General features: G+C 38.2%; 5 protein-coding genes and 3 long non-coding RNA genes across 21 annotated transcripts; 1 reads left to right on the top strand and 7 right to left on the bottom strand.

The window, feature by feature from the left end:
- Window positions 1-27263: 27263 nt before the first annotated feature.
- Window positions 27264-28900, bottom strand: LOC130459344 (uncharacterized). Its single transcript, XR_008918695.1, has 2 exons — window positions 27965-28900; window positions 27264-27473 (listed from the first exon to the last, which is right to left on the bottom strand). It is a non-coding gene; the product is annotated as an uncharacterized lncRNA (long non-coding RNA).
- A 5495-nt stretch (window positions 28901-34395) lies between these two features.
- LOC130459360 (uncharacterized) lies at window positions 34396-38186 on the bottom strand. 2 transcript variants are annotated; one of them, XR_008918718.1, is made up of 4 exons: window positions 37959-38186; window positions 35695-35977; window positions 35426-35604; window positions 34396-35344 (listed from the first exon to the last, which is right to left on the bottom strand). It is a non-coding gene; the product is annotated as an uncharacterized lncRNA (long non-coding RNA). The 2 variants fall into 2 exon arrangements; XR_008918719.1 differs by having other exon boundaries at window positions 38020-38186.
- Window positions 38187-54386: 16200 nt separating this feature from the next.
- On the bottom strand, window positions 54387-58178 carry LOC110794282 (ABC transporter G family member 9). Of its 2 annotated transcripts, none has more exons than XM_021999227.2 (5): window positions 57848-58178; window positions 57574-57693; window positions 55698-56502; window positions 55260-55570; window positions 54387-55176 (listed from the first exon to the last, which is right to left on the bottom strand). In XM_021999227.2, exons 2-5 carry the CDS (start codon window positions 57670-57672, stop codon window positions 54511-54513), a joined length of 1881 nt encoding a protein of 626 aa, XP_021854919.2. In that variant the 5' UTR covers window positions 57673-57693; window positions 57848-58178; the 3' UTR covers window positions 54387-54510. The 2 variants fall into 2 exon arrangements, with proteins under 2 accessions (XP_021854919.2, XP_056682331.1); XM_056826353.1 differs by having other exon boundaries at window positions 58004-58178.
- A 1849-nt stretch (window positions 58179-60027) lies between these two features.
- LOC110804074 (uncharacterized) lies at window positions 60028-74243 on the bottom strand. The gene is made up of 4 exons (XR_008918466.1): window positions 72717-74243; window positions 72546-72628; window positions 61485-61560; window positions 60028-60265 (listed from the first exon to the last, which is right to left on the bottom strand). It is a non-coding gene; the product is annotated as an uncharacterized lncRNA (long non-coding RNA).
- Window positions 74244-83228: 8985 nt separating this feature from the next.
- On the top strand, window positions 83229-110483 carry LOC110804062 (beta-glucosidase 18). Its single transcript, XM_022009625.2, has 12 exons — window positions 83229-83498; window positions 83692-83758; window positions 86033-86091; window positions 86220-86295; window positions 86388-86462; window positions 92473-92560; window positions 105227-105479; window positions 106066-106181; window positions 107672-107927; window positions 109480-109582; window positions 109679-109781; window positions 109980-110483. The coding sequence occupies exons 1-12, from the start codon at window positions 83328-83330 to the stop codon at window positions 110164-110166; spliced, it is 1554 nt and encodes a 517-aa protein (XP_021865317.1). The 5' UTR covers window positions 83229-83327; the 3' UTR covers window positions 110167-110483.
- Window positions 92628-99878, bottom strand: LOC110804063 (pyruvate dehydrogenase E1 component subunit alpha, mitochondrial). 12 transcript variants are annotated; one of them, XM_056827510.1, is made up of 9 exons: window positions 97786-99878; window positions 97538-97592; window positions 97277-97360; window positions 95327-96165; window positions 95136-95223; window positions 94417-94504; window positions 94226-94284; window positions 94051-94126; window positions 92628-92944 (listed from the first exon to the last, which is right to left on the bottom strand). In XM_056827510.1, the coding sequence occupies exons 4-9, from the start codon at window positions 95377-95379 to the stop codon at window positions 92928-92930; spliced, it is 381 nt and encodes a 126-aa protein (XP_056683488.1). In that variant the 5' UTR covers window positions 95380-96165; window positions 97277-97360; window positions 97538-97592; window positions 97786-99878; the 3' UTR covers window positions 92628-92927. The 12 variants fall into 12 exon arrangements, 11 of the variants coding, with proteins under 11 accessions (XP_056683488.1, XP_056683491.1, XP_056683486.1 ...); XM_056827513.1 differs by having other exon boundaries at window positions 95327-96099; XM_056827508.1 differs by lacking the exon at window positions 97538-97592 and having other exon boundaries at window positions 95327-95410; window positions 95528-96165; window positions 97786-99871.
- A 9021-nt stretch (window positions 110484-119504) lies between the features above and the next one.
- LOC130472015 (uncharacterized) lies at window positions 119505-121787 on the bottom strand. The gene is made up of 2 exons (XM_056842418.1): window positions 120468-121787; window positions 119505-120380 (listed from the first exon to the last, which is right to left on the bottom strand). Exons 1-2 carry the CDS (start codon window positions 121785-121787, stop codon window positions 119505-119507), a joined length of 2196 nt encoding a protein of 731 aa, XP_056698396.1.
- Window positions 121788-134224: 12437 nt separating this feature from the next.
- On the bottom strand, window positions 134225-135086 carry LOC130472013 (uncharacterized). Its single transcript, XM_056842417.1, has 2 exons — window positions 135000-135086; window positions 134225-134806 (listed from the first exon to the last, which is right to left on the bottom strand). The coding sequence occupies exons 1-2, from the start codon at window positions 135084-135086 to the stop codon at window positions 134225-134227; spliced, it is 669 nt and encodes a 222-aa protein (XP_056698395.1).
- Window positions 135087-144179: the final 9093 nt, after the last annotated feature.

Genomic DNA, 144179 nt, shown 5'->3' with positions numbered 1-144179 from the left:
TAAGGGTGGACACCCCGTCCGATAGAAGTGGACGAATCTGTTTTTTTTTTAAATTTGAAAATAAGGACCTACATAGACCCCGCCGGCTAAAGATGGCGAACCTGCCTGTTGTTTTGAGGAAATTTTTGAAGGTTATATTTTTGAAGATTATATTTTTCGAAAACTGAGGACCTGCGCGGCTAGTGACGCAGACCCCGCCCGCTGAAGGTGGGCGAGCCCTGTCCGCTAAGGGTGGACATCCCTGAATTCGTTTTTTCGATTTTGGGAACTCGCGCGGTTTGTGACGCGATCTTGCCAACTGAAGAAGGGCAAGTTCCTATTTCTTTGGTTCTTTGTGATTTCTTTCGAGAATTTCTTTTTATTCATTCTTGCAAGAGCGAATTCTTTCAAGGGATGCTCGAATTTAGTTGTAACCTGAACGTGGGCTGACAACGTGCTCAGACGGACCTTTGTCTTGCGACCGTCTGCTTTCGTGATTTTGAGCTAGTCTTTACGGCTCGACTTGGTCTTCGATCAGAGGACTGTGCACAAGTGTCAATGACGACCTTTCCCTGAGGTCGAACATGTTTTTTGAGATATCCAAACATGATATGGTGTATGGCGCAGTCGGGGAATGTGATTTTGATCGTGCGCTCCTTGTTGGAGTATATTTTTTCGCGAGCCCCCAAGCATTGGGGCTCGTCGGTCGTTTTTCGCATCTTGTAATCATGTTTGGGGTCATGCTCGTATGTGCGAGTGATCTTTTATAGTAGTGTGCTACTTTAGCGAAGCCGTGGAGTGCGACTTTAGTTTTCAGGCGACATCCGGTTTTAGCTTGGCCCGGATTAATCCTTTGACAGACAAACATTTTTATTTGGAAAACCAACGACTTAACGATACACATTTTTGGTGTTTCGAAGAATGACCATGATATTTAATTTGTTTTTTTTGAAAAGTGTACATAAGCATTTTCTGAGACGAGTCTAAGTTTCGACCAAGTTTTAATGTTTATTTTTTGCTTATTTGGGAGCTAAAGGTGCTTTGGGCTTGATCCTACTTGCAATAGGGCCTCGTGTTTAGCAACACGGTCTTAAGTCCTTTCCTGTTCCGTGTTTTCTGAAATCTGGGCCTTGGGCTGCATTTTCAGCGCCCAAGGCCAGGCGATAAACATTTCGGCGCCCAGCCGTGGGCGCTGAAAGTCTTTTCCTGGTGATATTTGACGTTCGGATTTCCTAACACGTTTCCGAATGGGATTAGGATGTCATTGGGTGCGTTCAGCTATATATAGGGGCTAGATACGTCCCTATTTTCCACCACTCTCAAATTCTTTCTCTCCTTTTTGCTGTGCTTTAATTACTCATTGCTTTTGCCATGTCGATCCCTACTTTCTCACTCCAACGGATAGGTTAGGCGTTGGCTACGGGCCCTTACTCCCACAGAAAAAGCTTTGTTAAAAGAATACCACTTAGAGGCACTTTTAGGCTTACAACAAATTAATATTCATTATAACTTTCTGCATGCTGCCCTAAGCTTTTGGGACTCCGATCATCATGTTTTTGCCTTTCGGGGCAACGAAATATGTCCTTTGCCCGATGAATTTGCTGCGATCCTTGGTTATCCTACTAATGCTACTCCTGTTACCCCTGGCACTATTGAAGAGGGTAAAACAACCATAAGGGTTTTCCTAGCACTAGATGATAACATGTTTGCTGAAATTGTTGTAGATGATAAGGTTAACTTGGCAAAACTTGTAAAACATCACTTTAGGCCTAGTAAGAACATGACCGAACATAAATTGAATATTCGAGCCCTTGTATTTTGCTTGTTGAATCATTATTTGCTATCGAATAACAATGGTGAGTTTGGTGACATAAGGTTGATCCCCTTGATTAGCCAGATGGAAAGTTGTTATTCTATCATGCCGTTGGTTGTTGCCGAGACTTTGCTGAGTGCGGATGAGCTGAAGAAGGATGCCAAATCTGAACATTTTAAGGGAAGCCCCCTATTACTGCAGGTAATCAATTTTCTTCTTTGCACACGCATACGCCACTTTTGCATATATATTTTTTGCCTGGGGCTGAGTTTCAGCGCCCAGGGCTGGGTGCTGGAGTCTTCGGCGCCTGGTCCTGGGCGTTGAAACTGCGCCCCAGGGACCTTTTTTTTCATTCTTTTGATTCGATTGTACCTGTTTTCGCAGATTTGGCTTGCGGAACGACTTAGACTTTTGGAAGCTCCTGCCGATCCTAAACATTATCGCCCTACAGCCTTGGGTAACCGAAAATACTTGCACCAAGGCCAGGACGAGGCCGAATGGACCTCCTTTTTTACTTATGGCATTTTTTCTATTAAGTGGGTGGTACCATGGTGGGGTTTGACTACTATGACAGGGGGTTCTGATGTATCGGTTTATGTTTCTTTGTTGGGGCTATCTCGTCCCATTTATATTTTCCCTTAACGAGTCATGCGTCAATATGGTTTAACGCAGACTATCCCCTTTTCTGATACGGTACCACCTAAGGTAGCGGCCTTTTCACAAACACGGGTCTTAGCGTGGGCTAAGTATTATGATGGTCTCCCGCGTTGGGCCGTAGCTACAAATGGCTTTGTGGGTCTTTCTGAAAACTACAAGTTGTGGATGAGCTCCGATGACAAAGATGTGAGGACCGAGGCTCGTAATGGGGAGCCGGCTGAGCTTTTGATACCTCGTATTCGTGTTAAGTATGAGGGTCCTGATTCTGCCAAACCTCGTACCTATAGTATTAAGACTGTGAAAGCTCGTCCTGATCGAAAGCGAAAGGAAGTTCCTCCCCGTTCCAGTTTCAGGCCTAAAAGGATGCCTAACATGAAGGGGCCTGCTGTTGTTAAAAGAAATGCAAGCTCTCGCGGAGATCGTCGCCGGAACAATGTATGGGTTAGGAAGGGCTCAGCCGCCTGTAGAAACAGTGGCTAGTTTGGTTGATGATAATAATCCCTCTCCCACCATTGCCTGTGCCCTCGAGGCTGAGCGGGCTATAACTGAGAATGTTTCTGAAGCCTTGTCATCTTTGGAAGTTAGTGTCCAGGAGCCGGTTCTTATGGAAATTGATATTGGGGCAGCGCAGAAGACTGTGGGGGTGGATCCTGCGAACATTGCCCTCTACAAGACTTTATTTGATGATCCGGAAGAACTAGAGTAGTGTAGTTCTTGCTAGGGTGTAGGTGCCCTTTATTTATTTCAGTTGTGTTTGTTTTTATTCCTAGCACTTTGTTTTCCTTCTTATTATTTCTTAATAAAGGCGTATTTTTATTTTTCATTTTTATTTATTTTTGTTTCTCCTCTTTTTTATGTATTTTTATATGTCTAACACTTTTTGCACAAAGAATATTTGTTTTTTTATTGGACCGAATCCTTGGTAAGGATTGCCTACGTATCTTGTCAGAATCAGGTCGCGCGTAGTTCTAGCTTTAGATAAGTTCTAGTATGCCGGATTTCGGTAGATATGTCCTGAAGTGGAAACATATTACTTAATCGGTCAAATGAGTGAAGTATTTATCATTATTTTCATCTGCCGTTTTTTTTTTGCCATAAGTCGTGTAAAATATGAAATTCGAAATTCGACTAATTTGTATGGCTACATTCTTGATTGGTAAGCCTATTTGGATACGTACTGTACCCCCCAAGTGTTCGTTATTTTTCCGTTGTGCGCGGATAAAATGACGAGCACTTCTGAAAAGAAATTTTTTTTGTCAGGCAGAGAGTTTCAACGCCCAGGCTGGGGCGTCAGAAATTTCGGCGCCCAGCCCTGGGCGCTGATAATGACTTGGGCGGTCAATTTTCGACGCTTTGCTTCACAAGTTCTTGCGTTTCTTTTTTTTTGTGCCTTGATATTTTGCTCGTATTTAAAGGCCAATTTTGAGGCTACTTTGGAGGCTTTTTTTTACTGTTAGCGTGAAATGCGTTTTTGTCCGAATCAATTTTTTCTATTCGTGACTCGAAACAGTTTTGAAAATGGGGTTAGGGTGCGGAAGTTATGAAGATCTTTGTGTAGGTTTTTGAGGTGTTGTTAGTGAAGGGTATGATGGAATCTATGTTTTATGAATCTGTTTTTTTTTGGTAACATTTGCATTGTTTTGGATTTTGATTTCCTTTGATTCTGGGTTGCATGGATTAACTCTTATGATGACACTGGTTGGGCTTTTTAGGTTTTTTTTTTTTGGGATATGAATGGGATAGTGTGGTTTATTTTGTGGGTTTCGGGAATTGGTTCCCATGGCACTATTTCAAAACCGAGTGGGCTTTGTTTGTTGGGCCTGGAGTGGGCCGCCTCTTTATTTTTGTATTTTGCAAGTACGTTTGGTGTTTATTTAGTGTTAGAATAAAATTTTAGGAGAAATATTACGCCTTTATTGATTCGGAAAGTAAGGAAAACATACTGAAATAAAACTGACCCATATTCTAAGGGGCCTTAGGACCATCTAAAGTCTCTATTAATTTTTTTTTCTTTCAATCTAAAGAACTACTAGGCGCTTTTTACTAATGGTGCTCTATGTGGCTCAAGCCTGGGGTTTAGTCTCATATAACTTCGGTCCTTCACCGGTACTCATCTTGAATTCCATTCCTTTTGCATTGACCCACTGATATGTCTTCACCCATCCGTTCTCGACCTCTTCTAGTGTTGATGCAGGAGAGATTAACCGGGTTGGATTGAAACCTTCATCTTGTAAAGCTAGGGTAGTCATTACAGTCTCGTTCTCCATAGGCCTCGATTCGTTAAACAATGTCCATAGAGCCTGGTTGTCCAATATTTCAGCTGTTTTAGTCTTGGTGAGGTGGGGTGCCTCATCCAAGGTGTGGCAGTCATGGAAAATTTCAAATCCGGGTTTTAGCAAGCCATCCTGAACGAAGAGTTCAGGGAAATCACAGCATGGGTGTTCTTCTCCTTCCCGAACGAACATCCCGTTAAGGGTCCTTTGATATGGGGGAAGGAGGGTGGTTTGTTTGGCTTTGTTAAGGCGTAGCCTAGACAGGCGGTCAGCAATATCTTCCACCGTTGGTTCATAACCTAAGCCAAAGGGAGTAGATTTGTCGGGAAAAGGGTGGAATGTGTGTTCCTTCTTCCTTATGCCCAATGGGGTTCCTGGGAAATAACCTTGAGCTAACAGCATTCTAGGGATGACTCGGGATGCATGCGGGTCTAGGAATGCTGGGTCATAATCTTCGATGAACTGGATTGTTTCTTCCATTTGAAACCCGTAAAGGTCATCTGCAGTTTCGGCCGTTCCAACCATAGTGCAACTGACGTCGAGAGGAGGGGCGCGGATTTCTAGTATTACCCCGTTATGGTTAAGTTTAACCATTTGGTGCAAGGTAGAAGCCACACCTCCTAAGTCATGGAGCCAAGGTCGCCCCAAGAGGAGGTTGAAAGTGGGCTTGATGTCGATTATTTGAAACTCCGTGGTGCGTGCCACAGGCCCGGTTTGTATGGTAAGGTTGATTTTTCCCAATACAGGCCTTCGGGAGTTATCATAAGCTCGTACCCCTTGCGTGGAGGTTTGGAAGTCATCGTTTCCTAGCCCCAAGCAATGGGCGGTTCGCAATGGGCAGACGTTAACCGCCGTACCATTATCTACGAGCGCTAGGGGGATGTTTTGTCCTTTGCATCCAACCACTAGGTAAAGGGCTTTATTGTGAGCACCCCCCTCTTTGGGTAAGTCTTTATCGGTGAAAACTATGGCCTTTTCTCCGGCATCTCTCGTGACATGGCTAACCAATGAGTCAGGTGTGATATCTGTAGGTACTGAGATGAGGTCAAGTGAGCGAATAAGCTTTTCGCGATGTTCCTTTGAAGTATACATAAGATCCCAGATGGTAATCTCGGCCTTGGTTCTTTTTAGTTGTTTCAGGAGAGGATTTTCAATGACTTCTGCGACGGTGGCGTGCCGTCCATTCTCAGGAGTTTGCCTAACCGGGATGTCGTCCATAGGAGGTGGGTGAATATCCGGTTGGTATATTCTTCCGGATCGGGTGAGGTTGTCGACCTCGGGCTCCTGAGGGGTGGTGTCAATGAGAGCATACCCGGGCCAAGTTTCAGTGAAGAGGTCCTGGCCCGACACTTGAGATAGGTAAATATCTTCAGCATCATCATTCCACACACCGCACACTTCCCTCTCGATTCGATCCATAGGGACCACAGCGAGTGGTGCACCTTGAGGTGTAATATACACCGTGGGGTCGAAATTCTCTGGTTGGTCGAGAGAGATGTGACAAGAGCCGAGTGGGCTCTTGTTGTTGTTGGGTTTGCCAACGTTAGGGAGAGGTATCACTTCATCCTCTATCATGTCCTGGATCGTATGTTTTAGATTCCAGCAGTTTTCAGTGTCATGCCCATTTCCTTGATGGAATTTGCAGTAAGTACCTTCGACCCAATATTTTCTTTTGACAGGAGGGTCACGGGTGGAGCCTATAGGTCTCAACTTTCCTTGATTGGTTAGTCTTTCAAAGGCTTGTACCAAAGTCGACCCGAGTGGGGCAAACTTTCGGTCTCGGACCCATCTTCCAGGGTTTCTTCGGGCGGGAGTCTCTTCTACAGCATGGACTTCTTGGGCTTGGGATGTGTTACCCCGATTATAGGTGTTGTTCTTATATGTGGGTTTGCTTTGTATGGTTTTGGCGAGGTCGTCCTCGATCTTTATTCCCACATCATAAACTATTTTGAAAGTGTCAAGTCCCAGGTACCTAAGGGGTTGTCTGTAAGCCGGGTCCAGGTTGTCAATGAATTTTTGGACCAATTCTGTTTCGGGAGGCCTATTGATTAGCTGGGCCGCCTGGTCCCTCCATCTAGCAAAGTAGGTCGTGAAACCCTCGTTTTTCTTTTGGAAGGGAACTTCCAGCTCGCGCATGGTGACTTGGAAATCCATGTTCGACGAGTATTGCTTGATGAAGACATTGACAAAGTCTTCCCAAGTGGGGAAGAGCTTAGGGTCCTGGTGATAGTACCATTTGAGCGGCACAGGTTCCAAGGACAAAGGAAAGGCAGGTAAGTACATGGACTTGTCCACGCCTTTCAAGTTCATGGCATTCACAAAGCTCAGTAGATGATCACGGGGGTTGTCCGTGGCCTTGAACTTTGGTAAGTCAGATGAACTGAACTTTTCTGGTAGTTTGCCAGGAAAAGGTTCAGGATCGAGGGAGAAGTATTTGCTCCCCATGGTTTGCTGTAGGACCATTTTTTCAATCCTCTTCTCGTTATCGAGGTCATTTTTGGCTTGCGCAGCCGCTAAAGCTTCATTTTCCATTTTTAGTTGGCCCATGAGTCGGGTCATTTGAGCCATCTGCTCTTGCAAATCTTCGATGGACATGTTTGAAGGTGTGAATCGAGGTTGGGGAAGCGGAGATCCTTGAAATGAGGGATGACGGACGGAGCTTGGAGTCACTAAACCTGGTGTTGGCGATGTATCTTCGAGACGCACTAACCGTTGATTCCCTGATCGGCACCAAGTGGCAGGACCAGTCCTAGGCATAAGATAAGCTAAAGTTTAGGTTCCCAAAGTTTCAAACATTACTTAGTCTAGACTTCGACTTTCTAAATTGGTTTTTCACTTTTTCTTTTGTCGGTACACTTTTTGGTTTTTTTTTTATTTTGGTCATTCTTTGGATTTTCGAAACACTTGCCCGTGTGACATTCATAGTTATTAGCACGTTTGGTTTTGGTGCCGAGTATTGTCGTCGTAGGAGGCCTAACAACGACACAAAGAGTTATTATTTTTTTTTTACGAGTCGCTTTTGAAATCGAGTGCTTTTCTTACGCCCTCGTAGCAATTCTTTTTACGAACATTTTTTGTGCTACGTATTTTCCTTTCGCGCGGGTACCGAGGCTGCTGCGCTTGACCAGAAGGCCAAGCAGCAACTTCAGCGCCCAGCGAGGGGCGTGAGAAATTCTGGCGCCCAGCCAGGGGCGTTGAAAATGCGTCCCTGGCTGGTTCTCGTTTTCTGTCTTCTGTTTATGCGACTTCGATTTGCGTGCTTGCCTAATAACGTCCTTTACGCGTGGCAGCGTTTGTGGGATTCGTTACAGGCCATCCCGAGCGTCGCTAATTTTTGTGGCGATCATTCGAGTTTGCGGAACACGTGTTTCGGTATAACTCTTTGACAAATTAGTCTATGAATGTTTGGGCAATTTTTAAGGTCGTTGGTTTTCTAGGATAGTTTCTCGCACACAATCACATATTTCGCTACACATAACTACATTACAAACATGGATTTGAAAATTAAATATGCCACGTAGTTTATGATAGGCTTCTATGGGTAGTTTATTTGCGCCTGGCTTGGTACCGCTTCTATCGTAGATCCAACACATGCCCCGGTCGAGGTAGTGTCTTCAACAGACGAATTTCGCCCAAGAGGCCAACCCGCAAGTGCAAGCCAAGGGGGCATGCAGGCGAGAGGGACCTAATGAGCGAGCGATTGGGTTCGGGATAGGTGTACTACCTGCACAAGTACCGAGTGGGAAACATGCGCGGCGTATGCACCCCCCTATTGGCGGAAAAAGGTATCCTTAGTCCCAACTCCCGAGGGAGCCGAGATTCGTTATGCGGTTCTGCCCGTTCACATTAATATGCTGATTTTCAGGTCGTCCCAACTTGATGGTGAAATAAACGCGGGGTAGGATCGTTTCACCCTTCGGCTATTTTGATTACGTACAAGCACGAGTATTTCCTTCATTATCCCCAACGGAGTCGCCACTGTGAGGGGGTCGAAAAAGCACGAGGCTAATGCGTGACCTCGTCCCTCGTGGGTGTGACGATTCTTTTTATTCAATCAAGTGTAATTGGATTTCCTGTGAGTTTACACCCAATTGACTAGTAATATAGGAGTCGCCATTCAGTTTTTAACGACAATGAGAAAAACTGACAAAACCCGGTTATCGAGACATAAAGGGAGTGCAATTATGTTTGACCACGACGGCCGTAGGTTCCCTTGTGATCCCTGGTGTGGGGATCTCTCAACATACACCCGCAAGGTAGAGATTGAGGGTTCGGGGGACTGTAACTACCGAGAGGAGTACTTCGCTCGTCGATAACTCCAGAGGCAGGATATCCTTACTAGCTCAGCATAAATAATTGAAGGGACATGCGTTAACTATTAAACTAATCTGAGTTGATTTTAGCAATATGCAGCATATAATACTAATTCGATCGTGATTATCTGATTTAAATAGCATTAAGGGACCTAGCATGATAATCCGATTTCCCAAAAATATTATATTTGTTAGGCGTGATAGAACAATCAGATTTAGTTAGTTTAACAGTTCATAAAAAGGGCGAGGAAAGCAGTTAAATCATCGAAAAGGGACACATTACGACGCACCCTTGAGAGGTGCGTCACGGTTCTCAGAAAACTAACCACTTTGACTTTGCTATTTCTCCTTTTTATTTAACGAATCTCAATTATGGGACAGGATACGTTCTGTTCAATTTATGGATCGATTACGACAGAACGTGTGAACAATTTCGCAGCGTGAGGCTTAGGCTAAGGGTTGGAGTTAATACTCAGAATATAATTGTGTGTTGTTGTGTGTCCTTTCACGTCGAATTTAGGGGTCTATTTATAGGGAAGAGTTCGTGGAAGGATAGAATTGCAGAGTTCTAATCCACAAAGAATTAGGAAAAAACACGTACCCAGGTATTTTCAGCGCCCATGCCTGGGCGCCGAAGATTTCGGCGCCCAGAGCCAGGCGTTGAAAATAGTGTCTGGGCTGTTTTCTTTAGTCAGATTCGGATTCCTGAAATCCGTAGAGTTTGAGACTTAATCGAGTCTTTTAGCGCGTATCAATTTTATGACGGAATGCGTCTGGGCTCGTTACGAACTCTAGGCTCGTTAGGATTTTAATTAATACGTAACTCTTATTTCCGAATCATATTAGGAATAGGATTCTCGCAGTTTTCTATCTCGTTTAGGATTTATGTTGGAATGCAACACCTAATTCTGACAGGTTTCTATCTTTTATGACTTGCCACTTTTAGAAGCTACCCTTTACGGCAATTACTATTTTTAGCAGGTTTCCATAAATAGCAGGTTTCTATAAATAGCAGGTTTCGGGTGAAATGAAAAGGGGAATCGAGATTCGTTTATTTCATAGGAGATGCGTTGTCAAGTGGAGATTTATGCTTTCATCATCGAACCTTTCCCTTTCGGGAATGGGGACAAATGTAGGTGTCTACAGTGGCGTCTTGCCACCTTACCTTTTTCTTTTGGCGGACTTGGTGTTTATTCCGCAGGTGATGTTCGTCATTATGCTTTTCTTGCTTCTCGATTGCAGTCTTTTGGTTTGCAGACAAAGCTTCTACGGCATGCTGGTATTATTGGTCCTGGTCGAGTATTTGAGGATGTGTTGAGTCTATTTAGTAGAACGGTGGAGTATGACATTCTGATTAACCCTAGTGAGGTCGCTGCCCCTAAACTCATGAAGAAGTTGGCAGATATATATTTCACAAAGGTTACTGCATCTGCAAAATCCACATTCTCTTTATCTTCTCGACAGTCGGCGTTGTGTAAATCGCAGCAGGGAGATCACACCTCTGTTTGGCTTCGTGCGGTCCCCATATCAGGTGTAGGACAGACGATGAATGCTAAGGCTGACCGATGTGTTTTGTGTTACTGGTTGGAGGTTCCTTTGTTCTCTGTTACGGCGCCATGTTCTGCTTGTTCCAGGGTCTTTGCGGGAGACATCTTTGGTGATCATGCGATGTCATGTGATGGCATGGTGGGTATTACACATCAACATAATGTGGTTCTGGATACCCTGGTTGATGTTTGTTATCGGTCTGAGATTTCGGCGCGGAAAGAGGTTGATATTGGTCTATCTGGTGGGAACGATGGAGCTCTCCGACCAGCAGACTTGTTGCTCTACTCTTGGGATCGAGGTTGTGATGTGTGTGTTAACTTGACGGGATCATCTCATTTGACACAATCTGGGCTGTCTAGCTTTGCTCCTGGTCGGGTTGTGACTGATGCGGCTGTTCGGAAGTGGGTCAAGTACGAAGCACGTTGCAGGGCCATTGGTTATGACTTTCTTCCGTTCTCTTTCTCTTCTTTGGGGGAGCTGGATAAGGATGTTGTTGCGTTGTTTAAGTGGATTCAGAATTTTTCTAGGACACATGACGTTGGAGCTCGTGCTGCTGTTCATATTTTCACCAGGATAGGTTTTGTTATAGCCAGAGGAGTAGGGGCCCAGATTATATCTCGGCTTCCCACTAACTATTTGTAAAACATTTGACTTTGTTAGCATTTGATTTATTATAATAATAATAATAATAATAATAATAATCATAATAATAAATAATAATAATAATAATAATAATAATAATAATAATAATAATAATAATAATCAAAAATTCTCTCTAGTAGGGCGATTTGGGCACGATGGTGTTCCTCGTCATCTTCTCCGGCGACGTTTAGTGCTACCCGGCGACGTTTAGTGTTATCCGGCGGTGGTTCCACGGCGGTTCAACGTTCCCACAAAGGTATTCGGCGGTTATAGGTGCAGTTCTCAGGAGAATTTTCAGCGGTTTTGGTCGACATTTTCAGTGCAATTCTCAGGCGTATCACAGGGGGTTCAGGCGCAGGTTTAGGTTGTCCATTTCCGGCAACATCGATACCAGATTACGGCGAGTTTATCGGTGGTTCAGCGATCCCACGAAGGTTATTGGAGCAAGTGTTTGGTGCAGTTTCTCGGCGAATAATTCATTGCAATACTGGGCGGTTATTGCGGGTTTCAGGCGACGGTTACGTACGGTGAAGGTTCACCGGCAGTTTCCAGGCGGGTCTCAGGCGTGGTGGTCTTGGTTTCGGTCCATTTTCTCAGGCGGTTTTCGAGTATTTGCTGCAGTTTTGGTGCGGTTTTCGAGTATTTGGTGCTGTTTTCAGGCGACGATTTTCGGGTGGTTGTTGGCGACATTCAGGTGGGTGGTTCTGTTAGGGCAGCGTGGTGGATTTTGAGTCCGGCGATTACGTGGGTTGTTCGGCAGTTTACCGTTTTGCGGTGCATTGTGGGTTGTTCGGCAGTTTACCGTTTCGTGGGTTGTTCGGCAGCGTGTTCTGTTTTGCAGCAATTCAGTTTAATGGCAATTTTGGTTCTTTGTCCAGCAGTTCAGTTTTGCTTTGGTTCTTTGTCCAGCAGTTCCGGCAATTTTGTTGTTTCATCTTGGTGCAGGAGTTGTTACAATTGTAGGGGTTGTTACATTTTGGTGCTGGGGTTTGGTACATTTGCAGGGGTTCATTTGGGTTCATTTTGGACATAAAGGGTGCTTTGTGTGGGTTTCATTTTGTTTTGTTCCTGTTTTGTCCAGTTGTTGACGTGCTTTGATATGGCGGCTACCGTGGAGAAGTTTCATTGCCCTTTTGTGGGTCTTAGCGGGTGCCAGGATGGCGGTGGGCGTGGTTTGGTAAGGAGTTCTCTGATCACTCACTTACGGGATCGTCATTGTTGCTCTGATGTGCGGGATGTAACCCGTCAGTCCCTTACTACCAATTTGCAGGTTTTTACTTCGGCTGAGGTTACCTTTCGTCGTATGGGAATTCGGTTATGTGGAGATTGTTTCAAGACGCATACTCATCGTATTAGGTGTCGGCATGGCAGTGGTTCTAGTACGGTTTTTGTGGACCCACCTGATTCTGGGGATGGTACTATTCGTTTTACTCTCTACGGTATTCAAAAACCTCAAGCTCCTGCTTCCGAGCTGTCTATTTCTGATGCGCCTCGAGAACAATATTTTTCTTTTGATGTTGCTCTTCTGGATACTTTATGGTCTAAGCGGTTGCGTTCTGTGAAATCCATCCCTCCCAAATGTCGTTTGGGTTTTTCGCGAGTTCTGAAAGGGGCGCTTGATAAGGTGATTTGCAGACCAGATGACATCGCTTGTTGTGTTCAGTTGCTCGTGTTACCTCTTTGTGTCCTCAAGACTTTTTCTCCACGAAGTAATCGTGAGTGTTCCTCCGGTGTTAGGCGGCGGCAACAGGAGGAGTGTATCACCTCTGCTATTCGTTCTTGGGGTGTGCCTGGCGGTTCTGAGCAACTTGTCATAGACACATTGGCTAGCGTGTCTCCCTCTCTATTGGATGTTGACGATGACCATGATTTGGCGGAGCGTAATATTAAGCAATGCAAGAGAAAGATTTCTGACGGTCACTACACTGCTGCCGTTAGGGTTCTTTCTTCCTCAGGTCTTGCCCCTTACGATGATGCTACTCTTGCAGATTTACAAGCAAAGCACCATTCCGTTCCGGTCCCTACCTTACCGGATATCCCTGTTGATCATCACCTTTCTGCTTCCTCCGCTGTTGTTTTGGAGCAGATTATGGGCTTTCCGCGTGGTACTTCGTGCGGTAGAGATGGCTTGCGTGCTCAGCACCTTTTGGATTGCTTGGGTGGTGCTGCTGTAGCTGTTTCTGATGAGTTGGTGGATGCTATCACTCAGGTAGTTAATCTCTTTCTTGCTGGAAAGTGTCCCGCTGAGCTTGGAGGATACATTGCTAGTGCTCCTCTTGCGCCATTGGTTAAGCCTGGTGGGGGTGTTCGGCCTATTGCTGTGGGTACTATTTGGAGGCTCCTTGTTTCTAAGGTCGGGGCTGCTTTGATTGGTCCGCGTTTAGGAAACTACTTTGGAGGTCTGCAATTTGGAGTTGGGGTTCCAGCAGGTGGTGAGGCCATTCTCCATGCTGTCAATCGGTTGGTTGAGGCTCGTGGGGCCGATGTTGGCCTATCTATGTTATTGGTGGATTTTCAGAATACTTTCAATTTAGTTGATCGATCGGCTTTGTTGCGTGAGGTTCGGCTCCATTGTCCTGCTCTTTCGCGTTGAGTTGAATTCTGCTACTCTTCTCCAGCGCGGCTGTATTATGGGGAGCATACCTTGTGGTCTTGTCAGGGTGTGCAGCAAGGGGATCCTCTCGGCCCTTTGCTTTTTTCTCTGGTTCTACATCCATTGGTGTGTCGAATTCGAGACTCATTTGATCTATCTCTTCAGGCATGGTACTTGGACGATGGCACTATTGTTGGTGACACTTTGGTGGTTGGGCAGGTCTTGGAGTTGATTTTGGAGGAGGGTCCTCGTTTAGGTCTCCATGTTAATGTTGAGAAGACGGAGGTTTTCTGGCCTTCGGAGGACCCACGCTGTCGTCTAGAGGGTGTCTATCCTACGGATATTGCTCGTCCTGAGCTTGGTGTTAAGTTGCTTGGTGGCCCAGTCAGTACGGATTCCTCTTTTTGTAAGGAGGTTGTTTCGCAGCGTGTGTCGAAGACTGTTGTGTTGATGGATGCTGTAGCCAAGCTTAATGATCCCCAGTGTGAGTTGTTGCTTCTTCGTGCGTGTACTGGAGTTTCTAAACTCTACATTGCTATGCGCACTTGTCCGCCTCATCTTTTCGAAGCGGCCCAATTATCTTTTGATGTGGCTCTGCGGGCTTCTTTAGAGCGCATCGTGGTTGCTTCGGGACCTGGGTTCGGTGACTGGCAATGGCGCCTTGCCACCTTGCCTTATTCTTATGGAGGATTGGGTGTTTATTCAGCTGGTGATGTTCGGCATTATGCTTTTCTTGCATCCCGTTTGCAGTCTTCTGGTTTGCAGGATTCGCTTCTTCGGCTTTCAGGTGTTGAAGGTCCGGAACCGGCCTTTGATGATGCTCTTGGTCTTTTCAACAGGACCGTGGAGACCGACCTTATGCGTAGCCCTAGTGAGATCGCTGCCCCCAGACTCATGAAGAAATTGGCAGACATATATTTCACGAAGGTTATTGCTTATGCGGAATCCGCCTACTCCTTATCTTCACGTCTTGTTGCCCTATGTAAATCTCAGCAGGGGGATCACTCCTCAGCTTGGTTGCGGGCAGTCCCCATCTCGGGGTTAGGCCAGACTATGAACGGTAAGACTTGAAGGAAATAATGCCCTTGGTCCAAGTATGCATTCAATGTTAAGTCTAATACATGCGGTTCAGTATTAATTAACAAGTTAATAATTCAGTGAGATTAAGTGAGTTGAATGCCTAGCTAGAGGCCGCTTCAGTTCAAGTGGAATTAATGATATTAATCCACAGCTTACTCTTGACTGAACCCGTAGGGTCACACAAATAGTACGTAAACGGATCAAGTATTTAATGGCATTAAATACTCCATCTATGGATATTCGGAATCGACGGATCTTGGTTTCAGTGGGAGCTGAGATCGTCACAGGCTAGAAATGAATACTCCGGAAACAATGATATTGCCGGAAACGGAAATATGGATCGTATCGGAAAATATTATTATTATCCAAGTCGTAGATGTTGTCGGAAACGGAAACATGGTACGTATCGGAAAATATTATCGGAAATAGAAATATTGCCGGAATCGGAAATATTGCCGGAAACGGAAATATTGTCAGAATCGGAAATATTATCGGAATCGGAAAATAATTCCGGAAACGGAAATATTAAATATTTGTTCGAAACGGAAATTGATTCCGGAATCGGAAATATTGAATATTGTTCGTATCGGAAATGAATTCCGGAATCGGGAAATTAATCGGAAGCGTATCGTACGAATTAGCATCGGACGAGGCCTGCCAGACGAAGGCCCAGCACGAAGCCGGGCCATCGCCCAGCAAGCCAGCGCGCCACAAACGCACCAGCCAAGGCTGCGCCAGGCCAACCGCAAGGCAGGCCCAGCGCGCGCCAAGGCTACGGCAGCGTGTGGGCTTGCGGCAGTGGGCTGCGAGCTCGCGGGCTGCGCGCGCGCGCATGGCGCCCCTCGTGGGCTGTTGTGCGTGCGTGTGTGCTTGTGTGCTACTCGAATCCTAAAGCTACTGGGATTTGTCATATGATTAAATCTAATCCTAAAAGATTTAGTTTATATAATTAGAATCCTAGTAGGATTATAATTAAATAAATTAGTATCCTAATAGGATTCCAAATCCTTTTCCATAACTCTATAAATAGGTGCCTAGGGTCACATATTTACATAGAGCATTCAAGTATTCAAAGTGAGTTTTTGAGAGCAAAATTCAGTCATACAATTGCCTATAAAGTGCCGAAAATTCTAAGTACCTTAAGGGCGAATTTAGTTGGTCAATCTTAAGGCAGATCCGGACGTGCTGTGGACTATCTACGGAGGGACGACACTTGGAGTCCTAAAGACTTGTTCTTGTTCGGTTCGGGCGCAGCTAGGGAGGGCACGCAACAAAGAGTATGCATCTAAACTATGCTAAATGATTATGTGTAAATAATATGTTTTCCTGGCTTTATGGTTTTTCCGCATGATTTATGAATTGTCATATGTATCATAACCTAACAGTGGTATCACGAGCCTCTTATTATTTTCATAATCTAAAATTGCATGAACATGGTTAAATATTACAAATTTGCAAGAATTAAAAGGGGTGATTAATTTTCGTAATTGTTAATTAATTGCAAATTGCGTTTATTTAATTATACGTACGCAATTTTTCGGCAGTTTCTTCGTTACTCATCCAAATCGAGTGATTTTTGTGTCAATTCCGCATGTAAAAGGCATTCTAAAATTTTGACAAAAACAGTATTTTTCTGCCGAACCCAGAATTCTCAAATTCGAAGCCTAACTATGACTTTTCGGAGGTTTTAGTTTTTCGAATGCAAAATTTCGTAAATTTAAGATGTTAAATTAAATATTTGCGATTCTTGTTGATAAATCTTTAATTTTTGATTGACCTACTGTATATGTTTAACAAGTTTGAATGCCTAGCCTTGTTAATTATGCAATCTAATTTGTAATTATGATTAATTTGTTGAAAATTAGAATAATTTAGAATTAATTTGATTTTCATAATTAATTATAATTTAATTAGATACCTATGATTAAAAACCACCATAAAAATTGTAAATTTATGTTAAATTTTAAATTTTTATGACCTAGACTTGATTCCATGTTAATCGGAAATCAATTGAATAATAAATTTTCGATTTTTCGCCCTAAAATTATGAAATTAATATTATTTATTAATTTGTCATTAATTTTAAATATAAATTTTTTAAATTTTATGCGATTCGCTCATATAACTTGCACGCACAAAGCAATGGACGCTACGTGTTACCCTTAAGGGGTGTTGTATAGTGCGGGCATGTGACGACGAGCAAGGGAGCTCGTCGCCCATGCGGCACGAATGCAATGAGCAAGGCCATGGTGCACGAGCACAAGGCAGCAGCCCTGCCTTGTGTCGTGGGCTGTGAGCAATGGACGAATGGGCGAGGGCGAAAGCAAGGCACATCAGTCGCGTGTGGGCAGCAAGCGAGCTGCGCCACAGCGCGCACTGCCTCGCGCAAGCGTGCGGAGCCTCGCGCGCAGCGAGCGCAAGCTCGCGTGCCACGAGTGCTACGCCCAGCGTCGATGCCTTGCGCAGCAAGCGAGGCTCGCAGGATCGAGCGCTGGCAAGCGCGCGCAGCGAGCAATGGCTCGCATGAAGCGAGCGCTGGCAAGCGCGCGCAGCGAGCAATGGCTCGCATGAAGCGAGCGCTGGCGAGCGAGCGCAGCGAGCGATGGCTCGCGTGCATCGAGTGCTGGCGCGCGCAGCGAGCACCAGCTCGCGTGATGCCTTGCGATGGTGAGCAGCAGCGATGCGAGGCAGCGCATGGGCTGCGCGCACATGGCCAGCGATGGCTGTATGCGTGTGGCCCATGGGCGTGCGTTGCGTGGGGTTGTTGCGTTGCGATTGGATCGTTTTGAAATTTTAATTTGAAATTTTCAGTTTACGTAATTTTACTTAATTTTAAAATTAATAATTTAAATTATTTTCTTGGATTTTAATTTTGAATATTGTAATTATAATAAATTTTATTTATTCTAATTATTTTACTAAAATTAAAATCATGAATTAATTTAAATACGACTGAAATTAAATTAAACTTTTTGGATTCAATTATAAATTTATATGAGCTTTAAATTTTAATTAAATTTGTATGTTTCCGGTTAGACTAGAAATACATTTTTATGTTTAAAATTAGTAAAGCATATGAATTTATTGGTTTAAGTGGGAGCCCTTTTAGTCATAAACTCTTGATTAGGTCTACAAATCCTTAAGGTTAAAACAACTTGATTAGAATTAATAAGGACTGAATAATTGGTAGATTATTGGTGCCCTTGATTAATTGCTGCAAATGTTTACGTGATGCATAATGTGTTTTACTAACCAGCTATGTGGGCCATTCATGATAATGAATGGGTGAATGGTATATATTGTATATGTACTGTTTTGCAGGTTATGAAGTGACTAGTATGGCCCAAATAGGATAGAAAATATGGTCTGCGTACCATTAATTTGAATGTAATTGGTCTAAAGTACCAAAGTTGTTTTTCAATTCAAATATGGTCTGCGTACCATCAAATAGTTGTAATTAGTTTTAATTATAGCTTATCCTATTTGAAGAAAATGGTGCCTCCCACGGAGATTTTCAAGACGGACTTTGAAGTTAAAGCTTCAAGATGAAGTCGGGCCATACTAGATCACATTTATCTTATGCATGTTTTAAGTTATTTATTGCTTTTAAATATGTCTTTAAATGCATGAGATCAAAAGCTTGATTATGTTGCATGATTAAGGATTTTAGTTCACTTAAAATCTAACCAACATAGTAAGAGCCTTAAGTTCCAAACTTAAAAATTGAGTTAAAAGGTGCCATGCCAAAATATACACTTGCTTGGATATCCTTTACATCAATCTAGTAATAGTTTTCGCTCAGCGAGGTGTTACTTATTGGTCCTAAAGGGGCAAGGTACACAAATAATTGTGAGTACATGTTAGTTTTGGTGAAACTCAACGATATAAGTAAGGAGTCCTTTTATGTCGTGGCAAAATAGATAGGTTTACCTAATAAGTTCTTAGACGTACCTATCAACCAAGAATAGTTTCTAGACTATTAGCAAAAGGCTTTTGCTTACCTAAGATGTTTTAGGATTAAGTCGACAAACTGTGCTTAGTTCTTCAATGATTTTAGGATCTTGGAATCATTTTATTCACACCTGCCGGAACACATAACTTGAATAAAATGCTTAATAAACATTGAATTATGCATGTATGCTAGAATTTAAGTTTATTAAGAGAAACTGTGAATGGTTATCTATTTGTTTATTCTTTTCAATTGTAGTTTTAAATATGGCAAACAACAATTCATTCAATATTCGATCAATTCTCGAAAAGGAGAAGTTGAACGGGAAGAACTTCCTTGACTGGCAAAGGAACTTGCAAATAGTTCTTATGCAGGAAGAAAAGGAGTATGTCCTAGAAGAGGCGATGCCCGAAGCCGCAGGCGACGGGGTCACTCAGGCAGCCCTCAATCGTTGGATTGATGCCAACAAGGATGTGAAATGTCTAATGCTCGCCACCATGAGTGCGGATCTGCAGAAAACGTTCATCAACTCAGATGCTTTCACAATCATCAGTGAGTTGAAGAACATGTTCCAAGATCTGGCTCGAGTCGAAAGATTCGAGACTCATAGGCAAATTCTTGAGACCAAGCTTAAGAAAGGCGAGCCCGTAAGTCCACATGTTCTCAAAATGATTGGACTCATTGAGAATATGAGTCGGCTGGATCAGCAATTTTCTCAGGAAATGGCTATAGACACCATCCTCCATTCTCTTCATAGCGGGTATGATCAGTTCAAACTGAACTACAGTATGAATAGTCTGGACAAAACGCTCACTGAGCTTCACGGTATGCTGAAGACCGCTGAAAAGACGCTCAAAAGTGATAAGCAGGATGTGCTTATGGTGCGTGGGGGCAAGTTCAAGAAATCTGGAAAGAAGAGGAATGCTAAGAAAGGTGGCAACAAGGCCAGGCCAACTAAGCAAACTGGCGCCAAATCTGTAAAGAGGAAGGTCAGTCAACCCACTTCTGAATCCGAATGCTTCTACTGCAAGAAGAAGGGGCATTGGAAGAGAGATTGCTTGAAGCTAAAGGAAGATCAGAAGAACGGAACAGTCGTTCCATCTTCAGGTATTTTCGTTATAGACTGTATACTTGCTAATTCAACTTCTTGGGTATTAGATACAGGTTATGGCTCACACTTATGTTCCAATCCACAGGGACTAAAAAGAAGTAGAAAGTTAAGCAAGGGTGAAGTCGACCTACGAGTGGGAAATGGAGCACGGATTGATGCATTAGCTGTAGGAACTTACTATTTGTCGTTGCCCTCCGGGCTAGTTTTGGAACTGGAAGAATGTTTCCATGTTCCAAGTCTTACTAAAAACATCATTTCAGTTTCTTGCTTAGATGCTAAGGGATTTTCCTTTTTAATAAAAGACAATAGTTGTTCGTTTTATTTTAAAGAGATGTTTTATGGATCTGCTAGATTAGTCAATGGACTTTATTTATTAGATCACGACAAACAAGTATATAACATAAATACCAAAAGGGCCAAAAAGGATGATTCAGATCTCACCTATCTGTGGCATTGTCGATTAGGCCATATAAACTTGAAACGCTTAGAAAGACTTCAAAAGGAAGGAATTCTAGAACCATTTGACTTAGAGGATTATGGTAAATGCGAATCATGTTTACTTGGCAAAATGACAAAGCAACCTTTCTCTAAAGTTGGAGAAAGAGCAAATGAACTATTGGGTTTAATCCATACAGATGTATGTGGACCAATGAGTACAAATGCTAGAGGTGGTTTCAGCTACTTTATCACTTTCACTGATGACTTCAGTAGATATGGTTATGTCTACCTAATGAAGCATAAGTCTGAATCCTTTGACAAATTCAAGGAATTTCAAAGTGAAGTAGAGAATCAATTAGGCAAGAAGATTAAGGCACTGCGGTCTGATAGAGGCGGTGAATATCTGAGCTATGAATTTGATGACCATCTGAAAGAATGTGGAATTCTATCAGAATTGACTCCTCCTGGAACACCACAATGGAACGGTGTGTCGGAACGGAGGAACAGAACCTTGTTAGACATGGTCAGGTCAATGATGGGTCAGGCCAAACTTCCATTAGAATTTTGGGGACATGCACTAAATACAGCTGCACTCACTATAAATAGAGCTCCGTCTAAAGCTGTCGAAAAGACTCCATATGAATTATGGTTTGGAAAGCCTCCAAATGTGTCTTTTCTGAAGACTTGGGGATGTGAAGTATACGTCAAACGATTGATTTCAGACAAACTTCATCCAAAATCTGACAAATGTATCCTTGTGGGCTATCCAAAGGAAACAAAGGGGTATTACTTCTACAATACATCTGAGAACAAGGTGTTTGTTGCTCGAGATGGTGTCTTTTTGGAGAAAGATCACATTTCCAAAATGACAAGTGGGAGAAAAGTAGACCTCGAAGAAATTCGAGTCGAACAACAAACTCTAGAGAATGCTCAAGATGACATTCAGGATGAAACTCAGAGATCTTTAGAAGAATCTGGTGAGAATCATGGTCAAACTAGAAATGTTACCCCGCGTAGATCGCAAAGATATAGATCTCAACCGGAAAGGTACTTAGGTATTTTGACGAACGAGAGCTATGACGTTCTATTACTTGAAAGTGATGAACTTGCGACTTACAAACAAGCTATGACGAGCCCTAGCTCCAAGCAATGGCAAGAAGCCATGCAATCTGAATTAGACTCCATGTCTGAAAACCAAGTATGGGATTTGGTCGATTTGCCAGATGGCTACCAAGCCATTGGAAGCAAATGGGTTTTCAAAGTGAAAAAGGACAAAGATGGGAAACTTGAAGTTTTCAAAGCTAGATTGGTTGCAAAAGGTTACAGGCAAGTCCACGGTGTGGATTACGATGAAATCTTTTCACCAGTTGCAATGCTAAAGTCTATTCGGATAATGTTAGCAATCGCTGCATATTACGATTACGAAATATGGCAGATGGATGTCAAAACTGCTTTCTTAAACGGCGTTTTAACAGAAACTGTGTTTATGACACAGCCTGAAGGTTTTGAGGATCCAAAGAATGCTAAAAAGGTATGCAAGCTAAAGAAGTCAATCTACGGATTGAAGCAGGCATCCAGGAGCTGGAATATACGTTTTGATGAAGCAGTCAGTGACTTTGGTTTCATCAAGAACGCAGACGAATCTTGTGTATACAAGAAGGTCAGTGGGAGCAAAATTGCTTTCCTAGTATTATATGTCGACGACATATTACTTATCGGAAATGACATTCCTATGTTGAACTCTGTCAAGATTTGGCTTGGGAAATGTTTTTCGATGAAAGATATAGGAGAAGCACAGTACATATTGGGCATCAAGATTTACAGAGATAGATCTAAAAGGATGATTGGACTTAGTCAAAGCACTTATATCAATAAGGTGCTTGATAGGTTCAAGATGGCGGACTCCAAGCGAGGCTACCTACCCATGTCTCATTGAATGACTCTAATCAAGAATCAGTGCCCAAAAACACTTGATGAGCGTAGACGAATGAATGGGATTCCATATGCATCATTGATTGGTTCAATAATGTATGCTATGATATGTACACGCCCGGATGTTGCGTACGCACTCAATGCTACGAGCAAATACCAGTCAGACCCACGAGAGGCGCATTGGACTGCTGCCAAGAATATTCTGAAGTACCTGAAAAGGCACAAAGATGACTTCCTGGTCTATGGTGGAGATGATGAATTAATTGTTAAAGGCTATACGGACGCAAGTTTCCAAACCGACAAAGATGATTTCAGATCACAGTCTGGGTTTGTCTTCTGCCTCAACGGAGGAGCAGTAAGCTGGAAAAGTGCTAAGCAAAGCACCATTGCGGATTCTACAACTGAAGCGGAGTACATTGCTGCACATGAAGCAGCAAAGGAAGCTATATGGCTAAGGAAGTTCATAGGTGAACTTGGTGTAGTCCCCTCCATTAAAGGACCAATAGCCCTGTATTGTGATAATAATGGAGCTATTGCACAGGCAAAGGAGCCTAGACACCACCAGAGAGTCAAGCATGTACTTCGTAGATTTCATCTTCTACGAGAGTTCGTTGAAACAAAATAAGTCGAGATAAACAAGATTGGAACTGATGACAACATATCAGATCCATTGACTAAACCTCTGCCGCAGGCGAAGCATGCACAACTCGCACACTGCAGCTATGGGAATCAAGCATATTGGAGAATGGCTTTGATGACCCTGTTTAATGTTTTAAAGGTTTAGAGTTTAAATCTTTGTAAAACATTATTGGTTAATCATTCACGATAAATGAAAAGAATTCATTTTTCCATTTAATTTGTGGTTTATTAAATGATGAGTCCCTTCAATTTGACGATATATTCAAGATAGACTGTCAGGACCAGTCCTGTGACTAAGAAATGTCTATCAAGTGAACTTGAATGTCAAAGGTTGAAAATGGTCCCTAGTCGGAGTTTTCTATAAAATTGGACGCATAGAAAACGTTAGACGACTAGAATGCAAGATGACTAGTAGTTCTGTTTCTTGAACTATGTGGACATGGCAATGTCATAATCATTTGCATAGATACTTACTTTGGGAAGACTAGTATCGGACAAGACCTATGAAACTTTACTGTAAGAGATGAAAATCTGTCATAAGTAAATTTCATTAAAATTATTAGACACTAAATCCTCAATACCTGAGTGATTTGAGATTACTTGTTTGAGAACTGGTTGCTTTGACGTTGACCAACCGTCGCACCGTAAAAGGAGGCTATAAAGGCAACGCTCAAGTAATCACCTATCAAACGAAGTCTAATCTCAAGATCGCAAGATTGGGATTGTCCTCCCATAAATCGGGATGAGATGCTTAAAAGTTGTACAAGGCCACTCGGAGAGCTAGAAACTGTGAAATGCATGGCCGTGCTCGGATGAATCATAGGCTATGATTATCTGTTTATTTGATCAGTTGAACTCTGAAACCGAGAAACACCTCTGGACATAATAAGGATGACAACTCTTACCTTATGTTCAAGAGCAAGCATCGAGCGACAAAGGAATTAGGAAATGCACACTTGTCCCTAAGGACAAGTGGGAGACTGAAGGAAATAATGCCCTTGGTCCAAGTATGCATTCAATGTTAAGTCTAATATATGCGGTTCAGTATTAATTAACAAGTTAATAATTCAGTGAGATCAAGTGAGCTAAATGCCTAGCTAGAGGCCGCTTCAGTTCAAGTGGAATTAATGATATTAATCCACAACTTACTCTTGACTGAACCCGTAGGGTCACACAAATAGTACGTAAACGGATCAAGTATTTAATGGCATTAAATACTCCATCTATGGATATTCGGAATCGACGGATCTTGGTTTCAGTGGGAGCTGAGATCGTCACAGGCAAGAAATGAATACTCCGGAAACGATGATATTGCCGGAAACGGAAATATGGATCGTATCGGAAAATATTATTATTATCCAAGTCGTAAATGTTGCCGAAAACGAAAACATGGTACGTATCGGAAAATAATATCGGAAATGGAAATATTGCCGGAATCGGAAATATTGCCGGAAACAGAAATATTGTCAGAATCAGAAATATTATCGGAATCGGAAAATAATTCCGGAAACGGAAATATTAAATATTTGTTCGAAACGGAAATTGATTCCGGAATCGGAAATATTGAATATTGTTCGTATCGGAAATGAATTCCGGAATCGGGAAATTAATCGGAAGCGTATCGTACGAATTAGCATCGGACGAGGCCTACCAGACGAAGGCCCAGCACGAAGCCGGGCCATCGCCCAGCAAGCCAGCGCGCCACAAACGCACCAGCCAAGGCTGCGCCAGGCCCACCGCAAGGCAGGCCCAGCGCGCGCCAAGGCTACGGCAGCGTGTGGGCTTGCGGCAGTGGGCTGCGAGCTCGCGGGCTACGCGCGCGCGCATGGCGCCCCTCGTGGGCTGTTGTGCGTGCGTGTGTGTTTGTGTGCTACTCGAATCCTAAAGCTGCCGGGATTTGTCATATGATTAAATCTAATCCTAAAAGATTTAGTTTATTTAATTAGAATCCTAGTAGGATTATAATTAAATAAATTAGTATCCTAATAGGATTCCAAATCCTTTTCCATAACTCTATAAATAGGTGCCTAGGGTCACATATTTACATAGAGCATTCAAGTATTCAAAGTGAGTTTTTGAGAGCAAAATTCAGTCATACAATTGCCTATAAAGTGCCGAAAATTCTAAGTACCTTAAGGGCGATTCTAGTTGGTCAATCTTAAGGCGGATCCAGACGTGCTGTGGACTATCTACGGAGGGACGACACTTGGAGTCCTAAAGACTTGTTCTTGTTCGGTTCGGGCGCAGCTAGGGAGGGCACGCAACAAAGAGTATGCATCTAAACTATGCTAAATGATTATGTGTAAATAATATGTTTTCCTGGCTTTATGGTTTTTCCGCATGATTTATGAATTGTCATATGTATCATAACCTAACAAGACTTATCGTTCGGTTCTTTGCTATCGGTTGGGTATTCCGTTGTTCTCTGATTCGACGCCGTGTTCTGCTTGCTCTCGGGTTTTCGACGGGGACATTTATGGGGATCATGCCGTGTCTTGTGCTGGGATTGTGGGTATCAAACAACGACATAATGTTGTTCGTGATACCCTTTTGGATATTTGCTATCGGTCGGGGATTTCTGCTCGCAAGGAGGTTGATGTTGGGCTGACTAGTGAGAGCGATGGAGCTCTTCGTCCTGCAGATATATTGCTTTACTCATGGGATGGCGGTCTAGATGTGTGTGTTGACTTGACTGGGTCTTCCCCTATGACGCAATCTGGGTTGTCAGGCTTCATTCCGGGTCGGGTTGTGGCGGTTGCAGCACAGCGGAAGCAGGATAAGTATGCGGCACGTTGTAGGGCTTTGGGTTACGGTTTATTTCCTTTTTCCTTCTCTTCTTTTGGGGAATTAGAGAAAGGGGCTGTTTCTTTGCTGAAGCGGGTTCAGACGTACTCCAGGGCTCAGGACATTGGGGCACGGGCAGCTGCCCACATTTTCAGCAGGATCGGGTTCGCCATAGCTAGAGGAGTGGGGGCCCATATTGTATCTCGGCTCCCCACCAACTTCTTGTAGTTTACTTGATCTTTGTAGCTTGTTAAGCTTGTAACGTTTTGGTGGTTTCCCATAATAATAATAATAATAATAATAATAACAATCGTTATTATTACTAATAATTGTTGTGTAGACTATATTACTCGTATCATTTTCAAAAACATTCACATCGTTGTATAGGCCAGCATAGCATGTGCGTTATATGCATGGGTTCTTAAATGTGATGGCAATATAACTATTCCTACTCACGAGTGTCTAACCAAAAATATAATCATAAATTCATAACACAGACGATGGAGGAGATTGATCTTTAGAATAAACTCATGGACGAAAATATGATATTGAAGAAGTGGCCTTAATATTGCAAATTGTGCAATTGCGTCCTAGTAGACATGAATGCATAATTTTATTAGCTAACTAGATTAGGTCCCGTGCATGCATGAACATTTAAAAATTACTAGATTTAAGCCCGTGCGATGCACGGGTTAATTTTTGTTTGTGTTAAATTATACTTCTATGATTCTTTATTTTTTGTAACATATTAAATAGGCTGGTCTTGTGCGTACCCGCACAACTGCACCCGATCGCTTAAGTATAAGCCCGTACAAATTAATTAAGAATATGTTTATATAAAGGTTTACTCTTATATTTTTGTAATATCATCACGTTAAATGGAGTATTGTTATTTTTATTATCTTCCAATAAATTATGTAGGTACGAATCTAAAGTTTAATAATTTTCTATTTTCAATTTGATTAACTAAAATAATACTCCATAAAATTTAATAGTCTTACACTACAAGAAAAAGGCAAATTTCCGACCGCCAAAAATAGTCGCAAAAAGAGCGTTTTTGGTCGGAAAAAAGTTTACCGACTAAAAATAGTCGGAAAAGGGTTGTCGGTGATGTTCTGGTCGGAATTTGGCAAAATTCCGACTAAAAAGTAGTCGGAAAAAACTTACGACTACTTTTCCGACTATAAATAGTCGGAAAATTACCGACCACTACATTAGTCGGAAAATTAACGACTACTACTTCAGTCGGAATATTACCGACTAAAAAAGTGGTAGGTAATTTTCCGACTAAAAGTTGTAGTCGGAATATTAACGACTACTTTTCTAGTCGGTAATTTCCGACCACTTTGTTGGTCGACAATTTTCCGACTAAAATAGTAGTCGCTAAAATAATTTTTAAAAATAAAAAAAAAAGCTGAAACCAGTAACTTGAATGTCCAGTTACTGGTTTTCAGTTTGACAATTCCGATTTCACACCGAACAAAAATGCAGATTTATCAAAACAAATAAAAATAACAATCAAAACAACTTTTCATATTATTAACCCACAAAGAAAATGAAACCCAAACTTATATATTCAAGAGTTATTACAACAATACTTGTACCAACAAGTTAGATCTAATAGAGTCGAAAAAATTATAATACTTAATCTAATCTAAAACGAAAATTACAAAACAAGATTTTGCTCCTCACTCCAAATATTTGCTTGAGATCTTCCATCCCCTACAACCATGCAAATAAAAATATATTACGAAATATCATATTAAATAAAGAAATTAAATATGAAGAACGAAAATTAAATTAGAAAAACGAAATTAGTTTAAAAACGGAAATAAAAAAACGAAAATTAAATTCAAAAACGAAAATCAAAAAATTAAAATAAGAAAATTAAATAAGAAAAACGAAATCAGATAAAAAAACGGAAAAAAAACGAAAACTAAATAAGAAAAACGAATCATTTTCATAAACGAAAATCAAATTTAAAAACTAAATCGAATTCAATAACGAAAATAAAATTTAAGAAAACGAGATCAGATTAACAAAACGAAAAGCAAATTTGAGACGAAAATCAAATTTGAAACGAAAAACAAATTAAAATTAAACAAGAAATCAAAATCAAATCTTAACTCAAATTAAATCCAAAAAAATACAAATTTCATGACGAAAATTTGACGAAAAAAGATTAGAAAAACCAAATTAAAAAAAAAACTCACCAATTTTGATGATCATCTACGGTGTCGATGATGATAAAAGGAGGTTGATGATGAAGGAGATCGGTGAGGTGATGATGATCTGAAGAAGAGAGGATTGGGAGATATACGTTGCATAGAATTAGAAAGGAGAGAGTTGGAAAAGGGGGAAACGGCGTGAAGAGGGAGGAGAGAGAGAGAGGAGATGAGAGTAGGTTAGGGTTTTTGTGGTTGTGTGATGATGCGTGAAATACTGAAATTCTAAAGCCCAAAGCCCAAATCTCTAAAAGAGTACAGTAACGACTACTTTATTTGTTTTAATTAAAAGAAAATCACCGACTACTAAATTAGTCGGTATTTATTGAAATTTCCGACTAACTTAGTAGTCGGTAATAAATTTTATTATTTTTAAAATAATACCGACTACTAAATTAGTCGGTATTCATTGAAATTTCCGACTAATTTAGTAGTCGGTAATAACTTTTAATATTTAGAAAAATGTTGGAATTTTTTTTGGGCCGATATTTTATCGACTACTTTTTTAGTCGTTAAATTAACGACCAACATCAAAGTAGTCGGTAAAACTCTATTTTAACGACCAACTTCAAAGTAGTCGGTAAATTCCGACTACATTAGGTAGTCGGTAAAATTATTTGGTCGGTAAAAGTAGTCGGTAAGTTTTTTTGAAAATTTGTTTTGGTCAACTTTATTCACGACTACTAAGTAGTCGTAGTTTACCTGTAAAGTAGTCGTAAATTACCGACCACAAAATGTTAGTCGGTAAAAATTGAATTTAACGACTACCTATTATTTAGTCGGTAAAATTTAATTTTGGCGACTACTTTTTATACGGTCGAAAATTTCGGTCGTAAAATCACCGCTTTCTTGTAGTGTTAATACTTATCTTAAAACTATTACCCAAAACTCACGAATAGGTATCTTTAAAAAGTTAAATATTTTTCTTTTAAAAAAAAAAAGAATGGGCAAGTTTTTTACACTGTTTTGTATTATCCAAAGATTAAACAAAATAAACAAACTATTCATAATATTAATTGCTCTTTACATTAAAAAAAAAATAAATGTATTTATTATTTGTTCTTTCTCATTCACCAATCCAATAACCCAAAGTACTCCTAAAAGAGAGTAAAGGTTCTTGGTGTTTAGTAGAAGAGATTAATGGTTTCTCCACCATCACGGAAGCTTCCCCGAACCAAACATAAGCAAACTTAGGAGTAGAAAGTGGTATGGGATTTGCTATATATATGTGCCAAAGATAAAAAAAGAATACGCAAAACTGAATGTGAACTAATGAATACCAAGTTAAAAAAAGTTTAACATCTATCCAGTTGGAAGCATCAAAGGTTCAGCACTATTTTCCACAGCATTCATCTCAAACTGATCGAGGCTTTACGCTTTACAGAGAACACAAACATCTTGGATTTATACAATATAAATTGTATGGTACTCCTCATTGACGTAGTCCATTGCGATTCTATCTTTTACGTTTAGTGATTATCTTTTAAGTTGTTTATAATGGATTGTAATTTTATCATTTCTAAATGTTTTATCATTATTTATCATTTAAAAATAAAATTAATATCTGATTATGTGACTGGACAATCCTATGTGGACGCTCCAGAATCTCTTGAAAAAACTCCCCTTTATATATATATATTAGATTATTTGACCATCTTTTTTAACAAAATATTTATCTGAAAAAGTATTTATCTCCTAAATCTATTGCATAATTAATAAATTTTCGAATGTACTCATTTTATCATACTCCGTATAATATACTACCTCTGTTCCTACACGTTTTTTACGCATTGAAATATGTGTCCAAAGTATGAAAACTTTGACCGTATAAATATATACCCCCTCCGTCCCAGAATAGTATATCAAAACGTTGTCATGTAAGATCTTGTTAGATTGGTCTTAGTATGTATTTTCGGAATACACCTTTTATAATTTTTTCACATACGGAATTGGATACATCAGTGGTTAAATGTTGCATTGGAGTCGGTGCAGATAGTAAGCGTAAAGAACATTAAGGAACGGTGGTAGTACAATTTTCTTCCCTACTACGTATTATATACATTATGTGTTTAATATGATGATTTGACCAAAATATTTGATATGCTTAATATGATATTTTGACATAAATATTGAGTAAAATATTTTCTATTATTGATATGACGACGATGTAACTTAAATATTAACTAAATTGTCTAATAATGTCATATTCCATAATCTTATTATTTTTTCTATATATAAACATTTCTACAAAGGAGAGAAAATAAAAAGAAGAATAAAATAGACATATTTTGTTTTTGCAGAAATTTTTTACACAGAAAGTGACATGTATAATTCTTGATGTTTGTTTTAGTACATTGTAATAGATTAATCAGAGCCAAAAGATAGGGTATACTAGTATTTATTGAATCACAATTCACAAATGATTCAACATATTTCCATTGATTCTTTAGGTTGACAACCTTTATAGCTGTTTGAAAAATTAAAGACGTTCAGAAAAATGTCTTATATGCATTTAATAAATTTGAGAAATTTAATATCATTATTTAAAAATTTTATGAAACATAAATTTTTTATTACAATTATAATAAAAGTATTACCAATTCTAAGGGTTAATTAATAACCGACTCTTTAAGCAGTCAGTATTTTACCGATCGCTTAAACTGCCGTCTGTCAGAAATTTACCGACTGTCCAATCAGTCATTAAATTACCAATTGTTTAAGCGGTCGGTATGCCCAAAGGTAAAGTTTACTGACTACCCAAGCGATCGACATTTGCCCAAATTCAGACCCCGCATTCACTGTCCACCCTTTACCGACCGTCAACGGTCGGTAAATCGATTATCGATTGTTTTACCGACCGTATTAGACCGCCGACAACAAGGCATTTTCTTGTGGTGATTATGAATATTGTTCCACTGTGCTAGTTTTGTTAGGAATGTTATGTTATGTAAAAAATAGGCCAGGATTCTAATATTTGTTTTACAAGTCAACGACGCATGGAAAAAGAGAAATAATTGAGCAGATATGGGACGAGTATTAGACCACTCTGGTGTGTGTGTTGGTGTGTATGTGGGGATATGTTAGGTTTTTTAAGGGGTTGCAACTATGGTTTGACGTACTCAACTTTTCGAGCGGAAGCGTTCGCCTGTTTGTATGGTGTGGAATAGGCTTTAGTGCAGTCTATTGATTCAATTTCGATCTACACAGACTCTTCAAACTTGGTTCATAATCTTCGGATAGCCTCCACTACAAATACTTAAGCCAAATGCCTCAATACCAAGATGGAACGTGACCAAATGCAAACAAGCTCATGATATGACGCGTAAAGAAGCTGGTGTGCTCTTAGTTTTGTTTCCATGTCCCACTCCCCCCTTTTAATGTACTTTCGCTTGTTAATTCATGTATGTTTCTAAGATGTTAAAAAAAAATTGTTATGTTTTTTTGTTGAAAAGCAATGGGCGAATTTCAATTATTTCAACACATTGTTTCATGTTGAGCTAGAGTTACTTATTTTTAAAAAAGATATTACTCCGTAATATTTAAGTCGTAAATGAGTGGAGTTGAGTTTTTTCTTTTCTTTTCCCCATTAGTTTAAAGAAGTGGAGTTGAGTAGTAAACACTACACATTATGCATTACTGAAGGTGGATACTATAAGCAACTCAAATTTGAGACGGATTTCTAAAATTTCGTCTCTAAATTAAAATTGAGATGTAATTGTATGTGGAATTTCAAAATTTTCATCTCAAATTTGTAGTGGATTTGACAAAAATCAGGTCTCAAAAATTTTGAGACGCCTTCTATAGACGCCCTATTTTCATCTCAAGTCTGTCTCTAATCATTATTATTTAGACTTTTATCAGTCTCTATAAAATGATTAGTTTGTAGTGAAAGTGGAGTTAAGTTTGATAAAATTTACAAAGTACAAAGCTTAATACGGAGTATATATGAACGATCTTTTAAATTCTTAGTTCGTTAGTCCACTACCCAACTAGACAAGGCTAATTTCCAGCACTAAGTGTGAATTCATTCACAAATTTAGGTTGCTTGTACATAATCTTTGATTAATTAATTTGGTCCCAAACGTAGTACACAATTGCACGCGGATTTACAGTTCAAAAGTGGAAATTTTAGGCAGATGACCAACCCCTTTTTAATGCTTCAAGAAAATAAAAATACAAAAATCAACATTTTCTTGACTTAATTAATTAATTAATTGTTTAAAGTAGTTCTACCGAATGAAATATTTATTATGTGCTTAAACTTGAGCATTATGTAGTTTGATTCAAACCACAAAGCCGACAATTTGGTTGGTCGTGTGCATGGAATTGGATCGAGTACACTTATTACTTTAGTTAGCACTTAATTATCTAATTAATCCCCCTTTTTCAATTTTTTCGGTTTAGATGGCTTTCCCTTTTCCATTATTTGCCAAACATCTTTGGTCATTTATGTACACATGTATATTCTTGGAGGCTCACTACTATTTGGATTAGGGAGAAGATTAACCGCAGACATGTCTATGGTTTGAGTTGAGATAAGGGATATGTTTCAATTTAGGTTGAAAACCTAACTAGGATTGTACGTAGAGTGGTTAGAAATCTAATATGTTTCGATCCGCTTGTCTCTGGTTATTCTCTTATAAGATGTGTGGTATGTATACTAACAAAGAAACACAATCACAAATTTTATTTTGTTGTAATCGTTTATGTGTTTGGTAAATGACTTTGACTAATTGTTTTGACACTTTGTTTGATAAAGTTGTTTCACTACAAGAAATTGTACCATTAACGACGGGAAATTCCATCGCTAAAGGCCAATAATGGTTGATTAACGACGGGATTTTCTGTCGCAAACCCGTCATGAAAGGGGGTCATCATTAATGGAAAATTCCGTCGTAAAAGACATTTGCGACGGTTGTTTCTGTCTTTGTTTGGTTGTTAGCCCCATCGCAAAAAGTTTTTGCGACGGAATTTTTGACCCGTCGTTATTAGGTTGTCTTTAAAGATACAATTTCTTGTAGTGTTTATTGTACCTAATAGATGATTTTAACATGTTTTAGTAGTCAAATAAAAAGTAAACTATCCAACAAAAAAGTCAAATACAAACCTGTTCGGGGTGTCCTACCGGCATGCCAACATACCGGAAGGACTCCCAGAAGTAAAATCATCCAGGAGCTAAGTCGGATAACAAAGACAATTAGGTTTTACCGACAACTCCTTATATGCCCAGCCGACATATATCATCATCACGTGATCTGGGATCACCAAGAGGTCACCATCAGACAAGTCACTGTCCTACGACGTAGAGACTACTTGACCGCATAAGACAATTTGTCTATATAAGGAGGACTTCATTATTGCTACAAGGTACGAAATACTTAAACACACACCCTATTTACTACTTAGTTAACTCTTAACTACATTCAGTAATCTTACTTAAGCATCGGAGGGGGGAGCCTCGAACCACCCCCAAGGCTAGTTAATCCATTATGTTGTGCAGATCTCAATCAACGATTACAACAGAAGCTCATTGCGAGGGGGTCGAAAAACACAACGGGGCGCGTCTAAATGAGTGTACGACCCGCACGACTTTTCCCCTCTGGATGTGACAAAAATATTAAGTAAACAGGAACTAACTGTGGGCGTTAACCTCTTTTTACTAGTCTATAGGAGTCGCCAATCAGTTTAAGAAAATTGACAAAACCGGGTTATCGTGATATGCCTGGAGTGCAAACATATGTGACTCACAACGGCCATAGGTTCCCTTGCATAATTGAGTTTATGTAACACCCAAAAAGTGTTACTATAGACAATAGGTAACACTTTAGTGGGTGATACATCCTCCCATGTTCCCTAGCTAAGGTCTTATGTAACACTTTGTGTAAGAAAGTGTTACTATAGACCCTCTTATGTAACACTTTTTGATATCAATAATATCATTTTTAAAGTGTTACTTATTGTTTCTAACGTAACACTTACTTATCTTTAGTAACATTTTTCAATCATTTAGTAACACTTTATCCGATATTATGTATCACTTTTACAAAATAATGTAACACTTTGTTAGTTATTAGGTAACATTTTTCAATCATCTTTTGACATATAGTAACACTTTATTCGACATTATGTATCACTTTTTGCAAACTAATGTAACACCTTGTTAATTAATAGGTAACATTTTTCTTTTATAAATTATTATTATACTGTTGTTGTTATTATAATTACTACTAAAACTAATACTAATACTACTATTATTATGTAAATATGCTAACATTTTTTCATTTTTTTAAATATAAAATAATATTAACATGCACAACAACGTACCACGAACATATACGAAAGACATTAATTGAAAATTGATTTAATTTCATTCTTTCAAAAACATCCACAAACACCAACGTTTTTGTAGGGATAAACAATATAATACTCAGTACAAAAAAAAGTCAGCTTCGGACTCATGACCACCAAATTCTAAAACACAAAGAGAAAAATAACAGTCAGCAGTAGTTACAAACAGACATCAGCAGCAGCAGCAGCGACCAGTAACCAGCAGCAGCAAAAAAACAGCAGTAACAAACAAACACCAGAAACACAGCCTGCAATAGTAACAGCAGCAGCTAGTAGTAATAACAGCAGCTAGCAGTAACAGCAACTAGCGATAACAGCAGCTAGCGGTAACAGCAACAACACACATCAGACAACAAACAACAACAGTCATAGCAGGCAGCAAACAACAACAGTAAACAGACATCAGATTGCTCCAAAACTTTTCGATACCAGAAAAAAAAAGTTTATCTGAGTTGTCGATCTTGTATTATTTATCTCCCCAAACATTGGCAGCTACATATATGCAAACATGTTTCTTGTTGCATCATTACTTGCTAGTTGTTACTCTAATCCTTCAACTTGATCCATTGGATCCTACATATGTGTAAACGCATCATATATCAAACAACCAGAACAAAAAATGCAATAATTAATGCAAGATTGTTAGTTAGCGCTTTCTAAAAGAGAATATATTAACTATTACTTGATTTTTCTCTTGGTCAAAAGAGTGTACATTGCGAAAATGATATGTAAGTTCTGGATTAGATGACACATTTCTAAGTGATCGAGTCAAAGTATCCAACACTTCAGGATCAACTTGCTTGAGCATCTTCAATAATTATGCTACAATATCTTTCACAATTTGATCTTCATAGAGCTTTAAGAATTCATCGAGAATTATTGGTTTGCTGTTGTTTCCCTGATTGAACATATCCCCAGTTGCTTTTTTCTATGGCCTAAGTTATTTGGTTTATTCATTACTTCATAGTATGCAACATCTCCATCAATTTCACTTTGCATTTGGACCTCCTCCATCTTGTCCTATAATAAAAATATCACAAATAACTAACTAATTTGAGAACAATAATCATTTTCTAAAAATATGGAGACAACGAGACTTACAATGTTACTTTGGGTGGGCTCATAAGATGTTTTGTATGTTTCGCTTGCTTTCCATTTACGACTTTCTTTGTACACAAGTGCTAAGGATGACACATCTTAACTATATTTGCCATTGCTACTGAAGAGACACTTGTTGTGTCTTTAATGTTTGCGGGAATCTTCCCTCTCAATGCAAAAACCTGAAATAAAGTATTCATGGAAATCATTAAAAGGTACATGATTTTTTTTAGCAATTATGATTCACAAAAGTTGTCAGAAAAAGAAACCACCTTCTTTGAACGAGACCTCAAGTTTACACCGTTTTTCCTTATCTCATTTTCATCCTCTACACTTGAGTGGTTCAATTCACCCACTTCATCAGGTGTATACTCGTCAGTATCTTTATTCACCTTCTTCGTATGCATCTTACTTTTTTTCCGTTTGTTGTGATCCCTTCATTGACTGTCATTTCATAAGTCATTGATGTTACCCCCAAATCCTTCATTCTTATTCTATTTTCTTCTATCCTTGCCTGTCTAAGTTTCTCATAATCTGCCATCTGGATCTTGATTCCTACAAAGAAGAACACAAAAGACCTTAGACATAGAAACCAACTGCCAATATTATTTTTCTGAAATAGAAGCCAACTGCAAGGAATCAAGCTAGGCACTAAGAACTCTTCTAAAATGGACTAGTTATGTTTCTAAAAGAAAGCAAGTGTCTAAAAGAACAAGCAACACCGATGCAAACGTAATTTAACTAATAACCTGTAAATGTGAATCATTCAGATCTCTGTTCTGTAAACAATAATTTTTATTTCCTAGAAATGCTATGTGCAAGAAAAACCGAATTGAATAACTGATAACCTGTAAACGTGACACGGCAAAACGACTGGTATTAAGTAGCAACATTTTGCAAAATTCAGTCTCCAAAGCCACAACAAAGTTGGCTTCGGTAGAAACTCGTTACCTAACCAAGCAATCTGAGGTAATTTCCTTTCCCATACAAGAATTGAGGATTGCATTACTATACTCTTTTTCCAAATTTAGCCAACTTTTCTGTTAATAAATAAGCAACCAAGAAGACAAAAGATTGTACAGGAGATATGAAGCATATACATGTAAAGACAACAGGGGAAGAATGAATGTCAGTCCTCACATTTTATTCTAGATATATGAATCACAGGTTCTGGCCACTTTCTTACAGGCAAAGGGACTGTTCAGATGTCAATTTAAAGGTAATTTGCAGATAGGTATTTGAGGTGTTTCCCACTGTATCTGAATCCCAGGTTCTGGCCACTTTCTTACAGGAAATGACAGATTCGATTTAACAAAGCTGTCATATGCAGTATAACTAGTCTCTGCAATATCAACGCGGTATGCAATCTTTGACCCCCCCGGTTGTGTATGAGCAACAATGTAAACCACTGCACCTTTTACTCTTTCGATTTGTAATACCTAAAGCTATGTGTATTTATAACACAGACTGCTGCAAGTGCAATCCATAGATGATAGCCTCAAAGTAGAATTGTTACAGTTGAACTTCAAGATAGTATTACTCTCAGTAATGCTAAAAGTTAAGGTTTGATTCAGCCAGATACCTCTAGATCGTAAATCTTCTCTTGTACAACTGTTGCTGTAGAACTCTTGTGAACTGATCACAATAATATGTCTAATCGGGTCAAGCTTCAAACCACAAAGCTTTTTATTAAGTAAAATTGTAATCTAAACAAAGAAACTAACAAAGGGAGATAGTTCATCTTAAACTAATGCGCATAAAACAGAAGGAGAAATGAACCTACAGTAATAAACAAGAAAAAAAATATCCAACTTTTGCATTTCAATTTCTCTTGACACAGGGTAGCATAAAAAATCAAGGCGGTTGGGCATGAATGACGTTGTCTCAAAGCTATCATTAGTTAAAAATAAGATCCTTGGATCTCGTTTACAGCCGCAGAGGAGAATTCAAACAGGTAATGTTTTGATTACTTCTTGTCACTTACTGTCTTACTAGTGATCATAAGAAGAACTGCAGATTTGTTATTACAGCAATAGTATTATCCGTTGAATTTTGGTAAACATTTATCATGTTTTGAAGAATCATCTAATATATCCTTCTGAAATCAGTGTAATCTGTTTTTCCTCAACCAAAGGCTCCTTCTTATTAATCTCAATCATAGAGGCCTAGGAGGGTAAATCTTGCAACTGTGTTGAATAAAGGCTTGATGATAGATTTTTATTGGTCTGACATACTATGATTTTAGAAACGATACAACTCAGGTACTTGGTAGAGTTGAGTGGATCTTGATACATGTGATATGAATAATTTAAAAGGAAGTTGAGATAATAGGTCGATAATTTGGTACGTCAAAACAATCATCTTAAATTCCCCTCATGTGCCAAATGTTCTAGTCAAGAACTGTAGTTAAGCTATATATTTCAGTAGTTGAAATAGTAAAAAAAAAACCTGAAGAAAATCAATTTTTTTTTTGGAAATGGAAATCTGAATTGCTCCATACTTATAATGTGGAATGTCACTCAATCAGAGTACTTACGAATCTAGAACAGGCACGGGCATAGATTGCATCCCTGGAGCTAGGAGTTCCGATATCTTACCCCTAGAAGTAATTGAATCTCCAGTGGACCTTTTACTTTTTTCTGTGACCTCTTCCTGTTCTTCTTGGGGAAAGTTGCAGGAGTTTGGTTAGGATACTTTTTTTCAAAGCTATTAATTGAATATGCATTCTCCAAGGATGATTATTTTCTCGCAGTCAATTGGTGAATTCAGTGAGTTGGATGAATGTGAAAGTGTTAGTTTAGAAATCTAATAGAGTCCTAAACCTAATAAATGTATGTTATAGTTTCCTATATAAACCAATGATGTAACCAAGTTATGATTAAGCCATTAAGCTATATTATTGTCAATCAATATTATTCTCCTTAGTTAGTCATGGTATCAGAGCCAGACCCACATCTGGGACCTTACTGTACTTTATTCTGAGCCAACTGAACGGGTCCATGTGAGGGAGAGTGATAAAAGACACTCTGACCCATGAAACATCACATGTGACCCATATTGAAAAGGGACCTCACACGTGAGGGGAAGTGTTAAGATCTGACCCATGAGACATTACGTGTGAGAGTCCCACATTGATAAAAGAGAAGAGAGTTAAACACTTAATAAGGCCAAGGGGCTACTCCCCTTATAGCCATATGCTTTTAAGGTGGAACCTCATACGGTCTTGTTAAGTGGACTCTCTCTCTTGGTGACGGGTGCTGCCCAGACCCGTATTTAACATGGTATCAGAGCCAGACCCACATCTGGGACCTTACTGTACTTTATTCTGGGCCAACTGAACGGGTTCCATGTGAGGGGGAGTGATAAAAGACACTCTGACCCATGAAACATCACATGTGACCCATATTGAAAAGGGACCTCTAGGGATGGAAATGGGTGGGATTTGGATCGGGTGGAGCATCACCTGCATCCATCCGCTCCACCCGGTCCATCCGTCACCCGCTCTACTCATCACCCGCATTCCATCCATCCATCACCCGCGGGTGAACCGGGTGGATCGGGTGATATTCGGGTGAAAATGGTAAACTATTAAAAAATCTCCACCTAATAATATGCATAATAATTAACCAAAAGAAAAAAAAATTATATAACTACATTCATCTCCGAAACATATAATTATTTCTTATTACGCATAACTTATAACTAAAAAAAAACAAGCACTAACTTTAATAAGTAATGGATTTATCAACACATTTTATGTTTAAATATAAATATAAATAATATATTTAAAATAAACGGGTGACGGATCGAGTGGTAAACGGGTGATGGATCGGGTGATGGATAAAAAAACATCACCCGCATCCGACCCGCATCCATCACCCGCTTCACCCATCACCCGCTTTTCATCCATTTAATTCGGGTTTTCATCCGTTTAATTATAGCGGGTGACCGGGTTCATGAATCATCCACCGGATATTTCCATCCCTAGGGACCTCACACGTGAGGGGTGTTAAGATCTGACCCATGAGACATTACGTGTGAGAGTCCCACATTGATAAAAGAGAAGAGAGTTAAACACTTAATAAGGCCAAGGGGATACTCCCCTTATTGCCATATGGTTTTAAGGTGGAACCTCCTACGGTCTTGTTAAGTGGACTCTCTCTCTTGGTGACGGGTGTGGTCCAGACCCGTATTTAACAGTAAGTGCATTTACTTCCTATTCTGATGCACTGAATGACTATGTGAACAAGTGGACCGTGAACTGACACAACAAAATGAATCAGAAACAGGCATCACAACTAAACCTCCACTAATTATGAATTTATTATTTCCAAAGTTAAAATCAATTGAAAGAATAGCAGTTCATGAAATCCAAACCTAAAAAATGATGAGACCGATGAGCACAGGATGAATATCATGAAATCCAAGACTCTCAAACAGGTCCTTTAAGTTTCTCACAAGAGTATATCCTCCGAATTTCAATAAAGTAAGAATCTGCAGAAGTTCAAACATATGGAAGAATTAAGGAGAAGCTCAATCAGAAGAACATATATTTGGATGAGTAAACAACAAAAATATCAAGTTGATATTATAAGCATCGTTATTCTCACAAGAAAGCCAAAGTATTCAAATGGCAGGTAGGCCAATTAAATAGTCACCAGGTCACCTTGGCAGATCCTACAACAGTGTCAAAATAGAAGAGCGACTAAAAACATTGACATATAATTTTAACATGTCTAAAAGGAATAACAATATCCATAGAAAAATACACCCATAAATTCAGACTTGTATAATAATAATAGAAACGAAACAAGTAAAGAAAAGTATAGTGTAAAGATTGTCCTCACATCCAATAGTTCAGTACCCACGTATTTATGAAACAAAGACCCATTTTCAGTTTATTTTCAGTTTTGATGTGCTAAGAAGAGTAGTGACTGCATTAGTAGACTTAAGAGTAGTTATCCTACCTTAAGAATTTAGTATCTTAACAGTAATAAGGAATGTTCGGAATAATTGCAACAATGATTTTCAACAACAAGAAATTATAACCTAATTTGGTCATACTAACTCAACGCACAAAAACTCTAGATAATAGTAAAAAAAAGCTGGCCACCAATACACACACACAAAAAATCAACCAAATAATGCAAAGTCAAACGATGTCAACCATGGACTATAAAACCAAAACCCAAACTAAAAACTACGAGCATGTTCGTCATTATTGTCAGTTTTCAGTTTTCTATTTTTAAAAAACAGGAAACTGTTTTCTATTTTAGTTTTCTATTTTCTCAAAACTGTTTCAGTTTTAGGTTCCAATTAACTAAAATCGATATATAACTATTACTCTTATATCTTTTCTAGGCCCTAGATTCACTCTATTTTACTGTGGACCATATGTTCTTCAAGTGTGATATTTCTGACCAAGTGTGGCAGAATGTTTTGCAATTCTTACATTTTAGGAGGCCTACTGCTAGGTTCGCAGATGAACTCCAGTGGATGATTAAAAGCAGCAAGAGAGGTGGTGGAAGACATAAACTGTTGCTCATGTTCTTTTCTGAGTGCATCTATACTTTGTGGCCAAATAGGAATGATAAACTATTTAACAATCATTGTAAAGGTACTGATGTTTTGTTTAGAGAAACCTTCTTTAGAGTTGCTGCTAGAGCTCCTGCTGATCTCAGTGATTTATTAATTAAGTTAAGTTGTAGCTAGGGTCTCTGTGTAGCTTTTGGTTGTTTTGGCTTTGTTGGCTTTGAGGTCAGTTTGTAAGGTTGTGCCTGCTTTTCTTCCTTTGGTAATAAAATCACTTTTATTTGCCAAAAAAAAGGTGTTGTTTCCAGGCGCGTATTGCGGTTTTGCCGCATCATTCTGGGTGTCTTGAAGAGATCATCTTCAATTTTGATGCCCACGTCATAGATTCTCTTAAAGGAATCCAGACCCAGGTACCAAACGTGCTGTTTGTAAATTGGGTCCAAGTTGTCATTGAACTTTTGGACTAGCTCTGGTTCGGGAGGCCTCTGTATTATCTGAGCGGCTTACGCTCTCCATCGGCTGAAGTAAGTTGTGAACTCCTCGTTCTTTTTCTGCTAGAGGACTTTTAGCTTGCGCATGGTTACTTGGAAGTCCATGTTCGACGAGTACTGTTTGACGAAAATGTTAGTAAAGTCTTCCCACGTGGGGAAAGTCTTAGGGTCCAGTTCATAGAACCACCGGAGTGCAGTTGATTCCAAGGACAAGGGGAAGGGTGGCATATACATGGATCTATCCAAGCCTTTCAGGTTCACCGCGCCCACAAAGCTTAATAGGTGATTTCTGGGATTATCTGTCACCTTGAACTTGGGCAAGTCGGATGAATTGAACTTGTCTAGTAATTTTCTAGCAAGAGTTTTAGGGTCGACCGAGAAGAATTTCCTTCCCATGGTCTGTTGGAGGACCATTTTCTCGATCTTCCTGGCATTATCTTGCTCATTTTGGGCCTGAGTAGCCATTAGTTTTTGATTTTCCATGCGGAGCTGTTCTATAGCAATCGCCATTAGCTGGACCTGGGCAGCCAAATCTTCGAGCGACATGTTGCTAGTTGGTGCAGAGGAGAACTGGGGTCGGAAGGCTGGAGATCCTGGAAAAGGGGAATGACAGGTGGAGACGGGAGTTACTATTTCTGCAATCGGATTGGCAATTGGGGTGGAAGACTCAAGACGTGCTAATCTCTAATCTTCAGTTCGGTGCCAAGTAGTAGAACCAGCCCTATGTTACAAGATAGCTATTTAGGATGATGGATTGGTTTACTATTGGATACAAATTTGACACTGACCCAGAATGGCTCGATTTCTTGGGTAAGGGTAGTTTTCTACAAAGACTTAACTCAGGTGAACACCGGATTATTAGATAGATTATCTTTAGCTTAAATGGTGTTATGCCATTCATAAGTATCATTGATGAGCCAATAATTACTTTACGAATCGTTTATTTAGTCTGTTGTTCCTAAGTTTTGGTTGATGACACACACATATTGCAAACTTCCTGATTATGGTTGCTAAATGACTTTGAACAGGTAAATGCCCAAGTTTCTATTAGGATAGGAACTTGAATAAGCTGGTGAAGTTCCTGATGTACACTTGGAACAGTCACTGGAGTTCCAGAGCTGGAAGTTGTATTTGTTCCAGTTTGAAGTCACAAGAGGAGCAACACAGTTACATATCAAGAGTTCCGAATATCCACAAGAACTATTACAGACTCATGGCAACGAGTTCCTATTTAAACATAAGAGGAACTCATTATTGTTCCTGAGCTGGAACAAGTGAAGCTTCAGAGTTGAATGCCTCACCAAAGGAAAGACATATATGTCTAGGTAGTTTATCTTGCTTAGACTATATGTAATATATTAATATGCTAAGTAGTATATAAGGAACTAGAGGAACTTGGATTACTCGTGTGTTTTTGTCAAAAATATCAAGCAACACAGTTTTAAGGAAAATACTTTTAAATAAAATATCTTTTCCTATTTAATAAGAATAAGATTTTCATCACATTCTGTTACTTAAATAAAAACAGTTTTTATCTTCCTAAAACTTCTCCTATTTATTTTGACAAAATAAATAAACATTTTTCAGTGATTGACATAGTCTTAAACACGTCCAGCAGTTGAGGAAGTTGTGTGGGAAGTGGTCTCCCCTTGTTCCTCAAGTCTAGGGACGTGAAAATCAAAGTGTCAGTTGTTGGCAGTTGAGTTTTTGAAGGGAACAAACCCTAAGGACAAAACTCTATATAAGGCCAAGAAGTTTTTTGAAAAAAAATGACACAAACTTTCTAAGAGTTCTTGCTTTCCTAAAAACGCATTGTCAAAGATTTTTCTAAAAACAGTTTGTGTCCTAGTTAATCCTAAGTTCCTAAGTGACATATATACACAAAAGCATCATTAATATCTAGAGTTATCCAAACACGAATTGTATTTGGTATTAGTAAGGATAGAGTTATCTTGTTGAGACTTAGAGTTTAAGTCTGAGAGAGAGAAGTGAAAGAGCTGTAATCAGAGTAGATTACTGTGAGGAACACAAGTTTGAGAGGAACTTGTGTTGGAGAGATTATTGTAATCGAGGCATTACTATAATAAAAGAATTCTCTTCTTGATTAGTGTCAAGAAGTTTTCACAATTGTTGAATTGTCTTCTCTATTCTCAGTTCCTTGATTGTTTCTTAAGTTCCGCAAGAAACTTTATCAAAGTTCTAATTACAATTCACCCCCCCCCTCTTGTGCGTGTTCCTACTGGAATAACAGTTGGTATCAGAGCCAGTACTCACTAAAACACAGGAAACCCTGTTTGAGTCAAGTTCCTGAAAGTATGAACTCACAAGAGAAACTGGAAGAAGGTTACTCGACACAAAGGCCACCTATGTTCAATGGCAAGTTCTACTCATACTGGAAGAATAGAATGGAGATATTCATCAAAGCTGAAAATTACCAAGTTTGGCGTGTAATTGAAGTTGGAGACTTCGAGGTAACAAAGACCAATGCTGAAAACGAGGTAGTTCCTAAACCAATGTCTGAATTTTCTAAAGAAGACTTTGATAAATATGAGATGAATGCCATGGCTGTCAAAATCTTGCATTGTGGGCTTGGACCTCATGAACACAACAGAGTCATGGGGTGCAAGAACGCAAAACAGATTTGGGAACTACTTCAAGTAACCCACGAAGGAACTAATGAAGTTAAGCGTTCCAAAATTGACCTTTTGATGTCTAAATATGAAAGATTTGAAATGCTTCCAAAAGAAACTATTCAAGAAATGTTCACTAGATTTACTAACATAACCAATGAATTAGTTTCTCTTGGTAGAATCATTCCCACAGATGAACAGGTAAGAAAAATACTAAGAAGCATGCCACAAGATGATCGTTGGAGAACAAAGGTCACTGCACTGTTTGAGACCAAGGACTTCACCAAGTTCAACATTGAACAACTTGCTGGTTCCTTGATGACACACGAATTGCATCTTGGAGCTGCTGTTCCTGAGAGCTCAAGAAGTCGAGGACTTGCTCTAAAGGCTGAGGAACTCGATGAATCTGAACCAGATGAAGAAGAGGCTGCCATGCTGGTCAGAAGAATGAGAAAGCTCTATAGGAACTTCAAACCAGGAAACCAGAAAGGAAGGAACTTTGCCAAGAAAATCACTAGTTCCAAAACTGAGCAAGGTTGCTTCAAATGTGGAGAAACTGATCATCAAATTCGTGAATGCCCTCTGTGGGAGAACGACAAGACCAGAGGAAAAGGGAAGGAACAGGTCAAAGATCGCTTTAACAAGTCTACCTTCAACAGACCAAACTTCAAGAAGGCCATGATAGCTGCATGGGGCGAAGCAACAGACTCAGAAGACGATGAGGAACAACCAAATGAAGAAACTGCAAATCTCTGCCTTATGGCTAGAACAGAAGGAACTGATCAAGTTCCATCAGAAGAAGTAAGTTCCTCCACTCTTCAGTGTCTCTCAAAGTCAAAACTAATTGAACTGTTGCTAGAAACTCTAGATGATTACAAAAAGCTAAGTATATTAAAAGCACAAAGTGATAGAGCCTTGGAACTCAGTAAAGACCACATAAATTATCTGAACAATATTCGATCTGATGTCCAAGGCAGGTTCTTTGAATTACTAGATAGAAATACCTCTATTAATGAGTCATTCGAAAAAATTAGAAATGAAAACATCCTTCTACAAGTTCAACTCAGTCAATATAAGATGTTTAATCTAAGTTTAGATCCTACAAAATCCTTGGAGATCAACATGGGAGTTTTTAACATCGACTTAGAAAATTTAAACAAAGATCTGATCACCACAAAGGAACAAAAAGAGAAACTGGAAAGGGAACTATCCATGGCCAGGGCACAGAGACAACCACCTAAAGTTCCTCCCAAATGGATTGAGAATGCTCAATCTAAGAGAACAGAAGGATTGGGCTTTAACCATAAAACTAGTCATAAGAAAAAGTATGTGGATCTTCCTAGTGTAAAAGTCTGTTTCTCATGTGGAAGTGGAAGTCATATAAGTACTGAGTGTTCCAAGATGAAGGAACAGGATCAAAGAAACATAAATTATGTAAAGCAAAAATGGGTCAAGAAGTCTGAAGTTATAGTTGAAAAGGAACTCGAGGAAACCCGAGTTCCTGTAACTAACCTTTGATCTCTTTACAGATTCTAGTGAAGGGGAACAGCTCGTGGTATCTCGACAGCGGGTGTTCCAAACACATGACAGGAGACAAATCTAAATTCCTCTCACTAGAAGCCTACAATGGAGGAACTGTGACCTTTGGAGACAACATGAAAGGAGAAATTGTTGGAATTGGAAAAGTTGGAAGGTCAAGTTCCTACGCCATTGAAAATGTATTTTTAGTCGAGGGTTTGATGCACAGTCTACTAAGCATCTCTCAATTCTGTGACAAAGGAAACTCTGTAAGTTTTACTTCTGAAAACTGTCAAATCATAAACAATAACACTGGGAAGGTTATTTTGGAAGGAACTCGTAAAGGGAACACATATTCTGTGGATCTCAATACAGTTCCCAGGAACAATCTAACCTGCCTCAGTGCCCTTGAAGAAAATTCCCTACTATGGCACAGGAGGTTTGGACATGCTAGTTTCTCTCTGCTTGACAAACTAAGATCAAAGGAACTGGTTCGAGGACTCCCCTCAATCAAGTTCCTAACTGATAAAGTGTGTGATGCATGTGCAAAAGGCAAGCATGTCCGAAGTTCCTTTAAATCTAAGAAATTGGTAAGCACCACAAAACCATTGGAACTCATCCATATGGACTTATGTGGACCAATGAGAAGTGGGAAAAAATATGTATTAGTTATTGTTGATGATTACTCTCGCTTTACTTGGGTCATATTTCTAACAAGCAAGGATGAAACGTTTGATGAGTTTGTTACATTTTCAAAGAAAATCCAGAAAACCACAGGTCACCAACTGATCCATATAAGATCAGATCATGGAACAGAATTTGAAAATTACAAATTCGATGAATACTGCAAGGAACAAGGTATGGACCACAATTTCTCAGCTCCCAGAACTCCACAACAAAATGGAGTTGTTGAGAGGAAAAATAGAACCTTAGAGGACATGGCAAGAACCATGCTAATAGCCAGTTCCCTGCCTAGGAACTTCTGGGCTGAAGCAGTCAATACTGCTTGTCACATTATAAATAGAGTTATGATTCGAGCAATCCTAAACAAAACCCCCTATGAGCTACTAAAAGGTATAAAACCCAACATCTCTTACTTTAGAGCCTTTGGCAGCAAATGTTTTGTCCACAACAATGGAAAAAGGAACTTGGGGAAGTTTGATGAAAGAAGCGATGAGGCAGTGTTCCTAGGATATGCCTTAAATAGCAAGGCTTATAGAGTTTATAACAAAAGATCTATGTGTGTTGAGGAAAGTGTACATATAATATTTGATGAATCTAACAAAACTGACATAGTACAGGAACAAGAATTTTTCGAGATTGGTTTATCTCGTGCTGCAGAAAATGATGAGGAATTCCAACCAAGCAAACACACAGCCAGAGGAACTGCTCAACAAAATCAAGAAGTTCCCGTACTAGAGGAACAAGCAGAAAACCAAGAAGATCCAGAAACAACACCAGAGGAACCCCACAATGACCAACAGGGAACTCAGGTCATAGAAGGAACTGACGAAAATGCCACAACACCAGTAGCTCAATTTCAACCTAAACCTTGGAAGCATCAAAAGTCCCACCCAATGGAACTCATTGTGAGTGACATCAGAAAAGGAACTCAGACAAGGTCACAACTAAGGAACTTTTGCGCATTCCACGCGTTCCTCTCCATATTTGAGCCAAGAAATCACACTGAGGCTCTGGAAGACGCTGACTGGATCATTGCCATGCAAGAAGAATTAAATGAATTCAAAAGAAACAAGGTATGGCACTTGGAACCCAAACCAAAGCACCAGAAGGTGATAGGGCTGAAATGGGTGTTCCGGAACAAGAAAGATGAACATGCAACAATCATAAGGAACAAAGCAAGGTTAGTGGTCAAAGGTTATAACCAACAGGAAGGTATTGACTTTGAAGAAACGTTTGCACCTGTTGCTAGATTAGAAGCCATTAGAATCTTAATTGCTTTTGCTGCTTTCATGGGTTTTAAACTTTATCAAATGGATGTTAAATGTGCTTTCTTAAACGGTTTCTTAGAGGAAGATGTTTATGTGGAACAGCCCCCTGGATTTGAAAATCCCGAATTTCCAAATCATATTTACAAATTAGATAAGGCTCTCTATGGACTAAAACAAGCCCCTAGATCTTGGTACGAGAGATTATCAAAGTTCCTCCTTCAAAATGATTTTAAAAGAGGTAGAATAGACAAAACCTTATTCTTAAAATCTAGAGGAACTGACTTGTTAGTAGTTCAAATTTATGTTGATGATATATTATTTGGAGCAACTAATGAAAATTTGTGCAAGGATTTTGCAAGCTTGATGAGCAGTGAATTTGAAATGAGTATGATGGGGGAACTCAATTTCTTCCTTGGTTTACAAATCAAGCAAACCGAGGAGGGAATCATGATACACCAACAAAAGTATGTGAAGGAACTCCTAAAGAAATATGAGCTAGAATCAGCCAAAGTAAATCACACTCCCATGGGAACTGCTACCAGATTAGACACTGATCCAAATGGGAAAAGTGTGAATCAAACGAAATACAGAGGTATGATTGGATCACTATTATATTTAACGGCCAGTAGACCTGACATTTCTTTTAGTGTAGGACTATGTGCAAGATTTCAATCGAATCCAAAGGAGTCCCATCTAACTGCGGTGAAAAGAATACTAAGATATCTCAAAGGAACTGATGACCTATGCCTATACTATCCAAGAAGTGGATCTTTCGAGCTAAGAGGATATGCGGATGCTGATTATGCAGGTGACTTAGTGAATAGAAAAAGCACATCAGGTATGGTACAGTTCCTAGGTCCATGCATGGTTTCTTGGGGTTCCAAGAAACAGAACACTGTTGCTCTATCCACAGCTGAAGCTGAGTATGTAGCTGCTGCAGCTTGTTGCTCACAAATTCTATGGATAAAACAACAGCTAAGAGATTTTGGTATTATCTATGATTGTGTTCCTATCTATTGTGATAACACTAGTGCTATTTGTATTTCAAAAGATCCAGTTCATCATTCCCGAGTCAAACACATCCACATTAGACACCATTTCCTTAAAGATAATGTTGAGAAAGGTTTGATCAAATTAGATTTTTGCCAAACTGATCACCAAATTGCTGATATTTTAACTAAGCCTTTGAACAGAGAGAAACATGAGAAAATGAGAATGGAACTCGGAATGATCAAGCTAAGGTAATTGCCAAATTGAAGTTCCTCTAAGGCAAAAGCAAAAATCATGGTACATATAGACTATTACAAACACAAAATCTTGTGTGCAAACATAGTTGAAGCTTACCATCGTGGCAAATTCACTCACACTCCAAATGAGCAAGGTAAGCAGTTCCTTTCAAACTAGTTAAGTCAGAGATACGAAATTAAGCAAGTCAAAGTCAAACACAATTTTTTTTACATTTTCCTTTTATTTTTATCTATTTATTTTTTAAAATTCAAAACCGAATACCCATATTCAAAGAATGTTTGGAACGGTTCCATTGGCAATAAATAGGAGAAACTCTTCCCTTTCCACATTCAATCCATGCAACCCCCTTTCTCTCTCTCCCACACGCCTTCTCCACTGACATCACCTCTCCTTTCACCTATAAAAACCTCCACCATGGTTCTCACAAGCAACAACACTGATCTCACATCCCTCAAACGAAAGAGAAACCCTTCATCTCCAGTTCCCATGGATACCTCACCCATTCAATCGCCAATTCCTCTTCGATCCCACAATCCAATGCTCGCAATCACTCAGGGGGAACAAACCGACACTGACATCGAAATGAAATCCCCAATCTCAAACCCTAGATCCTCCACAAGAAAATCCAAAAAACGACGAGTGGAAGCTTCTGGTGAAAACATCGAGGAAACAGAGGAGAATGCTCAAACTCAGGGGGAAGCAAAAGGGTCCAAGAAACTCACTGCAAAGGAAAACAACCTGGTCGAGGGGTTCGCAATCAACTCAACATGGTGTGAAGCCACGAAATTTAAAGAGTTGATGGAAATCCTTGAACAACAAAAATGGGTAAGTCTGTTGAGTACCTATGCCAAATCCCCCTTAATTCCTGAAGCTATGAAAGAATTCTGCAAGAACTTTGCATGTGTTGATAATGTATGTTCAAGTAAAGTGAATGGAACTCGCATCAAATTTGATGCCTCTTATCTGGAACAGCTGTTTGGTACACCCAATAGGGGTTTTGATATGTGGCTCAAAGGTCAAATCACAGTGACCATAGATAATGTAGATGAGAAAGATATAGTTGGTTCCATTGGAGGAGATTCTAAAGTATCCACCTCCACCTCACACAACTGCTTTTCACCTCTTCAAAAATTACTATTTAATATTGTGTGGAGAGGTGTAGTTCCTCGAACTCAGAAAAGGAACATAGCAAGTCTGTTTGATGCATGTCTCATGTATTGTCTTGAAAGGAAAATTCCCATAAACTTTCCTGCAATCATGATCAAACACTTATCCACCTGTATCCCCAAATTCAAAATTCCATACTCCTCCCTTCTTACAGAAATCTTCAAAAGCTTCTCAGTTGACCTTAGCCCATACTTTGTGATTCCCTTAAAATCCACCCAAATCCTTCAACTTGAAATGCTCCATCTATTAAATCTTAAAGTGGTTCAGGGTAAAGTCATTAGGGCTGGAAAGGAAGAGAAACAAGATGAGGAAGATCAGGAAGGAAATGTAGTTAAAGAAGAAGTGGAGGAGGAGGAGGAACTCGAACAAATAGAGGTCCCTTTATCTCGAGGGAACAGGAAGAGTGTAGGAAAAAGAAAGAGCTTGAGGGTGGCAATGAAGGAGAACAAGAAAAGAGGGCCGGTCTTCATGGAAATAAATGAGGAAGGGGATGTCAAGGAGATGCCCATAGAGGAGGATGCTGTTCCACTGAATCAAGAGGAACTGCCTGAAACTGTTGGGCCAAGAAAAAGGACACCCAGATCCTCCAAAAAGTCCAAAGCTCGTCGTGTTCCATCTGAACAGGAACATGTTCAAGATCATGGGGGTGCCTGGAACACAAAGGATGATCAGATATTGGAGCTGAAGGCAACAGTTGCTCGTCTGGTGGAACTACAGGAGGGAACAGATCACAGGATTAGCTCAATACAGGCCCACATAGGAGCATTGGTTACAAGTGTCAAGACTCTCCAAAACAATCTTCACCACTACTCAGAACAAGCCAATGCAACTCGTGCCACAATCCTCACCAAGATCAACAATCTGGAATCTTTTGAGGAGACTGTGATAGAAGAAACTGCTGGTTCTGGTTCCCCATCCCAAGCCTAAATCACCCTATCCCATGTTTCTTTTATCTTTTGCCATGGAACAATCTTTTTAATTTGCTTTCGGTTTGTATAATTTTCAAACTTGGGTATTTGTTCCATCTTATTTTGACTTGCTTGGTTACACATATCTGTGCTTTCTAGTTTTGATCATTACTGCTTGCTTTCAATTTATTGTATGAGTAGGCTTAATACTTTGAGGCTAGCTTAACTTGCCAAACGTTGATCGTGGGGCACTGTGTTTGGAATGGCTATATTTCGTGCTATGCTTTTTGTTTACTATTGGATACAAATTTGACACTGACCCAGAATGGCTCGATTTCTTGGGTAAGGGTAGTTTTCTACAAAGACTTAACTCAGGTGAACACCGGATTATTAGATAGATTATCTTTAGCTTAAATGGTGTTATGCCATTCATAAGTATCATTGATGAGCCAATAATTACTTTACGAATCGTTTATTTAGTCTGTTGTTCCTAAGTTTTGGTTGATGACACACACATATTGCAAACTTCCTGATTATGGTTGCTAAATGACTTTGAACAGGTAAATGCCCAAGTTTCTATTAGGATAGGAACTTGAATAAGCTGGTGAAGTTCCTGATGTACACTTGGAACAGTCACTGGAGTTCCAGAGCTGGAAGTTGTATTTGTTCCAGTTTGAAGTCACAAGAGGAGCAACACAGTTACATATCAAGAGTTCCGAATATCCACAAGAACTATTACAGACTCATGGCAACGAGTTCCTATTTAAACATAAGAGGAACTCATTATTGTTCCTGAGCTGGAACAAGTGAAGCTTCAGAGTTGAATGCCTCACCAAAGGAAAGACATATATGTCTAGGTAGTTTATCTTGCTTAGACTATATGTAATATATTAATATGCTAAGTAGTATATAAGGAACTAGAGGAACTTGGATTACTCGTGTGTTTTTGTCAAAAATATCAAGCAACACAGTTTTAAGGAAAATACTTTTAAATAAAATATCTTTTCCTATTTAATAAGAATAAGATTTTCATCACATTCTGTTACTTAAATAAAAACAGTTTTTATCTTCCTAAAACTTCTCCTATTTATTTTGACAAAATAAATAAACATTTTTCAGTGATTGACATAGTCTTAAACACGTCCAGCAGTTGAGGAAGTTGTGTGGGAAGTGGTCTCCCCTTGTTCCTCAAGTCTAGGGACGTGAAAATCAAAGTGTCAGTTGTTGGCAGTTGAGTTTTTGAAGGGAACAAACCCTAAGGACAAAACTCTATATAAGGCCAAGAAGTTTTCTGAAAAAAAATGACACAAACTTTCTAAGAGTTCTTGCTTTCCTAAAAACGCATTGTCAAAGATTTTTCTAAAAACAGTTTGTGTCCTAGTTAATCCTAAGTTCCTAAGTGACATATATACACAAAAGCATCATTAATATCTAGAGTTATCCAAACACGAATTGTATTTGGTATTAGTAAGGATAGAGTTATCTTGTTGAGACTTAGAGTTTAAGTCTGAGAGAGAGAAGTGAAAGAGCTGTAATCAGAGTAGATTACTGTGAGGAACACAAGTTTGAGAGGAACTTGTGTTGGAGAGATTATTGTAATCGAGGCATTACTATAATAAAAGAATTCTCTTCTTGATTAGTGTCAAGAAGTTTTCACAATTGTTGAATTGTCTTCTCTATTCTCAGTTCCTTGATTGTTTCTTAAGTTCCGCAAGAAACTTTATCAAAGTTCTAATTACAATTCACCCCCCCCCTCTTGTGCGTGTTCCTACTGGAATAACAGTTGGTATCAGAGCCAGTACTCACTAAAACACAGGAAACCCTGTTTGAGTCAAGTTCCTGAAAGTATGAACTCACAAGAGAAACTGGAAGAAGGTTACTCGACACAAAGGCCACCTATGTTCAATGGCAAGTTCTACTCATACTGGAAGAATAGAATGGAGATATTCATCAAAGCTGAAAATTACCAAGTTTGGCGTGTAATTGAAGTTGGAGACTTCGAGGTAACAAAGACCAATGCTGAAAACGAGGTAGTTCCTAAACCAATGTCTGAATTTTCTAAAGAAGACTTTGATAAATATGAGATGAATGCCATGGCTGTCAAAATCTTGCATTGTGGGCTTGGACCTCATGAACACAACAGAGTCATGGGGTGCAAGAACGCAAAACAGATTTGGGAACTACTTCAAGTAACCCACGAAGGAACTAATGAAGTTAAGCGTTCCAAAATTGACCTTTTGATGTCTAAATATGAAAGATTTGAAATGCTTCCAAAAGAAACTATTCAAGAAATGTTCACTAGATTTACTAACATAACCAATGAATTAGTTTCTCTTGGTAGAATCATTCCCACAGATGAACAGGTAAGAAAAATACTAAGAAGCATGCCACAAGATGATCGTTGGAGAACAAAGGTCACTGCACTGTTTGAGACCAAGGACTTCACCAAGTTCAACATTGAACAACTTGCTGGTTCCTTGATGACACACGAATTGCATCTTGGAGCTGCTGTTCCTGAGAGCTCAAGAAGTCGAGGACTTGCTCTAAAGGCTGAGGAACTCGATGAATCTGAACCAGATGAAGAAGAGGCTGCCATGCTGGTCAGAAGAATGAGAAAGCTCTATAGGAACTTCAAACCAGGAAACCAGAAAGGAAGGAACTTTGCCAAGAAAATCACTAGTTCCAAAACTGAGCAAGGTTGCTTCAAATGTGGAGAAACTGATCATCAAATTCGTGAATGCCCTCTGTGGGAGAACGACAAGACCAGAGGAAAAGGGAAGGAACAGGTCAAAGATCGCTTTAACAAGTCTACCTTCAACAGACCAAACTTCAAGAAGGCCATGATAGCTGCATGGGGCGAAGCAACAGACTCAGAAGACGATGAGGAACAACCAAATGAAGAAACTGCAAATCTCTGCCTTATGGCTAGAACAGAAGGAACTGATCAAGTTCCATCAGAAGAAGTAAGTTCCTCCACTCTTCAGTGTCTCTCAAAGTCAAAACTAATTGAACTGTTGCTAGAAACTCTAGATGATTACAAAAAGCTAAGTATATTAAAAGCACAAAGTGATAGAGCCTTGGAACTCAGTAAAGACCACATAAATTATCTGAACAATATTCGATCTGATGTCCAAGGCAGGTTCTTTGAATTACTAGATAGAAATACCTCTATTAATGAGTCATTCGAAAAAATTAGAAATGAAAACATCCTTCTACAAGTTCAACTCAGTCAATATAAGATGTTTAATCTAAGTTTAGATCCTACAAAATCCTTGGAGATCAACATGGGAGTTTTTAACATCGACTTAGAAAATTTAAACAAAGATCTGATCACCACAAAGGAACAAAAAGAGAAACTGGAAAGGGAACTATCCATGGCCAGGGCACAGATACAACATACTTCAGTTTGGATCTAAGCCCAATATCGTTAAAAAGGCCAATTCTTTTTAAGGGAATATGTAACCAAATGAGTCAATAATAATAGCGTAAAAATCAAAGTAGAACCTTAGTGAAAAGAAAGTACTTCGTATTTGGGATGATGATTGATATTCTATAAATGATAAAGTGATGCAAGCATAGAGAGTGTAGCCGATTTCAATGAAAATCTTGATTACAATGTTATGCAACGATAACCAATATAACTTAAGCTTTCCTAATCTTACGCGTTACACCAATACGCATAAGTGCTACATAAGCAATTACCCGATAAACAACAAACATTCCCAACAAAACGACCACACAAACAAACTGCCCATTAAGTCCTACTGATTTAACAGAAGGAAAATCTTCCACTAAGCACATTTTATCTCCACAGGGGTAAGTCTGTCCTGGCTTATACTGAGATCCGATCAGTAGCTTGAAATCGTAGTTCATTATTGATAAGTATTTAATCCACTTTATGAATGCAGGGATGTGTTGAACATAGTACCCACCGGCTAGGATAAATGTAAGCATGAGGACAGACCCTAAAGTGGTGGCGGCCTTATGGTCCATGACTATAGCCCCTAAAGCAAGGCCTAGTCCCTGTGCAACCATAATGCCTAAGAGTTGAGAGAACAAGTAATACAGGAAACATGTCATCTTATATTTGAGTCCTCCCATTAGATAAGTTATGATGGTGTATACTGTAGGTAGTATGAGCTCCATTGGAAGATCGCTTATCATTCTTGCTACGAAATAAGATGATAGTCTGTACATTCCTGATGATCTTTCCTTTGCCAGTACCATACGTTCTGGTGGGAATGCGAAGATAGCGTTCATTAATGGGATGAAACCCCAAAATCCATTTGAGAAGAAGATAAGTCCAACCTGTAGATTAAAATCATAACGTCGTATCATTCCTGCAGAATATTATGGTAATGATCAAGAAACATAGATAGATAGTTATTTACCTGGTCCTGTAAATGAGTGATATTGGACTGCCACCAGAGAAGTCCAACGAGAAAGGCTACAACAAGGATTTGTGTAATCTTAAGAAGATCGAAAAACTCATGCCTCCTCTCTTTCATACCCCTCTCAAGAAGTACACTAAACTGTTGCCACCAAGTGGTTGGCCACTTGCCAACTTTCTTACTATCATCTGTAACCGCCGCCTCTTCTTCCTGCAATTCTGTTTTTAATTTGTTTGCTATTTTATTCTTGTATGCCACAATTAGTTTCTCTTTTACAGTCCCTTGGTCTTCTGTCTCATTTGGAGAAAGTCCTGAAAAGGTATTATATATAATATATAATATATAATTTAGAGTCCCGCTAATTGCATGCCTAACAAAAAATATGTCAAGAGTTGATTAGCAGACATTGATGATTGATGATTGATCAAGTATACGTACCATTAGCAAGGTCTAGGAGAAAGTCAGCTGGATTCATTGGAACAGAGGGGATATAACCCACACTGAGAAAGTAGTCCATAACATCAGAACCACTACCATAATACAAAGAGTTACCTTCAGATAACAGCAATACCTTATGAAACATGTAGAATAGCCTACTTGAAGGCTGATGTATAGTCATCACAACTGTTCTACCCCCTCCTTGAGCTAGGTCCCACAACGTCGACACGATACGTTGGGCCGTGGTTGAATCCAACCCTGAAGTAGGCTCATCAAGGAACAACAAACTTGGGTCAATCAACATTTCTTGCCCAATACTAACCCTCTTCCTCTCCCCACCAGATATCCCTCTCAATAATGGACCCCCAATCATACTATTCTTGCACCTACTAAGGCCCATTTGGATTAAAACATCCTCTGCTATACCAATCTTTTCTTCTTTTGTGAATGTGTTTGGTAGCCTTAATAATGCAGTGTAAACTAGAGTTTCTGTGACAGTTAAATGAGCATAAAGCACATCATCTTGTGTCACAAAACCTGTGTTTCGCTTCATTTGCTTCGAGTATGGTTTATCGTTGTAGGCTATGTTTCCTTTAAGGTTGCCACCTAGTCGACCACCTAAGGCAGTTAACAGACTTGTTTTACCACTGCCTGAAGGCCCAAGCATTGCTAGCATTTCGCCGGGTTTTACCACTCCGGAAATACCGTTAAGTATCACCTTCTCTCGTAATGCTGATTCTGCCGACTTGTTAAATAATGTCTTCTTCTGTATTGGAAGTTTAACTTTGTACACAACATCCTTAAACTGCAAATATGTGCAAATTTTACTTTAATACCATGCCCAATTTCAACAACAAACATAATCATTTCATGTTTCCCCCTGTAGTGACTAGTGACTGCATTTTCAATTTGGTACGTCAAATTTAACTACACTAACGCTATATATTAAAACAAGTAAACTTCCATTAATCAAATTTCTATAAATGCAATTCGTTAATATTAATTGTTTCTAACCATTTAAATCCTATTATAATTGCACCAATTTTTACATCCCACCAACAATTTTCTCAAACAAGAGAGTTCGGGATTCCCTACATGGCTAAATACTATCCATAATATACCAATATATTCGGACACAGATTTTGTTATCACATTACTAGTTTAAATTGAATTACCAAGTGACTATAAATCCGGACAGAGGGAGAATATATTTTTAGCTCGGTCATCATTTATGTTTTTTAATTGATGCAAAATTATTAACGGGTAAACTTGTCTTTTGAGTAAAGTAGGCTCTTTTATCATTAACCTTAATTATTAAGGGTTAGTTTCACCAAGAATTAAAATTAGAACAGTTTAACAACAATTTAGGACGGGAAACCTTTTGGCTTAAAGTATACTATATTGCTTAATTTCCGAGTAGAACCTCTATCTCATTCTACGGACTTTTGGCCGCTAGCCTGTTGTTTCAAGAAATCCTTATTTTTTTTTTCTTTTTACCCAAAAATAAATGGCCGAAAAACCTAAAATTAAAAATATAAAGAATTTAAGGGGCGATAAGTCCTAGGGTTTTTCAAATAACAGAAATGCAATTTTTTCTTTTAAAAAAACCCTTAGGTCAAGATTAAAGAAAATGCAAGCCCATTTTCCTGATTTTTCACAGATTCCCCCCCCTCTTTTCTGGATTGTGCACATCCTTATTCAACTCCAAATTTGACATACATGCATGTAAAACCCAAAAAGGACTCTAGTATTATATATATCATTCACAGTTTTCTATATGGAGTATTACACTCAGACTAATCTGAGATTCGAGTCGTGAAGTAATGAAATTGCTACATGTAATGCAAAACATTAATATATTGTTGTAAAGAATTACCTTTAATATAACAGGATGCTTAGCCTTTCTCTGAATTTTGGGAAGATGAGATTCCATTGTCTTCTGTTGTTGAGCTTCCAAGTCCTCCACCGCCTCCATATTTCTCTCCTCAATAAGTTCCTAAAATATTAATATTGAGATTTATAACAATATACTAACCAACTTAATTTCCAAAATATATAGAGATATTTTAATATAAATTTGTACATGCGAAAATAATGAGAGAAGTTAAAGTTTTATAAAAAGATAAAATTCATTTATAAAAAGTACTCACGTCTCTAATTTTTATTTTTATTTTTATTTTGAAAACAAATATCGGGAAATTTCTGGGTTTTCTGTTAGAAATCTTGAATGTTATGTTTTAAGTTTTGATGTCAGGAGATGAGTCAATCGGCAAACACAAAAACAAAAAGGGTTTTTGTGTTTTTACTCTTTCTCTTTCTTTTTCTTCCTTATAAATAGGGTTTTGTGGTTTGTGAGATCCCAAGAGAAGACAATGGTACCCGAATTTCAGAAGTGTGGGTATGGCTTTGTTTGGTTGAGGGGATTTGTGAGGAAAAGAAGAAAAGGAAATGATTTTTATTATGTTCTCATATTTTGTTAGATAAGTGATATAGGATTTGATGGGAAAGGAAAAGAAATGAGAGGAAAGATCCTTTAAAAAAACTTCAGTTTCCTTTCCTCTAAAAGTTGGAGTAATTTGAGAGGAAATAGAAAATTAAAAGTTGTCATTACATTTTCTTTCACTTCCCCTCGTTTTTTTCCTTTACAAAAGGTCATGCGCGCACTAGGTGTACAATAAATTTATTATACACCAAGATAACATTTACCCATTTTTTTGTAACTTTAACCTAGTTTTGATTAACTTTTATATTAGTAAAAAACGTTGATAAATAAACATTTTAAAGAGTTAAATGATTAATTTTATACATTATTAGTGATTTTGAAGAAATAAGTTTTATTAAAATGAAAAAAATTATCAATAAAATTTGATAACTTTTACATATATAAGCTTAACTTTTAAACATTTTGAGTTAACTTTTACTCTGGTGTACAATATTTATTGTACAACCCTTGTAAATAAGAATTTGTGTTTCCCTTAAACAAAACATAGGAAAATAAAATTTATTCCCTTTCCGTTCTTTTTTGTTTTTTTCCCTTTCCTTCTCTTCCTTTCCTCTAATAATAATGAACCAAACAGGGCCTTAGTTACCAAGTATTACACACTTTTAATTAAAAAAAATAAGTAAAAAGAAATATTATGTACAGAGTATTACAGCTTCTATGCTCTTATTAATTAATTTCAATGTTGCTATAATCTATTTATAAGCGGTGTTTTATTATGAGAGGTTTATAGAATTAAGAGCTTTTAGAGGTGGATTAAATGTTTGATTATTTCAAAAATCTAATGGAAATGTTTGATTTGGAGAGGTTTGGAAGAGAATTTTGGCCTAAAAAGGCTAATTATGAAAAAGCTCAATAGAAAAGTTTTTTCAATTGATGTTTGGAGAAGCGGGTATAAAATGACAACTCTTACCTACCTACATCTTTTTCAAAAATGATAAAGGTCGCAACATTCAACCTTGAAGCCGTGTCACAATGATAACATGTCATACTTATGTGTCATGATTTAAATTGGAAACTAAAATATTTAACTTATATGACCTATTATACATGTTACAAAAAAAGGTATGAAAATCTTAATATTCTGATTTATTTTCTTATTCATATCGACTACCTTATTTACATATTTTCATAGTATAAATATTGCATTCACTAGTACAAAAAAAGTTATTTGCAGCGCGCATAAATAGAACTTTTTGCAACGTTTTGGCGCGCTGCAATTGTGATGGCTACAAATAATGGACATTTATTTTCAACGGAAAAAAACGTTGCAAAAAGACATTAATTGCAGCGCGCCTTGTTTCACGCGCGCTACGAAGGTGTCCTATTCGCAGAGTATTTCTGTACATAGGCCCTGCAAAAAGTGGTTTTCATGGCAAAATTCTGACACTATTTACAACTTTGTTTAACCGTGCGCGCTACAAATAGTACATTCATTTTACAAAAAGAAATTCCTGCAGCAATGATGCATTGGTACTAAATACTAGCATCAATAGTAGTAAAACATGGGAGCCAGAGTTTAACTAGAAAAACATTGTGGGACTACACTACAAGAATTTTTATCTTTAACGACAACCTAATTACGACGGGTCAAAAATCCCGTCGCAAAAGCCTTTTGCGACGGTGCTAACAACCAAACAATGACGGGAATAACCGTCGCAAATGTCTTTTACGACGGGTTTACGACGGATTTACGACGGGATTTCTATTAACGACGACCCCCTTTTACGACGGGTTCGCGACAGGAAATTCCGTCGTTAATCAACGATTATTGGCCTTTTGCGACGGGATTTCCCGTCGTTAATAGTACAATTTCTTGTAGTGCTAGACCATCAAAAAGAAACAACAAAGTGTCAGCCTAATAATGATTCTACAGCAAAAAAAAAAACATTAAGCAGCTGCCTGCCTTTCTTCTAGATTTTCTTCATGCTCGTCCTTGGCACTTTGACAAGGGTAAGTGGCACAACTGGATGGGATTCATTGGCTGGTTGTAAATCAATAACAACAAGAGCATTTGATGTTTGTTGTGCCCGTAATTTGATGTCACTTTGCTTAGCAGCATCAAATCCTAATAAATCTCGTATACAATAAATGTACACAATATACCAATGACAAAAAAAAAAACAAAGAATTATTAGCACATGCATACATTCAATTTGAAAAAAAAAAGTAAAAAACTATAAGCAAAATTATATAATTAGTACAACAGTTATGTGGTAATACTATGTAAAATCTTTTAGGAAAATTTGGTAATATTAATCCAACCTTTGACCGATTTTCTTTTATTAAGCCCACCTACGACATATTTTTTAATAATCTCACCTTTATTACCCAATAACTTTTATTGGGCCCAACAGGTCATAAAACTGTTGTAAGCGACATTATTTCTCTACATGGCAGTACTCTCTCTCGATATATTCAGTCAGCATCATCAATTCATCACCATCTCGTTGACTTTTTCACCGATTACCGGCCACTTAAGCCCAATAAAAGTCGTCGGGTAGTAAATGTGGGATTATTAAAAAATATGTCGTAGGTGGGATTAATAAAAGAAAATCGGCCAAAGGTTGGATTAATATTACCAAATTTTCCAATCTTTTAATCATATCAGCTATACATAAGCCAGAAAGAAGAATGTCCCAGCACGCACATATAGCACAGATTTTTCCAGCTAATAAAAGAGATACAAATATTTAAAATGAACAAGAATCAGATATTCAATTTGAATTAGTGAGAAGTTTGGTGGAAGGAAAATAGACTGGTAGTGCTCTATTTTGTCTTTGAATCCCTCCTAAAAGCAGTGAGTATTGACATATCAACTTTGCAATTTTGATTTACTGGAGAAAATTAGGCTACTCGAGTTTTTAAAACCCTGGTTATTTAACGGATTAAGTGAGCATGAATTTAAGGCTTAATGACCTTACCAATACTACTCTTGTTAGGTTGGCCATAAAACTAGAAGTAATCAGTTAATGACAGAGATAACAATGTAATAGCAGGAGTATAATATGCGACTGAAATAGCGGAACAACCAGAGAATTCCGTCTTCTAATAAAGAGATTAGACCTCTACAGAATAAGATAACGTGCTCAAGTTTTCGTGCTAATGCAAATACATCTTATTTCAATTTAGCAACTGTCAAAATGTTTCAGAATTCAGACTATCAAAGTTTTATTGATGTCTACCAAACGAATGCAAAAGAATTTGACAAAAAAGAAATCACATGAAAATTCCACAATCCAGGGTCCAGCAACAGAATATGAGGATTGTTGTAGATTGTTGCATACCCGATACAGGTTACAAGATGAGATGAAGATGGCAACATTTGAGAGTGCAAATTTGGTGCAGTGACTTTAATCCACACTGAAATCAAGCATGTACATTACATTATACGTTTAAATCAGTTTACATGGACATACAGATTAGAACAGGAAGAAAGTTGCGAGAAAGGAGAGAAAGACAACACATGGAATACATGGAAAATTTACTTGGGAATGCAATGTATTATGTGACAAGGTTACAACAATATAATTTAACATGTGATAAAAGATGAATTTTCTTCCAAATGGAAAATGGCTTGTAAACTGTAATTCGATATAAGCACGTGCGAGGAGTACTAAAACAGATAGCAAACTTTCCTATTTAAGTACCTACAGAGTAACTTTCAGAAGAAGCTTGTCTTGAGAATAGGATTATGTGCATTACTCAGAGTCACATTTCCGAGAGAACAGTTAAACACTTGCTAGAAAACCCAGCAGAGAATACTTGATCATCAATATACACAACACATTTTAGGACGCCGAGTCCTTGATTAGAGACTAATTTCTACTGTTTACTATGTAGTTGTATAGTTTAAACATGTTAGGTTATGATTCATATGACAAAACATAAATCATGCGGAAAAACCATAAATCCAGGAAAGCATATTATTTACACATAATCATTTAGCATAGTTTAGATGCATACACTTTGTTGCGTGCCTTCCCTAGCTGCGCCCGAACCGAACAAGAACAAGTCTTTAGGACTCCAAGTGTCGTCCCTCCGTAGATAGTCCACAGCACGTCCGGATCCGCCTTAAGCTTGACCAACTAGGATCGCCCTTAAGGTACTTAGAATTTTCGGCTAGTATAGGCAATTGTATGACTGAATTTTTGCTCTCAAAAATCACTTTGAATACTTGAATTCTCTATGCAAAATAATGACCCTAGGCCTTTATTTATAGAGGTATGGAAAGGGAATTGTAATCCTATTAGGATACGAATTAATTAAACTAGAATCCTAATAGAATTCTTATTTAATTAATTCATCCTTTTAGGTTTAGGAATTTAATCATTAGTGGAAACCTGATGGCTTTAGGATTCGTATAGCACACCAACACACACACGCACGCACAACAGCCCACGAGGGGCGCCATGCGCGCGTGCGCAGCCCGCGAGCTCGCAGCCCATTGCTGCGAGGCCCACACGCTGCCGCAGCGTTGGCGCGCGCTGGGCCTGCCTTGCGGTGGGCCTGGCGCAGCCTTGGCTGGTGCGTTGTGGCGCGCTGGCTTGCTGGGCGATGGCCCGGCTTCGTGCTGGGCCTTCTTCTGGCAGGCCTCGTTCGATGCTAATTCGTACGATACGCTTCCGATTAATTTCCCGATTCCGGAATTCATTTCCGATACGAACAATATTTAATATTTCCGATTCCGGAATTAATTTCCGTTTCGAACAAATATTTAATATTTCCGTTTTCGGAATTATTTTCCGATTCCGATAACATTTCCGATTCTGACAATATTTCCGTTTTCGGCAATATTTCCGATTCCGGCAATATTTCCATTTCCGATAATATTTTCCGATACGTACCATGTTTCCGTTTCCGGCAACATCTACGACTTGGATAATATTTATATTTCCGATACGATCCATATTTCCGTTTCCGGCAATATCATCGTTTCCGGAGCATTCATTTCTTGCCTGTGACGATCTTAGCTCCCACTGAAACCAAGATCCGTCGATTCTGAATATCCATAGATGGAGTATTTAATGCCATTAAATACTTGATCCGTTTACGTACTATTTGTGTGACCCTACGGGTTCAGTCAAGAGTAAGCTGTGGATTAATATCATTAATTCCACTTGAACTGAAGCGGCCTCTAGCTAGGCATTCAGCTCACTTGATCTCACTGAATTATTAACTTGTTAATTAATACTGAACCGCATTTATTAGACTTAACATAGAATGCATACTTGGACCAAGGGCATTATTTCCTTCAGTCTCCCACTTGTCCTTAGGGACAAGTGTGCATTTCCTAATTCCTTTGTCGCTCGATGCTTGCTCTTGAACATAAGGTAAGAGTTGTCATCCTTATTATGTCCAGAGGTGTTCCTCGGTTTCAGAGTTCAACTGATCAAATAAACAGATAATCATAGCCTATGATTCATCCGAGCACGGCCATGCATTTCACAGTTTCTAGCTCTCCGAGTGGCCTTGTACAACTTTTAAGCATCTCATCCCGATTTATGGGAGGACAATCCCAATCTTGCGATCTTGAGATTAGACTTCGTTTGATAGGTGAGCGTTGCCTTTATAGCCTCCTTTTACGGTGCGACGGTTGGTCAACGTCAAAGCAACCAGTTCTCAAACAAGTAATCTCAAATCACTCAGGTATTGAGGATTTAGTGTCTAATAATTTTAATGAAATTTACTTATGACAGATTTTCATCTCTTACAGTAAAGTTTCATAGGTCTGTCCGATACTAGTCTTCCCAAAGTAAGTATCTATGCAAATGATTATGACATTGCCATGTCCACATAGTTCAAGAAACAGAAATACTAGTCATCTTGCATTCTAGTCGTCTAACATTTTCTATGCGTCCAATTTTATAGAAAACTCCGACCAGGGACCATTTTCAACTTTTGACATTCAAGTTCACTTGATAGACATTTCTTAGTCACAGGACTGGTCCTGACAGTCTATCTTGAATATATCGTCAAATTGAAGGGACTCATCATTTAATACTAAACCAAGATTAAATGGAATATGAAAATACATTTCATATATGATAAATGTTCAACCCCAATGTTTTATAACCATGGGCCTCAAACCCATCTTTAAAACAGTTCATGGAATTCAAAGCTATGCTTGATTTCCAGTGCCACAATGTGAGTGTTGTTTCTCACTTGTTGCATAGGTTTAGTTATCATGCTTTGCCAATCTTAATATCCTTTTCATCGAATGTTCTTCGAGATAGATGATAAGATCTTTTGAGTATGTTTATTTTGTGATCTAGTCTTTCTTGCTACATTAGTGGTTCTACGCATTTTGCAATGAAGAACCATTAAGTCAACAGACATGTGATCTTCCCAAGTTCAATGAAGAACTCATATAAACAACTCTATTTTATTGCTTCTTAGGCAATAATTACTTTTACTTCAACTGTATAGGTTGCTAGTAATGCTTTGGTTTGGATTTTCTTATCCAAGCAGTTCACGGATATGTGGAAGACTTTCCAGCTGTATCTTAGAACATAGAAATTAATATTTAATTTCCCACGCAACAACTCATGGTCTCCAATCCATGTTGCCATTTCAAAACACGATGCTCTATAGCTCGTCCTTATCAATGGTTAACTCCAAAGGGTCTTGCTTGATCCTTTGCCAGTGTTTATGCGTGTAGCATCAATATTTAGCATATCTTTATTTCCTTGAATCAAGAACTATTCCTATGTACCTTTTCAAGTACCATAAGTATTCTTGATCTCAATCTAGTTGATCTTCACTTAGATCAATAGAGATTGGTATATGTTCGTCATGCCTAAAGCCATACGATACGTTTTTGGCGATCCTCATATTATATCATACATGATAAATTCTTTTGCAGAATAATTCCCAATTGAATTCTATTCATGTAACTTTAGCTTATCTAGTTTCAGTAGATACTAAATTCAGCTAAATTCTTTGACATATAATATAGGTTAAGAATCTCATTTAGACTCTTTGATGTTTAACTTAGTAAATGCTTATACATAGTTCAAACATCCTTTACTTAGATTTATTCACATGGGTCGAATATCTCCAATGGAGACTTTCGTGTTTGATTTAGTAAATGCCATTACTTAATCCAAAACAATATCATAAGATCTTTGTAAATAGATGTTAATACCCAGTATGTACTAAGTTTCGCCATGGTCCATCTTTGATGAATAATCTCAAATCTAAGTTTTTAGCATTTGAATGTTATTTCACAATAGAGAGATATGTGTGTGATACACATAGGACCAATTAAGTTTTATGTACTCCCACTAAACTTCTTATATATCTATAAGAATCATGTACATTTTATGAAACTAAAATACTTATTAGCTCACTAAAATACATTTCTAATTCCCAATTGCTTGCTTAAATCTGTACTTAGATTTTATAAACTAGCTTTTCTTTTCAAGCATTTATTTGGATCCACAAATCCTATGACATACCATGTACATAGTTTCTTCCAACATTTGACTGAGGAAGATGTTTTGTCATCCAATTGCCATATGTACCAATATGCAATCATTGCTTGAATTATAGACTTAAGCATTACGATTTTGCATGAGGTTTCAACACAATCCACATCGTGAATTTGCTTGTAACCTTTAGCAATTAATCTAGCTTTGTGTGTGAACACAATTTCATGTTTGATGGTTTTTATCCTTAAAACAAACTTGCAACCAATAGGTGTGAAACTATTCTTGCAAATCAACAAAATTTCAATTTTGTCATCAAAACATTGGTTATGTTTTATGGCCTTTAACCATCTAAAACATTTGAGTCTATATATGGCCTCTAACCATTTTAGGGAATCTGGGTTTCGTCATAGCTTTCTTACAGGTCACAAACTCATTTAACTTCATGATAATAGTTTGACTGTAAGTTGTAGGTTTCTTCACTATCTAATAGAAGAATTGCATAGTTTCAGTGACTTGAACTCTATGCCTACTTGGGTATGGAACATCAAACAATAGAATATCAATAGCCACTTGAAAGTCCTTTGAATATTCTGTTCTCCTTGAAGCACTTGTAAAGTCTTCTAAGAGATGTCTATTCTTTAAAAGCCACTTTTAAAGAATACGTGTTCGGATTTTCTAAAGAACTTCGAAAAGCCTCCGGAATGTCCGTTTATGTTTGTTGTTCGCCTCGAAGACTTTCGAGGTCTATTTTCTCCCACTTGTCATTTTGGAAACGAATCTCCAAAAGGACATCATTTCGAGCAAACAAACATTATGTTCTCAAAAATTTGTGGTAGAAACAATACCCTTGTGTCTCATTTGAATAAATCACAATGAAACATATATCTATACTTGGGGCCTTAGTTTGTTGAATAACAAACACTAAGCTCCCACTGAGTTTAGGAGCTCTTTAGATATATTATGAAAAGATATTTTGAAATTACTTTTCAATAGCTTTGACGAATTTGGTTTAGTTTGGTGGTAGTTGAGCATTTTGTTTTAGAAATTATAGGAAAAGTCTTTATGATCCATCATTGATCGAATCAAGTACTAATTGACTTCGATTATTCCAACTAAGATATGCCATATCTTATGGACCTAGATTGTGAAATTACAACACACAATCATTGATGATCATATTTGGTCTCAAGTAATCATCAACATGATCTAACCTAGATCTTTATGATTTCTTGCCAAGTGGATTTTATACTTCTGAATCTTTGAACTAGCCAAACAAATTCAACTTATATCACATTTGAGTAAATAAACCTATATTCACTCAAATCCATGTGAAATGATAAAGTCATAAAACCTTTCTTTAGCTTTGAACTCTATCGTCTAGGCGTTCTAACAATAGTTCATATCTTTTGTTACTTTCAACAAGTAAGACTAGTCGTCTTAAATTGATCTAGAAATCAATGAACTTTCAAAAGTCCATCAAAATAGAGCTTTTGAATGTTAACTTGTTGATATGGTCTAAGCAACAATGCCAAAGATTTAGTGGAACTCAAATCAAGGGGTTGATTTGAACCTAGTAAAGTTCTTTAAAGAGTTGTTTGTTTTAATCAAGCATATTGACTCAACCTGTAATTGACCATTTCATTCAAATAAACAAACAAACATTGTTTTTGTTTTCCTTGAATGTGAGTCTTTCTGTGTTTGAAAACAGAAATTTAGGTATGTTGATTATGGAACAAAATAGCCATTAAGTTCCAGCCTTTGAAAGGACTTAAAACAAACTAGATGACCCTACAACTAATGTAGCATTGCCATGCTTCATTTCCCACTTGTAGGTCATTAGTGTATCCTAGCTTCCATTGTTTGAGTTATTACCGAAGTAAGAACCTCAAGCGGTATATGATACCAAGGAAGTTTGATTGCTAGGTCACTTCTCTTTAAACATAAACTTATAGGTAGAAACGGAATCGTAAATTCCTTTCATTTGTTCCTTGTTTTCCTATTTCTTGTACCCTTTCTTATAGTCTTAAGAATTGAATTCTTTAGTGTTGACTTTTATACTTTGTTAGACATGTCCAATGTCACCAACAAGGTTCTTTACCATTTTAATTTATGTTGAATATTTTGTTTCAACTAGATGATCTTACCAGAAGCTTCTAAAGTTCTCTAAGCATCGATCTATTCGAATGTCTAGGGACTAGACTCATTCGAGAATTAAATGGAAAAAAGATTTTAGGTTGTTAACCATTGGTAAAGCTGAGCGTATTAAACTCAATGCTTTATGATCTCAAAACTACATTGTATTTTGAATTCACAAGCACCAATTGGTTTGCCATTCGATTTTGATATTCGAAAACAACCATAAAAGTCGCGAAAAGAAACGTACATTTTAAATTGCTCATTTTCTCTCATTTCCGTGAATCGTTCTTGGATTCACTACCAATCGAGGAAATTTACTGTTACCTTTCTAAAAGGATTTACTGCAGTGCAAGATATTTAATTATAAACAATAATTAAAACATACATTGAAGCATGCAAAGTCTAAACATTTATCATGAATAATAACTTGAAAATGAAAGCAATCATGCAATTTAAACAAGTTATTAGCATTTTATTCGAATTTAATGTTCCGGCAGGTGTGAATAAAATGATTCCAAGATCCTAAAATCATTGAAGAATTAAGCACAGTTTGTCGACTTAATTCTAAAACATCTTAGGTAAGCAAAAACCTTTTGCTAATAGTCTAGAAACTATTCTTGGTTGATAGGTACGTCTAAGAACTTATTAGGTAAACCTATCGATTTTGCCACGACATAAAAGGACTCCTTACTTATATCGTTGAGTTTCACCAAAACTAACATGTACTCACAATTATTTGTGTACCTTGCCCCTTTAGGACCAATAAGTAACACCTCACTGAGCGAAAACTATTACTAGATTGATGTAAAGGATATCCAAGCAAGTGTATATTTTGGCATGACACCTTTTAACTCAATTTTTTTTAAGTTTGGAACTTAAGGCTCTTACTATGTTGGTTAGATTTTAAGTGAACTAAAATCCTTAATCATGCAACATAATCAAGCCACAATCTCATGCATAATTAAGACATATTTAAAGCAATAAATAACTTAAAACATGCATAAGATAAATGTGATCTAGTATGGCCCGACTTCATCTTGAAGCTTTAACTTCAAAGTCCGTCTTGAAAATCTCCATGGGAGGAACCATTTTCTTCAAATAGGATAAGCTATAATTAAAACTAATTACAACTATTTGATGGTACACAGACCATATTTGAATTGAAAAACAACTTTGGTACTTTAGACCAATTACATTCAAATTAATGGTACGCAGACCATATTTTCTATCCTATTTGGGCCATACTTGTCACTTCATAACCTGCAAAACAGTACATATACAATATATACCATTCACCCATTCATTATCATGAATGGCCCACATAGCTGGTTAGTAAAACACATTATGCATCACGTAAACATTTGCAGCAATTAATCAAGGGCACCAATAATCTACCAATTATTCAGTCCTTATTAATTCTAATCAAGTTGTTTTAACCTTAAGGATTTTTAGACCTAATCAAGAGTTTATGACTAAAAAGGGCTCCCACTTAAACCAATAAATTCATATGCTTTACTAATTTTAAATATAAAAATGTATTTCTAGTCTAACCGGAAACATACAAATTAAATTAAATTTAAAGCTCATATAAATTTATAATTGAATCCAAAAAGTTTAATTTAATTTCAGTCGTATTTAAATTAATTCATGATTTTAATTTTAGTAAAATAATTAGAATAAATAAAATTTATTATAATTACAATATTCAAAATTAAAATCCAAGAAAATAATTTAAATTATTAATTTTAAAATTAATTAAAATTACGTAAACTGAAAATTTCAAATTAAAATTTCAAAACGATCTAATCGCAACGCAACAATCCCACGCAACGCACGCCCATGGGCCACACGCACACAGCCATCGCTGGCCATGTGCGCGCAGCCCATGCGCTGCGTCGCATCGCTGCTGCTCACCATCGCAAGGCATCACGCGAGCTGGTGCTCGCTGCGCGCGCCAGCGCTCGACGCAACAAGCATGCTGCCGCAGCCCATCGCTGGGCGCAGCGCTCGTCGCACGTCGCAACAAGCAAGCTGCTTGCCATCGCTGGGCGCAGCGCTCGTCGCACGTCACAACAAGCACGCTGCACGCCATCGCTGGGCGCAGCGCTTTTCGCACGCACAATAGCGCTCGCTGCGCGCGAGCGGTCGATGCTGGGCGTAGCACTCGTGGCACGCAAGCTTGCGCTCGCTGCGCGCGAGGCTCCGCACGCTTGCTCGAGGCAGTGCGCGCTGTGGCGCAGCTCGCTTGCTGCCCACACGCGACTGCTCGTGCCTTGCTCTCGCCCTCGCCCATTCGCCCATCGCACACAGCCCACGACACAAGGCAGGGCTGCTGCCTTGTGCTCGTGCACCATGGCCTTGCTCATTGCATTCGTACCGCATGGGCGACGAGCTCCCTTGCTCGTCGTCACATGCCCGCACTATACAACTCCCCTTAAGGGTAACACGTAGCGTCCATTGCTTTGTGCGTGCAAGTTATATGAGCGAATCGCATATAAATTTAAAATTTATATTCAAAATTAATGACAAATTAATAAATAATATTAATTTCATAATTTTAGGGCGAAAAATCGAAAATTTATTATTTAATTGATTTCCGATTAACATGGATTCAAGTCTAGGTCATAAAAATTTAAAATTTAACATAAATTTACAATTTTTATGGTGGTTTTTAATCATAGGTATCTAATTAAATTATAACTAATTATGAAAATCAAATTAATTTTAAATTATTCCAATTTTCAACAAATTAATCATAATTACAAATTAGATTGCATAATTAACAAGGCTAGGCATTCAAACTTGTTAAACATATACAGTAGGTCAATCAAAAATTCAAGATTTATCAACAAGAATCTCAAATATTTAATTTAACATCTTAAATTTACGAAATTTTGCTTTCGAAAAACTAAAACCTCCGAAAAGTCATAGTTAGGCTTCGAGAATTCTGGGTTCGGCCGAAAAATACTATTTTTGTCAAAATTTTAGAATGCCTTTTACATGCGGAATTGACACAAAAATCACTCGATTTGGATGAGTAACGAAGAAACTGCCGAAAAACTGCATACGTATAATTAAATAAACGCAATTTGCAATTAATTAACAATTACGAAAATTAATCACCCCTTTTAATTATTGCAAATTTGTAATATTTAACCATGTTCATGCAATTTAGATTATGAAAATAATAAGAGGCTCTGATACCACTGTTAGGTTATGATTCATATCACAAAACATAAATCATGCGGAAAAACCATAAAGCCAGGAAAGCATATTATTTACACATAATCATTTAGCATAGTTTAGATGCATACACTTTGTTGCGTGCCTTCCCTAGCTGCTTCCGAACCGAACAAGAACAAGTCTTTAGGACTCCAAGTGTCGTCCCTCCGTAGATAGTCCACAGCACGTCCGGATCCGCCTTAAGCTTGACCAACTAGGATCGCCCTTAAGGTACTTAGAATTTTCGGCTAGTATAGGCAATTGTATGACTGAATTTTTTCTCTCAAAAATCACTTTGAATACTTGAATTCTCTATGCAAAATAATGACCCTAGGCCTTTATTTATAGAGGTATGGAAAGGGAATTGTAATCCTATTAGGATACGAATTAATTAAACTAGAATCCTAATAGAATTCTTATTCAATTAATTCATCCTTTTAGGTTTAGGAATTTAATCATTAGTCGAAACCTGATGGCTTTAGGATTCGTATAGCACACCAACACACACACGCACGCACAGCAGCCCACGAGGGGCGCCATGCGCGCGCGCGCAGCCCGCGAGCTCGCAGCCCATTGCTACGAGGCCCACACGCTGCCGCAGCGTTGGCGTGCGCTGGGCCTGCCTTGCGGTGGGCCTGGCGCAGCCTTGGCTGGTGCGTTGTGGCGCGCTGGCTTGCTGGGCGATGGCCCGGCTTCGTGTTGGGCCTTCGTCTGGCAGGCCTCGTCCGATGCTAATTCGTACGATACGCTTCCGATTAATTTCCCGATTCCGGAATTCATTTCCGATACGAACAATATTTAATATTTCCGATTCCGGAATTAATTTCCGTTTCGAACAAATATTTAATATTTCCGTTTTCGGAATTATTTTCCGATTCCGATAATATTTCCGATTCTGACAATATTTCCGTTTCCGGCAATATTTCCGATTCCGGCAATATTTCCATTTCCGATAATATTTTCCGATACGTACCATGTTTCCGTTTCCGGCAACATCTACGACTTGGATAATATTTATATTTCCGATACGATCCATATTTCCGTTTCCGGCAATATCATCGTTTCCGGAACATTCATTTCTTGCCTGTGACGATCTTAGCTCCCACTGAAACCAAGATCCGTCGATTCCGAATATCCATAGATGGAGTATTTAATGCCATTAAATACTTGATCTGTTTACGTACTATTTGTGTGACCCTACGGGTTCAGTCAAGAGTAAGCTGTGGATTAATATCATTAATTCCACTTGAATTGAAGCGGCCTCTAGCTAGGCATTCAGCTCACTTGATCTCACTGAATTATTAACTTGTTAATTAATACTGAACCGCATTTATTAGACTTAACATAGAATGCATACTTGGACCAAGGGCATTATTTCCTTCAAAACAGTCCCAAAAAATAGATTGCAGTATATTCATAGCAGATTTTACCCAATCTTCTTTGGGGAAAGAGAAGCACACACTATTTTAAATGCATGCATACTCTAAATAGTAGATCTTCGTCTTTAATGATTAGTTAAAAACTACATATAAAGCATTAACTTATCATCTACTTCACCTGTCAAGAAGCTGCCAACGATCACCAATTTTGGCATCCACGTCATCAATTTCTTTTTCCAGTTTCTGAAGCATTGCACCAACCTACCAGCATGAACAGGACAAATATAATGAGTAAGTGTCACCTATATACTAAAAATGGACCATAAATCTATAGATTAACCAGACTCACCCGGTCTACGAGCGCTGATGAGACCTTATCCCCAACAGCCATTTCAGCAGCATGATCACTTTTTTCTCGAGCAGCCTTATAGGCCTTCAGAGCATCTGCTTCACCATCTGTACTCTCCTTCTAAACCATGGTATTATATAGATCTATCTAAAAGGAAAAAACAAAATTTTTCACAAGTTCAGTTTGCTAGGAGAAGTTTCAAGTACAATCGAATAACTAATTAGCCACACCAAACCTATTACTAGAAGCATTTAATAATTCATTTTTTGTTACTAGAAATTCTCCTGTTCCTCTTTTCTTTTGATGGAAGATTGTCAGAATGGAGGAGCATGCCACCATCAGCGTGAATGTGTGCAGTTGAAAAAGACAATCTCAAGCATCAATAAGAAAGCAGCAAACCAAAAGAATCTTTAGGATAACTGGAAAAAAATCAGGCAACTAAATTCAACTGTCAAATCAAATCACCATATTCATCGAGAAGCCAAAGTTCCAAATTAAAGTTAAGAAATGAATCCCAAACTAGGCTCATATTATATACCTCTAATAATGGTAATAGGCAATCAAGTCAGTACCATCAATTAGATTACAATAAGAGCAGCATAACTCTATGAACTTTCGATTGGATTCAGATACCAGAAACAAGCCAAACAAACATGAAGAAACCCAAAGAAAAATGATATCATAGCTCTGTCATGGAAATCATTAATTGAGAGAGAGAAAGAGGTTTTTAAGATAGGCCAACAGTTCATCAAAATCAAAACTGGTGATTAAGCAATCAAAATTATCTGACTAACAACTTTCAGAAATAAAATCTCATAAATATATGCTAAAAAAGAACAAAAACCTTCCTTAGCCCAAAACTCTGTTAACATCTATTTCCATCTCCTCTTTCCACCCCCTGCAATTGTCACTGCCTACACCATAATCATAAATAAGATCACGAACCTCTTCCCCTCCACCTCCAACAGATTCACAGTTACCAAAGAAAAAGGGTATAATTAAGAATTTGATATTCTAATAAGCATAAACGGCAACAAATTCACACCCCTAATTCATTTATTTGAAAAAACTAACAAAAAACACAAACCTAAAATGACCTAAACCCATCTCTCAACCAACAGAAACCCAGAAATTTACATCAAATTTACAAGGCAAATGAAGAACAACAAATCAACCCGTCAAACAGAAACAACGAAAATCAATACATCATCATAAAGGCTTTGGACAAGCTGCAACAAGACCATCAAGAGGAAGCACCAAAAAAGACCCCTCTCAAACAAGAAGATAATGAAAAAAGTGTTCTCCAACAACAGATGAAAGATAACACAAGCACTTAGGTACACTCTTCTTCACTTCCACATTATTCTGATTTTGCAAAGTTATGAAAATGGGGTCTATATCGGAATAGATTAGGAATGCGGAAATACATAAGGGATATATGAGGCTGAGAAATACAAAATACACAAATCTTAGAGTTTAGTTGACGCTTCTTCTTTAGGAGCTTATTTATGCCCTTGTATATTTGTGATGGGTGCTAAACACCTCTTAAATGACAAATAGTTATGGATGTAAACTTGGAGGTAATCTTCAAATAATCGAGTTGTTGAGGGGTACCTAAATATTACAGCTTCTCAAGGGCTGTTAATTTGATGTTACTTTTGTATAAAAATATAGCCTTGTTGTTCTTTCTGGTGAGGTAGTTCAAATTGTTGGACTTTCTCATTAATACTTTAGACAGAATCCAGTCCTAGAAACACCAAGAGTTACTCTGAGTTTGTTGAATTTTGCTAACTCCTGTTTCCTGTCCGTGTTTTAGGCTGGATCATAGAAGGAGAAGAACCTTAACAAATGGGCAACTGAAAGGATTAAGTTTTGGTCTCGCCATTCACATTATTAAATTCTTGCATTTATTGTTTAACGGTATGTGGTTTACTGCTGATAAGAAAAAGAAACTTACTCCAAGTCTACATTGTCTCTTCCGCTTTCCCCTCTCTTATATCCATTGTGTGAACAATATGCAAGTATGTTTTAGTTGACACTTGTGTTTGTCATGAACTTAGATGAAATTTCTTTTAGGTTGTAGATAAAATTTTATATAATGGCTTTGATAAAATTGCATGTTTAGCTTTACCCCCTTTGAGTACACGGTATTTTAACAGGGAGTGTTTTTATACTTTTAATTCACCAAGTTAGAATCGAGGTAAATAATAATTGAATGTGCTTTATGAATTAGGAAGTTTGAGAACTTGAATTGAGGGAATGGATATTAGCTTATCCCTCACGAAACACTATTTGGAACATTTGAACTGACACATGGTACATATGATGTTAATGCACTCTTGAACTAGGATCAATAGAAATAGGCACATCAATGGTTTAAAGTAAATGATGTGCAATATCCAAAAAATAATTGAAAGTTTTTGGGCACCTTTTAGTATATTTTTCATTCTGCATTCTCAGTTTCTTAAAGAGCTTCTATTACAGTAACAATCTAGGATAATACAATAGTGTCACCAACGGCAAAACATGCAGTGATACTCCTTACAATTATAAACCTTTCTTCTCATATTTCTTCCTTTTAGCTAGGTTCTTAGATTAATATATTTGGGTTTAATTTAATAGACACTTTTGGAAGAGTAGCCACTTACAGATTGTGGCTCGAAATAATAATTTAATTATGAATCTAAAATATTACGGAGTAACTTACATTTTCTTACATGAAATAAAGAATCTAATGGATGTATATCTACCTAGAGAATTCTCCAAATATTAACGTTTAGCTACAACCCTCTTACTAATTGTTCGTGTGAAAATATTTGAAGTGACATAAGAGCTATTACATCTCCTTGAGTGACAGTGAGAATAGCTCAAAATTGCTAATTTATTTTTTTTATTTTACTATTTCAAAGGATCTTCTAATTTACTCTTTATTCCGTAGGATGCTTGAAGGGAACTAAAACAATGAATGCTTGAAGTGGGACTCAACAAGATTTTGTAGACTTTGCTCGACCCACCACTTCAATGCTAAGTATATATAAGTAATTTTTTGACAATGTACAACTTGAACAAGCCTCACTCAGCTGCTTTTGACTATGTACAGGTCCACCAAGCTTCTATGTACAAATTTAACTAACTTCTTATGAATATGTAACTATTTGCTAAGGTAGGAGTCCCACTTTTGAATGCAAACAAAACTAAACTCTATGTAATTAGACATGAAAATACTTTTGTTGAATATAACAATAATGAAATGTATGTAAATATCCTAAATAATTTTGCATATAAACAAATTTCAGTATCTTACTCCCACGTGCAACGCACGTGCTCTTCACTAGTTATAAATAAAATAGTATGTTAATTTCTGTTTTCTCCTCAAACTACTTCAGGTTCTTTTTTCTCTATCCTACTCTAGTTTATTCTCCCGATGTTCGTGATCCAATTCCCTGAAAAAATAAATCATTCTTGGTAATTAAATTTCCTATATCTAAGAAGCATCATTCTTTTGATCCTTTGAATTTTTTTACATCCCTCTTATTGTACTCCGTACAGTTTATAACGGTTAAGAACGTACAATACTACATAGGGAAGATAATTAAAAAGGGAGGGACAAAATAAAGCTTATGATAAGGATTTTCTAAAGAAATAAAAGGGGTTTTGAAGTAGATAAGATCGATGAGTATATATAATAATTCCGTCAAAAAAAATAATACATTTAAATATATAATAAAAAAATCTTCAATAAAGTACCAATAATAAAAAAGGATAACAAATTTCGGTATAATTTATGGGTAAAATTTTGTAATTCATTTCAACTTACGAAATTGACTCCGCGTTTAGTTTAATTAACCTAATTCACTTCGGATAGTTTTTTTTTCCAATTTGTCGCCAACCATCACTTTTTTTTACCAATTTGGTCAAAATTACATTTGTTGTGGTTATATGGTACTTGCAACAAAAATAAACATGGGCTTACAAAATAGAGGAGAGTAATCAATACTTGGATGGAGGGGGAAGCTATGGACGTACCAAATCAGCTTCACAAGCGGAAGCACAAGCATGTTTACAAGGGCTTCATTGGGTAAAGGAAAACAACATTCGTTGAATTCTTGTCCTTACAGATTGCACAACATTGGTGACATCTCTACAACCAAAAGCGACACATGAGGTTCAGATCCATTGGACGATACAAGAAATCAAAAGGATTGCAGAAAGTTTTGATATTTGCACAATCATGAAGGCGGATAGGGAAGCTGTAGAAAGGGTGCATGATATAGTAAACAGATGCATAAAAGAAGGAACTAGCTTTAACAATACTCTAATACTGAACAATACAAGTGCAGTAAAACGTCCTTTCGCCCAACGGTAAGAAGCGACATTTGTGTTCTACTAAAAATGAAATTGTAACTCCTATAAAAATACACCCGGAAGTATTAAATATAACTCCTAAAAACACAGAAGGAGTGTCTCTTTTGTTTTTTAACTGTCAAGGGGTAGTTGTCAATCTTTTAAAATTAATGGAAAAACCGTGGGAAACTAAGGAAATCTAAAATTCTTTTATTAATTTCAACCATTTTCCTCAATAGACTAAGCAAACAATGAAAAAATAGGCAAATATTAATCTTACTTTTCAATAGTTTTTTCATTACGCAATCAAACAACACTACAAGAATCAGTAGCAAAGAGGGCGATTTTTTTGTAAAAGGAAGGGCAACTGAAAAATCGTCCTATTAACAAATCAAATAAGAAAAACGTATATTGCCTTGATAATAACAAAGAGGGCGAAAATTGTTCTTTGTCTTCTTTGATAATAATAAGAAGGGCAACTTTTAAATTTCGCCCTGTTTGATCAATTTATTGAAAAAACAAAAAAAGAAAATTTCAAACTCCTTGAAACTTCAGAACATAGGAACCAGTTAGGTTAGAAGGTTTGTTCAGTCGTCTCCAATTTCTCTTTCTGATCAGAATCCCAAAATGAAAACCCCTACCAATCTTCATTTTAGCTTTCTCTCTCCTTAAATTTTCAATTTAACTTCTCTTCTCCCTTTCTCTCCCCTAAATCTCCAATTTAGTTTCTCTCTCTCTCCCTTTCTCTCCCCTAGGTTGTGTTGGCAGGTCTTCCATTTTTTTCAGGTGAAAAGCAAAAACAAGAGAGATGGCAGCAATTTTACAGGTTTACCATTTTCTACAACAATTTTACATTATTTTCAAGCTAAGGCATATTCTAACAAATGTTTTCTGAATTTGTAGGAGAAAGAACAATGAATCCAGAGACTCAATCATCATTATCATAATTAGAACCTAACAACAATAATCACCTCGTAGAGTCTACCACTTAACAACCTAAGAAAAAAAGACAAGGTAGAAATACGTCAAGACATCAAGGCATAACTAATACATACTATACACAACCTTACTTGTTTTGTTTATATTCTTTTGTTTTCAGGTCCCTTTCGAGGTCCAAACAGAGCACTTAAATATAAAAAGTTGAGAAGTGTGCAACCAAGAAAGGTCAAATTTCGTATTCCAGCAGGGTTCGGAGCTATTGTGGGCGACCTTGCAAATCGATTTGTGGCCGAATGTGTTGATTGGGTGAAAGAAATATGCCCTCTTAATGTTACAAGTTGGAATGACATGCCTGTAGAAGCAATAGATCGATTGTATAGTAGGATTAAGGTATGGCTTATGATTTTAGTAACTTCTACTTATTTTCTGTTAATATACAGTATTGTTAACCTGCAGGCTAATATACAGAAATATGCTTTGTGCACCTAATTGTTAATTTAGGTCAGTCATTATGAGGGTTATATTGCCAGTACTAAAATGAACCACAAGATGAGCCCGAACTTGAGTAATTATTATTCTCGGGGAAAGCCATCAGTCAATTAGCTACACTATGTTTATTGATTGTGAGGCAGCTAACCTTTATTGACTGTGACTTATACTATTAGAAGAAAATACAACACTAAAAATCACAACACAACTATACATCAAGTAACATATAACAAATATCTGGTTTGTTTATAAGATTTACAGTTAGTCAGTAAGGCATTAAGGTTGGGTCCAAACTCAAATCAAGAGATATTAGAACAAAAAACTAAGGAAGCAGCAAAATATCCCGCAATCTAAGACTTATGTGAAACAATAGCTAGCCTTTTGACTATAGGACAGTGGGGGTTGCTCTCATGTTTACATTTGCATGATTATTATTGATGCACATGATGTATGACTTTGGTAACACTTTCTTGTAGGCTAAGTATGACTTCAGTGAAGATTACGGTGCACACATTGAGAAAGCATTCATGATTCAATGTTCTATCCTTTACATGCATTGGAGAGAAAGGTTGAAGGCAGACTATTTTTCAAAGAGCAAAAATTTGAAAGAAGTGGAGCGTTCCTGCCCAGCAGCAATAGACCTTGCTCAATGGAGGTGGCTTATATATAACTATTGGAACCTTTCTAAACAGAGGGAAAGTATTAATTATGAATACTACTCCCTCTGTCCCTTAATACTCGCACCGTTTTGACTTTTTGCACTATTCACATAATTCACTTTGACCCTATTTTATTTCTAGTATATGAAAACAAATGTTAGTATATAATATATTATTGGCTTCATCTTAATATATATTTTCATAATATTGAAAAAAAATTCAGTTTTTATAATATGTAGTTGAAGATATTCGTGGTCAAAGATGTGCATTGGCAAGCGTGTCCAGTCAAAACGGTGCGAGTATTAAGAGACGGAGGGAGTAATATTTATTTGCACTGTCATCATTTTAGTAATCTTGTATACAATGCTGTAAATAATTGGAAAGAAGAAGATCCGATCAACATGTGGTGCCAAATCAATAGCTAGGATAATTTATGAATTGATGAGCTTCCTAATACAGATTTACAGTAAGACTAATGAACAATGATTGCTGTCGTATTACTCTTTTCCTAAGATGATCGTGTGTTCGTGTGTTCGTGGTATATATTTCCTAGGAACTGGAGGTAGAGGCAGGTAGTAATGAGCGTGAAGAGGAGAACGAGGCCACAAATACATCTAGTTCAAATGTAACTACATCAACACAAGTTTAATGGCGACCCTATGTATTTGAAGCTATGGGACAAGACAAAGAGGTAATAATTTGTACAGGCATTGCATTGTATATTAAGAAATTTCCTGTCCACTATTGCTTACTTTCCCCTTTTTACTTTTATTATGGATAGGCACAAAAATGGGAAGTTTGAAGAAGAGGCTGAAATTAAGTACAACAAGTTCAAAAAGCTGCATGAGAAAGAAGTTGGAGAGAAATGCGCAGACACTTTTTCTGTAGATGTGGCCTATGAAAAAGTTCTTGGATATCGTCCAGGTTATGCATGGGGGTTAGGCAAAGGTCACCCGGTGTTGTCCAAGGACGGGAAGAAAGGAAGGGCTGAGTTGGAAGTTACTTAGTGCAACTCCAGAATGAGAACAACACAATGCAAGCTGAATTTGAGCATCATAGAGCCGAAACTTTGAGAAAGGAAAATGATGCTAAGAAGAAATAAGAAAAACTAGAACATAAGCTTAAGTTAATCATGGAAAAAATTGGCCTTGAATCTTTAACATAAAAATGTAATGTTTAATATTTGAAGTGAAATAGAAATTATTTAATATATACTTGTGGGGGTGGGGTAAATACAAGCATTTTATGGGGAGATGCTGGCAAAATTATTTTGATGACCAACCTGGATGATAAGAATTGTTCAACCGCGGATCGAGTACTCATAGTATTTACTGTTGTGGGTATATAGTTCTTAAACTTGCAATGATATATCCATTGTGAATGGATGGTTGTTGAACTGAAAATGTAGAGGCATGCATGACTTATAATTTAGAAACAAATTGACTATCTTTGTCACCCACACTTGTATTGTTGACTTACCCTTCGTAGAGAAACTTAAGTGAGAGACTATATTATTGGTATAGTAATACACAATTGATAGTCTCTGGATTCATACAAAGTTGAAGATCTAAACTAAGATTTGCAAACTAGAAGAATTGATGATAATAAGAAGTATAGTTAGTCTGGGAAAATGGTAACTTGTCAGATTAATTACCTGATAACTAGTATGTAGATGTAGTTTGAATAACAATTAATGCACAATCATGAGAAGCAAAACACCTGCACAACTTAGAATATAGCAGCTCTTCAGGCTTCTAATTACTTGCATATGTTGCTGATATTAAATTACTCTTCTTTTGCAGTGATAGGTACTCTACGTTGTTAAAGTTTGCACTTTTGATTGGGTTTAATGCCATTTTGCCTTGATCATGACCATCAATTTCAACAGCGGAAGCAATGTTCAGTTAATATTACGTTTTGGAAGTGACCCTTGGTTGAGGTGGCCTTTAGAGAACTTGCTTAGATGTTATTCTATGTAGGCCTTTTGAAGTAAGTTTACGATGGCTATCTTTCATAGTAAGGAGTATTTAGTTGATAGTTCAGTAGGAACACTTGACAAGACGGGGGGTGAATTGTTTCTTGGGAACTTGAGTAAGTTTCTTGCGGAATTTAAACAATAAAGAGACTGAGAAAAATGAGCGAAGAAAGATACAAAACTGAGGAACCTTCTTGATCCTAATCAAGAAGAACCTCACAACTCTTTTGTATTAATGTAACAACTTTATTACAAATAACTCTTTAACTCGAGTTCCTCTCGAACACGAGTTCCCCACAGCAATCCCCTTCGATTACCGTGCTACTCTTTCTCTCTCTGACTTAATTCTAAGTCGCTCCTTTTCTCTTTGACTTAACTCTAAGTCGCTCTTTTCTCTTTGACTTAACTCTAAGTCGCTCTTTCTCTCTTTGACTTAACTCTAAGTCACTCAAGGATCACTCAACCCTTAAACCCAGAATACAATTTGATAGATAAACTCTAGTACATAATAAAGATTATAGCAATAAGGAACTCAAGGAACACTCTATTTTGCAAACTGATTTTTTTAAAACGTTTAAGCTATATATTTTGTAGAAATCAGTTGCATTTTGAAAAGCAAAAACTCTTCTCCTTTTATAGAGGAGTTTTACCTAAGGTTGGATACTCATGTTCTCCTCAACTACCCACTAACTGTTACTGCTCAGTAACATGGGCATAGTTGGAGAGAAACAGGGGAGACCAAATCAAAACACTAATTGCACGTTTAAACAGAAATACGTGGGAGAGTTTCAAGGATCATGGAAAATCTTTTGCTTGAGAAACAAGGAGAATGAAAACAGAATCCTATGTTTACATTTATTAATTAAATTCTTTTTTATTTATAAGATTTTCTATTTTAAAACTCTTTTATAATTACAGTTAATATACTTCAATTTAAAACGGATCAAAATACTTAGGTTCCTTTCGTTCCAAATTACGTATAAACAATATTAAATACTTACATAAATCCTAAACATAAACTCATATGTTGTAGTCTTCATGTTGCACCTTTAGAAACTTCACTCGAACTCTTCCCAATTTGTTCCTTCTCTGGAACATCGAGGATCCACATAATATATGAGGATCTCGCCTTAGGAACTCGCCTAAGGATCTCGCCTTTGTAACTTGCCAAATGATTAATTCTTCAACGTAGTGTCTGACATGGATCAAGTGACTTGCATATATTCCACTTTGCTTAGTTTATCCAACTCAGGATCTCCCTAACTTAGCATTATCCCTCTAAGGATCTCGGAACTTATTATGCAACATAACATAACCAATAGTCAGGAGTTTTCTTTGTCATCATCAAAACTTTAGGGTCAACATTAGTCAATCTATCTTTGGTGCTAAACTGTAACCTATTGTTAATAGACTGGTGTTGTAATGCATCAAGCTGTACTTTCTGATACTAGTATGACATCGGGAGAACTTCTAATGTAACTCTGTGTAAACAATAGATAACTTCTCTTTTGATATTAGCATGTAATAGCTTGTGTGTCGTATTGATTAAAAGCTTGTTGACATATATAAGTTACCTATAAGCTTAGTTTTTGTGTTGCTTTAGCCAGATTTATTTTTAAAAAAATAAAAAGTTGCACAAATAGGGCGACATTAGCAAGTTCCCCTGTTTGTCAAAACCAAATAGGGGAAACAAAATTTCCCTATTAAAGCTATCTTAGAGGGTGAAATGCCGAAATGTAATAAAAGAAGGCGAAAAACATTTGCCCTCTTTGGTTTTGATCATAAAAGGCGAACAAAAGGAGTTGCCTTGAAAAGTTAATATGACGAATCTAACAGGGCGAGTTAAGGGCGATTTTATCAAACATGGTGACTTTTTTCGCCCTCTTTAATCCTGTATGTTATAGACTACTTTTAGTGCGGGTTAAATCTAATCTAATCATTTCATTAATTTATATTTTTCACATATTTCCACAGTTTTTGATTCTTCAGGTTCTCCACTAAAGAAACTCCCAAGTAGTCCCAAACACATTGTAGCTCATAAAATTGGATTGACAGCCAAAAAGATAATGAAAATAATGGGAAAAAGAATGTTAAAGAATAGATCAGTACGGAAAAGAACATATTTAAATACGTACTCCAGCAATCCAGCCAGCAATATAAAAATAGAAGGCCAAAGGAGAACAGCCATATAACTCGATCAAAACAATGGTGCAACCAAAAACTCTGCTCATTTCCTTTCTCTTCTTATCTTTGCTCGTTTTTATTGAAAGTAAACATGATAATCATGAAGTTAAAGAAGAAGAAGAAGAAATAGTACTGAAAAGATCGATGTTCCCTAATGATTTTATTTTCGGGGTCGCCACTTCAGCTTACCAGGCATCTTCTCTTTCTCATCTCATCTTTCTTACCTCAGCTCGCTCCTACAATTTTGACCTTTATACATGATATTATTCGTGTATAATCTAAAATTTATTGTGCCATTGATAGTGTAATTTAAATGAAATCATACATAAGAACGTACGGACGGAGCTAATAATAGAATATTGTTAATTTGTATGATATATTGCAGGTTGAAGGAGCTTATCTAGAAGATGGAAAGGGTCTCAGTAATTGGGATGTTTTCACTCATGTTCCTGGTAATTAATACTCCGTTCTACATTATCATTGTTTTCACTACGTTCTGCCTATAATAGGTTAATTTCTACAGTTTTTATAAAGAAGTTATTTTTAATTATTTGAATTAGAAATTTAAAACAGAAAAAAAAGAAAAAAAAAAGTTGCAAGTCGCCATTGAAAATATTTCAATACTCCTTAGTTCTTCTTAATTCGTGCGAGGTAGAGATCGTGATCCACGAGAAGGTAATCATCCCATATTTTATAAATAGACTAATAATACAGTTTTCAAGTAAGGCTTACGCAAGATTGTTTAATAATTCGGATCAAGTAAGACTTGATTCATTTAATAAGTTTAAGGATGCTTGGGGTAGGTAGGCCGTAGGGGCGTAAACGGGCAGAACCGAGTCAAGTACTGTCCTTTTTATTTTCATGTTCATTTAATTTAGGCGAGCTCATTCCCGAGTCTGAGGTTTTAACTGAGCTCAAAAATCTGTTCAAATTCGGTTTGTTCAAGAGATTTTGTGTTCATGAACGTCTTGTTCATTAACCGAGCCGAATTCACAAACGAGCTTTGCACTTTAAAGTTTAACCATTTGAAAACATAATTTTGAATGTGCACTAATTTATCCATTTAAATTCCAAATATTTTTATTCTATGATATATTTTTGGGTTGTTAAAATTAAACTCAAAATACAATTTCTATCTATGATCATAGAATTATGTATGGAAATTTTGATTACGAACACAAATATATGAGCTTGTTCATGAACATGAATAAACGAGTTGTTCATGAACATAAATGAACGAACATACGTATGTTCATGTTCAAACTCGTTTATTAGATGAGCTTCCAAAGTTGTTCAAACTCGACTCATTTATTAAAAAAACGAATATGAACGAGCTTCAACTGGGTCCGGTCACGAGTAGTTTATTGAGAGTCTCGGCTCATTTGCACCCTTAGGGGTAGATTTTCCTTAACTTCCCCCTACTTTTAAGTATATACTAACACTACAACAAATAAGATCAAACAGGGTGAAAAATATCGCCCTCTTTGATATAAATCTCGCCCTCTTAAGCTAATATGGCGATTTTTAAATCGCCCTCCCATCGCCCTGTTAGGCTCGTTGTATTAGCTTAACAGGGCAAACCAATTTTTTTCGCCCTCTTTGATTCAAACAAATAGGGCAATATTTTTCGCCCTCGTATACGTATTATTTACTGTCATTACTATTTTCTAAAATATTATATTGTTGGGTTCGAAACGTCCAGATCTTATGTCGCGAGAGCGTATTTATTAGCCCGCACAGATTTGCTTTTAGGCAGCTTTAGAAAAGATTCATACTAAGGCCATGTTCGATCTGTTCGACTTATTTCAGACAAAATAAGTTCAGATAAGTTTTAGTTAAGTTCAGATAAGTTTAGATCATATAAGTTCAGCAAAAATAAGTATTTTAAGACATTTTTCACATACAAATAAGTTTATTTCAAACAAAATAAGATTTTTCAGATAAAATAAATTCAGTTAAGTTCAGATAATTTAAGTTCAGTCAAAATAAGTTTAATAGAACGGAGCTTAATAGAGTTAGCCGGTTAGGGAGACATTTATAAGAAATTTTTATTTTCCTTGTTCTTTCCATGTGGGACTTGGATTGTTATCCTAACAAATGTATTAAATAAATATAATAAAAATTTATGCATTGTGTGCTGCACGTTATCCCATTAACAACAAAAAATTTCCAACATCTCATAGTATTACGGAGACACGCGATAGTGCGATACATTTTTTTTTTTTTCCTTCATATTATGTTGGTTTTTTTTTTTTGTTTTTTTTTTTTGACATAGGGTTGGTTTTATTTTTATTATAACTTATTTTTATTGATCTAAAATACTTCTAAGTGAATATTATTACGATTTTTTTTTTTTTTTAAGAAAAAGATCATGGCTTCAATGATCAATAAAGTAATATTCACACTAAGTTTTAATGTTATCGATATTGCAAGATGGTGAATATTGCTATTAATTTAACTTAATTAGAAAAGACATGTATGATCCATTTTGAATTAATATCTTAAAATAGTACGGGGTACTTCGTATGTATGATTAGTAATTTTGGACGAGGAAAGGAGATATATTAAATAAGTAAAAAACAATTGCTCTCTCTGTGCCATTTTATTTGCCCTATTTGACAAAAACTATGAGAGCTAGTTTTTCATAGTCAAATAAGCCAAATAAAATGGGACAAAGGTCTCCGTATCAAAATTGCTTGAAAATTGATGATGAAATTGCTTTGCAGGGAACACCGAGGGAGGGGAAAATGGAGATGTTGCTGATGATCACTACCATCGTTACATGGTTAATCTTTTACCAATTCTATTATTTATTTATTTGGAAATATTTTATATGTAGCATGATTATATAATTATTTGATGCATATTAAATAATGCATTTTGTTTTAACTATTATAATGTGATATTCAACAGGAAGATATTGATAAATTGGAGTATCTTGGAGTAAATGCTTATCGATTGTCAATCTCATGGTCCAGAATTCTACCAAGTATGTCATGCAAGATTTTGCAATCTTTTCTTATATTTATTAATTTAGTTGAATGAGCTAGCTGTTGATTTGCTCATTTTCACATGGTATAGGAGGAAGGTTTGGTGACGTCAACCCAAAAGGAGTCTTGTTTTACAACAATATTATTGACAATATGTTGCTTAAAGGTATGCTTAAATATATATACTCCCTCCCCAATTTAGGCCCTGTTTAGTTTATCTTATTTTAGGACCTTATTACTTATTTTAGATCAAAATAGATTAGATCAAATAAAAAAAAATAAGTTCAGATTATTATTATTTTTATTATTATTATTATTATTATTATTATTATTATTATTATTTTATTATTATTATAAAGAAGCGATTACACAAAGTTGGATGGGAGCCTAGCTAATAATTGGGCTCCAACACCCTTATTCAAAGCAAAACACAAACGATGAAAAAGAAAAGAACGAATGTTAGCAGCAGCCGTGTTACTCTGAGCAACCCGTGAGACCCTAGCCATGAACTCGAGGCATCACACCCTAGTTCTCCAAAGGTGGAGAAAGCAAAAGCAATAAAACCATATCCGTTGTCTATGCACTTCGCTTCATACTTATTCTTCCTGGCAACAACATTAGCGACAGCAACCCCAGGAACAAAAGCATCAACTCCTGGCCCGGTGAATGGAGAGATACATGTGACATCTAAGCATACATTTTTCCCTTTGTCCCAAGAGTAGACAAGAAGGTCTGCAGGGCGGAGATCTCTCCCTTCCTCATACAGAAATCCCAAAGGCACCTCCTTCTGCACAACAACCCCAGCCTGCGAACAGATATCCCCTAACACATCTTGAACCAAGTTATGGCGGAATTTCAGGCCTACATCATTACCAAAATGCACTGCGTGATCCCCGAAACGATCTATGACTTTCGAAGAGCAGCAAGGACAAGTAAAGTCAGGAGGGAACATAGGAATCGCAAGGCGATAACACAAAACACACCTGAATTGTCTTGGGTGCATCGTCTGCCCTAACCCCTCAATAGGGAGGGCTCTCAAAAAGTCTAAGGAGTGCGTCGCTCGTTTGCTAATGAGTATAGCCTTTTCTCTGGAACTCGGGTTGTGTTGTCCCATCGTCTTCTTTTCTACCATATCAAAGTACACTGTAGCCAACTTTTTCATAAACGGGGGGGCTAGTACCACACGGCAAAGATCGAGAGGATCGAAATGACACAAATCCCGAAAGCTATTTAAGGCTAAATCACAAGCGAGGCCTAAACCAGAGTCACCACCATGTCCAAGAAGTGTGTTCTGGAGACCAAGAGACTGGAGACGCGAGGCAACAAAAGCATATGCGGAAGAATCCTGCGCAGTGTAGACCCCGAAACCACCCAACCGAAAAGGTAAAGTGGCACACCGCCACTGCCAATCTCCAAAGCCCGCACCACCATCCACAATAATATTCTGAAGAACCCTCCTTAAGACGAGATCAAAGGAAATAGGAGCAGACCCGAGCATATGCGGCGGACAAGTCCGTAAAGAGAAGTACAAATGACTAACCCCCACAAACTAACACCGCAGAAGAAGGAGCTCCGATTGAGGATCATTAAGCTCAACCACGGCCTCCATCAAACCCACAGTCATAGCGACCCTGTCCTCTATCAAGCGACTGCAAAAGTCAGCCTTCAAGCTAACTGGCCCACCTAGAAGTGTGACTCCATCCCTGGGGCGGGCAATACTAGGAGGGAAAAGTGTGGAATCGTAGCTCCTCGGATCAGGAGTTGGCCAAAAGATTTCCGTTTTCTCAACATTTAAATGCAACCCCATTGTCGGACCCTCAGTAGTGACCACCTGCAAAGCCAAAGAAACCAAAGCAGTGTCCCAATAATGGTACCGTCGTCGAGGTACCAAGCCATGAAATCAAGATTGCAATTATCGTTGATCAGATGGACAAGCGGATGCAAGGTAAGCGCAAACAACAAAGGCCCCAAGGGATCACCCTGCTGAACCCCCTGGGATGAAAGCAAGACAGAGCCCTCATAATACAATCTAGCCGGCCGGGCATAACAGAATTCAACCCAAGGAGCGAGCGTAGGACAACGACGTCGGACCTCTCTAAGCATAGTACTACGGTCTATCAAGTTAAAGGCATTGCTAAAATCAACCAGAAGCATAGACATGCTGCTCACCTCTCCCTTGGCCTCGACCAACCTGTTGACCGCATGAAGAATAGCCTCACTCCCATTAGGCACACCCACCCCAAACTGAAAATCCTCAAGATAACTACCAACCTCCTTCCCGATCACGACAGTAGCGACCTTTGATTATTATTATTATTATTATTATTATTATTATTATTATTATTATTATTATTATTATTATTATTATAAATCAAATGCTAACAAAGTCAAATATTTTACAAATAATTGGTGGAAAGCCGAGATACAATCTAGGCCCCCACCCCTTTATCTATAGCAAAACCTATCCTGGTGAAAATATGAGCAGCACCACGAGCTCCAATGTCTTGTGTCCTAGAATACTTCTGAATCCGCTTCAGCAACGCAACCGCATCCTTATCCAGCTCCCCCAAAGAAGAGAAAGAGAACGGAAAAAAGCCATAACCAATGGCCCTGCAACGTGCTTCGTACTTGATCCGCTTCTGAAGAGCCGTATCTGTCACAACCCGACCCGGAGCAAAGCCAGACAACCCAGATTGTGTCAAAGGAGATGATCACGTCAAGTCAACACACACATCACAGCCCCGATCCCAAGAGTAGAGCAACACGTCTGCTGGTCGGAGAGCTCCATCGTTCACTCCAGATAGACCAATATCAACCTCTTTCCGCGCCGAGATCCCAGACCGATAACAAATATCAACAAGTGTATCCCGAACCACATTATGCCGATGTTTAATACCCACGGTGCCAGCACATGACACTGCATGATCACCAAAGATGTCTCCCGCAAAGACCCTGGAGCAAGCAGAACATAGCGCTGTAACAGAGAACAAAGGAATCCTCAACCGGTAACACAATACACATCGGTAAGCCTTAGCATTCATCGTCTGTTCCAAACCAGATATGGAGACCGCACGAAGCCAAGCAGAGGTGTGATCTCCCTGCTACGATTTCCACAACGCCGACTGTCGAGAAGATAAAGAGAAGGTGGTCTGCAGATGCAGTAACCTTTGTGAAATATATATCTGCCAATTTCTTCATGAGTTTAGGGGCAGCGATCTCACTAGGGTTACTCAGAATGTCATACTCCAACGTTCTACTAAATAGACTCAACGCATCCTCAAATACTCGACCAGGACCAACAATACCAGCATGTCGTAGAAGCTTTGTCTGCAAACCAAAAGACTGCAATCGAGAAGCAAGAAAAGCATAATGACGAACATCACCTGCGGAATAAACACCAAGTCCGCCAAAAGAAAAAGGTAAGGTGGCAAGACGCCAGTGCCAATCGCCAAATCCAGACCCCGAAACAGTAACAATACGCTCCAAGGAAGATCGAAGAGCCTCGTCAAAAGTGCGCTGAGCCGCCTCAAAAATACCAGGAGGACAAGTACGCAAAGTAAAGTAGAGTTTAGAAACTCCGGTACATGCCCTAAGTAACAATAGCTCACATTGAGGATCATCAAGCTGAGCAACCTTATCCATAAGCCCAATGGTCTTGGTCAGCCTCTGCATCACAAGCTCACCACTAAAAACTGAATTGGAACTAGCGGGACCACCTAGCAACTTAACATCATGCAAAGGACGAGCAATATCAGGTGGAATGACCCCCAAAAGCCTGCTTCGAGGGTCCTCTGTAGGCCAGAAAACCTCGGTCTTCTCCACGTTAAGATGCAAGCCGAGACAAGGCCCGTCCTCCATAATCAACTGCAGAACCTTCCCAACCACCAAGGTGTCACCAATAATAGTGCCGTCATCCAAATACCATGCCTGAAGACATACATCAAAATTATCCCTGATTTTACAAACCAGGGGTTGTAAAACCAAAGCAAAGAGCAGAGGACCAAGGGGATCACCCTGCTGCACCCCCTGAGACGACCATAACGTGTGCTCTCCATAATACAATCTGGCTGGAGTAGAGTAGAAGAACTCAACCCATCGCGAAATGCCCGGACAACGAAGTCGAACCTCTCGTAACATGGCCACGCGATCAACTAAATTGAAGGCATTTTGAAAATCCACCAACAACATTGATATCATTACAATTATTGTATTACTATTATTTATATCATTGTTATTATTACTATTATTGTATTACTATTGTTGCTTTAATAAAAAAAAATATGTTGTTATCGGTGAAATTAAAATCTATTATTTAAGGCATAACAAAACATTAACAAAACATTCAAATTTATCATGTCAAAATTAAAACCATTAAGTCTAGATCAGAAACGATATGATCAAATCATGTCCATATCATAACTGATTTTTACAGATCATACCCATTATATATCCAGACCAGAACCAGAATGATCAGATCATGTCCAGATCATGTTTAGATCTGCAAAGATCTTGTCTAAATCAGAACTGATCTTTACAAATCATGTCCGATACTTACAGAACCAATATGTTCAGATCAGAACCGATTTGTATAAATCATATCCAGATTAGAACTGGTATAGATATCGACTTTGTACAGATTATGTTCAGATCAGAATTGATCTGTAGAGATCATGTCCATATCATAATTGATTTGTACAGATCATGTCCAGATCAAAACTGGTTTGTAAAGATCATGACCATATCATAAATGATCAGTACAAATCGTGTCCAGATTAGAATTGATTTGTACAAATCATGTCCAGATCAGAATTGATCTGTATAGATCATTTTCAGATCAGAATTGATATACACAGATCATGTCCAGATCAGAACCCATACGTGTAGATCAGAACTCATATATTCAGATCGATCTATCAAGATCATGTCTAAATCTGTACTGATTTGTCAAGATTATGTCCATATCAAAATCCATATGTCCAAATCATGTCCAAATTTGAATCTATCTATTTCGATCAAAACCAATATGTCCAGATCATGTCCAAATCAGAACTTGTCTGTACAGATCATGTCCCGCGTTCAAAACTGCTATGTATAGATCATGTCCAAATTTTTCTTGATCATGTCCATATCAGAACTGATCTGTCTAGATCATATCCAGATCAGAACCAAATTTGTACATATCATCCCCAAATCAGAACTAATCTGTACATATCATAAACATCAGAATTGATATGTCCAGATCATAACCGATCTATCTAATCATGTCCAGGTCTATCTAATACAAGGAATAGTTAAATCATAAGCAAAGTCAAATAAATAATAACAATATTATAAATTTGTGTAATATTTATTTTACACGTAAGTCGTTTAATATTAATACATATAGATTTTTGTTTAAACTTAATTCTGAAAAATTAGATCAGATGAGATCAGATCATATAAGAAAAATAAGTTCAGATCAGATCAGACCAGAAAAAATCAAATCAAATCATATCAGACCAGATTATATCAGGAGAAATAAGGTGAACTGAACGAGCCCTTAATATAATCTAGGGAGACAACGGACAAAAATCATTTTAGATAAGTTGCTCTTCTTTAGTATTTATACACGCCATGTGATATGAATATTATAACTTTGTATAACAAATGTCATGCAAAGTATGTAATTGCTTAGATAAATGTAAAGATTGTACTTTTTTTTTGACTGAAATGATCTTTTTCTTGAATAAATAAATTGATTTTTTTATTTCATTTCAAAATTTAACAGTTAGTTAATAAGGGCATAATATGTACTACTTCCGTTCTTTTTTAGTTGACAAATTTTCCTTTTCGGAATGTTTTTGTAGTTGACACACTTCTTATTTTGGTAAGTTTTGTAATATAAATTTCTTATTTAACCATATATGGTTATCTGAGTATGTGGGGTAGCACTGCAGTAGGGTACATGGTTAGTGTGTTAGTGGTAGGGGTGGTATTGTCTATTACTTTCTTTTGTCACCTTTTTTTAATATGTTTGCCAAAATAAAGTGTGTTAGCTAAAAAAACGGAGGAAGTACAAAGTTATGATCAAAGAGGGCAATTATCATTTCTCTCTTTGATTTAAAACTTGTCCCCTTTATCTAGCTAATATGGCAAATACTATGCTAGCTAGCCATATAACAGTAACTTATGTGTAGGAATCGAGCCATTTGTGACGATGCATCACTTTGATATACCACAAGAGCTTGAGGATAGATATGGAGGTTGGCTCGATCCTCAAATGCAGTAAGTCTCAAGAACCTTTCTGTGTAATATAGATAGTTTGTCTTAAATGATTTTTTCATCATTCTGGTTGTTGAATTGTGCGCTAGCGCGCACAGTCCCTCAAGTTATATGAAATTGTTACGTAATATACAAGTATTTTCAAACTTGTGAAAAATGTCATGTTACGCTAAATTTGGATTAACATAGAATAGATAATACGAAACCATAAATAGATAAATAAATTAGAAGTGATATTCACACTTGTTTGAGAATTGAGATTGATTACGTTGTGTTTAGGGTTAAGGGTTTAGGGTTGTACACTCGCCCTCGTACGTAGTAGAGCACAACATCAGCTTCTACATCCTCGTAGTAGAAATAAATAAGACAATCACACACAGGGGCCAGCTGCATAAGAAAATACATGAGTGATAAAATGCTCCGTAAGACAAAAAAAAATGATATTTTCATAATAGTGGTGCTATAGATGCTACAGATAGTGTGATTAGTAAAACTAATATTATAAGTTACAAACAAAGATACATTTGAGAATGAAAATGCCATATATGAACGAATAGCAATCATTCTTCAGGCCCACCTCTTCACATTATCTAAAAATAAAGAGATGCCTAACATTCAAATTGTGTTATAAAATAAAGAAGAAGACCCACTTGTGCTCTCTAACAAAGATGATGCTTCTAATTACGCTCAATGGGACCTATGTAATGCTTCCAAAAATCAGAGTAATTGATATATTTCTTTTCACTTCCTTGTTCCACATACAATGCATATGGCACCACCAATCTTCAGTTCATCACCCACCCTCACACAAAAGAGATAGGAGGAATGGGAAAAAAGGAATTTCAGAAACAAACAATTGTCATCCTCCAACTGAGACAAGAGTCTCTCAGCTCCTTTTCAAGCCTAATATCCCCCAAAGAAATTACCATTTTATTACGATAAACAAGTGTGGAATTGCCAATCCCACAAAACTCAGTTATAGGTGTTATGATTATATATTCATTTGAATAACAAAGCCTCTTTTTCCAATCAAATAGACAATATTAAATAATAAATAATTCTCGATCATGACCATATATATATATATATATATTCAAAGTTCACAGCTTGTTAAAAGGGTGTTCACTAGGCACTGATGAATCAAGTAATGGTTTTTAAAGGTCTACAATACTTCAATACTAATTTGACCATGACACTTATTTCCCAGGTCTAAATCTCGTGTTTATCACCACATGAACTCACAACTCAATTTTTGGAACACAACTAATAATGAAATTTTCACTTGTTTAAATTACATTGTGAAACCATTCTAAGCATGCACTCTTATCTTAAAGCCTAAGATTTTGGTAAACTGAAAAAACCAACCAAACCCATTTCTTCTTCTCTTGGGACTTGCACTTATAGTGCCAAATCAACCTGATAAAACATGAGAAATAAATACAGGAAAAATAAAAAAAGTAGGTTCAAGGAAATGAGGGTACGTTGACACTTACTATACCCGTAACCTTTCATGTAGATATTTGTAAAACGATCAGGATTATCAGGGACTCTCGTGGAATCACAAATTATCTACAAGTTAGAAAACAATGGATGTTGATGAGAAAGAAAAAACAAATAGAAATATTAGATAACGAACAAGTAAAATACAACATAGAAAGAAAATTTGACCTTGGCCTTTGCAATAGCTTCATCTGCATCTTTCAATTCCTGACCTCCTTTCCAATATCCTGCATCATCGCATGAAAAGAGAACAGGTTAGATAACAAAATTTATTTACAAAATGTAGTCTTAAAAGAACTTGATGTGGCCAATTAATAATTGGGCGTAGTTCTCATAACAATTACACACAAACACTGAACTACAAGCCAAAATTAGCTTCAGGTCCTTTTCTACAGAAATATCCTGGGCCAATAGCAGCTTTCTAACTCTCTCAATTGGATCACGTTCCTGTGAAGAAATGAATAATGTTTTATAAAATCTTAAACTGACAAATTATTTCTATTGAAATTCAGACTAATTAATTGTACGCTAAACTGAAGAAAGGAGAATGGAGAGGCTGGGAAAGGGAGATAGAGGAGGTAGGCCATGGAAGGTGGGAGTTGTGGAGGTGTTTAATATTAAATATAAATAAATTTCCTCTTTAAAGGTCCAAATAAAAAATAAAAACCGACATAATTTATGGTGATGTCTCACTGACTGCACCCCAACACCATAGTTGGTGTTGTCCAATTGTCCCATTACACCCACTTAGACTATGTGCATCCTTAACCTTCGGTCAAGTACATGTGAAAAATAATTTTGGTCAAGTAGTGCACTCGTGCGGAGTTGATGTACAAGACTAAATGGATCACTTAACGGCCACAACAAACTGCTGTGTACTTCACTATGTGTTCTTTACATACATATACACGTTTTAAGTTTTTTTTCACAATACACCAAATAGGTAAGTAAAACTTTTAATGAAGATGCTACTTATTTACTGCCAAGTAAATCTCCATTATACTCATTTTCAATTTTGTGACAACTCTTTATAAACAACAGAGAAACTAAGGAAAAAGCTAGCTAGTATAAAACTTACCCAAGACAAAAGAAGACCTTCACCTTGAGGTCTCTTTGTGTCAACTGGTACCCTGCCTGTATGCAACTCCAAGAGGACAACGTCATAGCTGTATACATCCGATTTCATGGTCAAATGTCTTGCTAATACAACATAAGAAATAAGACATGCAGAGTGAAATACAACATAAGAAATAATCTTGTGACCCTTACTTGTGGGCAACATAACCCTGGGTGCACCGTGCACAGGACTCGGGTGGACACATGTTCACATGCTTTCCTCAGGTCCAAGCTTAGCTAAACCAAAATCAGAAACCTTGGCATCAAAGTTCTTATCAGAATTGAATAATGATGATGCTCTTAAAAGCTCTGTGAATCACAAGAGGGTTCACATGTTTGTGGAGATATTTCAACCTTTTTGTAGCATCCAAAGCAACTTTTAATCATGCCTCCCAGTCCAGCCTGGAAGGGAAAACATGAACCTAAACAGAATTTTTATACAGGTCAGATAAGTTACTGTAACAAATTACAGGGGGGAACTAATAGTTAACAGCAGATAGAACAATGAGTATATCCTGGCATCACAAATTGTCATGTCAGTGATGTCACCATTTGCAATAGTAAAACTGCAGAGTTCTGTTTAAGAACCTAGACCTAAAACAACTGATAAACAACAAATTTTCTCCTATTTATATACATCAACACCACTGTCAAGGAAAACAGAACGCCCAACACCTTGACCAAATTCACACCATCAATCTTAAAGTTTCACCAGTTTGCAAAATGCAAGCCCTATCATCTTCAAAACTGCATGAGGAGATTAAACTACAAGGAGCAACTCTTTAAATGTCCACCATAGATATCATCTTCAAACGTCTTGTGACTAAGACGATCACCCCATTCGTATGAAAAGCTTGTGTATCAGCCGTTAATATTTCTGCTTTGTAATCTTCCAAATCTAAGGAGAGCATAAGCTCCTTAATTCCCTGCAACATAAATTGCATTACCTCATATTGTATTACTGCTCAATTACAACCTTGAGAATCAACTCTCTCTTCCAAGAAAAAAATAAACAAATTATAATTTATTGGATCCATAATCAAGACACGACGGAACTATTAACCGTATGTTGAACATGAAAAACTCTTAGAAAATAATTGCAAAAGAAACGGAACACAAAAAGGTAAAAACCAATTTTGGCTCAATATGTAAGTGGTTATTTGATGTTATACTTTCCTCTAATTAATGTTGTACTTTAGTGACTTAATACCAAATGATTGAACTAAAGTACAACTTTGTGTTAAATTATACCGAGCATGATAAACATGAATACCCGAAAAGGGGATTGGATAATTAGCAACCAACAAATAAGCACTTGATCTTAAACTTTAGCAGTCAACATTTACATTTGTTTCTCAAAAAAAAAAATCCTATGAGCAAAAAGAAGCATTATTAACTGTTCCACAACCATAACAAACCAACCAATGATGTCTTGGCTTAGTGGTTAAGACTGAGGGCCTGTGTACAATAGGTCTCAGGTTCGAATCCCCCTACCCCCATTTGTAATTTATATTGCCCTTGTGGCTCATTCACACCAAAAAAAAAAAAAAAAAACAACCATAACAAACCCCCATAGAGAAATTAATACAAATTCCTAAACCAATTGATAGAACCCACAATCCCCCACCCCGCTCAATGGATGGTGTATTTGTTCGGACACTTAAGAGTCACTTAAACATCAACCCATCATTTCGGTGCGGTATCTCACTCACTAATCATGAGCTACACTCCTACTAACCCAGATTCGAGCTCGATCCGAGCATCCTCATCTATGGCGAGGGTATTAAAGAATTAGATTTCTCATAAGTATGCAGAACACTTATTCTGTTATACGCATAATATCATCACACTAAAATGATTAATTCAATAAAAGCATGCAAACAGCAGATAGGGCAAGATATAATTTTTCCAAATTTTTTTAAAATAAAACTCAGATACTATAATGTACTGGTTTTGAAGAAAATTGATGAATCTGTCGCATAATCACATGATTCAATAACCCGTTGAACTTTTTTGGGAAAGAAACTGACAGCATTAGATATGGATAAAGCACGATACATAAATAAGATTTAATACCAAAAATATAGAGAGAAAGTAGCAAACCTCATTATGGTGAATCGGGGGAGAAACAAACTTATTTCAGTGAGTCGCTTCTCGGGGTTCCGGGGTTTTTCATTGGCTCTTGTACTGAAATAATAAAGGGAAGGGAAAAATGGTGGAGATTTGGTTCAGTAATTTGTAAAGACTGCACATTCACGACAAACAACTAAATACAGGTGTACTTGCCAATATAGGAATGCCAATATAGGAATCCCAAAGTTGTATACACCACATTTTTTAAAAGAACCCTTAATTATCACATACCCTTAGCATCACAATCTGTAAACACTCAACACAATACCAACCGAAGCTGAAACTCCTGAAAGGATCGAACACATCCCTCAAAAGATACGGAGAGCAACAAAAGCAGCTAAACAATGACCTTACAATGTACCATGACATTACTCACCCAAAATTAACCCATCAAAGGAAACCCATAGAACAAGCGTCAATTTAACCAAATAATCAGACAAAAATAACTCACAAATTTGAGGTGTAAAAAAATTCAATACCTTCTGATGAACCTCAAGAGTGGTCAAGAGGGAAAAGGAACCGCCAATAGACCAAGAACGCAAGAATTGCAATTATCACCAAAGCTACACTTCCCTTGAACCCATTAATTACAAACTCTCTCCTTCTCCTAACACTAATTAAATCCAACCAGTGAGGAATTTTTTTTTGGGTGTCGGCAGTGACGTTCCCAGAATTTTTAGAGTATTGTGTCGGGTGATCCTCCACAACACACAATATATTACTAAAAAAAATGTATCGTCCTTAAATTAATCAATATTCATATTACAATCGTACAAAATTATTACAATTATTCTCTACGGTTTTCATATGTGTGGTGAAAACTGAAAAGAATCAAAACTCTAACAGGCCAGTTGTTTCTAAAGACTGTTCTCTTAAGATAATCCCCCAAAAGAGATCGGTTCTTTTTAATACCAGGTCTCTAGATCTCAGCTATAAGTTTTTTTTTAGTTTTTTTTGGGGGGTCGGTGGACCCCATGCACCTACCTAGCTCCGCCACTGAATCCAACACGCACACAAAAAAAGACGGAACAATAATTAAATCCAACAAAAAATCAAAGAAGATGGAACACAAAATAAAATTATCATGAAAATAAAAAAAAATCTAAAGCAAAGAAATAAAGAGAGAAGTTGGATAAAAAAAAACCTAAGTATAAGGATTTGTAGGTGCTATAATAATCAACAAAAGAGACAGATATGAAGTTTCTTAGAGGAGAGAGAAAATGTAGAGCAAGGCTCGATGGAAGGAGAGGAAAGTGAAGACACGATGGAAGGGGAGCGATGGAGCAGGGCTCAAATGAACGGGGAAGATTTTTCTCAGATAAAGCAATGGAGATTCGTGGAAGTGGAATGACTCACGGAAAGATGGTCCATGCACTTTTATTAAGAATTTACAAAAATAAAAAATAGGCTAAAGTTAAGGGTATTTCAGTCCTTTCACTATTACATTTTTTTTTTAAATGAGAAAAGGTACACGTTTCCTAAGGTCTCCCTATCACTGGGAAAAGACCAAAGAACCTAAAAGCCACCCTATCTCAGGGAAAAGCTAATAGATAAGAACTAAATACATGAAAATATAATTAACCAAACTAAACTAAAAAAAATAACAGAACTAAAAAGAAAAATAAAGTAACTAAACAAAGCTTCTCAAGGAAGCTAAACAAAGAAGGAGCAGGTGCAATCTGACAACGGCCTTCAAAGAAAAACGACCGCAACAGCCAAACGGATCAACGGGACAACCCGTCGGAGACGGGGCAACAGTGGCGGTTATGAACCACCAAATGGGTCAAAGATCTATTTCACGGCAGAGCACCAATGAAGAGAGATCGGTCGGGGATGAGGCATCCGCCAGTGACGGCGACTGACGGGTCACGACGAAGGACGGGTGACGGCGACGGTTGGTGCATGCAACGGTATCGGCGGCGGCCACGAAACAACACCGCTTGGATTGAGCAAAATCAAGAATTTTCGGATTTTGAGGACGAAGAAGGCGAATATCACAGAAGATTCATGATAAAATTCATGTAGAAGAAGTTGAATAACCATGAAGTTGACAAAGAACTTTGCTTAATTGAGATCTAATTTTGGGGGCTAGGGTTTTACTGTTTTAGAGAGAAGGGAGAACCCCCTCTCTCTAAAAGGGTCGTATTATGCACTTCACTATTACATGAATAGTAATAGAAGTTTGAACCTTTATACTCCAGTGGTAGGATTTGCATCACTAGCAAAAGAGTAGTAGAGCCTATAAAACGAGCGAATTTGGTGCACGGAGATTGTGATGCTGCTACCTCCTTTTTCCAGCTACTCAATTACTGTGGCAACAAAAATCATGGAACACTCAAGTGGTAGATCACACAAGTAGCCAAGTATGTACTTTTGCTTTAAGAAGGAGAAATATAGAGAGTTAGAGAATTATTACATATTATCGGGTCCCATAAAATAGGGTGAAATATAGGCCCGGCCCAAGCAAAAAGGGGGCCCTGTTCTATTATTTAAAATAGGCCCAAAAAAAAGTAAAATCATAATTTTTTTTCATAAAAACACAATGAAACTTGCATACTTCGTAGTAATAAAAAAAGTTACTCCATATCAAAATTTATTTAAAATAATAAAAACAATTCCTTAAAAAAAAATATATATATATACATGTTTGATTTGCACATATAAAACATTTTCTGACTCTCTGACTTCCTTGCTCCCTTGGGAAAGACAAAGAATGATAAGTAGAGGGCTAGCAATCACCTAATGTAGTCACGTGTTTGGGTAGATTTTTGCTTTTTTTTAAAAAAAAAATAGTCAATAAGGTTTTCAACGCATTGGGGGCCTTTCTCAAGCCGAGGCCCTGTGCCGTGTCCCACTTTGGGCCGGTATAGGGACGGGCCTGGTGAAATATGATATAATATGAATGAAATAAATGTTGATATAAGTGAAATAAAGTAAAAGCATTAGCATTTAGGAAAACACCTTAAAACTAAAAGTGAGTAGAAATTAGAAAAAAGGAAGTATATAAGTGACTAACCATTGGTAAATACCTTAGCCTCTGGATTAAGGTCTGTGATCATATGGTAATGTCAAATATTACTCAAAGGCTTGAATTTATCATTATGCAACGCAAATATTTATAGTACATCATATAAAGAAGTTAACTCCTACTCTAATTGTTGTACGCTAATCTTAATATGCAATACTATCCTTTACATAGTAGGATACTAATATTATTCTAACTAGTTTAAGGCCCGTGCAACGCACGGCTACTACTAAAATAATTTATTATTTTAATAGTAACTAAAAGATTTGTGATATTAGGAAAATATGAGAGTAAAAAGGATATATGAAAAAGTATAAATTCAAAGTTGTGTAAAAAAAATATTCAAATGAACTAAATTTGCATATTACTATGCAAAGTTAAAAATTATAGTCGTTTGCTTGTATGTAGAACGATCTAACAACGTTAACCAAACCCGAATGACTCAAGACTAATTTTCGAAAAGACCCGAGCATAACCGAGTTAGTCAAATACAACATATTTTGAATTGAGTAAAATCTTGATAAATAAACTTATATGTTAGTCTACTTACCATGTATTATTATTATTTTAATTAACATTCTTACTTACCAGTTACCATGTATTATATTATTAATAGTAGACTAACATTAGAAGTTCATTTATCAATATTTTTTATATTTCTTATCAGATTAAAAAGTTATAATAATACATAAATAAAATTATATCATAAAGGAAAAAATAATATTGACTTAGCTTTCCTCCAATGATATATTATGCATTACACATCTATGGTAATTAAAATATATTTTTATCTTAGTTTCCTAAAAAAACGTAATGTAATTTATTTATTTTAAATTAAAAAATGAAAAAAACATTTTGGCGGGAAAAAATCGCACCAGGAAATGACACATGTCATTCCTGGTGTCTCTTTTAGTATATAGTAATAGATTCTATATCGTAACATCTTCCCTCAAGGTGGAGCATAAAGATTCTGAATGCCCATCTTGCCAAGAAAATTTCAAATTGTGTCTTTTCTAGCACTTTTATAAAAATATCTGCTAATTGTACCTTTCTAGACACGTATGATGGACAAATAATTCATTCCTTAATTGCGTCTCGTATAAAATGACAATCTGCCTCAATATGCTTTCTCCTCTCATAAAACACTGAATTGTGTGCAATGTGAACTGCAGACTGACTATCACGAAACACACATCATACCTTGCTTGTGCTCCACCCCTAAATCTCTGAATAGTTGTTTCAACCACTTCAATTCACACGTGAGTGCTTCCATTAAACGATACTATGCTTCTGCCGACAAACGTGATACCGTATGTTGTTTCTTAGTCTTCCATGACACTGGAGAAAGTCCAAGTAATACAAACCATCCAGTTAACGAGCGACAGTCAATGGAGAGGTAGCCCAATTCGAGTCACACCACCCTTCTATTCTTAATGCACCGTCAGAAGGTAAAAGAAGTTTGACCCGGACACTTCTTCAAGTATAGTACTACTCTCAAAGTTGCCTCCCAATGCTTCTCCTTTGGTGCTGGCATAAAATGTGATAAAATGTGCACCAAATATGTCAAGTGTGGCCTAGTTACTGCCATGTAAATCAAACGACCTATGAGGCACCTATATTTCTCCCCATCTTCTAGATCCTTTCCCTCCGCAAGTGCTAGTTTGTGATTCTGCTCCATTGAAAAATCTGCAGGCTTTGCACCTAAAAGGCTTGTTTCTAAATAATATCTAGAGCATATTTCCTCTGACAAACGTAAAATCCACTCTTGCTGCCTACAACGTATAGTCCTAGGAAGTATTTCAGATGACCCACATCCTTCATTTTAAAACATTTGCTCAAGTAGGCTTTAAAAATGTTCAACGCAAATACGTTATTTCCTATAATAATCATATCATCCACATATAATATCACACTCAACTGCAACTCCCCCTTTGGAAGGGTGAATAATGAATAACCGGAATATGACTGTTTAAACCCATAATTCTGTAGGGCGGTAGACAATTTTTCAAATCAACATCGGGGTGCTTGTTTCAAACCATACAATAACTTTTTCATCCTGCAAACCATGTTAGTATTATCTTTATGAAAAACAGGTGGAATTTCATATAGATTTCTTCCTCTAAGTTACCATGTAGAAAAAGCATTATGTACATCCATTGATGCACCTCCCATTTTTCACTGATGCAACTGCCAAAAAAGCTTGTATTGTCGACATTTTAGCAATTGGAGAAAAAGTTTCATTTTAATATGTACCTTCTACTTGATGATTGCCTAAGCAGACCAATTGTACCTTATTTCTGATCAAATTTCCATCCTCATATTTCTTTTCTGTATACACCCACTTACTTCTGTGAGCTTTCTTTTCCGAGGGTAATTTTTGTAGTACCCATGTCCCCTGCCCTTCAAGTACTTCGATTTCTGCATTTATAGCCTCTCTCCATTCTCCATGTTTCATTGCCTCTTTAAAAAAAAATTGGGGCTTTGCTATTTGTAATGGCTGCAATAATATTTCTATGTTTCGCAAAAAACATTTCATAGTTAACAAAATATGTTATAGGATAAGGAGTACCTGAGGAAAACAATGTCAAGGATGAACTTGTCGATGTACTATTATTTTTCCGTATAGTGTGCATTATACAGTCCCGGAGTTTAAACATCGGATATTTTTGTTGCTTCTCTCTCCACAACTCATCCTCATTATTTTTAGTCAAAACCTCACTAGTATTGCTGCTCTCCTCTGATGCGTGAGTCTGAGTTGTATTTTCCGTGGCTGGAACAAGTAGCTGCTGGCATTAATATACCCGCAGGATGCAGCGCATCAAGCTGCCTCGCCTCGGTTTGCGCCTCATTGCTTAGTTGTTGCGCCTCACCTGCGAACAGTCTCTCCTCGCCGCTTGCACCATTTTCTGTCGGCATAAACACACTCTCCATCCACTCATATTGTGTATTTGTTGCACGTGGATTTCTCTCCACAATAGGATAACAATCATCAATAAATCATCATCACTTGCATAATTAATTATGGGATCCTCATTCTCACCTACTACAATATTTCGCCTCATACCTTCGGTATACGGAAACTCTTTTTCATGAAATTTGACATTGCGAGATATGAAAAATTCTCTAGACTCCAAGTTAAATAATTGTCACCCTTTCTTCCCAAATGTATAGCTAATAAGTATACATCGTCTGTCCCGATAATCAAATTTATCTCCTTTAGTCCGTTGATTATGAGCATAAAAAAGACACCCAAAAACACGAATCAACTCATACGCCGGTGCACTCAAAGTTTGTTTGGGTATTTCTTACTCCACTGGTAATCTGAAACAGCTTATGAGGTTCATTGCTTATGGCAGAATGTCTAAGTTCAGAAAGCAAGTTAGCTTTGCAATGCTAGCTGCTGCAGTCTATTCTGTTTGGTCAAGCAGGAATAGTAGTTTTTGGAATGCCTCTTTTCCAACTGTGCAGAATATGGTAACTAGAATTAAGCAAAATGTTAGAGATCCAATCTTGTTTGTTATGCCTAAAAATGTAACTAGGAGAGATAGCTTGTGGTTTGCTACTCTGTAAGCTTGGTTAATCTGTTTTCTAACTTTTTGGTGGGATGGTCCAACCTAGTTGGTTGGTTCCACCTCTGAGTTAGCTTAGGTTGTAAAATTGTTTTGTCCTTAATATTATTCGATCTTGCTTGCCTAGAAAAAAAAAAAAAAAAACTCATACGCCGGAATTTTACCAAATAACATCTCGTACGGACTTTTATTATGAAGCAAGGGAGTAGGGGTTATGAAAAAAATAGTCCATCTACTCGTTCACCTAGGCCAATGATCATCCTCGTTGACCGGTCCAGTATAACACATATTTTGTTAGTAAACTGAGCAGAACAATTTAATTCATCATTTAACTGCGTTACAGAAATTAAATTGAAATTTAATCTAGGCACAAATAACACATTATTAAGCACCACTCCTCCTTCTAATTCGACCGAACCCATTTGATTAGCATTCGTAGATGGTTTTTCAGGATGTCCAACAAGACAGTTAGGTATCGTGTGTACGTCCTTTAATAACGAGAGATTGTATGAGACATCATTCGTTGCTCCCGTATCTATGATACAAGTCAAATTATGTCGCGTACTCTTCGATTTTTATTTTGCATTTGATGTTAAAATGTCTGAGTATTTGTTGAACTTCAGTATTGGATAGTCTTGCAAGTCTGTCGACCATGCTTCCTGTACGTGACTGTTGTTGTTGTTGTTGTTGTTGTTGTGGCGGCTCAACTGCCTTATTTGATCGAGCGAAAGTAACTAATCTTTGCTACTGCAGTACGTGCTACCATGGGCAAATTCTTTCGCCTTAATTTGTTGGATTCTCCTGATTGTCTCCCATTGCCATAACTCACATCCTTCAAGGAAAGACTTTCACAAGCACACGTAATTGCAAATATTCTATTTTTTTTTTTCAAATAAATTTGCGGAAAAAGAACCTCAAACCTAGGCTCTGATACCATGTCAAATATTACAAAGGCTTGAATTTATCATTATGCAACGTAAATATTTATAATACATCCTATAAAGAAGTTAACTCATACTATAATTGTTGTACACTAATCCTAATATGCAATACTATCCTTTGCATATTAAGATACTAATATTACTCTAATTCTTTATCGTAACAGGTAACATACTAACATGTGATAGAGAGTTGTTCCATTTTCGTTTTTGTAAAGGGATAATTAGTGTAATTATGTAAAGTCCATATTCTCATACTACTAGGTTTTGTAAAGACCTACTATTGCATATTTGCCTTAAGGAAGAAGGAGAATACTTCAAAAAAAGGAGAATCTTATTACGATCTATATTTAAGTATTGTAATGAGTCTTATGACGATATTGTGTAGGGAAGATTTTGTTCATTTTGCGAAGATATGTTTTGAGAAGTTCGGTGATAGAGTGAAGAAATGGATTACAATAAATGAGCCAAACATATACACTATGTTTGCTTTTATGGAGGGAACATATCCACCAATGCGTTGTTCAATTCCTTTCGGTAACTGTTCTGCTGGCAATTCAGACCTCGAACCTTTAATTGCTGCTCACAACATGTTGATATCTCATGCAAAGGCCGTTAAACTATATCGACAACAATTTCAGGTATATATACTAGTCTTTTATGTAGACTTTCTACGTTGTTACAGAAATTTGGGTATTTAGCGTATAGTCGGTCATGGCCTCGATCACAAGGGTGGAGGTAGCAATGATGTTGGTTGTATATTGGGCTATATTGTACTCCATTCATCCGAAATGATTAATACGTACGTAGTAGTAGTTATTGAACCTTTCTTCACACCAAACACCATCAAAGGGATACAATCATATACAGGGGTCGAACATAGGGTACGTACGAGCGGGAGCCTTGGCACCCACAAATTCCCTTTTTTTTTTTTTTTTTGAAAAATCTAGTGTGAAGTAATGAATTTTTTTTTTAAATAGTTAATCATCTTACTTGCCCCCTAAAAATGCAAAAATAAGCTTATTGGTTCCATCCATATATATCATACAGTCGTATTTATTTTCTTTCGGCTTTCATTTACTCATATTTACCAAATGCATTATGCATATAGAATTAGAATTACTTTTTGAAGAAAGAAATGTGCACATACGTGATACATACCCTAATTTGCTTCAAATATATCAAAACCTAAACTACTGTCATTTTGTTACGGCTTCCCTACTGTAGCCTACGCAAGGTGGGTCCGTTGGCTTAGCGGTGAATGCCTTCCATTTTGAACCATACACAGATGATGAATTCAGCTACCAAGCAGTTGAAAGGTCCTATGCCTTTAACTTCGCCTGGTATGTACCATATATTATAACACAAATTCTTATTTACAATGGGTGTACAATAAATATTGTACACCGAAGTAAAAGTTAATTCAAAATATTTAAAAGTTACGTTTATATATGTAAAAGTTATCTATTTTTTAATGATAAAATTTTTCATTTCAATAAAAATTATTTCTTCAAAATCACTAATAATGTATAAATTAATCATTTAACCCTTTAAAATGTTTATCTATCAACTTTTTAATTTTATAATATAAAAGTTACAGAAAAATAGGTTAAAGTTACGAAAAAATGCATAAAAGTTATCTTGGTGTACAATAAATTTATTGTACACCTTGTGCGCGCAAGACCTTTTGATATTATAATTGGATTTTTGACACTATTCACACAAGCTCTTTTGACTTCTTTTTGTGATTTATACATAAGAAAAAACATAGTCGTGTGAGATCTTATTAGATTCGTCTCAATAAATATATTTTAAATATCAACTTTTTATATTTTTTTTCTTATCCATAATAGAAGATATTAATATTTAAAATCGTGCATTGGCAAACGTAACTAAATAATTGTGTCATTTAAAAAAGAACAGAGGAAGTATATATTTGTACCTGGTCAATTGCTTTTTATTTTCTAATTAAAATCACAAGCCCATAGTAAAAAGTGGCACAATAGTTGTATACAAATTGGAAGGTTTCTAAGACTCCTTTGGTTGGGTGTAAAACGTTTTCATGGAAAAGGATTTTCCTATTCTCAATCATTTTACGTTGTTTGGTTTGACAAGGTTGTAAAACAATTTTTCACAACGTACACCTTCAAATGTGGAAAAAAAAATTCCATTTAGAAGGGAGGGAGACCATTTTTCCAACTTTCTTCTCCTCTTTACCTCCTCTCCCTTCTTCCCCTCAATCTTCACCATCTTCTCTCATTTTCCTTTCAGAAACCAAACAAAGGAAAACTAGTTTGGAATTGTATTTTCTCTTAGAAAATCATTTTACACTAAAGATGTTTTACCCCAAACCAAACGAAGCCTAAATATCAAGTGGTTTTGTGACCAAATTTTACACAAGTCATCCAAAACAATATTTTTTTAGTACAAATAAAGAAAATATCAAGTGGTTCTGTGACCAAATTTTACACAAGTCATCCAAAACAATATTTTTTTAGTACAAATAAAGAAAATATAAGTACCTATAACGCAAATAACTCTTATTTATACTATTTAGCTGTGTATTGGTAGAACAATAACCCACTAATCAATACCAATACTACCATTACCTAATGAATCAATACCAATAAGAATCACTAATTGTATCCATTTCGCCTGTTATATACATGCATAAACATATTAGGTACGATAGGGATAATATATACTACGTACTACGTACGTAGTATGATACATACTACGTATATGTTCTCTATGCACGAAAAAAAATGTTTACATTTGATCTCCTGATTTGTTAATTGTATTCGTCCATGCTAATTAATACATGGAATTGCAGGTTATTCGATCCCTTAATACACGGAGATTATCCTCCCTTAATGCGGAAATATGTTGGAAATGACCTACCAAAGTTTAGTAAACAAGAAAAGAAATTGTTGAAAGGAAGTGTGGATTTTTTAGGCGTAAATCATTACACAACCTTTTATGCAATTGACTGTTTGAATTCCGATGAATGTACCTTAACTGAAAATCGCCCCGTCAAAGGTTTTGTTGGCATAACATCTACTCGGAATGGTATTCTAATTGGAGACGAGGTAATTTTTCCCATCTTTCCAATCCCCGACCTTCGATGATAATCGAGGTTTTAAGAAGTTAATGAAAATTGTTTAGGGTAATTGTAGAAAACGGAATGGTCTTTAATTGCTCTTAGGACTTGTAGCATATTGTATACAGACCCTCAGTGTTATTTGGAACAAAACTTCATTAATATTTTTAAACTAGGAGTAGCTAGACGCTGAGAAATTGGAAATAACATAGATGCTCTATTTAAGGGTGTTCTATCGACCTATTTCTTCATAACGTAAATCATGTCTAAATGTTAGCTTTTGATTCCCTTGCTTGGCTGTAACTGATACCCATAGGTGGACTTTCAGTCATGATTAATAAAACAAACTCCAATTATTAAAAAAAAAAAGTGTTCTTCCCTTATAAGATAAATTTTTATTACAAATTTTTCTATATGGCGGTCTTATACAAAATACCACATTGGTTAAGCAATGGACCCAATTAGTTAAGCACTTAATTAGTTAAGCACTGAAACCAATTAGTTAAGCAAATGAATTAATTAGTTAATCAATTGAATCAATTAATTAAGTAATGTAACCAATTAGTTAAGAAATTGAACCAATTAGTTAAGCAACCAAAGTGGTCTTTCCGGTAAGGCGGTCTTACACAAATGTTGCCGAATTTTTATTTCATCCGTTTCTTTTTGTTCTGTACGTTTGGCTTTTTATACGTTTATTAACGACTAATTAATGTACATTGAGATTTTTTTTTTAATTTAAACAAGGAAAGCTACGTTTATTTATAACCTTTTCACTTTTATCAAAATTCTAATATTGAGAAAATAAGAAAATATTAAGGTCACAAAGGAAAAGTGTGAAAGATTAAATGATTCAATGAATTTAATTAGTTAAAATAATCATTGAACACAAATTTGATTGAATATTAAAGCATTTATGTGATAATATAAAAGAAAATGTAAATAATATTTTGAAACAGAAAAAAAAAAAAAAAAAAAAAAAAAAAAAAAAAAGTAAAGAAAGGGAGAATTTATTTAAAATGTATATTGCCTATAATGTTCCTCAAATACACGCAATATTTTTACTTTTACACCCTCAGTTTTGACTATATGAATGTACTCCGTACTATATTAGTTGATCATATTTGATTTTACATTAGAACTGGTTGGGAGTCCTTGGAAATATTGGTCCTTGCGCGGTCACATTTCATTTGTCGGCCTTGGTAGTTAGTGCATGAACAATATTCCGTATAAAAAGTCAAAATGTTGTATGTATTGAGAGATAGTGGGAGTAAATTGAACAGTATTCTAGTGTACATATTCACTAACAGAGTTACATATTACTCCCTCAATGAGTTACATATTACTCCCTTAGTGGAATATGTAATATGTTGTTGAATTATTCTCAATTTGTTTTTTTATAATATTAAATTTTGTTAACTTTTAATAATACGGTAGACCGCCATTAGAAATGTCAGTTATCAAAATTGCATATTAGCAAGTGTGGCAGTTAAACTGATGCATTTTTTCAGAAATTGAAGAAGTAATTTTTAATTTGTTATCAGACGGGCATTCCAGTGTTTCATGTAGTATCCTATGGAATGGAGAAGCTTCTGAATAATTTGAGTATAAGATATCCAAATACGAGTATTTATATCACTGAAAACGGTAAGTAATTAAGTAATTAAATTATTGTATAGCTTGGACAATGCTCATGGTTGCTATGAATATATCAGTAATCACATCTTAATTCATGACATTTAGGATACTCCCCGCCCAATTACAAAGAAGGATCAGAGATGCTACAAGATTTCAAAAGGATAGAATACCACAAAGCATATCTCGTAGCTGTGGCCAAGGCTATGAGGTGAAATCTGAAAACATTTTCTTTGCATTATTATCATAACAGGACGTGCTAGATAAAAATTATTAGGTCTTATTACCTCCGTTTCATAATAAATTAATATATATTTTATTTTAGTACGTTTCGTCCAACGTTACGTTATGCTTGGAGTTTTCATAATCGTACTTAATTTTACCACACTTTTATTTTGGGAATAAACAGGAAAGGAGCAAAAGTAGAAGGGTATTTTGCATGGAGTTTCATGGACAATTATGAATGGGGGCAAGGCTACAAGGTCACTTTCGGACTCTATTATGTGGACCGGAACACTATGAAACGAACACCAAGACTCTCTGCCAGATGGTATAAAGATTTCATCGCAAATACTGAAAAATCATCCACTTATTAGTACTCCCTGTATATATATACTCCGTACATATATATATATATATATATATATATATACTCCGTACTTGATTCATTTTTGTAAACTGATAAAATAAAATGACGGAAATTCAACTTTTTATGATAAGCTGAATATTTGTATCTAAGGACGTTGTTGTTGCCAAGCTCTCTTTATAATACCCTCTGTTTTATGAATTTCTTCACATATATTACCATGCAACATTTTGTTAGATTTATTAATCATGTATTCCCTCACATAGAGTATTATTGAAGTCTTAAGGTTATGTTGATTACTTTTGAATAATATATTGTAATCAACTATTTCTAATATTATAAGTTTCCTTATTATGTTTGTAACAAAAAAATTATTTTTTATATGTTAATATAAAAGATTACATTATTATTTACTCTATAACGTGTATATAAAATTTCGTGCAAAATTAACATTTTAATATGAAGATTGTGCATCACAATTGATGATGGGCGAGTTTGGATTTTAGATAAGGTTGGCGACGAAGATAAACGTGAATGATTGAATAATATTGACTAATAAATATAGATTTGGTGTTGGTGAACCGGTATAAGGATAACATGTACCCACCTTGGCGATGGGGCTTGTTTACATTTCCTGGATTTAGACCACTCACCCAATCCTAATTATGCATGTCACTTTTAAATATTTTATCAATATTATACCTAATACAATTGATTTTAATAATGAAGTTATGTCAATATATTCAAAAGTTAGGTAAAGGCAAAATGGCTTATTTACCAAATATAGGGATGTCACTATGTCATGTTGTCACTGGAGCTGGGTTTTTGGGAGATCCTTCGCGCATCCTCTCCAAGTGGGGGCGGGGGGCAGAAAGGAAATTTTGGTGGGTGATGGGGTTAAAAATGTATCCACCACGGGTAACAGGGCGAGAACGGATTTTAGATTTACTCGCCCGCCCGTATCGCTTATCTTTCATCTAATTGATTATGAATATATCAACATTTATTTTTTACTACTAATGTACATATTATAATGTTTATTTATTTATTCATTGAATCTAATCAGACAACTGGATTATCAAAGAGGCCATAACATAGTTTTACAATTTAAAACTCTTTTACCCAAACAAAAATGTTGACTCTAGGGCTGGGGTGAGTTGACATAGGTGGGTGATGGAGCGTGCATGAATATTATTTTGTACCCAACCTCTCGAGACGGGGAATGTGAGGGGTGGGCAGGCGTTAAGTGATTGAATAAGAGGTAAATGAGGCAAGTAATAAGTGTGTACGAAAACCGAAAGGAATGATAAATGAGATAATTTAATTGCTTGACAGGGGTGATGAGTGATGACTTAATGCTTGACAGATGATGAAAATAATTTTGTCCATGTACCATTATTTTTTTAATGTTTTTTTTAATAAATAAGACACTAAAAGGGTCAATAACAAATTTATCCGTGAATGTTTTAATTAGGAGAATACCTATAAGAAATATTTTAGTGATAATTGTCTACCGAATTTTGATATAAATTTATATTTAGATTATAAATCGTGCATCGCATGGGTAATATTATAGTTTCACCTAATAAATAAGACACTGAATGAGCAATAACAAGTTTATCCATAGCTAATTTTAATTAGGAGAGTATCTATAAGCTTTATTTTGATAAAATTGTCTACCAGATTTCATATAATTTTACATTTATACTAGATTTTAGCCCGTGCAATGCACGAATTCTATTAAATTGCTAAATTTAAATAAAATTCCTATGTATATACCAATTTTATATACTTCGTATTAGATTAAATTAGTTTTTGATTTTGCATTGAATTTTATTTTAGATTTTTTTTTTAATTATGAGAGTGTTGGTTTTTGGATGAAATTGTATATTTGAATATTAATAATTAATTAATAAAAATATCTACGTGACACTTAATTATTTATCTACGTGGAACTCATTTTTAATTCAAAATTAATTTTGAAATCTTATTTTTCATTGGCCGAAACCATTAGATTTCCTACGTGGCGCTCTAATATTGGATTAATGTTTGATTTTAAATTAATTTTTATTTATTTTATTTCAGATTAGTGTTTGATTTTGAATGAATTTTATTTTAGATTTATTTTTTAACTATTAGAGTGTTTGATTCTAGATGGAGTTGTATATATTAGTAATTAATTAATTCAAATATCTATGTGGCACCTAATTAATTATATACGTGGCAATCGGTTTTTTTTAATTCAAAAAAAATTAGGAATCTTATTTTTCATTGGCCGAAACCATTAGTATCCTATGTTTAGCTCTAAAAATTTGGCAAATATGCCTATTGGATTAATGTTTGATTTTAAATTGAATTTTATTTATTTTATTTTAGATTAGTGTTTGATTTTGGATAAATTTTATTTTATATTTCTTTTTTTAGTTATTAGAGATTTAGAGTGTTTGCTTTTAGGTGGAGTTGTATATGTTAGTAATTAATTAATGCAAATATATATGTGGCACCTAATTAATTATATACGTGGAAATCGATTTTTTTTAATTCAAAAATAAATTAGGAATCTTATTTTTCATTGGCCGAAACCATTAGTCATCCTATGTGGCGCTCTAACAATTCAACAAATATTCTTATTGGATTAATGTTTAATTTTAAATTGAATTTTATTTATTTTATTTTAGATTAGTGTTTGATTTTGGATAAATTTTGTTTTAGATTTATTTTTTTAATTATCATAGTGTTTGATTTTTGATGGAGTTGTATATATTAGTAGTTAATTAATTAAAATATCTGCGTGGCACCTAATTAATTATCTACGTGACAATCGATTTTTTTTAATTCAAAAATAAATTAGAAATCCTATTTTTTATTGTCCGAAACCATTAGTAATCCTATATGGCGCTCTAATAATTCAGCAAATATATATATATATATATATATATATATATATATATATATATATATATATATATATATATATATATATATATATATATATATATATATATATATATATATTTACACTCAAATGAGAAGGTAGCTTAAAATGAGAAGAATGAGAAGCAATATCATGCATTCGATGTGATCAGATCTGAGCGTCCAACTAGCGCGTTTTAGTAATGGCAAGATCGTAATATTGCAAAAAATAATATGAGAAAATATTTCCTGTCTCCTCGTTTCTCGTTTCTCTCTCCTCGTGCTTCAGTCTTAGAAGCTCCTCATTTTCTCTCCTCCATTTTTGTTCTCCTTCGTGTTTCTCTCTCCTCAACGCTAACGTCTCCTCACCTGCTGCAACCACCGCGCCGCCGCCATCTCCACGCTTCCTTCATCCACTCGTCGTTTCCTCTGCTGCAATTTGTGAGTGATTTTTTGCTCATTTATCTAAATGGAAGGATTATGCAATTGATGAGTGATTCCTAATGTTCTATAGTAATTTTCAGCTTTGATTTTAATATTTGCATGCGAAAAATACTGAACTCTCAATTATTCACTTGAATCTACAATAATCGAGCTTAAAATTGAAGGTAACCGTTGCTAATTTCGTCCAATTAGTTTTTCAGGTTTTCAACTTTCGTAATATTCATTGTGTTTTTTGATTTCGTTTCCGCATACTGCTCGAAGTTAATGGTTTTTCATGCTTGATTTCTGGGCTCCAAGTTTTTGTTGTCCTAGAATATGTGTTCCGAGTGTGGAACTGGGAGGAGGTTCCGAAGTACCTCTGTTCCGAGTGTGGAACTGGGAGGACGTTCCGAAGTACCTTGGCCCTGTCAAGCAGAGCAAACGTGAGCTAACCTCGGGGGTTTAACCGAGGAAACCCCCTCCGATGCCTAAGTCAGCAAATAGATAAGAAGTCTTTAGAGAGGGAATATAGAGAGAAGGTGGAGCAAGTACCGTGTGTAAGAATGTGTCCCATCATGAATGATGTGGGTGCTATTTATAGGCGTACTATTCTGTACTTAGGCCTACTTAGATGCCGCCACGTGTATGACGGCGATGTACTTTATTCCTTGTCGTTGTCGTTTAGCCTGCAGGTCCTTTCTTGGACTGATGCAGCCTTGCCTAGCTCTGCTCTGTGTCTTTACACGTGATCTGGGGAGGTTTGATCTGCCTGGGCTGCATATACTTGGCTTGGGGTTTAGAGTCTTTCTTTGACTTGGGTGTGCCCTGGGTGTCAGGGTTTGCTCTGTTGTTGATGTTCTGTCCTCTCTGAATATGATCCCATACAACTAGTCCCTCAAGAGTAGAGCTGACCTTTTAAGTCAGGTCTGCTCTTCTGTCCTTGATCTGGATGTGACCCCGTACAACTAGTCCCTCAAGAGTGGAGCTGATCTTTTAAGTCAGGTCTGCTCTTCTGTCCTTGATCTGGACTCTTTGGGGCTGCAATGCTTGTTTTGTTGATTTTTTGCTTTTGTTCTGGCTGTGTACTTTCTTGCTACCAGTCCCTCCAGAGTAGGTTTTTTTTTTTTTTTTTTTTTTTTTGGGCGGGCTTTCCTTGAGGTGAATGGTAAGAAATTTTTGGGGATTTTAACCGGCTTTTCCTCGTGCCATGCGTTGCCCATCTGAAGAGTCAATCGGAATCGTCGCTCAATCTGGACCGTCTTTCATCATGATTAAGTTTGGTTGTATTGAGGTCTACACGTGTCCTTGATCCTGCTTGTGCAACTGTATCGTTGCTCGCATCTTAGCCGTTCTTCTTTGGCTTTTAAAAGGAAAAGGTAACTTCCTTCCTTCTTCATCTTCATTTCTTACCTTCTCTCTCCTTGGTGTTTCTGAGAAAAAAAACACTCGAGTGCTCTCATTTTCCGTTGCTTGTTGTTTGCAAAAGTCTTCTCAAAATTTGATCTTTTGCACATTTTTGTGTTTGCCGTCGCTTTTCCGGTCGATTGTTAGTGTTCTTGTTGCTTGTGGTGGTCATTTGTCCCTCGTGTTTTCGTTTGCCATTTCGCGAAGGGAGGTTTTCGTTGCTGTGTTCCTTTTGATTCTAACTCTATCTTCTTTTTCCGGTAAGTTTCTATTTTTTGCCGTTTTTTCGATTCTTTTGCACGACTTTTGTTTGTTGTTCGCTTGATTTTAGTGTCTTTGGGGTTTCAATTTCTGGTATTTTTCGCCATTGTTAAGTCGTTTTTTGAACTTCCGCCATTGTTGAGTAGCTTTTCCCCTTTTTTTTTTTTTTTTTTTTGTTATTTACTTTTGTGCCCTTTTCCCTTGTCCTGTGACTTTCAGTTCATAATGTCTGATGCATCTGATAGCCAAAACCTTAGTAGCTCAGGCGCTAAAAGCGTTTCCTCTGCTTCCTATGTTACCTCTTCTCCCTCCTCTGTCTCTTTATCTTCTGATGAGGAGACTCGGGCTTCTGCTGAGCACAGAACCAAATCAATGCATGATGTTTTGTCTCGCTCTGTGCCTGCTGTGATTCCTTTGTCCTCTGACGATGAATCCTCTGGGGAGGAGCCGCCCCCCCCAGATGCGGGTGATTCTGGGTGTCCTGACTCTACGGCCGACCTGTCCCCATCTTTACGTCAAACTCTTAGGGAGATGCGCCATGATTATCTGTCGCGGATAGTTAGGATAAATCCGCCGTCCAATGTCCCCCCAGGGCTTGATGTTCAGCCTCTGTCTGAACAGGCCTGGTTAGATGATTTTGAGCAGCTTGCTGGAGCTAATGAGTCTGAACTGTCTTTGCGTGTTTACAGACGCCGGGAATCTATTTTTCGTTCTATGATGGCCAACCATGTCACTATTTCTGTGGGTGGGCAAGCTGGTGGGGAGGATATTTTGGCCCAGGTGAATGAGATGAGGCCTTTTCCGAACTACGTGGAAGAGAATGTCGTTCCTGGGGATTCGACGCCCTTCCTTTCTGAGGCCTCTGCTTTTGGTCCCTTACACGCGAAGCTGAACACTAAGTGGACTGATGATGCGCGAAAAGAGAATCATGTTGTTGTTGGTAAAGAGTTTTATGGTCTGCCTGATGGTTATCGACTCATCGTGCCAGACGATGATGCTCGGATTACTCATCCACCAGAGGGGTGCATAGGCGTTTATGCCTATAGTCTGGATTTTGGTCTGCGCTTTCCTCTGGATCCTACCCTGGTGAAGATTCTTCGTGCTTTTAACGTTTGCTTAGCTCAGCTCCATCCCTTCGCTGTTCGTACTTTGATCAGCTATATTTGGGTCTGTCGGTTTTTGGAGTTTCCTGAGACCCTTTCTCTCTGTAAGCGAGTCCATCATCTGCGCAACAGCGGTACTGGGAACAAGATTGGTTGGTTTTCCATCTATTGCAATCGTGGAAGATTGACCTGCCATGGGATGCCTACCGGTCAAAAGGAATGGAAGGATAGGTTTTACTGGCTCGTTGTCCCTGCTGACTTTCCTGTTGCTCGGGGCTTTGTTCGACCTCGGACTCGGCTAGAGGGAGTCGAGATTTTGGATGGTGCTGTCTTGGAGGAGAGGGCTTTTGAGCATTTTTCATCTGAGCCCAAGCTTAATGCTGCTGGTAAAGAGGTTGGGCGGTTGCCTCGTGTTTGGCTTCCGCATTCAAGTTATGTTCTGCGGAATGACGTGCTGTCCGCTATGTTTCTTTGTTCTACTCACCCTCAAGGTTAGTTCTGCGTTACTTTCTCACTTCATGTTTTCTTTTCTCTTTGTGCGAGTTGTTTTTTCTCTTCCTTACGTTTTTTTTTTTTTTTTTTTTTTTTTTTTTTTTTTTAGGTCGTCAATTCTTGAATCTTGAGGAATTGGGTGTTCGGGCTGATGGTTCTTTCATCTGCGCTGCTCCCCCAGATCCTGCTGCGAATGGGTATCAAATTTTGGCTGACCAAATAGAGGGCAGCAGGAGAAGTTCTACACGCCGATCTGGTCGGGGTGGCGGTTCTGGGATCGTTCCCAGAGTGTCTCGGGTGGTCTCCTCTACAAACACTGGCTCTGCGAGCACCCCTATTCGCCGAGGGCAGACCTCTCGCGGAGCTTCCCATCGTGGTGCTCTGTCAGGCTCTCGTCGTGACCGAGCTGATTTCGAGGCTGGGCTCGAGGCTCCGACAGAGGATGCAGGCCATGATTTTGGGGAAGTGGCTGGTGAGGTATGTGACCAGCCAGGTCGTTCGGGTTCTGCGTCGGAACCTGTGGATATCGAAGCTGAGGAGCCGCCTTTTGTTCAGCGTCCTGGGAAACAACCTAGGCTTGATGGTGGAGCTGAGTTACTTCGGGCCTCCCCTTCTGCGGCTGATCCCCATCGCAGCAACACTTCTGGTAGCTCTTTTCGACAGTTTCTGGAGCACGAGCTTCAAGGAAGTGATCTGGCTGCTGATGATCTTGACCTGCATATCACGGGTCGGCATAAGGAGTTTGTTGAGAAAGAATTTCTCGACATTCGTCCCCAGGCCGACCCTGAGCTGGCTGCTATCTTCTCTGGTCCTTCTGCTTCGGATCGTACTTTTGCCCCGCGCTGGGATGTGTCCGAATCAGAGAGCTTATATGGGAACTACCCAGAGAAAGGCGGGACGCTTGCCCTGAGGATGTTAAGAGGTTTGCAGTTGCCCAGCGACCTGCCCAAAGAGCGTTTGTATACTCCTGGGGCGAATGCCTGCCAGAAGGTCATGGAGGTATACTTGGTTTACTTCTCTTCTCCTTTGGTACATTGGTTCGTTTTCTTTTGTTATGCACTAACTTATAATGCTTGTATCTTTTTCTATGTTCTTAGTGTGGCAACGTTGTTCGTGAGTTGACAGAAGTTTTCATAGTTTACCAGAAACGACTTGCTGCCAACGTTGCTCACATGGAGGCCCAGAAGAAGAGAATTGAGGAGCTAACTGCTGATCTGGAGTTATCTTTGACCTGTCTCACTTCGGCTAATGATCAATTGAAGATTGTTACTGAAGAGTGTGATCAGCTGCAGGCTAGCTTTTCCCAGGCCCAAATTGATCTGGTCACCGGACAGCAGAAAATTGAGACTCTTCAGCAAGACTTTCTCTCTGTTGAGCAGTCTCATGATAATGAGATGGCCCAACTGCAGAACTCCATCGAAGATCAACTTGCGGCTGCCATTCGCGACTTCCGCCGGTCAGATGAGCAGTATGCTCTGCGCACTCAGAGCTATGATGGCGGGTGGAAGGCTGCTTCGCTAATAGTGCAAGAAAAGCATCCTGATCTTGACTGGTCTCCTATCGAAGCTGCTTGGTTGGCTGGGCTCCATGTTGAACTTCTGAGAAAGAAGAGGGAGGCCGAGCAAGCGTCTCTGGCTGCAGGCGTGCGGTGCCAGAGGATGATGGGGTGCCTGATCATTGTGTTGAAAATGTTCACCCTGGGGAATTGCCTCTGTCTGATGCTGAAGATGATGTTGGGCAATAATGGCACAGGCGGCTGTCCCCATGTTCATCTTGCACTACCTCAGCCAATGCATAGTTTATTTCTTTTGGTAGTTTTTGTCCTCCCTGCGTGGAGAGTAAGAATTTGTTTCTGGGAATAATATTTATCGTTTTTAGTTTTGATCAACAGTGGCCATTTTTGTAGGGCTGTACATTGCATAAGTTTTTGAGGTATAGCCGCCGGTCCCATTGTTTGTTAACTCGTCGTGCTTATGCTGCGTTTTACCTTGTTGCTTTTTGCTTGCTATTTTTTACTGTTTTGTTTCCCCCATATTTCCATTTTGCCTGCTTTGCATGCTTGATTGCCCTGGCTTTGGCCAGGGCAAAACTCAAAAAGTATTTCTATATTCGCCTCGACCTGTTTTGGACTGTGTATTGTTGAATTGTCCTGGCTTTGGCCAGGACAAAAACCGAGAAGTGTTTTCAAATTTGCTCCAGCCTACTTTGGGCTGTGTATCATTGAATTGTCCTGGTCTTGGCCAGGACAAAACTCAAGAAGTATCTTCATATTTATTTCAGCCTACTTTGGCTGCGTATTATTGAATTGTCCTGGCTTTGGCCAGGACAAAGCTCAAGAAGTATCTTCATATTTATTCCAGCCTACTTTGGCTGCGCATTATTGAATTGCCCTGGCTTTGGCCAGGACAAAGCTCAAGAAGTATCTTCATATTTATTCCAGCCTACTTTGGCTGCGTATTATTGAATTGTCCTGGCTTTGGCCAGGACAAAACTCGCGAAACGTTTTCGCTTAAATCTCGTTGAGAAAAAACTTACCCAATAACTTGGTTGATCAGACCAAGTTATTCGTGGGTAGCGTTTCTCTCCGAGTTTTAGCCGTTCACCTTTTATTTTTCCAAGAGACCTGACGTGCTTTCTTCTCATCGAAGGTAGCTGGGCCAATTTTTATTATGCTTGTAAGCGTGGAAAGTTACAAAAGAAAAGAGATTCACTTTGGCTTCTATTGCCTTGTTATAGTATTAACTTCTTGTGTCTATACATAGTATTTCTTTAGCATGTTGGCGTTCCAGCTGTTCTTCAATTCTCTTCCTTCCATCGTCATTAGATGGTACGAGCCTGGGGCTACTTCTTTTGTGATCTGGTAAGGTCCTTCCCAATTGGCAGTGAATTTTCCCTCCGCCTTTCCCTTTCCAGTGGCAGCTGTTCTTCTGAGGACCAGATCCCCCACCTGCATGGGTCTGTGCTTTACCCTCTTGTTGTATGCCCTGCTCATTTTTTCTTTGTTTGCTGCCAACTTGAGCTCTGCTTGCAGCCTGACTTCTGGTAAGAAATCTAATGCTTCCCTCATACGCTGCTCGTTAGTGCCTTCCTCATAATACTGCACTCTAAAGCTAGGTAGACCCACTTCGACAGGCAGGACCGCCTCAGCCCCAAAAGCTAGTTTGTAAGGACTTTCTCCTGTTGCTTCTTTTTCAGTGGTCCTGTTGGACCACAAGATCTCTGGAATGAGGTCGGCCCATGCACCCTTAAAATCTTCTACCTTCTTTCGCAGTGCTCCCAGGATTTGTTTATTTGCTGCCTCTGCCTGACCATTGCTCTGGGGATGGCACACAGATGCGTATGCGAATTTTATTCTTAGTTCAGCGCAGTAATCCTTTATCGGAGTGCAGTCGAACTGTGTTCCATGATCGAAGACCAAACTTTCTGGGATGCCGAACCTTATCACAATGTTCTTCCAGATGAAATCCTTCATCCGCTTGGCTGTTATGCTTTTAGTGGGCTCTGCCTCAATCCACTTAGTGAAATAGTCAACTGCCACAATCAGGAATTTCCTTCCCCCGCTTGCTGCTGTGAATGGTCCCAGAATATCCATTCCCCACTGGGCAAATGGTATGGGGTTGATGATTGGCTGTAAGTCATTAGAGGGTTGGTTGATCACTGGGGCGAATTTTTGGCATTTGTCTCACTTTTTAAGATATGCTTGAGAATCACTTACCATGGTTGGCCAATAATATCCTGCTCTGAGAGCTTTCAAGGCTAATGTCCTGCCACCTATGTGGTTTCCACATATTCCCTCGTGTATTTCCTCAATGACTCGTTGTGACTCCTCTGTTGATATACATCTCAGCAGAGGCAATGAAAATGATTTCTTGTACAGTTTACCCTGGTAAATGACGAACCAATGCTCGTTTCGTTTTACTTTTTTCTGCTCCTGCTCTGCTGTGGGAAGGCCCCTTCCCAGCTTGTATGAGACTATACTATCATACCACTGTGGCTCAGTGTCAATGAAGTTGACTGCAGGCTTTTTGTCAATGCTCTTTTCATCTTTGACCTCTACCATCACTGTTCTTTCCAAGTCCTGTAGCGTCGAACTTGCTAATTTGGATAGGGCGTCTGCTTGACTGTTCTCTGCCCTGGGAACCAGTTGAATCTCAAAGCTTTCTAGATGGGCTACTGCTTCTTTCATCAAGGCCAAGTACCTCTGCATAGATGGTTCTCTGGCTTCATATTCACCTCTATATTGGCTGGCCACCAGCTGTGAATCGGTTTTGAGCACTATTTTCTTAGCATCTGCTGCTTTACACATCTGGATTCCTGCGATTGCCGCCTCATACTCTGCTTCGTTATTTGAAGCTTTGAATTTAAATTTTATAGCATATTCGAAAATGTTGCCTTCTGGTGACACCATTATGATACCTGCACCCGATCCTGTGACTGCGGCGGAGCCGTCTACTGAGATCTGCCAAGTCCCCAATGGTTCTTCCTCCTCCTCGTATGATGCCTCTGCAATGAAATCTGCCAGTGCCTGTGCTTTTATGGCGGTTCTAGGTTTGTACTCGATGTCATATTCTGAGAGTTCCACTGCCCATTTCAGGAGTCTACCAGAGGTATCTAGTCTCTGCAATGACTTCTCTAAAGGCTGATTAGTTAACACTTGCACTTTATGTGCGTCAAAGTATGGTTTCAACTTTCTGGCAGCTATCATGATGGCGAAGGCCATTTTTTCAATCAGGGGGTACCTCTGTTCTGCTGGGTTGAGGATGTGGCTGACAAAGTAGATTGGCTGCTGGATTTTATCCTTCTCGACTACCAGAGCTGCTGCTACAGTTTTCTTGGAGGCAGAGATGTATAGCTGTAATATGTCCCCCACTTCTGGTCTGGCTATGGTTGGGAGGCTTTTCAAATGGTTCTTCACCCCCTTGAATGCTTTCTCCTGCTCTTCTCCCCATTTAAATGTTTTGTTTCCCTTTAGCACCTGGAAAAAGGGGAGAGACTTATCCGCGGACTTGCTGATGAACCTGGTGAGTGCTGCCATTTTCCCAGTCAACCTCTGGATGTCTCGTATGTTTCTTGGTTCTGGTAGGTTGAGTATGGCCTCTACTTTTCTGGATTGGCATCAATTCCTCTTTCACTGACCAGGAATCCCAAAAATTTTCCGGACTTAACACCGAACACGCATTTCTTTGGGTTTAACTTCATACCAAATTGCCTCAACGTTGCAAAAGTTTCCTTCAGATCCTTAATGTGATCGCCCTCCTTTTTGCTCTTGACTATGGAGTCATCTACATACACCTCCACGTTTCGGCCCTTTTGTCCTGCGAATATTTTGTCTACTAGTTTCTGGTATGTGGCCCCTGCATTCTTTAGACCAAACGGCATAGCCCTGTAGTTGTAAACTCCCGCGTCTGTGATGAAGGCGGCTTTTTTCCGGTCTGATTCTAACAAACTGATCTGGTGATAGCCCGAAAAGGCATCCATGAAACTCAGCAGGGCATGCCCGCTGGTGGAATCCACCAGTTGATCTATTCTGGGTAGCGGGTAACAATCCTTCGGACAAGCCCTGTTTAGGTCTGTGAAGTCTACGCACATCCTCCATTGACCATTTGCTTTCTTTACCATCACGACATTAGCCAACCATTCCGGGTAGTCACACTCTTCTATGAATTTGGCTGCTAACAGTTTACTGATCTCTTCCTGGATGGCTACATTCTTCTCTGTCGAAAAAGTTCTCTTCTTCTGTTTTACCGGTCTGACTTCTCTGTTAACATTCAACCTGTGGACCATGACGTTGGGATCAATCCCTGGCATTTCGTCGGCAAAGAAGGCAAATATGTCCGCGTGCTCTCGCAACAGATCTATGATATTTACCCTCAGGGAAAGGTCTATGTCTGTGCCAATTCGGACTGTTCTGTCCTCTACTCCTTCTTCCAGCTCTATCTCTTCTGTTTCTTCTGCTGGGGCTGGTTTTAACAGTCCTTCTTCACGATGCTCAAAATTCTCCATGTCCAGTAGTGCGTCTTTTTTACGCTCTGCTCTCTTTCTCTTTCTGGACAAGGGGATGTCTGCCTCTGCCAGGGGTGGAGGTCTGGGTGGTTGTTTCAGGGCTGTGTGGTAGCATCTCTTAGCCTGCTCTTGGTTTCCCTTGACCTTAGCTGATCTGTTATCATTCGTTGTGTACATCATGGTGAGGTGATAAGTAGACACCACTGCTCCTGCATCATGGATGAATGGTCTGCCCAGAATGGCGTTGTATGCTGCGGGTACCTTCACTATCATGAAATCAACCATGACATCCTTGATATCTTTCCCCTGCCCAATTTGGACAGGTAGGCTAACTATTCCTTCTGGTATCACTGTTGCCCCTGTGAAACCAATTACTGGGTAGCTAACTGGTTTTACGTGCTTTTCGTCAATCTGCAGCTCTTGGAAAGCTGGCCAGAATAGAATGTTTGCAGAGCTTCCTCCGTCTATCAGGATTCGATGGATTTTTCTGTTAGCCACATCCAGAGCTAACACCATTGGGTCATCATGGGGATAAATTATGCCCTTACAATCATCTTCTGTAAAAGTGCACTGTGGGATTTTTGGAGGGGCAGGCCATTTTCCTGAGTTATGGTAATTAACCTGGTGTTTAAATTCGTTCACACTGGCCTTAGCACCGCTGGCTGTAGTATCAGCGTGAACTGGTCCTCCTGTTATGACCAGTATATCATTCGACCTCTTCTGATCTGCTGGGTGATTCTGCTTTTGCTCTGTCTTTCTGTTATCAAATCGACCCTCATCATCCCTGTTTTCGTAGGTCCTGCTGTATGAGCTCTTTGCCTTAAATTGTGTTAGGTACCCCCTTCGGATCAGGTCCTCAATGTTATCTTTCAGGTGAGTGCATTCCTCTGTGAGATGACCATGATCCTTGTGAAAATCACAGTACTTCTTCGTGTCCCTGTATTTGTTGTACATTTTCGGTGGTCTCTGCCATTTCTCATCCTCCTTGCTAATAGCAAAAATCTGGGTTCTGGATGCAACCAGTGAAGGAAATAATGCCCTTGGTCCAAGTATGCATTCTATGTTAAGTCTAATAAATGCGGTTCAGTATTAATTAACAAGTTAATAATTCAGTGAGATCAAGTGAGCTGAATGCCTAGCTAGAGGCCGCTTCAGTTCAAGTGGAATTAATGATATTAATCCACAGCTTACTCTTGACTGAACCCGTAGGGTCACACAAATAGTACGTAAACGGATCAAGTATTTAATGGCCTTAAATACTCCATCTATGAATATTCGGAACCGACGGATCTTGGTTTCAGTGGGAGCTAAGATCGTCACAGGCAAGAAATGAATACTCCGGAAACGATGATATTGCCGGAAACGGAAATATGGATCGTATCGGAAATATGAATATTATCCAAGTCGTAGATGTTGCCGGAAACGGAAACATGGTACGTATCGGAAAATATTATTGGAAATGGAAATATTACCAGAATCGGAAATATTGCCGGAAACGGAAATATTGTCAGAATCGGAAATATTACCGGAATCGGAAAATAATTCCAGAAACGGAAATGTTAAATATTTGTTCGAAACGGAAATTAATTCCGGAATCGGAAATATTAAATATTGTTCGTATCGGAAATAGATTCCGGAAATGGAAATTTAATCGGAAGCGTATCGTACGAATTAGCATCGGACGAGGCTTGCCGGACGAAGGCCCAGCACGAAGCCGGGGCCATCGCCCAGCAAGCATGCGCGCCACAAGCCCAGCCAAGGCAGCGCCCAGGCCTACCGCAAGGCAGGCCCAGCGCGCGCCAAGGGCCACGGCTGTGTGGGCCGTGCTGCGCGGGCTGCTGCTCGCACGCGCATGGGCAGCCCTTGTGGCTGCCGTGTGTGTGTGAGTTTGTGCTCATGCGTGATTCCTGAATCTGCAAGAGTCAGTGTATGATTAAATGTCTATTCCTAATTGGATAAATTAATTAAATAGAATTCATGTAGGATTCTAATTCCAATTAATTCGCATCCTACTAGGATTACGATTCCTTTTCCATAACTCTATAAATAAAGGCCTAGGGGTCATAATTTATACACAAGTTTCAAAGTATTCAAAAGTGAGTTTTTTGAAAGAAAATTAAAACACATCTTGCTCATAAAAGTGCCGAATTTTCTAGTACCTTAAGGGCGATTCTAGTTGGTCAATCTTAAGGCGGATCCGGACGTGCTGTGGACTATCTACGGAGGGACGACACTTGGAGTCCTAAAAGACTTGTTCTTGTTCGGTTCGGGCGCAGCTAGGGAGGGCACGCAACAAAGAGTATGCATCTAAATTATGCTATATGATTATGTGTAAATAATATGTTTCCTGGGTTAATGGTTGTTTCCGCATGATTTATGTAATGTCATATGTATCATAACCTAACAGTGGTATCAGAGCCCCTTATTATTTTCATAATCTAAATTGCATGAACATGGTTAAATATTACAAATTTGCAAGAATTAAAAGGGGTGATTAATTTTCGTAATTGTTAATTAATTGCAAATTGCGTTTATTTAATTATATGTACGCAGTTTTTTCGGCAGTTTCTTCATTACTCATCCGAATTGAGTGATTTTTGTGTCAATTCCGCATGTAAAAGGCATTCTAAAATTTTGACAAAAATAGTATTTTTCTGCCGAACCCAGAATTCTCAAATTCGAAGTCTAACTATGACTTTTCGAAGGTTTTAGTTTTTCGAATGCAAAATTTCGTAAATTTAAGATGTTAAATTAAATATTTGCGATTCCTGTTGATAAATCTTGAATTTTTGATTGACCTACTGCATATGTTTAACAAGTTTGAATGCCTAGTCTTGTTAATTATGCAATCTAATTTGTAATTATGATTAATTTGTTGAAAATTAGAATAATTTAGAATTAATTTGATTTTCATAATTAATTGTAATTTAATTAGAAACCTATGATTAAAAACCACCATAAAAATTGTAAATTTACGATAAATTTTAAATTTTTATGACCTAGACTTGAATCCATAACAATCGGAAATCAATTGGATAATAAATTTTCGATTTTTCGCCCTAAAATTATGAAATTAATATTATTTATTAATTTGTCATTAATTTTAAATATAAATTTTAAATTTTATGCGATTCGTTCATATAACTTGCACGCACGAAGAAATGGACGCTTCGTGTTACCCTTAAGGGGTGTTGTATAATGCGGGCATGCGACGACGAGCAAGGGAGCTCGTCGCCCGTGCGGCACGAATGCAATGAGCAAGGGCGTAGTGCACGAGCACAAGGCAGCAGCCCTGCCTTGTGTCGTGTGCCACGAGCAATGAACGAATGGGCATGGGCGAAGGGCGAGCCAAGGCAGTCGCGTGTGGGCAGCAAGCGAGCTGCGCCACAACGCGCGCTGCCTCGCACAAGTGCGCGCAGCCTCGCGCGCAGCGAGCGCAAGCTCGCGTGCCACGAGCGCTGCGCCCAGCACTGCTCGCGCGCACAGCGCGCGATGTCGCTCGCCCAGCGAGCGATGTCGCGCACCAGCGAGCGATGGCTCGCGCCAGCGAGCGATGGCTCGCGCGCGCAGCGCGCGATGTCACTCGCCCAGCGAGCGATGTCGCGCCCCAGCGAGCGATGGCTCGCGCGCACAGCGAGCGAGCCAGCGCGCCCAGCGAGCGATCTCGCGCGCGCGCACTGCGAGCGATAGCTCGCGTGCGATGGGGCGCTGTGCGGAGGCTTGCGATAGGACAGCAGCAGCTATGCGACGAGCGCATGGGCTGCGCGCACATGGCCAGCAATGGCTGTGTGCGTACGGCCCATGGGCGTGCAACGCGTAGGGTGTTTGCGTTACGATTAGATCGTTTTGATTGTTTAATTTGAAAATTTCAGTTCACGTAATTTTAATTAATTTTAAAATTAATAATTTGAATTAATTTCTTGGATTTTAATTTTGAATATTATAATTATAATAAATGGAATTTATTCTAATTATTTTACTAAAATTAAAATCATGAATTAATTTAAATGCGACTGAAATTAAATTAAATTTTTTGGATTCAATTATAAATTGATATGAGCTTTAAATTTTAATTAAATTTGTATGTTTCCGGTTAGACTAGAAATACATTTTTATGTTTAAAATTAGTAAAGCATATGAATTTATTGGTTTGAGTGGGAGCGCTTTTTAGTCATAAACTCTTGATTAGGTCTACAAATCCTTAAGGTTAAAACAACTCGATTAGAATTAATAAGGACTGAATAATTGGTAGATTATTGGTGCCCTTGATTAATTGCTGCAAATGTTTACGTGATGCATAATGTGTTTTACTAACCAGCAATGTGGGCCATTCATGATAATGAATGGGTGAATGGTATATATTGTATATGTACTGTTTTGCAGGTTATGAAGTGACTAGTATGGCCCAAATAGGATAGAAAATATGGTCTGCGTACCATTAATTTGAATGTAATTGGTCTAAAGTACCAAAGTTATTTTTCAATTCAAATATGGTCTGCGAACCATCAAATAGTTGTAATTAGTTATAGCTTATCCTATTTGAAGAAAATGGTGCCTCCCACGGAGATTTTCAAGACGGACTTTGAAGTCAAAGCTTCAAGATGAAGTCGGGCCATACTAGATCACAAATATCTTATGCATGTTTTAAGTTATTTATTGCTTTAAATATGTCTTAAAATGCATGAGATCAAAAGCTTGATTATGTTGCATGATTAAGGATTTTAGTTCACTTAAAATCTAACCAACATAGTAAGAGCCTTAAGTTCCAAACTTAAAAATTGAGTTAAAAGGTGCCATGCCAAAATATACACTTGCTTGGATATCCTTTACATCAATCTAGTAATAGTTTTCGCTCAGCGAGGTGTTACTTATTGGTCCTAAAGGGGCAAGGTACACAAATAATTGTGAGTACATGTTAGTTTTGGTGAAACTCAACGATATAAGTAAGGAGTCCTTTTATGTCGTGGCAAATTCGATAGGTTTACCTAATAAGTTCTTAGACGTACCTATCAACCAAGAATAGTTTCTAGACTATTAGCAAAAGGCTTTTGCTTACCTAAGATGTTCTAGGATTAAGTCGACAAACTGTGCTTAGTTCTTCAATGATTTTAGGATCTTGGAATCATTTTATTCACACCTGCCGGAACACATAACTTGAATAAAATGCTTAATAAACATTGAATTATGCATGTATGCTAGAATTTAAGTTTATTAAGAGAAACTGTGAATGGTTATTTATTTGTTTATTCTTTTCAATTGTAGTTTTTAATATGGCAAACAACAATTCATTCAACATTCGATCAATTCTCGAAAAGGAGAAGTTGAACGGGAAAAACTTCCTTGACTGGCAAAGGAACTTGCAAATAGTTCTTATGCAGGAAGAAAAGGAGTATGTCCTAGATGAGGCGATGCCCGAAGCTCCAGGCGACGGGGTCACTCAGGCTGCCCTCAATCGTTGGATTGATGCCAACAAGGATGTGAAATGTCTAATGCTCGCCACTATGAGTGCGGATCTGCAGAAAACGTTCATCAACTCAGATGCTTTCACAATCATCAGTGAGTTGAAGAACATGTTCCAAGATCTGGCTCGAGTCGAAAGATTCGAGACTCATAGGCAAATTCTTGAGACCAAGCTTAAGAAAGGCGAGCCCGTAAGTCCACATGTTCTCAAAATGATTGGACTCATTGAGAATATGAGTCGGCTGGATCAGCAATTTTCTCAGGAAATGGCTATAGACACCATCCTCCATTCTCTTCATAGCGGGTATGATCAGTTCAAACTGAACTACAGTATGAACAGTCTGGACAAAACGCTCACTGAGCTTCACGGTATGCTGAAGACCGCTGAAAAGACGCTCAAAAGTGATAAGCAGGATGTGCTTATGGTGCGTGGGGGCAAGTTCAAGAAATCTGGAAAGAAGAGGAATGCTAAGAAAGGTGGCAACAAGGCCAGCCCAACTAAGCAAACTGGCGCCAAATCTGCAAAGAGGAAGGTCAGTCAACCCACTTCTGAATCCGAATGCTTCTACTGCAAGAAGAAGGGGCATTGGAAGAGAGATTGCTTGAAGCTAAAGGAAGATCAGAAGAACGGAACAGTCGTTCCATCTTCAGGTATTTTCGTTATAGACTGTATACTTGCTAATTCAACTTCTTGGGTATTAGATACCGGTTGTGGCTCACACTTATGTTCCAATCCACAGGGACTAAGAAGAAGTAGAAAGTTAAGCAAGGGTGAAGTCGACCTACGAGTGGGAAATGGAGCACGGATTGCTGCATTAGCCGTAGGAACTTACTATTTGTCGTTGCCCTCCGGGCTAGTTTTGGAACTGGAAGAATGTTTCCATGTTCCAAGTCTTACTAAAAACATCATTTCAGTTTCTTGCTTAGATGCTAAGGGATTTTCCTTTATAATAAAAGACAATAGTTGTTCGTTTTATTTTAAAGAGATGTTTTATGGATCTGCTAGATTAGTCAATGGACTTTATTTATTAGATCACGACAAACAAGTATATAACATAAATACCAAAAAGGCCAAAAAGGATGATTCAGATCTCACCTATCTGTGGCATTGTCGATTAGGCCATATAAACTTGAAACGCTTAGAAAGACTTCAAAGGGAAGGAATTCTAGAACCATTTGACTTAGAGGATTATGGTAAATGCGAATCATGTTTACTTGGCAAAATGACAAAGCAACCTTTCTCTAAAGTTGGAGAAAGAGCAAATGAACTATTGGGTTTAATCCATACAGATGTATGTGGACCAATGAGTACAAATGCTAGAGGTGGTTTCAGCTACTTTATCACTTTCACTGATGACTTCAGTAGGTATGGTTATGTCTACCTAATGAAGCATAAGTCTGAATCCTTTGACAAATTCAAGGAATTTCAGAGTGAAGTAGAGAATCAATTAGGCAAGAAGATTAAGGCACTGCGGTCTGATAGAGGCGGTGAATATCTGAGCTATGAATTTGATGACCATCTGAAAGAATGTGGAATTCTATCAGAATTGACTCCTCCTGGAACACCACAATGGAACGGTGTGTCAGAACGGAGGAACAGAACCTTGCTAGACATGGTCAGGTCAATGATGGGTCAGGCCGAACTTCCATTAGAATTTTGGGGACATGCACTAAATACAGCTGCACTCACTATAAATAGAGCTCCGTCTAAAGCTGTCGAAAAGACTCCATACGAATTATGGTTTGGAAAACCTCCAAATGTGTCTTTTCTTAAGATTTGGGGATGTGAAGTATACGTCAAACGATTAATTTCAGACAAACTTCATCCAAAATCTGACAAATGTATCCTTGTGGGCTATCCAAAGGAAACAAAAGGGTATTACTTCTACAATACATCTGAGAACAAAGTGTTTGTTGCTCGAGATGGTGTCTTTTTGGAGAAGGATCACATTTCCAAAATGACAAGTGGGAGAAAAGTAGACCTCGAAGAAATTCGAGTCGAACAACAAACTCTAGAGAATGCTCAAGATGACATTCAGGATGAAACTCAGAGATCTTTAGAAGAATCTGGTGAGAATCATGGTCAATCTAGAAATGTTACCCCGCGTAGATCGCAAAGATATAGATCTCAACCGGAAAGGTACTTAGGTATTTTAACGAACGAGAGCTATGACGTTCTATTACTTGAAAGTGATGAACCTGCGACTTACAAGCAAGCTATGACGAGCCCTAGCTCCAAGCAATGGCAAGAAGCCATGCAATCTGAATTAGACTCCATGTCTGAAACCAAGTATGGGATTTGGTCGATTTGCCAGATGGCTACCAAGCCATTGGAAGCAAATGGGTTTTCAAACTGAAAAAGGACAAGGATGGGAAACTTGAAGTTTTCAAAGCTAGATTGGTTGCAAAAGGTTACAGGCAAGTCCACGGTGTGGATTACGATGAAACCTTTTCACCAGTTGCAATGCTAAAGTCTATTCGAATAATGTTAGCAATCGCTGCATATTACGATTACGAAATATGGCAGATGGATGTCAAAATTGCTTTCTTAAACGGCGTTTTAACAGAAACTGTGTTTATGACACAGCCTGAAGGTTTTGAGGATCCAAAGAATGCTAAAAAGGTATGCAAGCTAAAGAAATCAATCTACGGATTGAAGCAGGCATCCAGGAGCTGGAATATACGTTTTGATGAAGCAGTCAGTGACTTTGGTTTCATCAAGAACGCAGACGAATCTTGTGTATACAAGAAGGTCAGTGGGAGCAAAATTGCTTTCCTAGTATTATATGTCGACGACATATTGCTTATCGGAAATGACATTCCTATGTTGAACTCTGTCAAGATTTGGCTTGGGAAATGTTTTTCGATGAAGGATCTAGGAGAAGCACAGTACATATTGGGCATCAAGATTTACAGAGATAGATCTAAAAAGATGATTGGACTTAGTCAAAGCACTTATATCAATAAGGTGCTTGATAGGTTCAAGATGGCGGACTCCAAGCGAGGCTACCTACCCATGTCTCATGGAATGACTCTAAGCAAGACTCAGTGCCCAAAAACACTTGATGAGCGTAGACGAATGAGTGGGATTCCATATGCATCATTGATTGGTTCAATAATGTATGCTATGATATGTACACGCCCGGATGTTGCGTACGCACTCAGTGCTACGAGCAGATACCAGTCAGACCCAGGAGAGGCGCATTGGACTGCTGCCAAGAACATTCTGAAGTACCTGAAAAGGCACAAAGATGACTTCCTGGTCTATGGTGGAGATGATGAATTAATTGTTAAAGGCTATACGGACGCAAGTTTCCAAACCGACAAAGATGATTTCAGATCACAGTCTGGGTTTGTCTTCTGCCTCAACGGAGGAGCAGTAAGCTGGAAAAGTGATAAGCAAAGCACCATTGCGGATTCTACAACTGAAGCGGAGTACATTGCTGCACATGAAGCAGCAAAGGAAGCTATATGGCTAAGGAAGTTCATAGGAGAACTTGGTGTAGTCCCCTCCATTAAAGGACCAATAGCCCTGTATTGTGATAATAACGGAGCTATTGCACAGGCAAAAGAGCCTAGACACCACCAGAGAGTCAAGCATGTACTTCGTAGATTTCACCTTCTACGAGAGTTCGTTGAAAGAAAAGAAGTCGAGATAAGCAAAATTGGAACTGATGACAACATATCAGATCCATTAACTAAACCTCTGCCGCAAGCGAAGCACAACTCGCACACTGCAGCTATGGGAATCAAGCATATTGGAGAATGGCTTTGATGTCTCTGTTTAATGTTTTAAAGTTTTAGAGTTTAAATCTTTGTAAAACATTATTGGTTAATCATTCACAATAAATGAAAGAAATTCATTTTTCCATTTAATTTGTGGTTTATTAAATGATGAGTCCCTTCAACTTGACGATATATTCAAGATAGACTGTCAGGACCAGTCCTGTGACTAAGAAATGTCTATCAAGTGAACTTGAATGTCAAAGGTTGAAAATGGTCCCTAATCGGAGTTTTCTATAAAATTGGACGCATAGAAAACGTTAGACGATTAGAATGCAAGATGACTAGTAGTTCTGTTTCTTGAACTATGTGGACATGGCAATGTCATAATCATTTGCATAGATACTTACTTTGGGAAGACTAGTATCGGACAAGACCTATGAAACTTTACTGTAAGAGATGAAAGTCTGTCATAAGTAAATTTCATTAAATTATTAGACACTAAATCCTCAATACCTGAGTGATTTGAGATTACTTGTTTGAGAACTGGTTGCTTTGACGTTGACCAACCGTCGCACCGTAAAAGGAGGCTATAAAGGCAACGCTCAGGTAATCACCTATCAAACGAAGTCTAATCTCAAGATCGCAAGATTGGGATTGTCCTCCCATAAATCGGGATGAGATGCTTAAAAGTTGTACAAGGCCACTCGGAGAGCTAGAAACTGTGAAATGCATGGCCGTGCTCGGATGAATCATAGGCTATGATTATCTGTTTATTTGATCAGTTGAACTCTGAAACCGAGGAACACCTCTGGACATAATAAGGATGACAACTCTTACCTTATGTTCAAGAGCAAGCATCGAGCGACAAAGGAATTAGGAAATGCACACTTGTCCCTAAGGACAAGTGGGAGACTGAAGGAAATAATGCCCTTGGTCCAAGTATGCATTCTATGTTAAGTCTAATAAATGCGGTTCAGTATTAATTAACAAGTTAATAATTCAGTGAGATCAAGTGAGCTGAATGCCTAGCTAGAGGCCGCTTCAGTTCAAGTGGAATTAATGATATTAATCCACAGCTTACTCTTGACTGAACCCGTAGGGTCACACAAATAGTACGTAAACGGATCAAGTATTTAATGGCCTTAAATACTCCATCTATGAATATTCGGAACCGACGGATCTTGGTTTCAGTGGGAGCTAAGATCGTCACAGGCAAGAAATGAATACTCCGGAAACGATGATATTGCCGGAAACGGAAATATGGATCGTATCGGAAATATGAATATTATCCAAGTCGTAGATGTTGCCGGAAACGGAAACATGGTACGTATCGGAAAATATTATTGGAAATGGAAATATTACCAGAATCGGAAATATTGCCGGAAACGGAAATATTGTCAGAATCGGAAATATTACCGGAATCGGAAAATAATTCCAGAAACGGAAATGTTAAATATTTGTTCGAAACGGAAATTAATTCCGGAATCGGAAATATTAAATATTGTTCGTATCGGAAATAGATTCCGGAAATGGAAATTTAATCGGAAGCGTATCGTACGAATTAGCATCGGACGAGGCTTGCCGGACGAAGGCCCAGCACGAAGCCGGGGCCATCGCCCAGCAAGCATGCGCGCCACAAGCCCAGCCAAGGCAGCGCCCAGGCCTACCGCAAGGCAGGCCCAGCGCGCGCCAAGGGCCACGGCTGTGTGGGCCGTGCTGCGCGGGCTGCTGCTCGCACGCGCATGGGCAGCCCTTGTGGCTGCCGTGTGTGTGTGAGTTTGTGCTCATGCGTGATTCCTGAATCTGCAAGAGTCAGTGTATGATTAAATGTCTATTCCTAATTGGATAAATTAATTAAATAGAATTCATGTAGGATTCTAATTCCAATTAATTCGCATCCTACTAGGATTACGATTCCTTTTCCATAACTCTATAAATAAAGGCCTAGGGGTCATAATTTATACACAAGTTTCAAAGTATTCAAAAGTGAGTTTTTTGAAAGAAAATTAAAACACATCTTGCTCATAAAAGTGCCGAATTTTCTAGTACCTTAAGGGCGATTCTAATTGGTCAATCTTAAGGCGGATCCGGACGTGCTGTGGACTATCTACGGAGGGACGACACTTGGAGTCCTAAAAGACTTGTTCTTGTTCGGTTCGGGCGCAGCTAGGGAGGGCACGCAACAAAGAGTATGCATCTAAATTATGCTATATGATTATGTGTAAATAATATGTTTCCTGGGTTAATGGTTGTTTCCGCATGATTTATGTAATGTCATATGTATCATAACCTAACAACCAGAGGAGTGTATTCGTTGAATTTGCCTCGCTTTTCAGTTCTGAACTCACTACCCCTTCCTCTGACCTGCCCGTGCCAATCTTTTCTGGGCTGCTGATTTTCTCTTTTGTCTGGGTATTCTTTCTTGTACGGCTCTTTTCTGCTCTGACTACCGTAATTGTTCTCACTTGCTACATATCGTCGTGAGGTTGCTCTGCCAATCTCTTCACTTTTTATAAACTCATTTGCCTTCCCCAGTACCTCTGCCAGGGTTGTGAATGACTTTCTGCCCAGATAGCTCTTGAATTCTCCATCCCGCAAACCAGTCATCATAGCCAGGACTGCTACCTCTTGCTGTAACTTGGGTATATTCGATGCCTCCATATTGAATCTGGATATGTACTCCCTCAGAGATTCCTGAGGTCCTTGGATGACTGACATCAGCTCCCCTGTCATCCTTTCTCTGGCAATGTTTGCCACATATTGGGTGCGAAACAAGATGGCTAACTGCCGGAAAGAGGTTATAGTGCCCTTGGGTATTTTACCGAACCAGCTCTGTGCTATCCCCTCCAGAGTGGAAGGGAAGACCTTACACCACATAGAGTCTGTGTTGGTATATAGCATCATGTGTCCTCCAAAGGCAGAGAGGTGATTCGTTGGGTCTGACTTTCCGGAATATTTGCAGGTGGGCATTTTATCTTTTCCATTTTTTCCGAGAGTATCTCATCACAGAAGGGGGAATTATCAGGTTTAACTATTGCTCGGGTGGGATTTGGCATACCTGACCCGGAGTGGTGTCTCTGGCTGGGTGCTTGTTCGGTCCTTGCTCTGGGTTGAGCTCTGCTAGGCGTGATACTTTCTGCCTCATATTCTTGGCTGTCAGCCCCTTCCATCTCCTGCTGCAGATTCCTCCTCCAGACGTTTGGACTGTTTGGGGTCTGGGACGTTTTCTCCTCTACTCAACCTCAACCTCTGGGGCTGTCCTCATGACCTGGGCTTGTGGTGTTGTCTGAGTAAGGAAGGTCAGGACTTCTATGGCTGTGCGCATCTGGTCGGGTGAGAATTGTGCCCCCAACCGTGCTAGTGAGGCACTGGTTGGAACTGGGATGCCCTGGCCCTGGCTAGGGGTTGCCATAGCTCTGGGTTGTGGTGTCTCTCTTAACGGACCAAGACTCTGAGGCATGCCGAACAAAGGTACGTTTGTGGTTCTCTGGTTGTTTCTTGAGGTGGGTGGTTCTATCTGCTGGACTATCGGTTCGCTTGACTCAGTCATTTTGTGAGAGGGTAGGTCTTTTTGAGGCAAGGTCTGGGAAGTCCCCTCCTTCTAGCGCCACTTGTTCCGAGTGTGGAACTGGGAGGACGTTCCGAAGTACCTCTGTTCCGAGTGTGGAACTGGGAGGACGTTCCGAAGTACCTTGGCCCTGTCAAGCAGAGCAAACGTGAGCTAACCTCGGGGGTTTAACCGAGGAAACCCCCTCCGATGCCTAAGTCAGCAAATAGATAAGAAGTCTTTAGAGAGGGAATATAGAGAGAAGGTGGAGCAAGTACCGTGTGTAAGAATGTGTCCCATCATGAATGATGTGGGTGCTATTTATAGGCGTACTATTCTGTACTTTGGCCTACTTAGATGCCGCCACGTGTATGACGGCGATGTACTTTATTCCTTGTCGTTGTCGTTTAGCCTGCAGGTCCTTTCTTGGACTGATGCAGCCTTGCCTAGCTCTGCTCTGTGTCTTTACACGTGATCTGGGGAGGTTGATCTGCCTGGGCTGCATATACTTGGCTTGGGGTTTAGAGTCTTTCTTTGACTTGGGTGTGCCCTGGGTGTCAGGGTTTGCTCTGTTGTTGATGTTCTGTCCTCTCTGGATATGATCCCGTACAACTAGTCCCTCAAGAGTAGAGCTGACCTTTTAAGTCAGGTCTGCTCTTCTGTCCTTGATCTGGATGTGACCCCGTACAATATGGATGTTATCATTCGTACTTGTTATATGTGATTAGGGAGGAATTGAAGAAATTGTGAAAAGTTCCTAGCAAAATCCCATTGGAAATGAGAAAAAGTCAGACTGGTGATAAAGCTAGTTAAATTACATCCTCATTTGGTTTTATGTGTTTGAGTTATTGCATTTAGGGATCTCACATGTTATGTCACTCATAAGTAAAGCAAAATTGAATAAAGTACAAGTAAACAAGAAGCGAAGAGATTGTCCCTCCGGATTTAATGGCGAAATTCATGAGGCTATACATTTGATTGGTAGTAACAGCAGTTGCACAAAACATAGTGCGATGATATTTCAGGTATTGGCTTCCAAATAAAAGGAGCTCTAGTATCTGGATGTATAATTACAGGCTCCAAACAAAGAGATTCACACGACTCTGAACTTGTGTGGCAGTAAAAGCCAAGCCATCTACTTGGCGCTGGAAAAGGCTCTTCTTGAAGCTAGACGAAGAAGGTGGATTCACATGGAGATTACAATACTGGATAAGAATCACATTGAGGCAATCATGGAGATTGAGAAGAGCACCAAATTTAAAGAGTGCAAGAACGTGCGGAAAAAAAATATGGGCTATCATACCTGATTTTCATTATCTTAGTATTGATAGTTATGTTCCTTGTTTACAGAAGAAGATGCACTATGTGGAAAATGAGGCCTTGGAGTGGGGTTAACTCTCTTTTGTTCACTTGTCAAAAAAAGTTGGTCAGGTTCGATGCCTACTGTAGGTCGAATTGTGGAGATTTAAGTGTTAATTATGGAAATTTCCAATTTTGGAGATTCAACCTTTGTCATTATCGAATTGCATTCTAGTAGGTGATTTGATTCTAATTTCAATTTTCAGTTACTTTAATTGGGTTTTCAATTGAATTTTATGTGTTTTACTTGATTTTCGTTTTTATTTTGCTTGAATCAGGGTTCTGTATTAGATATCATAGAATTGGATAAATTCAAGAATCGATTTGAGTTGATTTCATTGAATCTGTGATTTATCTTTTCCTTTCATGAATATGCAAGTAGTTTACAAGTGTTGAGTTCGGTTATATTTGCGATTTTCTTGCTCCTGGTTCATTATTCTGCTGGTTTGATGACTGATGCAGTTTGTATTTTGAGTACTAACAATATCTGTGATTTTCACAGGTTGATGTTTTGACTCTCACAGGTTGATAACTAACAACATCGTTTCAGGTTTGGAAAAAGGTATACTAATACAGACCTTTTTCTTACCATTCTTATTCAAGTTTAAGAATATCTAGGATACACCAAAACATGGGACCAGAGAGAAGATTGGTTCTCCTTTCCTTGTTACAAAAGGATTCTCTCTGAAAACTAGACCGTTCAATTACTAAGATAAATCTCGATCATTCCTTGGTTAACATCATATGTTGTCGGATTTTGCTCTGTTTTTTGACAGGCTAAATCGCACTCCTATCAAAGATAAACCTAACATTCACCAACTAAAATATAGCAAGGGAAGCAGGGATCGTATCCACAGGGAAACAGGCGTTCTTTCTACTATTAAATTACTAATCTAGACTACTGGTAAAAAGAGTTGGATTGGTTTGTATATTAAACTAAAACAAGTAATCAAATTCGAAAATAACAATATTAAAGGAATCTAGGGCAGCGTTCACCATAAATACAGACCAGGATTGGACAACGGACAATACAATCAATTAACAATCATAACTAGGAAAACATGCATCTCTCGAATCTTATGAATTCCTTAGGATAGAACAACTAGCGGGCTCTCGCTACGTACTAGAAATAATTCCTATCTAATAGCCACAGACCAAAAACATCAGATTTATACCTCTCGGCGCATAATCTAAGGTTAATCAAACTCAAATCAAAATAGTCCGGCCGAACAGAATTGACGAGCAATAATAATAAGCTTTAGAAATTATAATCAATCAATCAATAATCAAGTCCACATATAATCCCAATCATGCATTCATGGATCCCCTAAACCCTAGAAATTAAACTACTCACTCATGATAATAAATAACAAAGCAATTAACATAATGGAAAACATGATTAAAGCAATGAATTAAATTAGAGCAAGAAATAATACCGAATTAAAGGACAATAGAATAATAAAGTTTGAATCTTTGAGTAAAATTAAAACTAAGTGTTTGGAGAAAATAGAGAGCACTAAGATAAACTAAGTAATTAGAAACTAGAATAAAAGATGTCCTACAAAATAATAAAGGCTAGCTTATATAGTTTGCCCAAAAATAACATTAAAAACGGAAAAGAAACCACGCGATTTTTGACCATTTTTCTTCTTTCTGTGCGCGCCCGATCGGGCGCTCATCGCCCGATCCGGATCGGGCGAAATGCGATTCCCATTTTCTTTGACTTTTTCCAACCCAGAATCATCTCAAACCCTCGAACTGACGTCATCTCCAACCGCCCGATCGGGCGGAATTTCTCCCGATCGGGCATTTGACTCGCCCTTTGTGTCGATCGGGAAACCGTCGCCCGCTTGGGCGATTTTCAAACATTTTCCTTGAATCGACACGCGCCCGATCGGGCGCTCCTCGCCCGATCCAGATCGGGCGAAACGCAAGCTACTCCGTTTCAGCTTAAATTCAACTTTTCGAACTTGGAGCCTTAGACCTGCACATCATTAAACGTCATAACCGTAAAATACCCTCTTCTCACCTCTCTAACACCAAAAACTACAATGATGCACACACTTGCTCTAAAATTATACTAAAACACACAAAACGAAAGCATAAAGTACACTACGAAAAGCAATAATGGATAGTGGCGCGGGAAGTGACAGACCACGACCCCGATCATGAATACGGTGCCCACCGTTCACCGAGCTTTCGGCCTTTCGGGTCTCAGCATCATCAAATCGTACCTCCTTTCGAACCCATGCCGAAGAGTTCATACTCCGATCACCTCCATCTGCAAAACAATTTGAAACATGCGCTTTTTCCGAAGGATTGTTGGAGTTAGTATGAGTCAATTAGTATTAAAATAATCATTAGAAACATTGACTCCAAAACATGACTCCTCTACCATAGGGCTCTTAGCAACATGGGTTAAATTGAAAGTAACCTTGTCATCCCCCACATTTAAGGTCAGCTTGCCATTCTTGACATCTATGATTTCCCCCGCAGTGTGTAGGAAAGGTCGACCTAAAATAATAGGAATCTGCCTGTCCTCTTCCATGTCCAACACAACAAAATCAACAGGAATAAAAAATTTACCTACTCTAACAGACACATCTTCTAAAACACCTAGGGGGTATTTACAGATCTATCAGCCATTTGTAGAGTTATGTTGGTAACTTTTAAATCACCCATGTTCAACCTAGTACATACAGATAGGGGCATGACACTAACACTGGCACCTAAATCACATAAGGCTTTGTCAATAAAAAGGTTTCCAATATTACACGGGATAGAGAAACTCCCGGGGTCCTTCAACTTGGGTGGAGACTTATTTTGTAGTAAGGCACTTCACTCTTCAGTGAATGCAACAGTCTCCACCTCAATAAATGCTCTCTTCCTAGTCAAGATGTCTTTCATGTATTTAGCATATGCAGGTACTTGAGTAATTAATTCAGTGAAAGGGATTGTTACCTGCAGATTCTTTACCACTTCTAAGAACTTACCAAACTGCTTGTCTAGCTTGTTCTTTAGCTGACGGTGAGGGAAGGGAAGTTTGATAGGTGAACTTGTATCTCAACTTTCTTCTCAACCCTTGTGCTAGCCTCCTTCTCCTTGACCACTTTATCACTTTCCTCTGGCACAGCACCACTGACAGGGACTTCAACCTCTTCTTCAATAATCATAGGCGGCCCATCATACTCATATCCACTCCGCAAAGTGACAGCATTTACAGACTCTCTGGTCACAGGTTGTGAAGGGAGTTGACCTTTGGGTCTCTCTGCAAGAGTAGTAGCCATTTTGTGCCAACTGTTTATCCATGATCTTGTTATGAGCAGTGAGGGCATCGATTTTGGCATCCTTTTCGCTCAGAGACCTCTGCAATTCCAACATCATATTCCTCATCTCTACAAGCATGGATCAGGTTGTGTGGGTTGAGGTTGTGGAGGAAAACCAGGTGGTCCACTAGGCTGCGGGTTGTAGTTACTCCGCGGTTGGTATGACTGTTGTGGTGGTGGTCGGTACTGTTGTTGTGGTGGTGGAGGGTGTTGAATCTGATGGGGGTTCTGGACATTAGTACTCCTATATGATAGTAGGAGGTTGTTTTTATACCCCTCATTGTAAGAGTTGGAGTACGGATTGTTCTGCTTGTAGGACTGGAATGCATTGCATTGTTCGATAGAGCTCCGGCATTCCTGTGCATAATGGCCTTGCATCCCACAACTATTACAGACATTGGCAGATTGGGCACTCATTGCAGTGACACTAGCATGTTGGGTGGATTGTGAAGATGCGATCCGTATATTATCCAGCTTGTGATGTAGGGCAGTTAGCTGAGCAGTAAGTTGTTCAATAGAATTCATCTCATGCTTAACACCCCGGTCGGCAAAACCTCTAGGATTCCTATATTGGGCACTATGGATGGCCATCTCCTCAATCACCTCTAAAGCTCTAGGCACCTCTAGTTGCATAAATCTCCCACTGGCAGCTGAATCCAAAAGACACCTAGACTCATTACCCAGACCATTATAGAACTGCTGAACCAGGAACCAGTCATCCAAACCATGATGCGGGCACTCTCTCTGCAAGTCCTTGAATCTCTCCCAAACTTTGAACAAACTCTCATCTGCTTGTTGAGACACTAGTAGAAAAAAACCCTTATTGCAGCGGGCTTTTAGACCCCTGTTGCAGCGTACATCGTATGCTGCAACTGGGGGGCCTGCAACAAGTCTGAACTTGTTGCAGCGTACAATGTTCGCTGCTAAAAGGGGTTTTTTGCAGCGTACATATGTATGTACGCTGCAACAAGTGCCAAAAATTGGCAAAAATTTGGACTTGTTGCAGCGTACATATATATGTACGCTGCAAAAGACTCAACTTTTTGCAGCGTACATTTATTGTACGCTGCAACAAGTCTGAAATTTTGCGAATTTTTTTTCCCTTGTTGCAGCGTACAATATATATGTACGCTGCAACAAAGCACTTTTGGCGGGAAAATTCTAATTTTTTTAGGGATACCTAGAGTGCCTTGCACCAAATATAGAAACCTGTCAAAACAATAATAGAATAACGCAACTGGAGTTTTGTATACTATATATCCCAAAACCAAAGTGCACATATTACATTTAAATATATGTTCCAATTTCAACATAAACATACATTTTAATATAAAATTTATTCTATAACAACTAAATCAACTCGATCCCTCAGACGAGCTGTCTTCTCAGGTGGGAAATATTTAACATAGAACGCAAGGGCCAAGGAATTCCAATCGGTGATTTTCATAGCTACGCGGTTGAGACTGTTAATCCATAGCTTTGCCTTCCCACTCAATGAAAATGGAAAGAGTATCCCCATAGTCTGCTCCGGTGTTAAATTCTTCTTCTTAATGGTGGCACAATACTGAATGAAAGACTGAATATGGAGATTGGGATCTTCACCCTTTTCCCCACCGAATTGGTGTCTCTTGATCATGTTTATCAGCTGGGGTTCGATCTTGAAATTTTCGACCGCAATGGAAGGCATGATTGCCTTGGGAAGCATAGACAGACTTGGTTTAGAATAGTCTGTAAGCCTTGGCACAAGTGGGGGTGGCGGTGGTGGTGCTTGGTCACCCATCTCGATTGCTAATCAGATAGTCGGATTCAGAGTCAGAATAGTCTCTCACTGTTCAACGAATCTACGCCGTCTACGAAAGGTCCGTTCAGGTTCAGGATCGAACGAATTGAAGTCAGATCGCTGGTATGGACAATCCTGGGCATAAACAAGCAAAAACTAGAAAACAGTTGTGAGATCCGATCTCAAGGAACGGGAGTCCCTTGAGAAGTAACAAACAATAATCTAGAAAAACAATTAATCACAGAAAATAAAACCGTTTCCTCGGCAACGGCGCCAAAATTTGACAGGCTAAATCGCACTCCTATCAAAGATGAACCTAACGTTCACCAACTAAAAATATAACAACGGAAGCAGGAATCGTATCCACAGGGAAACAGGCGTTCTTTCTACTATTAAATTACTAATCTAGACTACTGGTACAAGAGTTGGATTGGTTTGTATATTAAACTAAAACAAGTAATCAAATCGGAAAATAACAATATTAAAGGAATCTAGGGCAGCGGTTCACCATAAATACAGACCGGGATTGGACAACGGACAATACAATCAATTAACAATCATAACTAGGAAAACATGCATCTCTCGAATCTTATGAATTCCTTATGATAGAACAACTAGCGGGCTCTCGCTACGTACTAGAAATAATTCCTATCTAATAGCCACAGACCAAAAACATCAGATTTATACCTCTCGGCGCATAATTTAAGGTTAATCAAACTCAAATCAAAATAGTCCGGCCGAACAGAATTGACGAGCAATAATAATAAACTATAGAAATTATAATCAATCAATCAATAATCAAGTCCACATATAATCCCAATCATGCATTCATTGATCCCCTAAAACCCTAGAAATTAAACTACTCACTCATGATAATAAATAACAAAGCAATTAACATAATGGAAAACATGATTAAAGCAATGAATTAAATTAGAGCAAGACATAATACCGAATTAAAGGACAATGGAATAATAAAGCTTGAATCTTTGATTAAAATTAAAACTAAGTGTTTGGAGAAAATAGAGAGCACTAAGATAAACTAAGTAATTAGAAACTAGAATAAAAGATGTCCTACAAAATAATAAAGGCTAGCTTATACAGTTTGCCCAAAAATAACATTGAAAACGGAAAAGAAACCACGCGAAAAAGCTGCAGAGGTTGGCGTCGCCCGATCGGGCGACGCTTCGCCTGATCGGGCGAAGTGCTCGATAGTCGGCCCGATCGGGCCAAATTCCGCCCGACCGGGCGGTTTGAAATAAGCTCAGAACAGCTCCAGAAGGCCGCCCGATCCGGACCGGGCGAAGTGCGCCCGTTCGGGCGCGCGTTGAAGACTTCAATTCTTTCTTCCTTTCGCCCGATGGTCGCATTTCGCCCTCAGCTCACAGGGAGATTTGCAATCTTCAATATCCTTCGCCCATATTACCGAGTCTAACTCTCGGGGCTCAACCATAAGCATCTAAGGCTCCCGAAAGTCGACGATAAAGGTCCCGAACTTCCTCGGGCTCGTGTAGTGGCCTAAATCAACACAAAACGGATCTAAAAAGACCAATTTCTCATTATCAAACCTGAAACTCAAGGCACACTAAATAACACATATTAGTATTAAAAATGGCTCCTAAGAGCTCATTTGACACAAAAAAGTACTAAGGGACGGGGTGAAACACTATATAAAACACACATATCATTTTTCACCCAATTAAACAGGTATGCATCTTCTGTGAGAACTCATTGAACATCATTTCAAAAGACAACGGGACAGCTGCTCCTGTACCCACAGAATAACCAAAGGGAATAGATTTTGTGGCTGGTGACATAAGAACAAAAAATTTACTCATTTGCACAAATGAGTAAATTTATTTTTCTCATTTGATTCTATTTAAAAACACTAACCTACTAGCTCAATAGGTAGAGCATTGTGCAAATGCACAATAGATGTGGGTTCGAATCCCACGTAGGTCAATCTTTACTTTTTGTTCGAGAGGACATCATTTAGCACAGGAGATATCCATGATTACTCTGCTCAGTTAGTTGAGATTGGCCAGAAGATTATTGAGAAGATTGCTTCGAGAAGGCAAGCCTTCGTCACCTAAATGACGAGGAAAGGAAACGACTCTTGCAATTTGTTGTTGTTGGTGGAGGGCCAACAGGTGTGGAGTTTGCAGCTGAGTTGAACAACTTTGTTGGAGAAGACTTGGCAAAACTCTTCCCTTCTCTTAAAAACTTGTC

The sequence above is a fragment of the Spinacia oleracea genome, chromosome 4 (assembly GCF_020520425.1).
Source record: "Spinacia oleracea cultivar Varoflay chromosome 4, BTI_SOV_V1, whole genome shotgun sequence".
Taxonomy (NCBI): domain Eukaryota; kingdom Viridiplantae; phylum Streptophyta; class Magnoliopsida; order Caryophyllales; family Amaranthaceae; genus Spinacia; species Spinacia oleracea.
Note: the sequence above shows the minus strand (reverse complement) of the source record. Positions and strands in the feature narration are given on the sequence as shown.

Excerpts from the sequence above, each read along its gene's own strand:
- LOC110794282 (XM_021999227.2), bottom strand. The coding sequence starts at position 57,672 with ATGGAGGCGGTGGAGGACTTGGAAGCTCAACAACAGAAGACAATGGAA. Across the intron at positions 55,571-55,697 it reads TCTCCTAGACCTTGCTAATG|GACTTTCTCCAAATGAGACA; the intron begins GTACGTATACTT and ends ATACCTTTTCAG. Across the intron at positions 55,177-55,259 it reads TCACTCATTTACAGGACCAG|GTTGGACTTATCTTCTTCTC; the intron begins GTAAATAACTAT and ends TTTAATCTACAG.
- LOC110804063 (XM_056827510.1), bottom strand. The coding sequence starts at position 95,379 with ATGTGTCCACCCGAGTCCTGTGCACGGTGCACCCAGGGTTATGTTGCC. Across the intron at positions 95,224-95,326 it reads CAGGGTTATGTTGCCCACAA|CTATGACGTTGTCCTCTTGG; the intron begins GTAAGGGTCACA and ends GGATGTATACAG. Across the intron at positions 94,285-94,416 it reads GAAGCTAATTTTGGCTTGTA|GATATTGGAAAGGAGGTCAG; the intron begins GTTCAGTGTTTG and ends GCGATGATGCAG.
- LOC130472015 (XM_056842418.1), bottom strand. The coding sequence starts at position 121,787 with ATGGCAGCACTCACCAGGTTCATCAGCAAGTCCGCGGATAAGTCTCTC. Across the intron at positions 120,381-120,467 it reads GATATTATTGGCCAACCATG|CCAATCATCAACCCCATACC; the intron begins GTAAGTGATTCT and ends AATGACTTACAG.
- LOC110804062 (XM_022009625.2), top strand. The coding sequence starts at position 83,328 with ATGGTGCAACCAAAAACTCTGCTCATTTCCTTTCTCTTCTTATCTTTG. Across the intron at positions 83,759-86,032 it reads TGTTTTCACTCATGTTCCTG|GGAACACCGAGGGAGGGGAA; the intron begins GTAATTAATACT and ends ATTGCTTTGCAG. Across the intron at positions 109,583-109,678 it reads TATTTATATCACTGAAAACG|GATACTCCCCGCCCAATTAC; the intron begins GTAAGTAATTAA and ends CATGACATTTAG.
- LOC130472013 (XM_056842417.1), bottom strand. The coding sequence starts at position 135,086 with ATGAGGCAGAAAGTATCACGCCTAGCAGAGCTCAACCCAGAGCAAGGA. Across the intron at positions 134,807-134,999 it reads GAGACACCACTCCGGGTCAG|GTCTTCCCTTCCACTCTGGA; the intron begins GTATGCCAAATC and ends ATGTGGTGTAAG.